Source organism: Brassica napus, chromosome A6 (assembly GCF_020379485.1).
Source record: "Brassica napus cultivar Da-Ae chromosome A6, Da-Ae, whole genome shotgun sequence".
Taxonomy (NCBI): domain Eukaryota; kingdom Viridiplantae; phylum Streptophyta; class Magnoliopsida; order Brassicales; family Brassicaceae; genus Brassica; species Brassica napus.
The window spans coordinates 19609952-19712106 of NC_063439.1; the positions used below are offsets into that span (position 1 = coordinate 19609952).

Genomic DNA, 102155 nt, shown 5'->3' on the forward strand with positions numbered 1-102155 from the left:
CATTCATACTTACGTTTCCTCACTCCTTGCATTGATGCCTTATGTTTCCCATTACTTCTCCACATGGAGGTGATGATAACCCGACGATGAAATGCCATGAGTTGGAGCTGTGAAAAAAGATTCATCCCAAGGATTTGAAAGCTGTTAGTTGTCAACAGCGGCGGCCCCAGTAATCATGTCATGGTGGAAGGCCACCCAGGAGGAAATATCGAACCAAACAATATCCCTGTCTCCTGAAGAGTTTCCAGAGGCCGATGGTGTGCACACTTCGAAGAAACCTCGCAATGGGTAAGCTTCAGATTATTAGAGGCCACTAAATTGTTGCTGACTCTCACAGCTGCTTTGTTATCAATTAATTAGGTAACTAAACCTAAAAATATAGAGCTGTAAAAGCTCAAAACTTTGAATATAAACAGTTGGAGTAATGTTTGGTTACAAACTAACCTGGTGCAGGAGGGAATAGGTGGCATAAGTGTGGCGGTGTTCATCCTCCAAAAAGAAATAGAGAACCCAAGTCTCATTTTACATAAATATTGTTTACTATGAGTGAATGGTTGAGTGGTGGGGATTTATGTTTAGTAGGCTACACATCTCAAATTCAATATTTAGTTTAAACGAAATCAGTTATCGAAGGATGTGGTTTACATTTTTCTGAAAAGTTGGTTTGTTATTGATTTTTTATATAAGGTTTCCCTTTAAATAAAATATCTTATTAAATTAAGAATTTAAGATGAATATAAGTAATACAGTGTTATTTTATTAATCGTTTGTAAAGCTCTTTCAAAGTTATGTAAACATTTGAATCATATATATTAACAATACATTAAATGCTACATAAAGAATCCTTATAGCTAACAATACCTCAAATAGTTGTGGTTTTCTATTATTTTTTTGGTTTAGCCTGAGTTTTGGTGATAAAATAAAAAGAAACAATATGGAATTCATTAATTTTTAAATTTTTGTTGATGAATTTGAAGTAACATAAAAACTACATAAATATTTTTTCCTGAATATGATAATACATAAACATATAATCGAGCATGTTATTTATAAATATTAAGCTGTAACAATTAATATCTATTTATCTTACTTGCTTATTTTTTTCTTAAAAAAGGATAATAAATTGGATTTTTTATTTTAAAATTATAAAAATTCAAAAAGAAATGTATTAAAAATATTTTAAATTCAAGAAAATCAAATAATATGAACAAAGAGAAACACTTATATTTATTAATAAATTGTTTTATCAAGTAATAAATATATAATTTCTAAAAAATGAGAAGAATTAGTAAAATTTGTAGTAAAAACAGTAAAATTTATAATTTAAAATAAACTAAAATTTTATTAAAATTTAAAATATATTCATATTGTTTCGTTCATTTGCATACCCGCCCGTAGGGCGGGTCCGACCCTAGTTAGTTATATTATAAATGTGACGGTGTAGTCTCAAGGCCAATCTCTAAAATATAACAAAGAAAAACAGAAATGACAAAACTAGTTGTATATATAAATTTATTGAAAAATTGTATTTGATGTTGTATAACGAAATATTTTGTTATGAATTTCTCTGTTTATTTTATCAACAAGTTGCTAAATTACGATAATTAGCGTTGTATAATTCTAAAAGCAATTAAAAGAAAGTGATAATTTAAAATGCTAATGTACTTTATAGTTTAAACTTTAAATAGGTTAACAGGTGTATCTACGAAGAACCACTCTCTTGAACGATCAAAAAGCATAATACGATCACCCCATCTCTTTCTCTCAGTCAATTTATTTATACCCCCAAATGTAATTAGCCCTAAGTTTCACGTTTCAAAGTTTCAAGTTTCAAGTAAAGGAAAAAGTGGCTAATAAAAGGTGAATAGTGTCAACTTTTTATTGGCTTTTCTCTCCCACACAACCTTCAATTCCGTTCACACACTCCTCCTTTTGAAGTTTCTTTGCAACCCAAAAAAATTATAATCCTCTCCTTCATTCTGATTCTTCTCTCTCTCTAAACCATCATCTCTCTCTCTCTTCTAAACCATCATCTATTTTCTCTCTCTGTGTCTGCCATGGATTCCGGCAACAGTAGTAGCATGCAATCTTCAAGCGGTGGTGGTGGAGACCAAGAAGAGTACGACTCACGCGCCGATCAATCTCTCTCTGCTTTGTTTAACAACAACGCGGCCACCGGCTCTTCCAACATCGCCGGTCAAACACAGCTTGACTCTCTCATGGCTAACTATTTCAACACCGGGTGGTCAACGGATAATCCTCTCTGGTCAACAACAACTTCAAATCCCACCGACGGCTCTAGACCACAACCACCACCGGTGCCATCAGAACCAGTCTTCTTCACAAACACAGTTCAAGAAAATCTGAGAGTAGTCTCAAACACAAACACAAACACAAACACAGACACAAACACAAGTAGTCCCATTGGTTCTGTCCCTACCGACAAGAAAACAGGTCTGGCGACAACACGGAACCCAAAGAAGAGATCTAGAGTCTCGAGACGAGCACCTACTACTGTTTTGACCACCGACACTTCAAACTTCAGAGCCATGGTTCAAGAATTCACTGGTAATCCTTCTACTCCTTTCACCGGATCATCATCTAGTCCTTTTTCTAGATCAAGATTTGATCTCTTTGGTCCTTCTTCTTCTTCTTCTTCTTCGTTCTCACGACCCTTGAAACCCTTTCCTCACAAACTCATCCCACCATCATCAACCAGTCATCATTACTCAACTCCTCCTACAGATTACCACCAGAGTCTTCTTCGTAGCATGAACATGCAGAACATAGCGAACCCTTTTCTCAACAACCAATCTCCTAACAACGTCCCTTTAATGGAGGATCAATCGTTGAGCTTGAGAACGAGTACTGGTTTTGGATACGTGAGAGCAAACTCTGAGGGGCTTCACAACATTATCGCCTCCTCGTCATCATCCATGACGCAGCCAACCCTAAATATTATTCATGGATCAAACAAGAATTATGAAGCCGATAATAATTTGGTAAGATCCATCAGTGGAGAAGAGCAACCTATGGTACAAAGATCCGATGGCTACGCACCATTGGTTGCTTCTGGAGCCGAGAATAATATAACGGATGTGAGAAATGAAGGTACGGTGGAATTATCATGGATCTCGTCTTCTGATTAGTATCATTCTAACTTTGTTTTATTACATTATGATCGTATCAATTATATTAGCCACATCAAAAAAGGAATAGAACATCCTAGCGAAAAACATCTGATGAACGAACATTAGTTAGTATATGGAATTAAGAGTATGGAATCTTTAATATTCTAAAGCTTCTATGCATGGTCTATAAATGACTTTCTATATATTGGAACACTGTTTTTTGTTCCTTTTAATGTCATATTGGCCTTTACTCCGTTTGGTGGAATGGTATTTGTGTATATGTAGAACTGGACTATATGTAATGTGTGTGATTTTGAAACTTTGCCGGCTCATGGTTGGTGTATTTTTGAATTTTCAATGGCCCCGTGGTATAATTTGAAATTTCAGTTGGTTTAGTGATAGTTACAAAAAAGCGTGTGTTCAAGTTCAAGACGAGCATATAACATGTTAAGAAAATGTTTGCTCTCTTGTTATTTAGGTTGTGCATGAACCCTAAAAAGACTTTCCATTATTAGTTTATTTGCCTAGAAAGAAAATATGTACAGATAGAGTGATTGGTGGCGAGATCGAGGGAAATCGTTAGCCGCCGCTTATTTTAAATTGATCATCGTATTTTATTTGAATCTCACATAAGTTATATACTTCCATCATCATTTTTCTTCTGTTAGTTTTGTATTATTAGTTTTTTAATCAAATTAAAATTTTGTATTAAAAGTTCAATTTCTTAAAAAAGGTATATACATTATTTGTTGTGTCATCATAATTTTCCACAAAAAAAAACATTCGTCATTCTGTACGTCAAAGCCTCGTGTACCGTAATTTCTTTAATAAATAACTAGATTTTGATCCGCGCTTGGAAAGCGCGGATTTTTTGGATTATATTATAATAAAAAGTCTTAGTATATAGAAAAATATAATTTTTAACAGTTATATAATCTAAGAATTAGTTTATTTGAGATTTTATATGTACACTTTTAAGTAAGTTTATTTTAGGCATGAGAATTATATCCGGATCAAAAACCAAACCGAACCGACCCAAAAATATAGGTTTAGATCAGGTCCAGAGAAGATAACCTATTGGATTTTTTTGGACCTGCAGGTCTTTGTTTGAGTCTGGATCCTATCCTAGACCCGATCATAAATATTTTGTGTTTATTAGGTATATTTTGTTATTTCAAATATGTTTCCGGTAATATGTATATTTTTTAAAAAGTTTTTGGTTTACGATTATAGTTTTTGATTTCAGGTAAATTATCAAATTAAAAAGAATTGGATATTTTTCAGTTCATCGTGTCAGATTTTGAATAATATTTTGAATTTTTAGGTATTTAAATTTTTTGGGTATTTGTTTGGAGTTTCGAATATTTTTCAGATTTTTTAGATATTTCGATCTTTTTTAGGATTCTAAATAGCCGAACATATGTGGACTCATTACGTCCATATCAGGTCTTTTGATATTGGTTTTTAACGTTATTGTACAAAAACATGGTTGATGAAATATTTTTTTGAGTAAAAGTATCATAAAGAATAATATTATGATTTGTTAAAAATATTTAAAATATTGTATAGTTAGAACGATTAATGGTATTACCAAAAAAAAAATAGTTATACATGATTCCAACAACTTTTTTATATTAGATTTTTAAGACTATTTCTCTTTTAATTGTATTGATTCGTTTTTAAGTGAAAATTATATAAAAGTATAATATCTAAACCAATAATTTTCAAAATCGTGAATAGTCAGTAATGATATCGTGAAGTCGAGTTAACTTTAACAAAACCAATAAATTTTTACATTTCTGTGAAGGTAACATGAATATCTCATTTTTAAATATGAAAATATCTATCAAACAATAGATGGTTGAAAGTTTAGTATATGATATGAGATTTTAGTCGGAAAATTTATATATGATATGATTACTTTATTATAAAGGAAAGAGGAAGTTTGAATGTACACATATATGTCGTGTAACTTCTCTTGCTTTAAATCATATATTATATGATAAAAATGATAATATAAAACATTAGTTTCAATGCTTTTACGATTAAAAATCAAAATGGTAAATATAGTGATTAGGATCTAGGAGTAAGATTTGAATAAATAAATGAATTGAATAAATTATTGTTAGAAAAATATATAGTAACAAATTATTAATCTAAATTTAAGGTAAGACCAAAAAATAATGAAATAAATAAAAGGGTTCAAACAACTTTTATAGGTATATTTTTTAAGACTCATTCCCTTTTAATAGTATTGATTCAAACCAAATTTTGATGGTTACATCATTCAGGCGATTTCACGTTAGTAAAGTTGCTTCAATCACACGGTAACAACTTATTTTATTATTTTGTTAGCTTTCCTTCCTTTTCTTCCCTCTTAGAGGAAGAAATGGCTAAAGACTTTGTTCATGAAAAATAGTTGCATTGATATAAGATAATTAATCTTGATCATTTAACTTAACAATAATATTCTATCTAGAATTGCTCCATTATATGTGAGATTAATACCTATTTTTCCCGCCAAAAATACATGTCACTTTTTGTCAGCGAAAAGAAGATATGTCAGTTAGATTTTCACTTTCTCCACGTGAAACGATAGCGTTTTAGGGAAATTAGTCAGAACTTTCATTTTTTTTTTTTTTTGGAAACTTAGAACTTTTATTTTTTTCTTACAAGAATCCCTTTGATTGATGGTATAAGATCTTCTATTCTTTTTGTACCTCAATATAAATTTGTTTTGTTGTCCCTTCTTTGATTCAAGATATAACTTGCCTTTTTCTACTTAAATTTTACAAAAATGATTTTCTAAAAAGAATATCTACCTTTTTGATGTATCTATCAGTTTCAAAAAAAATGAATCATCTAGATTTAATGTTTGATAAAAGTATGTTTTTATGAAAATAAACCTTTTCTCTTAATATCTTATTTCGGAGATTGGAAATCCAAATGATTAGGCAAAGGATTTTTAGAAGATTTAGGAGACAAACTATTATATCGCAACAAGAGAAAGAGAGAGAATATAAAAAAACAAAAGCAGTTTTGTTGTTTCGCAATGATGTTTCCATGTTGAATCGTCGATATCTTGATTATCTACAATTATTTATACGTAAGTCGTATGAATAATGAATCTATGTTCAGTCAGTCTGTAGTACTCTCTACCTACGTCATACAAATAAAAACTTAGATTTTATATTATTTGGATATGAAAAAAATCCTAGGTTCGAATTATTTCGTGTCAGCTGAAACGTATACGATCTTTTTTTACAACTATCAGAATATATATACAATCCTAAGATTAAGTAATTCGCCCCTGAAAATGTATTTATTTTGGTATTAAAAAATTCTAGAGTAATAGACTGATAACGATTTCACTCAAAACATCGTTATTCATTAATCATTACAGATAAATTTCACCTAAGTGCAGCTCCGAATTTTGAAAATATGTAAAATTATGGAATTTAGTGTATAACTGATATTCTATATATACAAGATCCACTAGTCCAGAAAAAAGTTGTATAATGCGTTTTTCATAGGCACGACATGACAGGCCTTTTACCTGTAGCTACCCCCCCCCCCCCCCCCCCCCCCCCCCCCCCCCCCCCCCCCACTACTTTTCTCTTTACTGATTTCCTAAATTTGAAAAGGCAAAAACCTTTTTATCCATAACCATCGCTCACACTGTTTTTTTTCTTAATAACTAAAAATCTCCGGTAAACCGAAACTCAACCGATTAGTCCATCTACAATAGATAGATCTTGTTGTTTTTGCTATGAAATTAGATACTTATGTCATTTGACTACACAAGCGGACATAGTAAATTTCAAACTCAAGATATTTAGCACCTTTCGATCCATTATACCACTGGGCCACGATTGTATGGTTCATCGCTCACACTGTTATGATAAACAGTATGATATATCCACTAATAATCGACTTTACGTAAAATGTGGTCCTTAAATTGTAATAACGTTTAAAATAAAAAGATTAGGCTTAATTCGGGAAATTAAGGGGGCCATCATGTTAAAATTGGGCAATCATCGTCGTGTCCATGAAGCAGGGGAAATGTCAACTTCGACGCTATATCAGATTATCAGACAGACAAAATATTTTATAGAAGAGTTACTCAGAATATTGGCCATTGGTTAGAGAAAACATAGTAATAAACTTTTATATTTACGAATAGATCTTGTGATGTTTGACTTATTGTATAGTTTTTTTTTTCTGGACAACACTTCTTGTATAGTCTATAGTAGTTTTGAACTGTATTCACAATTATTAATTAGTCATGCATGCAGCGGGCAATTAAGGGTCTAACTAAGGTAAACACAAAGACTTCTACTATAGAACTGTATTCACAATTATTAGTCATGCATGCAGTGGGCAATTAAGGGTCTAACTAAGGTAAACACAAAGACTGCGGACATGGTTACGGAAATCTGCGAGGTAGTTGGGGTTTTAATTATTATTAAGCGATTTGTACGAATGGTATATCGATTAGAAATTAGTGTGTTTGCGGAATATATATGATTGAGTGATTATCAAATATTACAGCAGTCAAATAATAAATTAACACTATTACCACTTTATATAATTATATTAATATTAAAAATCATATTATTATCAATATATATAAAACTGTATTTATAAACTCATAGTAGTAAACTTTTAAAAATTATTTTGGATTTATATATATGCATATATATATAGCAGATATCTTTTTAAAAAGTTTTATAATATAAATTACCATATAATATATATATATATATTAGTATTTATATTATTTCAAATTTTAAAAATAATTAAATGATTTCATTTTAAATTTATATATTTTTTATTAAAAAAATATTTTTATTTATCGTTCTGCAATGGCTCTGAACCGTAAACGCTATTTGAATCTAACTTTTGATTTTCAAAAGTTTGGAAATGTATAAATCAGTTTACAGTGTTTTATGATTATTGTAAAACATTAAAAACTGATATCATCAGTAAAAACAGCGTTTTCGTGTGGTGGTGGAAAAACTAATTAAACCGTTAGGTTTATTAATTTATTCTGTTACATGAGAACATCAATCTTATAAAACAATCAAATAATATGCATAAACAACGATATATGGATCTACTGTTCTCGAGAGGCATACGATTTCAAATATCTGTATGATATATAGAATAAGGTATACACCAACATTTATAAGTTATTAAAAAAACCCCATTTAAAGTTTCCAAACAACGCAATTCACGAAGATCAGTATCATGATATTGCAGAATCTAGATATATACATATATAGTTATAACTAATACTGCATGTTGTGTTATAACTAGATACTAGGATAAGACCTGCGCCTTGCGCATGGTAAATTTATATGAAAATTATTTAAGAAATATCGTATGGAAAATAAATTTATATTATTGATCGAATTAATATTTGGCCCTTAAACAAGTTTTTAAAACTTTTTTTGTTAACTACATAATTTGTTTACTAATGAACTGGTCTCATTTTTAAAAATATTTTAAGTCAAAAAATTATTTATCACATAAAAACCTCATACCTACTATTTGGTTACAATGAAACTATGCCAACTCCATTTTATATCATGATTTAGCAATTTAAAAGTTAATTATGGTTATGAGACGTTTACGTTCACTTGTCAATACTATATATCTTCAATATTTTTCTCATTTTTGTGTCATTTTAGTTATTTGCATTCAAGTTACGTGACAACTCATCATGACACTTTTTTAATTAGTACAAACTACAAGTTCTAAACTTTTTAAATGTTTCTCTATTAATATATAGGGGATGTTAAACCATTGATCATTAATTTTTAACATAATAATTTTAACAGTTTTAGTAATTTTGTCATTTCTAAAAATTCAAAATATAACATATACGAAAAAATCTATATTTTAATTTTATAGCTAATTTGATTGTTTAATTTATTTTAATAATATAAAATTAAACAAAAACAATGGATGGGATATAAATTGCTATCAAATCTTTATTATTAGAATCATTAATTGTCATATATATATCAGTCATATTTGGTAATTCTGTAGGTTTTATTTAATGAAAGAAAATAAAATAGTAATTGTACACTTTAATTAATTGTATGATTAGTTTAATGAAAAGTATAATGTATACTTAATTGGACCAACATATTTTCTAAGGATTCTGAATTTTATTTTGGTGATGACACGTGGCTACACTTAAATGTTGTAATGTTTGTCAATTAATATATAAGGGATATACATATATAGTTATAACTAATATTACATGTTGTGTTTCGGGCGTTGGGATTAGAGCTTTGGCCCGAACCTCCTGGTAATTCAAAAAAAAAAAAAAATTAATCAAGTTTTTCATTTTATTTTTACCGAATACTAGACAAAAATGTTTGAAAAGTCCAGGTTAACAAAAGGAGTATAACAATGTATTGTCACGTTTTCATTTGTTTAGGTTCTAGTGCTATACTATTATTTAGTCGGTTTGTGGGATCGAAATTGATTTGTCTCCCATAAAACCAAAACTACAGCTGATCCTTATTCAGTGTATGTTCATTGTATTTTGGAAACGCTAAAGATTTTGACATCTCACCATTTTTGACATATACTTTTAGGATACAGAAACGAAGCTATTATCGAACTTTAAAGCTCAAACTATTAAAACACACGGGACTGGTGGATAGTCTCTTCACCTAACTTCGTTGTGTCGATTCAAAATTATTGTTCTTTTTTTCTGTGGGTTGGGGACGACTTTTTTGGTTTGTGGGTATCTGTGTGTGAACTCAGAACTTGTTGGGGATGACTCTTCTTCGGAATTTGATCGAGATGATGATGATAATGAGGCTATGGGGACAAATCCACATGATGCAATAATACTACTATCACATCCACCTTTTATTTTTGTTTGCTTCTAGTATATTATCTTAAGACTATTAAGCATTGGGTACTGAATAAGCCATTTGATCAGATTAAGGCTTAAGTCAAACTCCTAATTAATTGTGATAACCATACATGGGCTTATGGAATCTTAAATCAGCCCTATGTTGGGCTATGAGCCGATTACTATTACTTTCAAATTTACGTGGCTTGTACAATATATAAACATGGTTATGCAACAATTTTTACTTGTTAAATACATTACAACAGTTTCTTTAAAAAAAAAAAACAGTGACTACTACTTCTCAGTCTTTGCTCCCATTTTCATAAAGCTCCTCGTCAGGAGAAAATCTTTAACGAAAACAGGCATATGGTGCATGATCGCCATGACGGTGGACAACCGTCCTGTAGAGAACCAAGCCGGTGGGTTTTTCTTCAGCACCACCGATACCGTCTCTTTCGCAAATGTCTCGGCAGGTGTTGGTTTTATGTTTTGCGACAAAAACGCCCTTTGACGGATAGATTCTTGAAAGGGTTTGTATAGTTTCAGCTCAGGTAAGTTGTTGAAGCTCGTTATGGCCGAGTCGGCTATGTTTGATTGAATACCTCCTGGGACAATGTTGATTACATCAATCCCAAATGGCCTAAGCTCCAATCTTATAACAAGAGACACGCACACAAAAATAAGATACATGACGAGCAAGAATGCTGAAGTATCTTCATAGACAACCTTAATGTATCGGTAAGAGCATGAAGAGCAGCTTTAGATGCAGTATAAACCCCTGACCATGGTCCTGGTGCCATGATGCTGATACTTCCTATGTTCACAATCTTTCCCTTTCTTTTAGACGCATGTGGGGTACAACAGCTTGAGTCATCCTTACTGAACCTGCAAGAAGAGTTTTGCAGAAAATTTTGAGTCAGGAATTTTAACGAACACTTGGTGATCATTCACGAATTTTATTACCGAACACATTGGTGTTGAAGGTGTTTTCCATCGCCTGAATTGGAATCTCTGCAAGTGGTCCGATACATTGAACTCCGGCGTTATTGACAAGAACATCGATCTGACCATACTTGTCGATAACTTCCGACACAGCTTTACTCACGCTCTGTTCCGACTGAACATCGAGCTCTTGTACAAAGAACTTGGGATCTTTCTCCAAATCGGACATCGTGCTCTGCGATTGACTCGTCGCCACCACTCGACAACCATTCGCTGAGAACTCACGAGCCAGCGCGTAGCCGATTCCTCCTTTAGAACATCCCGTGATGAGAACCACTGGCATCTCGTCGCTGCTTCCCATTCTCTCCCTCAAAGGTTTCGGATAATTATGATTTTTATCTTTCCCGGAAAAGTAGTTATTATGTACGAAAGAAACTATATTTGCATATAGATATTTGTGATAGATGAATAACTATATTTTTATTATCAGTAAATAATATATAAAAGAAATGAAATTATCTACTCTATTAAAATAGAGTTCTAGTTTTTATCTACCATACACAAGTCTATGTTAGACCATTCATTAGAAATTTAACTAAACATCCTAAAATTACTCATATATAATATTTTCCTAACAAAAAAATATACATTTAAACAATAACATTTCTAAGAAAAGATAAATAAATTCTCATTAGGTAATTATCATTTGACTGTTTATCATATTTAATATAGATCATATTCTATATATTTCAGTAACTAATTTTAAAATAAAATAGTATAGTCAAATTATTTTTAAATTATCAAATTAAATTTTTATATAAAAAAATAAATAATATTTTATTGGTTGTAAAATTTTATGTTTGATATTTTTAGTAAAAAATAAAAAGATTAAACTGAAATATAATATATTAAATAAACTAATATTTTAAAATAAAAAAAATTAATTTATTCACATAAAAACATTTCGAGAATAGAAATTTCTAAACAAAGAAGTTAATAATTTTTTATTATTTCATATAAAACTAATTTTTAAAATTAAACTATTAATATTGATGTTGCATTTTATATAAATAAACAAAAATACTTCATTAATATATGATTTGTACAATATCATCAAATAAATTTCAACAAATAAAAATTTTCAAAATAAAAATTATATACATAAAATTGATATTAAATATATATCTCTATAACGTATTTTATATTTTAAAAGTTAATTTAAAAATATAAATATATCCGCACAGATGTGCGGGTTAATATCTAGTTTACTTTTAAAACAAACTTGTCTTATGTTGGGGACTCGGTTATAAACATATCATATTCGAAGGAGATATTTTTACAGTTATCAATCTTCTTAACAGTCAAGAAACAAATCTGACATCAAAACAATATCTCATACGATCTCTTTGTGGAATAACTGTTCTGAAGAAATTAAATTTAGGTATAAAAAAGGACTGGAAATGGATGTGTTATCTAAGTCAGCTTTACAAAGTAGTATTCATAGTTCATATATAATTTATGTTCATCCTATTTTTTTGTCCATCCTTTCTTAAACATCTTGAAATAACTGATGCTAATTAATAATAAACTTTTGGATGGCAAAAAAAAATCAAATTTCTCTAATTATCGCTTAAATATTTTATTAATATTGTCTAAGAAGCTTTCAAGTGATATCATAGTTTAATTTTTATTAGTTTTTTTTTTGTTAATTTTTAGATTTTTTTGTTAATTTTTAAGATTTTTTTGTTATATTATATTTATTTGTGTATATAGAATCTATATATAATGCTAGTGTAATAAAGAAAGAACATTATTTTTTGTAACTTCAAAAAGATACATTATTACAATTTGAAATTAATCAAAATTGAATAAAATGTTAATTAAATATTTGTAAATCTAATTGTTTTTTTTAATCTTATTTAGTTGGATTCTCATCAAAAAAAATCGTTAGGTTAAACAAATGTTTCAAAATTTGTTATGTTATTGTTTTGTCTATAAATTATAAAATTTATTGAATTGATATATTTAATTATTGCATCCTTAAATAATATTTTATTAAGACATTAGAGAACTATGTTTTAAGTTGTTTTGTCAAAATTTTACAAAATTCTATGCTTTTTCATATTTGTCACGAAAATTTATATGTTAAACTTACTTTTACAAAATTCTTAACTTTGCCACGAAAACAAAAATCTATGATTTTTCATATTTATCAATGTTTTCACACTTTCAAAGAATATATTAGCTTAGTCACTTAATTATTTTTTTACAAAACAAAGTATCGGAGTCTTGAAAGTTGAATTCATATTATTATAACTGTACATAAGAGTTTGTGATTACATACTTAGTGATTCTTGTATATGTGTCCAAGAAAGTTGCAATGGCCTAGTGGTAACTATCATATATTTATGTCATTCTAACTCGGGTTCGATCCTTTCCTTTGGATTGTTTTTTTTCATTTTTTACGAAAAAATAAATGAGATGACGTGGGAACTTCGGGCTCTCTGATTGGTTAATTTTCATATCCTACGTGGACACCTTCTCCATGGCTTATATTTGCCTTTTAGTATTGTACTAGGTTTTGCCCGCCCTACGGGTGGGTTACTATTCAAAAAAATTACCTAAAAATATCATTAATTTTAATTAATATTTTTAAAATGTTTAGGCTATTTTAATCTAAGAGAAATTATAACAAATAATTATTAAAATTATTTAATTAAATGCCCATTAGCAAGAAAAATTATGATATTCTATATATTTTAGGTATTAATGATCAGATTAGCTCAACCAAACCACAACCTCATATTTTTTTATACATTTTCCAACTTAGAAGTTCTCTTTCTTTTAATCTATTTCAAAGCTTTATAAAATTATTAAATGAGTTTTTTTAATCTCATTTAATTCATATTTTATTTTCTGAACATGATGTCATTTGAATTATTTTTAAAAAATATATATTTCTCAAATAAATATAAGTAACCTTATAAAAACATGTAACAGTGATCATTATGTTGTTTTTATTATATATTTCTTCTTCTTTTTTATAACCAATATTTCTTCGTTTTAATAGAATATATACTCCATGGTAATATATATTGTCATATCATCAGCACATTGCAATCTTCGTGTAGGATACATGCATATCACCATTTTGTCAAAGCCTCCAAATAATTTTTTTGTTTCAGGGAATTGGTTCTACGGTTTGCCTTCCGCAGCAGCAAAGTTTGCACAATTCACTACCCATAGTGACTAATTCGTATAAATGAGGAGGGGAGCACAGGGAGTGAGGCCATTTGTAGAGAACATGTAATCAAGTTATTTAAACGCACAGAGATGAAAAAATTAGATATAGGTAAACTGGTGCATATTTGTCTGTTTAATACAAATTTGAAAGTTAATACAAATCAATTGGCTGATAAGCCGTGGGATGAACAATCTGACGAATGTTTCTCCTGCAGTATTCGTAGTTACTTTGGTGTTTCCAAACTTTTAACGTTATTCTTCGATTTAGATGTGGAACGCCATGCTTACCGTTCTCCCAAAGGATAATTCCTTAATTGTTAATATCTACACATTTAGATGTTCCATCACAAAGAGAGAAAATTCTTTAATTGTTAATATCTACACATTGTCTTGTGAAGATAAATATTCTTTACACGCTAAACAATATTGGTGTTATATGAAATAAAGACTGCTCTGCACAATTAAAGCTACTGACTGAAATATCCTCGTAAGAACAGTCATTTGGTTAATTTTATGTAGGTTCACTTTGGAGAGCATCACTGATGCAAAAAGCCTTTATATATAAGATCATAACCAAAAAGACTTGCAATAATGATGCCCTTATGACTTGGACTTTCTATGTTGTATCACAGGATTCTGGAAATGCTTCTTGCCTACTCAAATAAAAAGTATGTTGGTAGCAAATATGCCAAAATGAGAGATTAAGTTATATTATACATGAGAATAAACATTCTGACAGCATGTTTTCACTGGATTATTTGTATTAGCTCTACTATTTCGAAAATGATATCCTTACTGTATACCTCCATTTAATCTTAGTTAACTAAATAAGATATATGGTTTTCTCGTATTTAATGTATAGTACACCATTCTACTAAACATTCAGGAAGACATACTTGCAATTCTCACAAAAATGCGAGTGGTTTGAGCTACTATTCGCTGCCATAGTTTTAGCTCTCCATAGTAGAAAGAGTCGCTGCATCTCCTATTTGTTCATGTAGTAACTATTGAGTAACTCAGTGTATTAATTAGGGAAAGTGAAATCAAGATGAGTAATTAAGATTTTAAAATTCTTCGGCCTTACCTGGTTGAATATCTCCATGTACACAATATTAGTCTGACGTTATGGTTGCTCCTTGTGAGGTTGCTTAGGCAATGTGGTTAATGGAACCTTGGATGAGTCGTGGACTGTTTGAGAAAGTGAAATCAAGATGAATGTACGGCTGCTGATTTTCAGGTAGTCAAACCAGAAATCAGAGACGGAAGATTTTAACAATGGTTACCATTTCATCTAAGAGCAGCATGTCCACTCCCAAGATCTAAGCCTCCCAAAAGCCAAGAACACGTGCATCAACGATCTTAGCACAACGCTAGATTTAAAGTCGGAGAAGAGGAGGTAGGAGATAACCATTGTTGAGTATGAATTTAACAGCGAGATTAAGGAATGAGATGGAGAGAGGGACGGGTTGCAAGAAGACGACGTTCCTATTTATAGGAGTTGGTTATCAAAATACCCGTGGATAAAGAGGAAGGGGAACTGAAAGAAAATTAGTGGGAAGAATGGTTTAATGATCATTAAGTCGATTAATTGATGCTCCGTTACGAGGCGATTTACAGAGTCCTGGAATTTAGGTTTACAGTTACGCGACGTTGACATATTGTTGGAAGGGGTCGGAGAAAGATAATGGGCCCAATCAGCCCAAGCAATATCGTCGATAGTTTATTAAGATCGGGCCAATAATTTTATGAGCAAACTCGTAGAAGGGAATTTTATAGCGAAGCTGACGTGGCGTGATTTGGTTACTCGGATAATGATCTGGCAGATTGATTGGTGGGGAATATTTCTGCCCATCTGGCACCCCTTAGAAACTCTTAAAATAGTCCATTTTATATAGTAGTGATAGAATTACAAAGTAAATCAAGGCTTATTTAGACAAAATATTGATTCTTTTATTTTATTTTACTACTTTTTTCTTTTTTTAGTAAAAATGTTAAGATATTATTTCCAATTTTCTTGTTTTTGACAGATGTACTATGGAAACGAGAAGCAGAACAAATAAAATAAATCTAAACAGCTACTCGATGAAGCCTAGCAGGGACAAACGAACAAACCGGACTACTAGCGAGAGGAGTCGACCAATCCGCGCTTACCGTTTGCCACAAAAAACTGTACCACAGTTAATCCGAGAGTCAGAACCCGATAAAATTTAGCCTCTCTGATGATCCGTTCTTTATGATTGGTCCAACCAAGAATAGCTCGAAGAAGACTTCCTGAGCATCAGCCATCCCGAAGACAGACAAGCCTGCAGTCTAGCACTCCCACTACAACAACATCGAGCAATATTATTCGAAGATCTATACAAAACAGGCAAAAAAAACAGCAGCAAACTCCACACTCCACACACACACATCGTAACCTCAAACCAAGCCGGAAGAGCCTCAACCACTAGTAGACAGAGTGCGTGCCACTGAATCTAGTGCTGGGAAGTTGAGCTCAAACCAAGTTAACCCGAAGCTCCGCCTGAGCCGCAGACCCCACGGCGAGGAAGAGCCAGCCGGACAAGGACAGTCCCTGAGAACCAGGAAACTGACCGGCTTGCAAACCGGAACAACTAAGACAATTAAAACGCAGCCGGAAGAAGAAAGCATGAGGTAAATTAGGGAGAGCACCGAGGCCAGGACAAGAAGGAAGCACCATGAACACAGGAAGGGCCGAAGCCATAGACAACTCCGACTCAAACCCCAAGCCATGGAAGCACGCGTCTAGCAAGACACAGCCGGAACACCACACGACGAAGCCGACCAAGCCTCAGACACACCAGAGAGGAGGAACCACACTGTACCTACTGCACCTTGAGCTGCGCAAAACCTAACGTCAAGACGCCTCGTGCGCTGGAGAATCATGGACCGCCGTGCCACTTCGCTGGGAAAACAAATGACATGAAAAACACCGGGAAAGAACAGATCCGAGGCGAAGGAACCACCATACGAAGCCACGCGCCGCAATTCCACGGGTTTCGCCGGAGATCTACAAAGCGAGACCGGACGAAAACCCTACCCAGAAACAAACTCCTACCTCCCACCGTCACTACACCCTCCTCGCAAAGTCACCAGAGGGACGAAGCGGCCACCAGATTCGGCCTAGGCTCCTCCGCCGGCGAACGATCTTGCTCTAGGGACGACCACATATCAGAGATGGGTAAGAGAGGAGAGAGCAGCGCAAAGGAAAAGAAAGAGAAAAAGGGATGAGAAGCCCTCCGACGACGAAGAGGAGAGCAGCCGCCGGAAGCAAGATCGGAGAATTTTTTTTTCCTTTTTTTTCTCGAGAGGTTTTAGAGAGAGAGACCCACTTTTTCATCGTCATAGAATTATTGTTGTTTAAAATTATAGAATTACAAAGTAAATCAAGGCTTATTTAGACAAAATATTTGATTCTTTTTTTGTGGAAGCATGTTATGTGCCTATCAGGTCCAAGTCATAGACGGTATAGTAGGATTTGTCAAAATTTAAGTTTCAATATAATATTTGCAATATTAATATATGACAAAAATTATCAATGTCTCTGTATTAGCTATATTAACCAATACTTGTAAATATACGTCAATCTGCCATAAGTATTATCGAACATGGGTTAATTTGAGTCTCAGGTTTCAGCTAAAACACTATGGGTCGAAAACCAGACAGTTGACGGCAATGAAATAAAAGTCACGTGTGTATTATTAACCTCTTTAAGTTTGTGATCAACACTTAAATTTCTTTTAGCCCAATAGCAAAGGTCAGACTAATAATTATCCACACAATCGTGTCCAAATTAATGATATGGGCCTAACTCAATGAACATCATTCATATTATTGACAGACAAAGTAGACCCAACTTTCAGTGTAATTTCATTCTTATTTATCTATATATACGACTTTAAATAGTTACTATTGTGGAAGCACCGTAGCCTATTGGTTAAGGTTTAAAGGCTTTTACACCCAAGTCTGGGGTTCAAATCCCAGACTACGCAAATTTATTGCAGATTACAGGAAATCCAGGTTTCAAGTCCCGGAGAGAGCGGTTTATTAAACAATTATGCAGACTACAGAGGAAAAAGCTTGCAAGGGAATCTTCAACATGGTGCAAGTACATCTGGTCAGGCGTGGATCTTCATAGGACGGCTCAGGTGATGCAGTTAGGCGTAGGTCTTCATAAGACAGGTAGTATTGTCGGTTGTCGAATCGTCTATGTAATATTTCCTATATCATAATTGTAAGATCATAATAAATCAGCGTTAAAAAAAATAGTTACTATTACATTTTACTAGAGTTTTTAACCGCGCTACGCGCGGATAAGATATTATATGTATTTCTCAATTCTAAAAAAATAATGTATAATATTGTATTACATTATTTAAAGAATACTCCCTCTGTTCCTAAAAGATCCATGTTTTAGAATTTTCACACTTTTTAATAAAACATATTAAAATTTAGCTATAAATGCATATTTTTTTGTAATTTTATATTTCCTATGTTTTTAAACCAATAAGATTTTAAGAAATGTAATTAATGTTCTTGAATTTCACAATTTCTCATTATTAATTGAAAAAAATTGCATTGAAAATATAAAATATACATCTTTTTGAAACAAAATTTTTCTCTAGAATATGGATCTTTTAAAAACAGAGGGAGTATAAAATAAGACTACATAACATAAATATTTTTTTAATTTTCTTTGTGAAAATTATTATGTTGTTTGATTGTTGTACTTGATTCGCATATTTGCATAGATATATGTGATAGATGAATAACTATATTTTTATTATCAGTAAATAATATATATTTATTATATAATATAAGAAAAATAAAATTATTTACTTTTTAAACAACCTTGTCTCATGTTGGGGACTCGGTTATAGACATATCATATTCGAAGAAGACATTTTACAGTTATCAATCTTCTTAAAAGTCAAGAAACAAATCCGAATATCAAAACAATATCTCATACGATCTCTTTGTGGAATAACTACTCTAAAGTAATTGAATTTAGGCATCAAAAAGGACTGGAAATAGATGTGCATATGTGTTATCTAAGTCAGCTTTACAAAGTACTATTCATAGTTCATATATCATTTATGTCCATCCTATTTTTTTGTCCATCCTTTCTTAAACATCTTGAAATAATTGATGCTAATTAATAATAAAATTTTGGCTGGCAAAAAAAATCAAATTTGTCTAATTATCGCTAAAATATTTTATTAATATTGTCTAAGAAGCTTTCAAGTGATATCATAGTTTAATTTTTGTTAGTTTTTTTGTCAATTTTTAGAGTTTTTTGTATTTAAGATTTTTTCCATATTAAGTTTCTATTTCTTTCACTGAATTGATATATATGTCATAAAAATTACCATCAAATCATTTTTACTTATTTATTATTTTGTTTTTAATGAAAATACACCTTTAAATAATTTAATTTAAAATAAAATTATATATTAATTTGTTGTATTCTAACAATTTGATTGATTTAATTAATTTGCTTTGGTGGATAACTTAAAAAGTTTTCATATGAATCGGAGAAAGCAATCTTATGTTGTTATATTATATTTATTTGTGTATATAGAATCTATATATAATGCTAGTGTAATAAAGAAAGAACATTATTTTTTGTAACTTCAAAAAGATACATTATTACAATTTGAAATTAATCAAAATTGAATAAAATGTTAATTAAATATTTATAAATCTAATTGTTTTTTTATCTTGTTCAGTTGGATTCTCATGAAAAGAAATCGATAGGTTAAACAAATGTTTCAAAATTTGTTGTGTTATTGTTTTGTCTATAAATTACAAAATTTATTGAATTGATATATTTAATTATTGCACCCTTAAATAATATTTTATTAAGACATTAGAGAACTATGTTTTGAGTTGTTTTATCAAAATTGTACAAAAATCTATGCTTTTTCATATTTGTCACGGAAATTTATATGTTAAACTTAATTTTACAAAATTCTTAACTTTGTCACGAAACAAAAATCTATGCTTTTTCATATTTTTCAATGTTCTCACACTTTCAAAGAATATATTAACTTAGTCACTTACTTATTTTTTTTTACAAAACAAAGTATCGGAGTCTTGAATGTTGAATTCATATTATTGTAATTGTACATAAGAGTTTGTGATTACATACTTAGTGATTCTTGTATATGTGTTCAAGAAAGTTTCAATGGCTTAGTGGTAACTGTCCTATATTAATGTCATAATAACCCGGGTTCGATCCTTTCCTTCGAATTGTTTTTCATTTTTTACGAAAAAATAAATGAAATGACGTGGCAATTTCAGGCTCTCTGATTGGTTGATTTTTTTATCCTACGTGGACACCCTCTCCATGGCTTATATTTGCCTTTTAGTATAGTATAGATACGTCTGCATCGTTCAAATAAACGGTTAATGATCATTCTCTGCAATTTTTCGGGCAACTTCATTCGTGTAATTTTTATACGTCATGTAAGACTATTTTTTTTTACAGAGATTGTAGCTACAATTCAGGATTGTTACATTCTTTTTTTTTTGAACTAAAAGAATTGTTACATTCTTTCGACTAGCTTTCTCTAAGACCATGATTAACTTCAGTCTCTTAACTAAGGTTCTTAGTTTCGGCTAAGAAACGGTTCTTAACTTTTATTAGATTTTAATTAAAGAAGCTAAGAACTGTCTCTTAAATAAGAGATATAAAAATCGTCTAAGACAAAAAGTGTAAAAAGATAAAAAAAACAAAAAACATCAAACCATGAATTAAAAACCCCGACTAAGAAACTATAGTTAATCATGCCCTAATAAATATAGCATAAACAACAATTGTGACGTACACCTGTTAAAATATAAAATAAATCATAATATTTTACAAATTTTAATTAATATTAACTATCATTCAGGTACGGAACGTAGTGCGCGTGAAAAACAAGTATTATAGATTTCCCCATTAATATTGTTACAAACAAAATTAACATGAAATGAAATATAGTATAAATGTAAATCTAAAAGGAAAGCAAACGTAGAAAGCAAACGTAGACCAGAAAACGAAGTAATCTTAAATCTTGATAGTTTCCAATTTTAACTTTTTTCTGTTAAAAAAAAAAAACTTCTTTCTGTTCTTTATCCATTCTCTCCTTTTCAGCCCACCTTTTCTAGTCATTATTCTCCTATTTTCTTGTTTTGTAAATGTCTTTTGAAAAAGAGAAAATGATATTTGTACACCTGGAAGGCCGTACCATAAATTTGTAGTTGTTGTTTAATATTTGCAAATACATTTGAAAAAACGAATTATATAGTTCTGAAAAGTATCCAGATTGCTTAGCGATACCTTCTTGTCAAATGCTTACACGCTTCTTTTGTTGTTGTTGAACAGGCCCAAGGCTTAGACAATTAGGAGTCTTTTTTGGTTTGTCGACTTTTTTTTACATCGTTTGTCGACTATTAGTATTAGCCTATTAGGAGTCTGGATTGGAAAGTATAGTAGCTGATATTATATTACAAAGCGAACATTTATCTAATATATTCACTGTAACACCCAACTTATTAAAGCATGACACCTTTACACCTAAGTGGATAAGTAGGATCGACTTCTACCCTGTGAAGTCTTTTCCGAGCTCCGTAGGGGCATGGATCCCTTCATTTATTTATTAATTTTTTAAAAAATATTTCTAATCTTCTGGGTAATCTTTCTTTTCTTTATCGAGAATCTCTTCTCGAATAATTCTTAAAGCACTCAATTCTTCAACAAAGAATCAGATCTAAAAAAAATGTGTTAACATGATTTGGTATTAGCTTGCCAATACAAGGCTCTGACTATCCCGATATTTATTTTACGTAATAAATTATTAGTGTTTTTGGAAACTGTTCTAGGAATATAAAAGTGCCTAACTAAATTACTTGGTCGTATGACGCAAACAATGACCCAAAACGTCTTCTCAATCAACACTCTTCATATGTGCATCTACATGAGCACATATCCATAACACTATACTATTCTAAGAAAATCCTTTTTAAAAAAGAAAGATGTTATGCTACTATATAATAGGTCAGATATGGTCCGACGATGGGGCCAAAGGTTGCTTTACTTTAAGTTCTATTAACGTCCCTAACAATTATTTAAATAGAAATTCACTTTATAGTTTTTCATTAATTTGTCCCATTAGTAAATTTTGCGTCTCCTTGAGGCTGCTCATGCACGTGCCGCATGAATCCAATTCTATCAACATGTACTCAATAGATCATTAATTTTTATTAAAATTTATAATTTATGAAAGCCGGTAGATTTCAGTTTACGAATCAATGATTCAGTCTTTCATGTTGTTATCAGTAGAAAACTAATACTCCTTCTGTTCTTTAAAGATACACTAGAGCTTGATCCGCGCGGATGCGCGGATATTTATCTTTGGTTTGCAAAAAAAAATATTTATCTTATATAAATGATAATATATATTTCAAAAATTTATATATATATATATATAAAATTATTTAATATATTTCTAAACACAATTATTTTCGAATTTATAATGAATAATTTTATTTTATTGTTTGATCTGTCAACTGTTACAACCCTATTTTTAAAATATAACTCGTGTGTTCGTGCAAATGTATTTTTTATGGATCAAAATTTTAATGTAAAATAAAATGGTTATCTATTTTTATATTTGATTTATACGATTAAATAATTCAATATATTATTTAAAATTTGTGGTTTATATTATGTATTTTTATAACACTTTTATGTTTTTTAGACGTACTTAATATACCAAAATAAAAATAACCACCCCGTAATAATAAAATCTTGTTACATTTTTTGACATTGATTAAGTATAATTTATTGTTTACGCAGATTATAGGAAACATTTTTTAAATAAATAAACATAATTTGTTATACTTTATTTTAGGAAAAATGCATTAATTAAACTATAAAAGATAAGAATACTAAAAGGTAGGTACATTTATTATTTCGGTGGCATTCAAATGTAAATAACTTTGAAAACTAAGGGGTAATTTATATTGGTACTTCTATTTTAATAATAGAGATATTCTAGAAAAAAATTTTGTTTCTAAAAAATTCATTTTTTACATTTTCAATGCATGTTTTATTAACTAATTGCAAATTTTAAAAATCTTAATTGCATTAATTGATTTTTTATTGGCTTAAAATTATGGAAAAAAAATAAACACAAAAAATATGCAAATTTAATGTGTTTTATTAAAATGTGTGAAAAAACTAGAAAATAAATCTTTTAGAAACAGAGGAGGAATGTTTAACCAACCTATTAATGTTGCATTTACATATGGTGATGTGTGTCCCAGCTAATAATGAGCTATGTAAATTAAGGCTGATTTATGAGAGAATGTGTTACAAAAAAAATGTTACAAAAAAAAAGATTTATGGGAGAATTGCTAAAACCAACCCAAATATTCATGTCAAACCTAAAAGTGTATCCCACTTTCATTCAAATGCAAAACCAACAAAAAGAGGTGATAAAAGTACCATATAACCCTTATAACCAAACAAAAAAATAGAAATGTATTTTACAATTTTGTCATTAATAAGTTTACACGTAATCGAAAGAAGTCTACATATATATAGACTTCCTAAGAAGTCTACTGTGTAGACTTATTTTGTAGTCTACATCGTAGTTTGATCTAATAATTTAATTTAAAATATATATAAAAATAATTGTTGTGATATTTTTAATTAATCATCAATATAATGATTAATATGAAGTAAATAAATTAAATTTTTATATAATTGAATAATTTTAAAGAATATACTCTAATTTGGTAACCATGTGTTAAACAATATGGTTTAGAAACAAAAGGTTATAACATGTTATATATTATAGTGGTAGATTTCTTAGGTTAGATTTATATTTTTTTGTTTTGTTTTATCGACTTAAATTTGTATATTAATGTTTAGTAGTTTATATTTTGTATAATTTGATATTTGATACAATAATTAAGACTTTTTATTATAAAGCAAAACATTTAGGGTTTGAGATTGTGGTTTTGGGTTTCGTAGACCAACAATAAAGTCTATTTAGCTGCAGACGGCTTTTTGAGTCTACATTTTTCAATTTTTTTAACACATTATATTTAAACTAAGTTGAGTTCCATAAGATTAAAAAGGTGAAATTATATACTATAATTATTAAAAAATAAAGAAATAAATTTAGTAAATTATATATTAAAATTATTAAAACAACAAAGAATAAAAAACAATAATGAAATTATTATAGCAGACTTCCAAAAAGGTCTACTATGCTACAATAAAATCCACTCCAAATTTTTAATTTTAGTAGACTTCAAAAGAAGTCTACAGCGTTGTAATTTTTTAACCTAGTTACATTTTTGTCTCCCAATATAAATAATTTATACAATCTCTCTCTAAAATGGATGCACAAGTTTTTAAAACTCTCACTTCTCTCTAAAACTCTCTCTCTTCTCTCTAAAATTCTCTCTCTCTTCTCTCTAAAACTCTCTCCTTTCTCTTCTTTCTCTCTAAAATTCTCACAATATTATCTTGTCATTTTAGGTATTATAATTCTTGGTTTTTATCTTCTCCTTTAAAAATATAAGTTTTAGATTTATAAATTTTAAATGTGTATTTTTATGTTATTTTTTTCTCACAATATTATCTTTTTTTGTACGTATTATCACTCATGGATTTCATTTTCTCCTCTAAAAAAATGTAAGTTTTAGATTTAAATGTGTATTATAGATCAAGCTCTGTGCATTTACTTTGCTACTATTTTATCTTATAAATTCAATTTTGTAAAATATTTTCAGATTTAAAATTATTTTACATTTCAAAATGTATAGATTTTTTCTGATATGAAAATTATCAGACAGTGTAGACTTTAAAGAAGTCTATTTATAAACTAAAGCTAGTAAACTTCATATGAAGTTTACTAAACCACAATGTCTAAGCAGAATTCATTGAAAGTCTACAAAAATATGACTTTAATTTTTTTTCTATGGTTTTAAATAATTTTATCTTATTTTGCAGGTATTTTCTTTCATGGTTGTTCTTTTCTACTCCCAAAAATGTAAGGTTTACATCTATAGATTTTAAATATGCGTTCTAGTATTTATATATATAAAAAGTTACATATTCAAATTCTATGTCTTTAATTTATTACTATTTTATCTATTAAATTATATTTTTAAAAGTTTTTTTTTATTTAAACTTATTTCATATTTTCAGTGTATATATTTTTCAGATCTATCTTTTTTTTATATAGTAGACTTCATTTGAAGTTTACTTAAAAGTCATGGCTGGAGTCTATTAGCCTTGACTTTTAAGCATATTTCATTAGAATTTTACTCAAATATGATTTTAATTTTATCTTATTTTTTATAATTTTATTTTATTTTACAGGTATTCTCTTCTAAAATTTTCATATCATCTTCCCAAAAATATAAGTTTTACATATATTCATTATAGTACATTTTTGTGTTTATATTGAACTAAATTTATAGATTCATACTTTATGTTTTTTCTTTGTTACAAGGTTGACAAAAAATAAAACTATTTTGAAATATTTTCCAGAACAAAGTATTTTCAAATTTTTTAAATGTACACTTTTAGATATGAAAATTTTCTGTTAGTGTAGACTTCAACTAAAGCCTACTAAACAATAACTTTACGTAGACTTAATAAAAAGTCTACTAAATATCACTTTATCTTACTTTGCAGGTACTCTTTTCCAAGACTTTATTTGAGACATCAAGATTATGAAAAATTAAGCACACTTGAGAATATTTTATAATATATTGCTTTGTAATAATTTCACATAATAAAATATTAATTTGTAAATAATTGTTTAATGCATAATCTATAAACATTGTATTCATTTTTAGTTGTGTTTCACTTATATGATATTATTAATTTTTTTGTTAGATATCAATTTTTTCACAAGATCTAATCAACTAAACAAGTAAAACCACTATAAGCTAAAACAATAACCAACACACATGTGAAAAGAAGGAAATCTATACAAAATTCCCAAGAAGTTTCAAGAGTAAAACTAATCACAAATTTTTGCAATAAGTTTCAAGTGTATAATTATAACACATTAACTTTTGATATTCATCCAAGACCATTAAAAGTTTACTAACATACAATGTAAAACAATTTAATCGTAAAAAAATATGATGAATAATACACAAATGCACTTTTAATAGAATTTACGACGTAAACTTCGACTTTAGTCTACATTTGTAGATTTACAAAGACGTCTACACTTATTATCTAACACATAGTCAAACCAAATATATCTAGTGTACTTGACGCTGGTTTGATACACAAAGGCGTACAAAGTGTATCTTAGATAACTCAATCAAGTTATGTATTTGTCGATCATTCTTGAGTCTGGTAAGGAATATGTTAGTACCATCTTCTCAATTTTCTTACCCAGATCATAATCTTCTTGTGCCATTTCAAGAAGTTCACCATGTGTACATCCATCATGCACAAGGAGCATTCTTCCTCTTTTCTGATTATTGACCACAAACTCCCACAAAGAATCTTTCACCATTTATTCTCCGTATACAACACGTAACATAGCTATTTCCGGAAAAAATATAGTTTACATAATTAGCGGATAAATATTTCATGTTTAATAAAACAATAAAGGTAGACTTACAAATACATCTACAATTATTAACTAACAACATAGTCAAATCAAAAGTATTATACTTACATAATTATAACAGATTTGTTTTTCAAAATCAGTCAAACTCATTAGGATTAACTAATACACACTATCAAACAAAAAAATCTTGAAAAAACTTAAAGAATAATACACAAATCGACTCTTTGAGTTAGTTTTTGCAATTGAAAAATTTACGAGTTACTTTCTATATTTGAAAAATTGTGATTTTATACATGTAGATTCCATTTCAGTCTACACTTCAAAATTGTCAGTTTTTTCAATTGACCAAAATTCACCCTAGATTTGACTTTGGAAGTAGACTTCATATGCAGTTTACATTTTTGAATTTTTTTTTCAAAGATGTTAATTTTGCAATTGACAAAGTTTGACTTTCTACGAGTAAATGGAAACGAAAGTCTACATATTTTTAGACTTCATTTGACGTCTACTCTCAAATTCGACGGGTTAGTTTTGCATTAGACCAAAATAAAATAGTAGACTTCACATGTAGTCTACCTTTTTTTTCTAAGATAAGAAGACTGCATATGAAATCTACAATTTAATAAATTTTTAATAAATTTTTAAACTTTTTAGTCAATCACAAAAGTAACCTATTCAACGAAGTCTAAGTTTTGGTCAAATGCAAAACTGACCTTAAACTGACATTTTGCAAACATCTCAGGCAATCTACACTTCGTAGACTTCCGTTGAAATCTACAATAAAAAGTCAAAAGTTCGGTCAAATGCAAAACTAACCTCTTTTGAAAAACTCCCAAGATTTATTATTCGGAATTTGAGATCCGCTCCGGATCTCGGATTTAATATCCAAGGTGCATGGATCCGAATAGTAGAAACTCGGATCCGTAAAAACCGGATCCAAATATCTTGACTTTTAAGTCTGGATATCCGGATGTGTATTTTAAAAATATATTAAATTTTAATTTTATTAATAATTTAAACAGATATTAGTTTTATAATAGTTTATTTTAATTTTATATTATATATATATATATATATATATATCTTACAACAATATTTAATTTATATCTTAATTTTAGAATTCTAGTATTAATATTTTTTATTTTTTATTAATTTTACAGATCTGAAACCTAATATGAATACCCGCGGATAGTATAATATTTAGACGGATGTTCAAAATCTGGATATTCAGAAACTACGGATCAAGATCTGGATATTAAGACCAAGATCCAGATATTAAATCCACGGATCCGAATACTCTAAATTTTTCATACCCGGATCCGTCCAACCCTTAATGTAAATAGTAATCCATAAGTGCCTTGTATTTTGGAAATGACTAAGCTATTACGTTAAAGTTATTTATATAATGTTTTGAAAATAAAACTTGATATGAAAGACAGTGACCAGCTTAAATATGTTAACACAGAAAAAATATTTTAGTATTCTTGCATTCTTAACAACTAAACGACTTGTAAATTTATAACTAGATTCTGATCCGCGCCTAAAAGCGCATGAATATTTTTAAGAAAATTTTATCAAAGAAATAAATGTTTTAAAGTTTTATTCTAATATATATATATATATAATTATATATTTGTATTTATATTAATATGAACTTATATAAGATATTACTTAATTTTATTTTCAAACTTTTAAATCTTTTCGTTATGAATTTTTAATTAAATCTGTGAAATTTATTTGTTTAGTTGTGTGCTATATATTTTTGATAAATTTTGAATTTCAATGTCAACTTATTCGATTTTTAACTTACTGACTCTAACATTTCATTTATATATTATATTTAATTCAATATGGAAGCTTATTTAAGTTTAAATGAATGTAATTTCTATTTATGAAAATAAAAATAAAATCTGTTAATTTAACTGTAGTATCTAAACCCAAAAGAAGTTATACTTATTTTTTTATTTTGTATTATGAATTATTTGAGTGTTACTCAATTACTTAATTTATCAAATTTTTAAAACAAAAATTAATAAAAAGTTATTTAAAGGTGAGAGTTAATGTTTTTTAGTGTTTGGATATAAGATAGTAGTGTAATGTTGTTTCCAATAATTAACTTATGTAGATATAATGTTTTAATTAATCATTAATGATATTTTAAGTAATAGGGTAAATTACATATTTACCACTTTCATGGTACCACTTTTCATTTTTACCACCACTAAGGAGACATTTTCAAAAATATCTTCTTCATTAAGTGCCAAAAGACTCTTATGCCCTTGTTATTTATATATATAATAAATCATTATTTAAATTAAAAAAATAAATAAATAAATAAATAAAAAATAAAAATAAAAATAAAAATAAAAATAAAATAAAATAAAATAAAAAGTAATTTTTTTTTTATGTTTTTGAATTATACTTTTTCAAATTCAAACTTTTTTATAAATTTTTTTTTTGAAATTATTTTTTTCGAACTTTTTATTTTTTTTTGCAAATTTCTTTTTGAAAAACGAAAATTATGTTTGAAACTATTTTTAAAATTTTTTTATATATTTTTAAGTATTTATTTATATATTTATTAGAATCCTAAATTTCACATTCCAAAAACTCTACCTCACCCCTCAACTCTAAACCCTAAGTCTAGATTAGTTAACCCTAAGGGTATAATTGTGTTTTACCCTTCATTAAAAGTGGTTAGTGTAAACATGAAAAGTAGTACTATGAATGTGCTATTTGTGGCAATTTCCCTAAGTAATATTAGTATATTACACATGATTAAAGGTTGGGTCCAACACAATGTTCATGTTTTAATAAGATTGATTTACTTATTTCACCCGTAATAGAATATTGTTTCCCACATTCTTAGATATTTTTGTAACGTCCCGACCGTCCACAGCTAATAGCCACTCATGCCCGTTCACTCGGTCAGTGGGCCCCATTCCATCCAACAAACAGTGGGTTAATTTTTTGAAGGCTGGAAAGTCTTGTTTACTGACGCTGCAATAATTAAATGACTTTGCCTCGTGCTTTGGTCTCACTCACACGATATCAGGAATCACTTTTTGATAGAACACCCATCCTTCCACTATTTTAGTTCAAGCACGCTTAACCCTAGAGTTTTAAATGGATGTGTGGCGGAAAAAGTAAGTGCACTTTGGTGACATAGATAACCAAATCAATTCTCTTAAACTATTCCATATACCACAAACTGAGATGTCAAAATTTACATCCTCTCAAAGAACGCAACACCTTTGTTGCTCCCCAAAATTGTTATCCGTATTAGTGTGAGCCCTCACTAATGGTGCATTGACTTTTTGAAGACTTGAAAGTCTTGTTTACTGATCATGCAATAACTACGTTACTTTTTTCGTGTTTTAGCCTCGCTCACACAATAACGTAAATCACTTTCCGATAGGTTACTCATTATTCCACTATTCCATTTCAAGCGCACTTAACCCTAGAGTTCTAAATAGATATGTGACAGAAAAAGTAAATGCATTTTAGCGATATAAATTGTCAAATCAATTTTTTAAGTCTTTCCATATATCATAAATCGAGATGTTACAATTTTGTTTTTAACGTCGTTGCGGCCATTCTTCCAGTATGACTTATGCATGGTAGTTAGAAGTTAGAACCATTACTTTGAAAAAATAAACAAAATCACTTGGAGTTCGTATAAATATTTAGGTTTACAGGAGCGGGGTAAGCCTTGTTTATGCCAAACATATGAATAAAAGAGTGAAATTCCAAACACGAGGTAGCCACTCGTGGTGGCAAACCACTTTATAAGATAGCACTTGAGAATAATTCACAAATAGGCAGAAGCCAAGTGTTTACTAGTGACGTCTCTTTTCAATCTTCTCGTCTTTATATATATAGATATAATATTGTAAATTTATTGATGAGAAACATCCCACATCGGATATATAAGAATTAATCTACTACTATATAAAGGGTTAGGGTCAATCCACTAATTGCCAATTGGTTTTAAGTTGGAAGCCCATAATAAACCCGAATCTAACAAAATTCTCCAATTTGAATAAAATTGCTGTATTTTAATTATATATATGTGGATATAGTGTCAAATGGAATTCACCAATATCTATTAACCTATAATGGATCACACGGCCACCATCATATGAATGTGTAGCTTTACACACAAATCATTTGCACGATCCAAGTTTCAGAAAAAAGGGAATTATTTAAAATGTTATCTACTTATTAAACTTATCTTGCTGTAGTTAGTTTCCTCCTACTAGACAGTCCAATATATTAGATCATGCATCTTTTATTTTTGTGCGACAGATCATGCATCTTTTATAAATGAAGATAAAAACTATATTTCTCGTCTTTATTGTACCTAATTGTGGAACTTATCTTCTCTCGCTCTATACATGCATGCCCGTGAGACTTCTCACGTCATGCATTGATCGTAACCCTTGGTGCTAAATGCGTTGTGTGTGTTTTGTGTCTATATGCATCCTATTAATGAGTTAATGCAAATACAAATATAGAGCCACTCAGGACACAAAATATACTAACAAAAAGTTAATTTCGGGCATGCAGAAATAATTATATAGAACCCAAGTTCAAAAATAAAATTATATTTTTAAGCAAAAAAATAAAAATAATAATTATAGACTTCTGAAGATCTCAGTTAACAGTTCTAACTTCAAGGCTAGATACATTAATTTGTAATGATGGTTTATGGTCTCAAATCTAATTGTGGGAATCAACCAGACATGTACAACTTTTGATTAATTATGTCTATAACGCTACAACCAAACAATAATTTGTTAATCATATTTAAAAGCACAATGCCTCCTATAGAGCTTGAAGAGCCAATCTGTTTTAATACATCTACTCCTACTAATTATCTAGCCTGTTTGGACTCCCAAAGGCTAATAACAAAGTTTTTAAATAAATATACTCGTATACAGTTAGAGGAAGAATATATGGTTCTTGTTCGTGATATAAATTAATATTATCTGGTTTACATTACATGCTAACTATATTTCATTAATTTATACAATTCCGGTTACCTGCGAATGCAAAGAAAAAAAAACGCAAAGAACCAAAATGATTGATGCCTTTTCTACGTTAGATAGACGTTGCTTCTTACGATGACTTGTCGTCTGCTTATTCGCTTAACTAATACTACTATAGTATTATGATTACATGTATAAACAAGTCTGGAAATATTTAATGAGACAGGTGATATTTGGATAAACATCAGTATTTTTGTACGAATTACTTAAATAATTTATTCTAGAAGTAGCCGTTGTTACGTCATTAGAATCGAAGTAGAATCTCATGTTCTATGTACTCTCCACTCATGATGACGCGCTCATTCTCATTCTCTTGAACTGCTAAATCTCTTCACCAGTTTAGCGAGTGGACTGGCGCTTCCAGTTATCGCCGACGCATGCGCGGGTTAGAGAAACTAGAAGACGTGGTTAAGGTAAGAAAATAAAAATTAAACAAAAGCTATAAAAAGAAGAATTCATAAGAGAATAAAAAATGGATCTACCTGGTGCGCACATCAGCGAGAGGTAGTGGAGAGACATGACAACTGAATAAAAAACAAATACCAATTTTATTTTAAAATTTAATTAAATTTTTAATGAATATTAAAGTTCGAACCATATATATTAAATCGCTAATTATCAATAATTTGCTTTCATACCTAAATAAAATTTTGGTACTCCAAATACGGATTCGTCAGCCACTATTTATTATTATTAATAGAAGAATTCGTGGGAAAATAGTATAGAAACAAGTAATAATTAGGTTTGACTCACTGTAGCTGCATTAGAACCCACAAAAAATTGAAACTTGAGAAAAAAACTAAAATATATATTATTAATTCATTTTTTGTGGAAATATATTAAATAACCACGTCAAAGGTCTCATTTAAGTTGTCGTGTTCTCGCATGATACCTCTTCTTCTCCTTCAAGATGGTGAGACCTGAGTTTCTGAGACAGAAGGAAGAGCTTTTAAAATCCCTTCTGTTTACGGTCGGATTCGAACTACGTACTTCCGTGCTTTACGTCCAGTCTTGTCGCTGAAGTCTTCTTTATTTCTTTCATGTTTTATCGCGACATAAGAAACAATCAAAAGGTTTGGCTTGAGATCTCTGTTCTTAGCCTATCTCTTGTGTTTTTGTTTTCTCTGTGTAGTGAAAGCGAGAGAGGAAAAAAAAAGTGAAAAGTCAAGAGATTTCACGGCGTCGTTTATGGCTTTACTCTGCTCCATTATAATCTTGTTATCACTAAAAAGCCTTAAAACCTTTTATTCTTTCTTAATTATTATTTTGACTAATTTTATTTCCCTTTATTTTTCTCTCTTGATTAATTGTATAGACTTCATGAATCACTTCAATATGTCTTTTTTTTTTCTGGTTGCTTGGAATCGAAGCTGGAAATTAGTCGAATATTGCTAAGAACTGTCTTGTATTAGAAAAGTTTCAATCTATCTCCACTTGTAGGTTATGTGTGTTTGACTTATGTTCTCTTTTCTTTTTTTTTCTTTTCTGATCCTATCCGGCTTATGTTTGATTTCACCTTTCTCCTAAAGTTGCGTACAAGAATTGAGTAAACATTGGATTGAAATTTGAAATTCCTCTTGTTTAAAGGTGTCTTTAACTGTTTATCTTTTTGTTAAGTTGGTCCACAATTAGTGATGAAATAAAGTGACATTCTCAATAAGTGGAAACTTGACTTACTGAATCGTTTTTTGCTGCTTAGCACAGTTTCTACGATCTTATCTATTAACAACACCCTCCAAACACTATTGAGGATAAGTTTTTTTTGGCTGTCATTACAACATATGTTTCACTTTCACCTTAAAAAAACACATGTTTCACTTGTGATCTTTGTTAGTGTTCTCCTAGGTCTAAGGGAATTTCCATACCCTCTCAGATTTATTTCCTTTGTATAAAGTCTCTGGAATATAAAGGTGGTTCTGTTAATTGTCCTGTTTTCTTTATAGTAGTAATCTTAATAGAATTGAGTTCCTTTGGAGATTGAAATAGTTTCACAAAGAAACATCACAACTTTTACTATTTCTTTGCGTTTGACTTTGTGTGATATAACTTTTGGTTGAGACCTAATTGCTTATATTAAAGCTTAGTTTATATGCTTTCACATATTGTTTTAAAAAACATTGTAATTTTGGCAGTGAAGGGAAGCATGAATTCAACATCAACACATTTCGTGCCACCGAGTAGAGTTGGTATATACGAGCCTCTCCATCAATTTGGTATGTGGGGAGAACCTTTCAAGAACAATATCGGCAATGGAGGAAGTATGAACACTCCAAGCCACATTATTATACCGAATAATCAAAAGCTAGACAACAACAACTTGGTACCTTTTTTTGCTTCATTCTTGTACCAAATCGCTTGAAAATAACAATTTTTTTATTTTCAGACATGTAAACGCTTTCTTTATTGAACTCATTTTCGTTTCTAGTCAGAGGATACTTCCCATGGAACTCCTCACATGTTTGATCAAGAAGCTTCCACGTCCAGACATCCAGATAAAGTAAATGTCTAATGCTTCCATTAGTTTTTATTTTAATCCTTACGTAATGTACTAAATGTCTAATATTGTTACAGATACAGAGACGGCTTGCACAGAACCGCGAGGCTGCTAGGAAAAGTCGCTTGCGCAAGAAGGTATGACGCTATTTACTCTCTTAGACAATAATGTTATGATCTTTGTTTACTCAATGGGAGATTCTGTCTGCAGGCTTATGTCCAGCAGCTGGAAACAAGCAGGTTGAAGCTAATACAACTAGAGCAAGAACTCGATCGCGCTAGACAACAGGTTATTGAAGCCAAAATCTATATCTTTCCTTTCCAAAACTTACCAGAGATTATTAGCTCAACTAAAAAGGACAATGGGCATTGTGTCAAAGATTTACTGGTTCGAGTAACCATTTGAACGAAACTAATATTAGATGTTGTAGTTTTCGGGTCTGGGGATTACGAGTTCTGGCACCGAACTTCTTGGTATTAAAAAAAAAAAACATACCGCAAATTTTGATAGAAACTTGGATGGTTTCAGGGATTCTACGTTGGCAATGGCATAGATACTAGCTCTCTTGGTTTCTCGGAAACCATGAATCCAGGTTTGTGTCAAGAACTGTTGAGTCTTTCTTTACAAGAAACCAAAACTTGAACGTCAAGATTTAATGGTGTTTTGTCGACAGGGATTGCTGCCTTCGAGATGGAGTATGGACACTGGATTGAAGAACAGAACAGACAGATATGCGAACTTAGAACGGTTTTGCATGGACATGTTACCGATGTGGAGTTACGTTCGCTAGTAGAAAACACCATGAAACATTACTTTGAGCTATTCCGGATGAAATCAGCAGCTGCAAAAGCCGATGTCTTCTTCGTCATGTCAGGGATGTGGAGAACTTCTGCAGAGCGGTTCTTTCTTTGGATTGGAGGGTTTCGACCCTCTGATCTTCTCAAGGTAACAAATCAGAAACATCGAACATAAGTTAAATCGAAAGAAATGTGTTACATAGCCCACTGAAACATAAGGCCTTGGCCTCATAATTTTTGTAGGTTTCTTATAAATATTTTTTAAAAAAAATGTTTATAGCCCCCAAATTCTCATATCCGGCTCTGGTTACATTCTTGATATGTTTTGGCAGGTTCTTTTGCCACATTTTGATGTCATGACGGATCAACAAGTTCTAGATGTATGCAACTTAAGACAATCATGTCAGCAAGCTGAGGACGCGTTATCTCAAGGTATGGAGAAGCTACAACACACACTTGCGGAGTGCGTTGCACGTGGAGGACTGGGTGAAGGAAACTATATTCCTCAGGTGAATTCTGCAATGGAGAGATTAGAAGCTTTGGTCAGTTTTGTTAATCAGGTAAAAGATAAATAGATAATAATAATCCTTTTTTTAACCAATACAATAGTACCAATCAGTTTCTTAATTACTGTTTATTAGGCTGATCACTTGAGACACGAGACATTGCAACAAATGCATAGGATCTTGACCACAAGACAAGCGGCTCGAGGATTATTGGCACTTGGTGAGTATTTTCAAAGGCTTAGAGCCTTGAGCTCGAGCTGGGCAACGAGACATCGTGAACCAACATAGATTTAAGTTTTTGAAAACAACAAGAAGAATCAAGAATGAAGAGGAGTGCATCTTGGAAAAACAGAGGATTACTCATAATAAGTGGGGGGGTTGCTGCTGATGATTATTTTTTATTCTGCGGCGGAATCAGGAAAAATTGAAAAAACATGTATTAAACTTGTAAATATCAGAAAAGATGGAGGCGTTCGTTTTCCGGGGTGCAGCTTATTAAAGAGACAAAGTTTTTCGGATGTTTGTTTGATTATATAGAACTTGGTCCTAAAATTAATAATAATACATAAAATGTGCGTGTTCGAGTTATTATTGTCCATAATCTCTAGTATTTGTAATTTAGAAACTATCGGAAATATTTGTAAATTACTGAAAGCTATCGGAGATTTATCTTAATTAATATAATATATTTTGACTAGTCCTATTTGCAATTTAAAGACTATTGGGTTGATTTCGTGATTAAAGGTAAATAGAGGGGCAAACGGAAAGATATAAGAGAAACCTTATCACCAAACTCCAAGTGCGTTTCTTTCGTTATCCTCAGAACTCGCGAGTGAACTCTTCTTCTTCTTCTTCTATCGCCATAGCCACAATGCTCAGTCTCTCAATTACCTCGCCGGGGACGGCGGTGACTTTCCTCCGAGGAAATGTTTCAGCGAATTCAACCTCTTCTTCGTTCCACGGTGTCAGAATCCAGCACCAGGTCTCTGCTCGCGTGCCGATTTCTTCGTCGTCTCGTAAACCTTTAACGGTGATGATGTCGAAAAGAGAGGCGGAGCTGAAAGAAATCAGAGCGAAGACGACGGAGGAGCTGAACGAGGAGGTGATTGACCTTAAAGGAGAGCTCTTTATGCTCCGTCTCCAGAAATCGGCGAGGAACGAGTTCAAGTCAAGCGAGTTTCGCCGCATGAAGAAACAAGTAAGCTTTACATTGAATCTAGTTTGAAGTTTTAGAAGATGTTAGCAATTAATTACTCTTTGGACAATGTGTGTATAGCTTAGATTCGAGGTTTCATGTCCTTTGGTTAGAGTCTTGCAGTTAAGACATATAAAGTCCTGAGCTTTGTGTCATGTCTTTGTAACTTGATATACACTACACAAAGTTATCGGCTTTTGGTTTTACCTCTCTCTTTTTTTTCAGTTAAGACATAAGTCCTGAGTGTTGTGTCATATCTTGTGTAGACGTAAGTCGCTCTCTCTGTTATATGGGACTAAAAGATGTGTGTTATTTTGGGTGTGTGTTTGATTTTAGGTAGCGAGGATATTGACGGTGAGAAGGGAGAGGGAGATAGAAGAAGGGATAGGGAAGAGGTTGTCGAGGAAGCTTGACAGGCAGTGGAAGAAGAGCATTGTTGTGAGACCACCTCCTTCTCTCAAGAAGCTTCAAGAGGAAGAAGCTGCTGAAGAGGCTGCTGAAGCTGCCAAATCCGCCTGAAAACCCCACCCATTGTATTTTGTTGGTCGCTCTCTTCTTCTTCTTGTTTCCTTGGGATGTTACTCTTTGTTGCTGGTAACCATGCTATTTTGTTGTTGTTCTGTTGGTGTAAAAACTTTGTTCATTAAGCAGTTTACATAAATTTCTATAACTCAACGAAAAAGTAGCTCTGTTCTTGACCATTTTGAGGATTCTAACATACAATATGATCATGCTTCCGAGTGATGTTTCTTATTGGGCTTGAAGCCCATATAAGAACTGCATCTTCTAGTCTTCTTAGTTGATTTTCTGTTTACTGCCTCGCCTTTACTGATTTAGTAGGAAGATGTGGCCATAATCTTCTCACTCAGGAGTCAGGATCATCAGAGGTGGTATTGAAAATCTTCGTACGGAATGATGATTAATTAAAATAATTCAATACTGCTGGTTTTTTTCTAGAAAGTTTGAATATGACTGATGATAAAACATATTTAATAATGCAGTTTTATTATGTTATCTAAACCAAACCCACTTCTTATTGACAATATTCCATTCATATTATTCACATGATTAGACCCGGGAGTACTGATTTGATCCTCATCACTGACATGCTGCTAAGAGTCAATGTTTCATTCACAAACAATGCGAAGTTTGTAGTACATATCAAGGTTTTCGCTGAGTTATTGATCATTGCTAGGTTGTTAAATTAGTTAGACGTCTTTCTTGATATGAGATGCTCATGTTCTACTGATTTTCATCGCTATTCTTTTTTTTTGGAATAACGTCAGAAGTGATGAAATAGCTGTGATCTGGACCACGATAATCTTTACCTAATACCCTTACATACAAGGGTTAAGTCAAAAGATGTTTTGAAAAGATCTATCTGCCCACAATTAATTATTGTGTTACGAAACAATGGTCAAAACTCCACATTTTAATGCATATAGTTTATGTTATGTTTAAGTTTGACAGCTGCATTATGCTGTTCACACCAATCAGTTTACACTTGCAGTTTGTTATCCTGCATTTCACAAACTGACCAAGTCTTTCACGTTCGGCCTAGCTGAATTGTGAGAATTAATATTTTTTTGTGTATCTGAGAAAATATTAATTAATGTCCAAATATCAAAGTTCAGCAAAGATAAGCGATGTTCTTGATATTAAGTACAAGAGGCTTAAGACAAAAAATGCATATCTAAAGAAGATTTATGAGGTTTGCATATGAGAATAGCATTAATATTCTCTGAAGAACTGTCTCACCAACTCCATGTGCTTTAAAAGGTCTACACAGATTTCTATGATGCTTTTACGTATATATTCATGCAAAGATCTTGGTAGTTCTTCTGGATCACAACATGTGACTTGCTTTTCATGCAAAAAAGCTTTCCTAAATTTTTGTCTTTGCTCCAACAACTATCTCATTAATTAAAAGCAACATTAATGTTAATTATCGTCTTCTTCGTGATAGGCCTGTGAAGGAAACAATGAACAAGACCAGCCCTGTTAAATTCTGAGGTCAGTTGATGCTTCTGCCCAATTTTTTTGTTCACCAATGTCAGTACTCATTAAAAGTTTTGATTCAGTTCATGAAGCAAAATGTGATTGCTTCATAAATGGTAATCAGTTTTAACATGATTTCCGTTATTTTTTTTTTGAAAGAAACATGAAGCAAAATGTGATTGCTTCATAAAGAGGGTTTGTTTCGTAAATATCTAGTTTTGATTGGTTTTGAGCAATATATGTTAATTGATGCATCTAAATTAATTCGATGTGGAGCTCTAACTATAATAGCATTATAATGCCATTGTCTCCATCTCCATCTTTCACTGTCTTTAATTAGCTGTAAAACTGATGTCATCAATGAAAGGATCGCAGCCACCTAAAATTTACATGTAGTGGTTGATGCCTAAGAAAGTTACGCTTAAGGCCCACTCATTTTGGTTCATATAATACTTAAGAATGACTTCACGTTTATAATTTAGCATTGCATTTTTTCTTCAAGTTACATATGTCCCATGTTCTTGCAGGTTTCTTTCTTGTGATGTACTTTTTAGCAGATTTACCCTTTGAGGAAAGTGCAATGCTAGATGATTTTGAATAGTGGGTTCTTGTCTGTATTTATTTTTTGGTTTCAATTATTAGGTATTTATTAGTCTTTAGAACAATTGCTAACAAAACCAAATGTTGAAGAAAGAAATTCTTCAACCATTAGTAGATTAATTAGTTGTGTGATCAAAATCACAAAACGAGTCTTCTGACCCCACATCTGGACCTGATTTCTAACAAAGCTGCTCCCATGAGAACAGTAGAAAAAGAAGTTTAACTTGATGTCTGAATATACTCATGACTTCAAAGCTTGTTCTTGAAGTAAGACTATACGCGCGAGTACATTGGTCTCATTTTTTTACTCATTGCATTCTCTTTCAGGACCATGTTAGTTTTCTCATAATTGTGTAAGTACCAGTTTCAAATATCACTGCATATATAAGAATCCACAAAGTTGGATAGTGTCATCCTGGATCTCATGAAATAAAAAATTGGGTACAAATGTGTATATGACTAATATATAGTCTTCAGCTCGATATGCATCCTCTTCAGAGATACAGAAAATAGGGAATAAGTGAACTTTCTTTATATCAAACTTGGCTTTGAAAGTCATAGTTTAGATGTGTTGGTTAGGAACATATGAGAAGAAGCAAATCAGTTTTCATCTGACATTGACAACCATTTTATTTTATATATTTGATGAAAAGAATGGTTTAAAGTGAACCTTAAAATCAATTATTTTAGTATGAACCTATCAGTGCCTTCCTTATTTCTTTAATATTTACTGTACCTGCTTCCTCCAGTGAGATTGTGGTGTGGTCCACTCTATGAGAAACCCTAGACTGACAAGCAACTCAAATGTCTCTCTCTCTAGTCTCTCTAGAAAATATTCAAGGTTTCTCCGCTGCTTAACCATACTTTTTGAACTTGTAGGATTTTTTTTCTTATAATGATGAAATTTACTGGCTTATCACAGGTCTATCTTGCTAGGGTTAGATGGAAATAGAGAATTCTACATTTTAGACACTTCTAGTGCGTGAATTTACACATTATCACCTACATCATGCTGCCTTGCAGTTGCAGAGTTACTGCAGGTTTCGTCCATTATATGATGAAATTAACCTTATGTCTTTTCATACTCCGCATAATGTAAACACATATTTTTTCGCAAATCACTTTATGATATATATCATATGTTATATAGAGGACAACTGAACAGATGATATACACAATGGAAACCTTGACAATTTGATAAACCTATTGGGGAATACATACTTAGTTCGTAGATGCAGTGAAGTTATAACAGACTTGATACCTTAATATTGTGAAAACGTTTCCTTATTCAATATTCATGTATAGATCTTAGAATTTGTTTCTTGAGGACAAGTTAGTTTCTTCTTTCTGGGTCAAAAGAGGACAATTTATCTTTCATTTTGAAAAAATGGGGAAAAACCTATCAACTACTTTATGGAGAAGACACAGAAGAAAAAGACAAGAAATGCCATTTGGTCCAATGCAGAGGCAGTGGGAGAAAAAGTCTTGTAGGTTTCAAAGATGGTGGAGATTTAGATCATTTCTGCACCAACCTCTCCTCTAACAAGCTCCTTCTAATTTTCAACAAAAAATGTGTCAACATCAAGCCTGTCAACATTATCAATCAACAGTAACGTCTCTTCTCACAGATACATAACTTCTCATCGATCATATATACTGATATGATCAATGCTGCTCCAGTTTCCAGTATTTTGAGACTCTTAAGACTTATAGTAAGTTTCTCTGCATCACTTATCTCACTATCAGAGACAAATCTCTCTTTGCTAATGGGTCATGGCTTGATACGAAGAAAATACAACTATATATATAACACCAAATACATAAGTGTCATGAGGAATTAGAAACTTATCTTTGCGTGCCAAAGGAGGTGTCTCTTCAGCCATACTTGAGGTGACATCTGTCGTTAGTGCTGACTTCTTTTTGTAACTTTTATTTGTTTGTCAGGCTATGATTAAATAATGATTTGAATAGTTTATAGCTCCCTTGTTCTACTCCACCTATATACCCAAGCAATGCGACTGCATGCCAATATGCCTCATGTTATTATGTCTGCATGTACTATTCACGATATATATTAATTCGTGAAACACATGACTCTAGACTAAAGATCTCAAGATCTTGAATAGTGTCCCAGAAGAAGATTGCTTGTACTATAAGTTGTTATACGGTACGTATACCGAAAGAATAAAGAAGAGACAATGTAGTGTAAAGGGTGATAGCGACATGGGTTGTTTTTGTATGCGAATAAGAAAGAAGCACGTGGTGAGTGAGAGAGAGGGAAGCTCAGCTATATATAAATAGAAATATAAGAAGCAGTTAGTGGTTGTGAAGAAAGGAGGCAATCGACCAAATCTTTTTGACAGTTAAGAGAGAAGGTAAACAAGAAGAGGAGGAGAGACCGTTGTTAGATACAGATCGTTCATCAAACATGGGAAGATCTCCTCTCTCAGCTGATGAAACCGGTACTCTGAAGAAAGGTCCATGGTTGCCTGAGGAAGATGATAAACTCATCAGTTATATCCACAAACATGGCCATAGAAGCTGGAGTGCTCTTCCCAAACTCGCTGGTAACATCTTCAAAGACTTTGATGGAAACCTAGTTCTTGTCTTGTGACTATATATGTTTTATTATGTTCAGGTCTTAACAGGTGTGGGAAGAGTTGTAGGCTACGATGGACAAACTATTTGAGACCTGACATTAAGCGAGGCAAATTCTCACAAGAGGAAGAAGAGACCATCTTGAACCTTCATGCGGTTCTTGGAAACAAGTAAAGAAAATCTTGTAACTCTTTTTTTTTTTGCTAAAATGTTAATATAAATCTTGTTACTCTTGGTCATGCATGGATTGTTTTTTCCCTCGTTACTCATTGAATAATGTTATTGGTAATGATTGTGTATATAAGGTGGTCAATGATTGCAAGCCACTTACAAGGAAGAACAGATAACGAGATCAAGAATTTCTGGAACACTCATTTGAAGAAGAAGCTGATTCAGATGGGCTTTGATCCCATGACTCATCGTCCAAGAACGGATGATATCTTCTCTAGCTTATCTCAGCTCATGTCTCTCTCCAACCTTAGAGGACTTGTTGATCTCCAGCAACAGGTTCCATTTGAAGATCAACAAGCTTTACTGAATCTCCAAGGTGAGATGGCTAAGCTCCAGTTGCTAAACTACTTACTTCAAGCTCCTCCTCTTGCCATGAGTAGTAGTAACAACATTAACCCTAATGAGTTGAACATTCTCAATCTCCTCACCAAAGAAAACTACAATACCAATAATCTTGACCTCACTTCTTGTCTTCAAGACTTCAACAACAACCTCCCATCTCTCAAAACCCTAGAGGAAAATCATTTCAGTCAAAACAATTCTCCAATATGGTCGCATGAACCACCTAGCTTGAACCAAACTATGTTGCCTTCTCATGATCCTTCCCCTTTGGGTGATGATTTGGTTCTGAACCAGGCTTCCTCAAGCCATGAGCAAGAGGTAGCAGCTACAGGCTCTGTAGATTGGCCTGATCATCTCTTTGATGACTCCATGTTTACTTATCAATCTTGACGTATGTTTGTATATGTTTCAAGAAAACATGATTGTTTAATGTTTATTTGCATGTGGAGGTTCTACATCTGTACGTTACTTCATGATGTGTGCTAATGTCTTAGAATGTACATGTTGTCTTGTTGTATTATATAACTCATACATGTTGTTTATATTCTTCATACGAACATTCTATATGTAAACTTCACTGATGTTTTAAAAAATCAATCTTCATCTACTTTACAGTTTGAATCACAAGAGTGTCACCTTTGAAAATCAAAAGTATATTTCTATCTTCCACCAGATAATTCAATGGCGTCTTGATTGTTTATCGAATCTTCACCCCAATCAAATCTCCTCTGCAGCCTCTGAAACTCTTCTTGTCTTGTCACTTCAAGATTCTGCCATTCTTCCCATCTCTCTGCAAGCCCTTCTCCTTCAAGCATCCTCACAACTTCCGACATAGCTGGTCTTTCTTCCGGTGCTGCTTGTGTGCACAACAAAGCCACTTGTATCATCATCTCTAGTTCTTCCTCTATGTAATCCTCTTCAAGCTTCTTATCTACAATATCTCCAAGTCTCTTTTCTCTTTCCAACTTCTTCACCTGAAAACCAAAAAGATTGTTTATTACTCTCTTGAGAAGAAGCAAAAAAAAAAAAAAAAGAGAAAGTGATCTCAGTTTCAAACATTACTTACATGGTCTAGCAACAAGACATCATCTTCTTCCTCTAACCGCGAGAAATCAATGGCTCTTTGTCCAGTTACAAGCTCAAGAAGCATGATTCCATACCCAAAAACATCGGTTTTCTCTGATGATTTCCCTGTGGATATACATTCAGGTGCAATGTGACCCATTGTTCCACGGACCTGAGTGGTCACATTAGTCCTTCTAACATCTACCAACTTAGCTAAACCAAAATCACCAACCACTGCTTCAAAATCTTCATCTAGTAACACATTAGCAGCCTTCACGTCTCTATGTATGATCTTCGGATTGCAATGTTCATGAAGATACTCAAGTCCTCTTGCTGCACCTAGAGCAATCTGTTTCCTCCTGAACCAATCCAAAACTGGTTCCCCTCGTTTTATCTCTGCATATAATCAATCACAAAAAGTAATGTTCAAGAAATAGCTAGGCATTAATTAGAAAGATTTGTAGAAGACTAGCTAGAATGATTTTTATATATTTTACATTTGTATAGAATTTTTTCATTTTCGGGTTTAATTATAAAATTATTTTGATGAATTATCAAAATTAGATATACAAAACAGAAGAAAATAATTTTTTTGTAGATTTGTGCTAACATTATTACTTAATTAACTGATTTAGACTAATTTAAACCAAGTTAGAATAATTTAAACCAATGTGAATTGTATAAATCGGATATTAAGAAAATTGTTTCGGCTGGTTTGCCGAGATTTTTAGAACCATGACAAAAAGTTCGAACCTCCTAAACCAAAAGAGTAAAGTTTGCTTTCTTGTTACCTCTTAACCGATATGCAACACTTAGATTCTGCATGAAGGGATACACCAAAAGGCGTTCGGTCTGTGTTGTGCAAAAGCCTATAAGGCGAAGCAGGTTCCTATGAACAGCTACACTTATCATTTCAACTTCTCTCTGGAAAGCTTCGTCTCCTCCTGGTCGTTCAAAGTCAGTTAATCTCTTCACTGCGACTTTGGTGCCATCCAAAAGCACTCCTTTGTATACTTTCCCAAAGCCTCCTTGTCCAAGAACGTTGCTTTCACTGAACTCATCTGTCGCCAGTTGAAGCTCTCTCCATGAAAATCTTCTCAACTGTCCAAACGCAATCCTTCTGTCTACTTCACCTGAACTCAAAGTTTCAAGAAAAGGTAAAAAGACAAAATCGGTTCGATTTTTGGTTAGTTCGGTTTCAAATTTTATACCGAAGTTTAGTTTTTGATTAGTTCGGTTAAATTTTCTGTTTAGATTGAATAAAATTCAAAATTTTTTGTTTAGTTTTGGTTAATTCAGTTCAGATTTGGTTAGTTTGGTTTGGAATTTTGGTTAAGATTGGTATTTTTTTAGAAAACCGAACTAACAAATTATCCAACCGAAAACCAACATTTTTTTAGTTGCCAAACTGAACCAAACCTTCTAATGAACTGAACCAAAAACCAAAATTTTTGGTTCGGCAGGTTTGGTTCGGTTAATTAACCGCAGGCCTAGACAAAATGTTTTTAAAGCTCCTAGTAAAGTAAAGATTGTTCACAAACCTGCAACATCTACAAACACTTCACGTCTGTATCCTTTATGTTTATCCTTGCAGAAGAAAAACAAGAAGAATCCAAGGAGAATCACTGTGCTCCCGCTAACAACTCCTGCGATGATTCCGGTTTTTGAATTGCTTGAATCACCTAATCAGAGCAAACACAAACTCTCCTTACTTGGTATCTGTGCAAGTAAAGCATAAGCAGATTATTATAGTTTCACCTGAAGGATTGGACACGGTTACGCAAGGGTGAGGGTAAATGCCACCACAAGTCAAGTTGTTTGCTGTGAAACTATTAAGTGTTTAAAAAACACAAATCAGATTATAGTGGTAAGATAAATGGAAACTGCAAGTGTATCATACGTACTTGTATTTTGGAATGTCGAATAAACTCTGAGGAATCTCACCGCTGAGATTGTTTGAGTCGAGCAAACTGCATAATGTAGTTCAAAAGCAATAGCTTTAAGGAATACTGAAGAAGACAAGACAGAGAACAGAACAGAAGACTCACATATTTATCAGTTTTGAGAGGCCAGTGAGTGAATCAGGGACAGTTCCATTTAGGTTGTTCCTACTCAGGGTCCTGCTTAGTTAAGCCAAACAGAAGAATAAAAGACTGGCCTTTATTATTTGAACACAAAGAGATCTCAGACAGGTTTCAAGACACTTACAGGAACTGGATGTTACTGAGATTACCAAGCGTGGATGGTATGGGACCAGAGAGTTGATTGTCCTCTAAATCCAAGCTTGTCAAGCTAGAAAGATTCCCAATAGATTCTGGTATTTCACCAGTAATTCCATTTCCCTTCAATGTACTATGAGCACAAAAAGAATCCTCATTTAATATAACACATGTAACAGTAGAAATTAACTTCCAACAAGCTCACAGCTCCAACCAAAGCAGGCATATACTTACAGAGTTTTGAGAGTTTTCAAGATTCCTATTCCTGAAGATAAAGTTCCCGAGGAGAAGTTCATGTAAGACAAGGTTCTGCAAAACCATATAGCAAAAAGGTTAATAATCTCTCAAGCCATTATTTAAACAAAGCGTTGAGTAATTGTGGTTAGTGTTATACTGTTATGGAAACATACAGAGAAGTAACATGCTTCTGCTCATCACAAATAACTTGAGACCAAGTACAAGGATCTACTTGGTTCAGGTTCCAGTCGCTTAGCTGTTGAGGAGATGCACGTAACGAGGTCCTCAGAGCAAATAAAGCCTCCCCTAAACACGAAATTGCAAGAGTTAAAACCAACAAATATCATACTATTTACATAATAAGACAGTTTTAGAAGCTGCTAACTAGAAGCGAAATGATATAAATAGAAGAAAAAAAAAAGATTTTAAGTAAAAAGTAATGAAATTTACCTTGATCATCAGGTGACACAGATGACCATAGACAGGCAAGCGCCAAAGCAGTTATCATAAAAGGCAGAGCCATCTTTCTAAGAACTAGCAAATTTCAAGATGTTGGATTCGCCATATACAAGAATCTGAATGAACCTACCACAAAGGATTAGTTACTTTCTAATCCTTTATTTGCTTCGGGTTGTTACAGCTTCTAAAAAACGAACCTTTATAGCTGCCCAGAAGATAAAAGTACCAATTTTGGTCGGAGAAATTACACTTCTTCACGATTAAAACTCCGATTTGTGAAGAGCAAAGAGAAAGAACAACTCAGTTCCAAAGAAGAAACTTGTAGCAGAGAAGATAATCCAAAAAAGGAAAAAAGAACGAAAGATTCCAACTAAGATTTGGAATTTTGGATGATTTCACTTCCACTCTTACTTTGAAGAGAAACTAAAGTAAAACTCTTTTGCGTTACTTCACTTATTTGTTTTGTAGGGAAAAAGTCTTTCTTTTACGCAAATAGCCATTATGACATTCACAATGGCTAGTCAAAGAGAGACCAAGAAGCCCCGACATTGGTTGGTTCAAGAACTGCTTTTCCTGCGTGATTATCTATACTATACTAAAAGAGGGATATAAGCCATGGAGAGGTTGTCCACGTAGGATAGAAAAATCAACCAATCAGAAAGTCCGAAATTGCCATGTCATCTCATTTATTTTTCGCAAAAAATGAAAAAACAATGCAAAAGTGAGGATCGAACCCGGGTTAGTATGATATATATATAGGACAGTTACCACTAAGCCATTGAAACTTTCTTGGACACATATACAAGAACCACTAAATATGTAATCACAAACTCTTATGTACATTTAGAATAATATGAATTCAACTTTCAAGACTCCGATACTTTGTTTTGTAAAAAAAAAATAAGTAAGTGACTAAGCTAATATATTATTTGAAAGTGTGAGAACGTCGACAAATATGAAAAATCATAGATTTTTGTTTTCGTGACAAAGTTAAGAATTTTGTAAAAGTAAGTTTAACATATAAATTTTCGTGACAAATATGAAAAAGCATAAATTTTTGTACAATTTTGACAAAACAACTCAAAACATACTTCTCTAATGTCTTAATAAAATATTATTTAAGGGTGCAATAATTAAATATATTAATTCAATAAATTTTATAATTTATAGACAAAACAATAACACAACAAATTTTGAAACATTTGTTTAACCTATCGATTTTTTTCATGAGAATCCAACTAAACAAGATAAAAAAACAATTAGATTTACAAATATTTAATTACCATTTTATTCAATTTTGATTAATTTCAAATTGTCATAATGTATCTTTTTGAAGTTACAAATATGAAAAAGCATAGATTTTTGTACAATTTTGACAAAACAACTCAAAACATATTTTCCTAATGTCTTAATAAATTATTATTTAAGGATCTAATAATTAAATATATTAATTCAATAAATTTTATAATTTATAGACAAAACAATACCACAACAAATTTTGAAACATTTGTTTAACCAATCGATTTTTTTTCAGGAGAATCCAACTAAACAATTAGATTTACAAATATTTAATTACCATTCTATTCAATTTTGATTCATTTCAAATTGTAATAATGTATCTTTTTGAAGTTACAAAAAAATAATGTTCTTTCTTTATTACACTAGCATTATATATAGATTCTATATACACAAAATAAATATAATATAACAACATAAGCTTGCTTTCCCTGATTCATATGAAAACTTTTTAAGTTATCCACCCAAGCAAATTAATTAAATCAATGAAATTGTTAGAATACAGCAAATTAATTTATAATTTTATTTTAAATTAAATTATTTAAAAAGTGTATTTTCGTTAAAACAAAATAATAAATAAGTAAAACTGATTTGATGGTAATTTTTATGACATATATATATATATATATATATATATATATATATATATCAATTTTGTGAAAGAAATAGAAGCTTAATATGGAAAAAAATCTTAAATACAAAAAACTCTAAAAATTAACAAAAAAAAACTAATAAATTAAACTATGATATCACTTGAAAACTTCTTAGACCATATTAATAAAATATTTAAGCGATAATTAGACAAATTTGATTTTTTTTCCAGCAAAAAGTTTATTATTAATTAGTATTAGTTATTTCAAGATGTTTAAGAAATGATGGACAAAAAAATAGGATGGACATTAATGATATATGAACTATGAATAGTACTTTGTGAAGCTGACTTAGATAACATATCTGCACATCTATTTCCAGTCCTTTTTGATGCCTAAATTCAATTTATTCATAGTAGTTATTCCACATATAGATCGTATGAGATATTGTTTTGATATGTAGATTTGTTTTTTCAATGTTAATAAGATTGATAATTGTTAAAATGTATCTTTCGAATATGATATGTCTATAACCGAGTCCCCAACATGAGACAAGTTTGTTTAAAAAGTAAATAATTTTATTTTTCTTATATTATATAATCAATATATATTATTTACTGATAATAAAAATATAGTTATTCATCTATCACAAATATCTATGCAAATATGTGAATCAAGTACAACAATCAAACAACATAATGATTTCCACAAAGAAAATTTTAAAAATATATTTATGTTATGTAGTCATATTTTATATTCTTTAAATAATGTAATACAATATTCTACATTATTTTTTTAGAATTGAGAAATACATATATCAGTTAGACAAATTAAGCGATAATTAGACAAATTTGATTTTTATTTTGTGAGCCAAAAGTTGTTTATTAATTAGCATTACTTATTTCAAGATGTTTAAGAAATGATGGACAAAAAAATAGGATTGACATAAATGATATATGAACTATAAATAGTTTTTTGTAAAGCTGACTTAGATAACATATATGCACATCCATTTCCAGTCTTTTTTGATGCATAAATTCAATTTTTTCAGAGCAGTTATTCCACAAAGAGATCGTATGAGATATTGTTTAGATATTCAGATTTGTTTCTTGATTGTTAAGAAGATTGATAAGTGTAAAAATGTTTCCTTCGAATATGATATGTCTATAACCGAGTCCCCAACATGAGACAAGTTTGTTAAAAAGTAAATAATTTCATTTTTCTTATATTATATAATAAATATATATTATTTACTGATAATAAAAAATATAGTTATTCATCTATCACAAATATCTATGCAAATATGTGAATCAAATACAACAATCAAACAACATAATGATTTCCACAAAGAAAATATAAAAAAATATATTTATGTTATGTAGTCTTATTTATATTCTTTAAATAATATAATACAATATTATACATTATTTTTTAGAATTGAAAAATACATATAATATCTTATCCGCGGTTAAAAAATCTAGTTATAATAAAAATAAATAATTAGTCATCATGATGCTTTGAATGTTATTAACGAATAGGATTAGATTAAACATGTGGGCGGCTTTGTTTTCGGTTTTACACTTTTACTATAAGCCAATAAAAAAAGCAAAAATAATTGGGGCGAGAGAGGCTCGAACTCTCGACCTCAGGATCACTCAATAGCTATGAGACCTACGCGCTAGCCAACTGCGCCACCGCCCCCTCTGATAGAATCTCTCCATCTTATTTTTTATACCAAATGTTATCCAAGGTTGTTCTCGAACATGTAATTGCACTTGCTGATTGATTACACGAATGGGTCGATAATATCTGAAACCGTTTCAAGTCGACCATCATCAAGAACTCTCTATTACAAGGAAAATTTGAATTCAGAAGCAAGTGGAATACACAAACCCAAAATAATGATGACAATACATCGACGAAACCACAGTGAGTTTATCCATTTTCGGGTGTTCGTTCTCGCTCTCCTGGCTTTCGAGAACAACTTCTCCAGGCAAAAGCCTTACACTGTCATTCGCCAGTTCTTGTGTGTTTGTATTACCTCTGGTTTATTGATAGAGTATCTTTTCGGATGTTGAGGGTTCTTCTGCTGTCTTATCTTTCTCTTCATTAGGCGCTTTCCTGCTACTAGTAGAGCTCTCAAACAGCTTCCCGTTCTTGGCAATTGTAAGGATAAGCTCGAGTTGCTTTCGCTGTTGATCCTATAAAGCAAGCAAACCAGCATTCATAAGCTCAAACGAAACTAGTATGGTCGTCTTCAATTCAAGCCTGGCAGAAACGTAAAAGACAACCTTCTACATTCTGACAATAACAAGCAAAAACAATTAAAACCTGCATAGCGAGCAGAACCTTCTGAATTTCGCCAAGCTCCTTCTCTAGAATCTCTTGTTGCGCAGCTATCACTCTTGTAGCCTCAGAATTCTTTTGAGCCAAAGCTGCAGTCTTTGTACAAAAAAACAGACCAAACACTTTTGAGATACATACAACACGTAAAGAACTAAACTTTATGTAAAACAACAGCTACATTGACCAGTCAGATTATAGCATATGTTCAGGTGAGGAATACTACAAAGAGAGCGTGTGAAGCTACTAAATCCTATCTCCCAAGTATCCGAAATGAAGCTACTAACGCCAAGATCGAAGCTTTACCTCAGAAACGGGTTCCTTGAGAGCTTTCCGGGTGACCCGAAACCGTATCCCCAGTTTCTCCAGATGCCTTGAGAGAACTCTTACAATGTTGGTCGAGGTTTTCAAATCCTCTTCAAGCTTCTCCAACCGTCGAATTAAATTCGTACCCTCGCCTTCTCTGGTTCCTTTGCAAATCCTCATCCATTGCCGTCGTCTAAGCCACGAACCAGACGCGACCGAACACAACAACCCGACAAAACCCAAAGACAGAACCTTCTTCCCAATCTCACCAACCGCCGCGTAATTCACCGCGAGAACCACCGAAATCACGGCGGAAGACAGAATACAAACCGCCTCCGCGAAAGAAACGAAGCTGCTAAAATCGAAACCACCATCGGAGTCAGCGTCTTCTTCGTGTGATCCGAGCGAAGAAGACGCCTGAATTCTATAATCACGCACGATCTCGAAATTCGACCGAGGAGACGTGATGACGTGGCGGAGGAGGGTAGGTTGAGGGAAGAGTTTAGTATTCCGTACAGATGCGACGGAGAAGCAGAGATTGCTGCTGCTCCTACAGATGCGGACAGGAGTGGAGCCGGAGAAGAAAGCGTATCGAGAGGGAAGAGATAAGGACATTATCGTCTTTTTCAGATCTCCAACAACTGACACTCACTCAAATTGGGATCGCTGCAAGAAATGGCGATGACTCTAAGACCATCTTTATCGGGGGATCTTAAATGAGGTTTTAAAGTTAATTGGCTATTTAATTAAATGAAAACTAAATAAAAAGAGTGTTATCGATCCTTAAGAAAGGATTTTGGTGATCGATAACTAAAGGGGTTTTTCCCCCACGTGTCAGCTAACCAAAGCTAAATCATATATTTTCCAATTTTTTTTTCTTCTCTCTTTTTCTTTTCTTTGGTTTCTATCGGCTTCTCCGGCTCTCGTGCTCTCCGCAGGACGACGATGGCTGTCGTTCTCTCCTACGCACCTCCAAGGTTGAAACAAACGTATTGTTTGTTCAATTGGTTTTCTTCGCACCTCCAAGCTCTCCTTAGCACCTCCAAAGTTGAAACAAATGTATTGTTTGATCCAAATCTTATCTCCTTTCTATATAAACTGTGATCATATAGGTTTAACCATCTGTAGTTTTGTTTCATTTGATTGAATAAGCTTCAGTTGTTATATATGGTTTTGATTGTTATTTAGTACTGATGACAACAAAAGGCTCAAGCTTTTTTGAGTTCTTGGCTTATTCCAATTTAACCCACCTGCATAACTTTTCGTAAATTAGGTTGAGAAAGTAATTGAAGTTGAGAAGAAAGCAGCAAGAGAATTAATCCGGGAACATGGAAAGGAGAGGGCTTTCTCGGCTTTGAGGGAAGAAACAGACGCAAGAAGAGTTGTTGAAGCAAGTAGATCAGTGGGTCATCAATGTTGAACAACAAGTAACTCTTCTTTCTCATTTTAAGGCTTTTTAGCTTTGTGTCTCCCTGTTAGTGTCTTGTATCATGGCTTTTGTGGTTTGTCTTGCATCATCGCTTTTGTGGTTTTTCTCAACACATAGATCAAACGTTTCATGTGACTGAGTTGGGAAATATCGAACAATACATAGCTCAAACGTTTCATCTAGCTGATTTAGTCACTTAAATAAGATCGTTCTCTTTAACATAACCTTGTACATATAATCTTCATTCTGCTAATTAATTCTTCTGTATATCTTGATTCTTCTGCAAGTCTTGTCTTCGTGGTTGAGGGTGCTGTGGCACAGGCTAAGACATCAACTTCTTGGAGAAGCAACCACTAACTTAACAACTTCTGAGGTAATTTTGCACAACTTAACTCTTCTTCAAGTCTTGCTTTATTCTTTATTGCTCTTGTCTGGAAAGTAGTTGACAGAGGGTTTAATGCTTGTTAGAGTTAAGTTATGGTTTAGTGTTGCATCTGCATGTGATGAATGCTTGTGACATTGGGTTTAATTCATGTCAACTCATGTTTCTGGTGTGATGTTGTTCTGTAATGGACTTAAGCTGTTATGTTTAAAATGGAATTAAGTGTTTTGTTCCTCGTGCCTTGGCTTCTTGTGTAGTCATTCTTGTTTTAAAGCATTGACTTGGTGGTGTACAGATAAGGCAAAGAGTTAAGCCCAAGCAGAGATCAAAGCATTGAAGTTGCCTGAACGACAGAGAGAGAAGGCTGTCGAAGAGGTTAATCTCTTACTTAAGCTCTATTTTTTTTTAAGAAACCCAAATTAAGAAACTCCCATTGAACTACTTAAAATGAGAGTTTCTTAACAAAAGTTCTTAGAGTTACATTTATTATTAAAATATCATTAAGGATCCCATTAAAGATTTTAGGGATAAAGATGCTCTAAGCTCCTCATTAACAACTTTTACTCGGCGCATGATAGCGAGTTCATAAAATACGCCGTACACAAAGCATCTACCTAATTTCACTAATAGTGGAGTTGACCTTTTTCTATTCGTCAACTGGCTAATACTAAACACAAAAGGCATTATGTAACACATGGCCATAATTTATAATCATATAGATGATTCATATCAAACGATATGAAACTTATAAATACCAGTCAAGATTCCAAATGTTTACGCGCCAAGTTATTAAAAAAAAAAACAGGAGAGAGACCAAGTCACAGAGAAAGCTTAACAAAAGATGGACATTAGCCATATATTACGAATCCGCTCTTTGTTTTAAGCCAATGAAAGCCTTTTTTTTATTGGTATGGCATGTAACGCATTGGCCTTCTGAACCTAGGCGCTTTCCTGCATACACAGATTTAGAAAGGGAAAAACGATTAAGAAAGATGTCAAGAGAAGCTGTAACCACAAGGTGTAAAACGAACATACCCATATCCATATGGAGAATACATATACGGAGACATGAAAGGTCTGCGGAACCGGTAGCCCATGTACGGGTTGAATCGTCTACCACGGTGCTGTTTCAGTCCAGGAACGTTTGTTCTCTTAGGCAGCACCTACAAGAAAAATTTAAGCCAGATAAATGAGTTTTTGGGTCTTTATAGTAGTAGTAGTTAGGAATAAACTTTTGTGTAATGTACCTTTAGTTGACGACCATGTAACTCTGATTCATTCAGCTGCAGAGCCTCTTGTATGGCTTCAACTTCCACAAACTCGACATACGCAAATCCCTTTGGCTGCCCGAACTTGTCCGTCAGAATTGTCACCCGATGGACAGTCCCGCATGATTGGAAATGTTGCTGCACTTCTTCAGGTGTACAAGCGTAATCAACCTGCATAGTGAAAATATGCAGTTATAGTACACAGCAAACAAGCATAACCCATGAGGAACACAAAGATCAATCCATCAGATTAGCAAGTTCAGAGAAACAAGAACAACAAGCAAAGACATTGATTGTTGACCATCCTTCATCAAACACACGCCCTCTACCTTTCATTCTTTTCACATGTGCAAACATGAACAAGAACTTAGTGAACTTGTCACAGTTAATCAACTCCAAATTTTAAAGCCTAAGAAATAAATTTATTTTTTTCCGAGGCAAAGCAGAGTGGAAAATTTAGTATACTTGAGTGGCCATTAAGACGAAAAGATCCCTTACGCTGAGTACCAACCATAAACTTTATGACAATCTTTCATAATTTGTTAGCACCATTCACCAAACAGCAGATTCTCACCAAATAGGAAAGCCTCCAGCATCTCGGTTCAGCTCTTCAAGAGCTGTCTCCTATTCTCCTAGTGGAAGGATTGCAATCTACACCACTCAACTATTTCACTCTCTCCACATTCCCTCTCTTTCTCAAACCCATGACTTTTTTCCTTTTCAATTTTTTTTTGGGGATCTAAAACGTATTTTTTTCTTTTTTTCAGATTTTTTAATCATGTTCGACAAGAGAACAGAGCTGATATTTTTAATACAAAAATAAGATGTAGAGACCCCCCCCTAAAACTATCAGAAAACCCAAAGCTAATAAGAACTTCAGCAATGAGAACAAGCCTGCGACTGCACTGAGAAAAGTCATAAGAAAATCAAACTCAACGAAAAAGAAAACAAAACAACAGACATCCTAAATTTCGAACAGATGGAACAGATGAAAAGGGTGAGGTATGGAACAAATAAATTGAAAGATATCTTATCTTCTACACTCTCATCACTTTACTATTAATAATTTTAGTCTAATCTAGACTGGTCACTAAACAGACATCCAGTGCATGCCCCACACCAAAGATGTTACATTATCAATTCAACCACTAGCTTTGATAGCAAGTCATGTAGAGAGTACAACAGGAAGAAGAGAACATAATCACATTGTAGAACTATAATACTCCTAACATCCAATATTAAAAGCTATTCATCTACGCACAACTCATACTCTAAGTGAATGCACACTAAACCAGTGAGAACTGAAACTATGAAATCAACCAGCAGCGATCAATAGTTCAAAGAAGAACAAAGAGAAAACAGAAATCAATAAGAAGAAACATAAGCATTCTTACATTGCCAACAAAAACCGATCGAGCATCAACCTCCTCCTTGCCTGCTTGATTTGCTGCTAGAGTAGCAGGATCTGCAATTGAAAATTCAAAAAAAAAAAAAAACAATTGAAGTGAAGAAGAAGCCATATCTTAGCTTGCAGTTGTTAAGGAAACGAAATCAAAGAGAGTTAAACCTTGAGCTCCCATCTCCTTCTCAACCTTGGCCTGCATCTCACGTAGAGCAGCAGCTTCATCCTCCATCTCCTTCAATCGTTTTTTCATCTCATCCAGCTCCTAGTGTTCAAATTACCAATCAAACAGACACACACGCGATTACAAATCAATCGATCATCACTTCCCAAAACAGTAAAACAGAGAGAGGGAAGAATAGCAGCAGACCTTAGCAGCATCCTCGTCGGCAGCAGCCATCTCCATATCAGGATTAGGAGCCTCCAGGTCACCATCCATCTCTCCGACGTCGGGAATCTCTCCCCCGTAAACCTCGTGCTCCTCTTCCTCCATCGCTCTCCGTCGCGACGTTTGCTTTGTTCTTCTTTTTTTTTTTGTCTAAAAAGAAACGCTTAGGGCACTTTTAAACCGATTCGGATAGCGACACGTAAGTATCGTATCTGAGCCTATTTATTATATCCTAATTGGGCCTATAGGCCCAATTACAACCTTATCGTTAATTTCGATTCGACCCCTTATATTTATCTACAATTACATTATCGATCACCCAAAACATCACCGCTAAAGATTTTGAACTCGTCAGAATCGCCTTTGATTGATTCGCTTTGATCCCTCCAGGTAAGCTTCGAATCTTTAAGCTTTGATCCCGAATTTTCTTGATTACTGATTATAATTGATTTTAATTTGAATGAAATGAATTGATTGTGGTTTTAGATCAATTTGCTGGAGAGAGAGAGAGATCCAATGGCAGGAGCAGGTGGATTTGTTGAGGCTGATAATGCAGAGGCAATCATCGCTAGGATCGAAACCAAATCTAGCAAGATCGAAAGCTTACTCAAACAGTATTCACCTTTACCTTTTGAGTTTAAAGTTCCCTTTTCTTTTGTCAGATGACCTTTAATAGTTAACTTGGTTTTGTGCAGGTACAAACCCGTTGAAGCTCTAAAAACGGCTCTTGAAGGTTCACCTCCTAAAACTCTCGATGAGCGTTGCAAGGTCTCTGTTTCCTCTGCATCTCTCTCTAATAGTTTGTGTGCTCATTACCAAAGGAATGATGATTATAATAAATGGTTGCTTTCAATTTGCAGTCGGCTAATTGGATAGTTGTGCACAGAGCTTTAATGGCGATAAAGGATATTGAAGGAATGCTGAATGCTCTTGATGTCGAGTATTACGACATTCTCATGAAGTAAATCCCCCCTTGCCTCTTATTTCTTGTCTGAATTTCATTGGAGATAGATAAAGGCTAGAGCAAAAATTTATATAACATGGTTTAGGTTTTGTGTCAATGCAATCTTTGTTTGTATGAAAATAAAGAGTTGGTCGTGTTGTATAATATGGTTAGGTTTTGTTATTGCGATCTCTGTCCATTGAGGGAATGTTACAATTTAGCTTAGCTCTTGAAGAGTAAGTGTTAATCTTTATGTTTGCTTGAATGGTGTGGAACAGGTACTTGTACAGAGGCCTTTCCACTGGGGACCGACCTACATGCGATCAGTGTTTGAAGATTCACGAGAAACTCACTGAGAGAGCTGGTCTCGGTTGCATTCTCCGTTGTCTTACTGATACTATCAATACCGTTTGATCATTGTATTATTACCACCATTGTATTACTTTAAAAAGACATGAGTTTTTGTTTTGATCATACATTCATTGAAGATGCACTTTCGATAACTGAACCAACAGTTTATCTTAAACTAGACCTGACATTGAATTATATCTCATAACCAGGAAACTTAGAATCTACCGGCGACACAAGATCGAACCAGAGGCATGCCGGTCCAGCTAGTCCCCGGAACAGCGAGTAGTCATATTCTGCTTCTCCCATTGTCGCACTCACAAGCTCTCTCGCGTCATGACACAAGTAACTCGCGAACGCTTTTGCTCTCTCTTCGTACACAACATCTCCTGTTAACCTATAAAGCGACAAGAAAGCATAGGCGTTGCCAGCAACTCCATCCGCTAAACCTACCTTCTTCACCAAGCCACTCTTCCACACTACTTCTCCAGCTTCAATTGCTGCTTCACGAAAATCCCTCTCCTTTGGAAACACCTGTGATGCTTTAGCCAGAGTAATGGCCATGCCGGTTGCACCATGAGCCCACTGGACCAGCTTATCTCTCGGATTCCCTTCGCTGCACGGATAGTTTCCGCTGTTTGGAAACCTATTGCTCATCATGTACCTCAACGTCCCTTGCACATCCTTCACATCCTCTTCTGATAATGGGAAGTGTAACAAGACGTGCAAGATTCCAGCTAATCCATTCGCCGCACCCCAAAACCGTGTCCCGTGGAACCTATAAACCACAAACAAACAAAAAGAAGGATAAGTTTATGCTCTTGACATTCTTGAAATAAATGAACTTAAAAGATAGAAATCAGTTGTGCCTGTATAACAAAGGGCAAGCTTGATGATCTGCTGCGCCAACTCGTCCACCAGATAAGATGGCTGCGACAATAGGCGATAAGAGATGATCAGGAACAGTGCCTTCACCGAGGTATCGGTTTAGGAACAAAGCAGCCCAAAGAAAACCCGCTCTTCCATAGAGAAGGTCATATGACATTCCAAATCCTCCTTCCTCTGGTCCTGCTGGTAACTCTCTTTCTTCTGCTAGCTAAACAATTTTATAAAAACATATTGTTTATTGTATCTAGTTATCACGTAAGAGTTTAGATCAATGTCAGTTTATTAAACAGAACAAAACTATCAAGTGTATACCAATGTTAGTCTATAAAACAGAACATTGTTATCACATTATTGTAACATGAGATATGTATACTTAATCTACTTTTGTCTGAATGTGGTGAAACTAAAACCTGAAGTAGTTACAAGTGAAAAGACAGGTACCTCAAGAAAAAGACCGAGAAAGAGGTCAAGCTTTGATTGGTCCCCACTGTAACTGGCTACGATTGCACCAAGCGCATACACTCCTCCTCTTCCACATAAAAACGTCACGTGCCTATTCATGACCATAATCAATCCAAAAATCTATTAGAAAACGACCTATTCATTTGGGTGTGTAGATATTATTCCACAAATTGCAATTTTACATATTATTCATGACTCTGTTATGGTTAATAATTGTCTGAAAAGCGACATTTTTTTTAAATAATACTAATGAAATTTTGTTTTCAGAATATTTTTTTGTGGAATATGATATCTAAGATGTTCTCACCTGGTTGTGGCGCGTGCAACGTCGGCACACGTGTCGATTATATCGGCGCAAGTTAGCAGATCTTGATGGTTCCTCGTGACCTCGTACGACTTCAAGCAAGTGAAAGCTGTGCCGAGTAGTCCTGTGTACACAGTCGGATCTAACACCACACCCGGATCCGGACCGCCTTTCCACGTAGCCTCCACAACCTACACATACATATATACATACATCGACCGGTAAATATATACGAGCCGACGTACGGTCCATAGGAAGGACTCTAGCTAAACCTAGCAGTATGTGGCATCACCTGGTCCTTGAGTAACGTTGCTGCTCTAAGGAAAGTATCCGTAGAGAGAAAACTTGTCGCCGGAACTTTTGGTTCGGAGGATGTTCGTAGAATAAAATGATCAAGATCGCCGTTCTTGTTTGTCTCTCCGCCGTTACCATCTTCGCCGCATCTCGCTTGCTCCGCTGAGAACTCTACCGCCGACGATAACATAGCTCTCTCTCTCTCTCTCTCACTCTTTATCTTGGTATCTTTAGAATGAGAAAGTACGAACGCTACCTTAATATATGTATAATTTTTTTCCCTTCTAGAGTCTTGACAACAGGCACTATTCATACAGTTTATGATCATTCTTTTTTTTTATTGCTAACATTTACTTACCACATAAATAAAACGTGGGTGAGCCCATAGATTAACAACAATTAAAATACTTAAGAAACTTATTAAAAGAACTTAAGAAACCATTATTAGAAGGTAAAGTCATTACTAAACGGGGTAAACTCCCATCCTTAAGTTCCTAACTGCTACTTGTGGTAGTAAAAGTATTTGTTTGATGGGCTTATTTGCCAAATAACCAAAAAAAAATTGAAAATTAGATTTTGGGAGTGAGAGTAGAGAGATAGAAAGAGAAAGTAGGAGAGAGGGAGGAATTTTGGTTAATTAGTATATTTAAGTTTTTTTCATGTATATAGGGTGCAATTTCCCTTGTTTAATTGCTTGTACTGATACATTTATAACTAGGAAGCTTTAACTCATTACGAAATTATAACTAGTTAATACATGCAACTGAAGTCTAAAGAGTGTTGGATCCATTAAAATGAAATCTAACACTGCTAAAAGCACAATATACTCAATGGGAAGGGTGTCCACGTCCTCAAATTAATTCAGGCCAATAAGGAGATGACACCTCAGCTTTAGTTCCACGTATTACACAAACAAATAGACGGAACATTTTTTTTTGACATCTATATGCTTTGACTTCAGCTTCTTCGTTTTAATCGTTACCCTAATTCGTTTCTTCTTCTTAAATCAGTGTTCACCATCAATAAATGTCAAGAAAATCTTTTCATATTCTGAATCTATCCTGTACAAATCTGCCATATCCTCCTCAGTTGCACCGTCATGGATTACCAAAGCAACCAACGGCGTAGCCGTCTGCCACGTACATCCTGACGCTGGCAACGACACCCAACTTCATGTTCGATCTCTGCTCCAATGAAAAAAACTAGAAAACCTTCACCGGAGTTTACCTCTTCCTCCCGCCGGCGTGTTGGCTCAATCAGGTTCTGTACTTATCAGCTGCTCTTCGTCTTTATCCTTGAATAATGGTTCAACTCCAGAGTCCTTGAACGAGAGGTATTATTAATCTTCAGTTGCTAAGCTTAACGTCCACAAAGTTTCATAAAAATGGTCAATGTAGCACTTTTTGGCTATAGGTTTTTTTTTTTGAACACAAGGCTATAGGGTTTAAGATTTGATTAATATATATTGCAAAATCTGAACTTTAATTGGTTGAAGTGAATCTTGAACTGTGGAACTCTGGTTGTGTTTATTAAATTGTGTTGCCATCATTGTAATTTTCAGTGGCCTAAAAGGGGCAGTCATCTTTCCTGGAATGCCTTCCTTCGATGGAGAAGGGTTTTGCTTAAAAGACTTAAAGTCAGTGGAGCAGCTCTTACTGGAGACGAGGAGCATAATATTGATCCAAAGGTTTCATCTTTTTTTTCTGTTCTCTGTTTCCTTCTTCACATGTCTCATCCTGTTTCTCGCTAGGCGATTGCAAGAGAGGTTTCAGCAGTGAATCGGCTTGGCATTGAGGTTATTCTCCGACACATTTTTGATCTTACTGCGATTGGGTAACTCTGTAACCATGGATTCATGAGTTATAAGTAGCTAGGTATTATGCGTTGAGCTCTTTCCTAGACATGTTGATTGAGAAAGTATGATTAGATGGAAATGTTTTGTACACTAAGTACAATAATAACTGTGTAGAAGTTACAAAATGTGTTCTCGATTTATATCTATCGGGTTAGTTCCCTATAATCCTTCCTTCTTAACAACAAAAATGCTCTGACACAGTCTTAACCACACTGATCTTTGATTTTAATCGATTTTGCAATCACCAAAAAAATTAAAAGCTTATTTGCACATCAGTTATAAGCAACCACTGATTGATTCTTTGGTAACGCCAAATTAAAGCTCGCAAGTGTTGTAACATACGTGAAGTAGGATGTTGTGTCTGGGTCATGGGCATTACAAGGTCATGTATGATGTCTTAATCTTCTTATACTTTTACAACAGGTTGCTATTGTTGTTGGAGGAGGAAATATATCTTTAGTGGATCCACCTGGGCTGGGTGCAGTGGCTTTGACCGTTCCTCTACTGATTGTATCGGGTATCAAATCCATTCTTGACTTTTTGGTGCCAGACGAATGTGTTTTTTTCCCGTACAGTTTCATCAGTGGTGATCATAATGAATTTTGAGTTCATCTCTTAGAAATCAGGTTCTCATCTTCTAGATTATACATCATTTATTTCATTCCAAGAGAGAGACATACTCTATATCTTATCGTTGTTTTGTGATTTTAATCATGTAAGTTTTGGTTCAAATTGATGGTTTATACATTCAGCAAGTCTATTTGTTATAGTTTTAATAGTTTTTCTTCAAGTTAGTTGGTGCTTTCAATTGTTGCTTTACAATCTTAGGTCAAGGGTGTGTCTTAACTTTGATATTACTATGCTTTTCACCGCAAAGCTCCTGCAGCGCTTCGACCATCAAGTTATATGTTTTGTATGTTTCAGGTCATGTGTTTACTGCAGGTAGTCGTCTACACAGCAGCATCTTGAATTGAGGTTTTGTCTCCTTCAGTTCTACCTGAGAAATCTGAAAACAAATCGGTTAGTGAAGAAGCTTCAAGTGTAACACGAAAAGATGTTGTATTTAAGATGGTGGATGAAGCCGATGAGCTATCTGTTGCAAGAAGCAAAATTGTGCTGATATGTGTATAACATATTCCTTCAGCTGTCACAGTCCGATCTCTGCAATCTTTTCATTATCCCTGGATATGAAAGGTAAGAGACGCCATCCTCTTTTTTTGTTTATTGCTTTCCTGAGTTTCATCGTTCTTCTCATAGTTATATATGCATGCAATAATATACACAACATAGGTTCTTTCATATCCCTGAATTGCTTATACTCACACATATATTTTAATATCTTCATAGGTTACCGGATAGAATTTCTTTTTCGCAGGAGAGGAACTAAAAAAGCTGGCTGCCGGAGATGTAGCTCATTGGAACTTTCTTGCTAAAGAATTCTCCCGCTTAATAAGTAGGTTGGGTGTCACATATTTCCAGGAGCTGAAAACACTGAGCAATACACAGAAGATGATCCAAAGTTCAGTTTCCATGGCAGGTGCTTAAATTCTCTGTGTTCTATAGGTTCTTAGATCACTAACTTCTGCAATTGATGGTAGCAATATTGGATTCAAAAAGAAAACATAACATGAGGAACACATTATTAGGCAGAGAATAAACATGGTATTGAAGCTCCTTCGGAAAGAAACTAGATCATACTGCAGCTATAATCCACTGTAAACCTCGGTGATCTTGCCATAGGGGTCTCTCCTCCGTCCCCTCTTTTCCCGGGAACTCAGAGCTTTATTATCTCTTATTGAGGCTTTCTTTGTTCTGTCAGAAAATGTAAACTCTGCCAATATTACAGTAGTTTGTTTAATTTCAAACTGGTACTTTTAAGCTTCAAAGATTCATGGTATCGTAACAGATTGAATGCATGACGGTCTGTGTGTACGTTACTAAGATGAGAGATAAACAAATGAGCCATTCATTTATGTGAGTGTCAATCTCTTTTTATGAGATCATCCAACAAATCATGGTACTTAATTTAGTTGCTTCTTACAGACAAATAGAAAGTAAACTATAATAATGAATTTGTTTCAGAAATGACAACTTTGCATTAACTTAATACGGGTTGGAGCCGGATAGAGTTTGGCAGATTAATATTGCTGAAGTTTTTTCCCCACGTTTTAGGAGTTGTTGAATATTTGAACAAACTTAAATGTGACAGTCTTTATGGGATATTAATATTATGTGCATTGCTAGCCAAATAAACTATGTTCTGGTTGCAGAAGTTATTCTTATCAATAGTGTTAAGAGTGTTAGTAAAGTTATGTGGTTAGTTACGACATCAATAATAACTTTCTAAGAAAATATGTAGCAGCGGAAAATACAGAACAAAGCTAAGAGCTTGGCTTTCTGAATGTTTTCATTTATCATCCTCAAGCTAAAATTTTACAGCTGTTTGACTCTGTTCCATAGTAATTTATTTACTCTTTAATCTGGGATAGAACATGCTTACCGGATGTTTGTTTGGTCGTTTTACTGGTCGTTCCACTATAAATTGAGAATAATGAGCCTAAAATAAAATAAGATTTTTTTTGGGTTTGCTAAGGATTATTTTAGATACAAGTTTATGTTGATTCTAAGGTATTTGCTGAATGCATTCAAATCAATAGTTAAATTTTAAAATGCATATTGGTTGACTTTAAGATTAAAGCAAAGTTTGCATTATACAAAAATTAAACCATATTTTCATACAGATTAATTGTATTTTAACTAAGACTTAATTAAAAAATTATTCAACATGCTTACCAGCTTATATGTATTTTCTGATATTGAAAATAAATATAAATTGAATTTTAATTATTTCAAAATTGTAGTCACCAAAACAATAAAAAGTTTACAATTTTTTCTAATAATTTAAAATTTAATTAAAATTTATGGAAAAAATCCGGGCGTAGCCCGGAAAAATCTCTAGTCGAATGTAATAATTCGATTGAATCCAACTTAGTTCAATTGGATATAAAAAAGTTCGAACTTGTAACACATATAAACTTTGAATCCTTTATTCATTTATTCATGAATACTACATTGAGTCGGTTATCTTTCTCTTATTCAGTACGGCTTTAATTCCACGTGGATCAGTTTTGAGCTCACTTATGTCGTCCGTCTTCGTTAATTTGATGCCTTCTGAATTATGGGTCCTACACGAGTCATTAAATATTTTAAATCAGTGACTTAAACCTGTTGGAAAACAAAAAAATTTAGTGCCAGAAACAGAGAAGAAAACAAATAAAAGCAAAGGTGGGCTCGGCGGTATATGATTCTTTCTGGCTGCAGGCATGAGAGGGTTATACACGTGAACCGGTTGGCGAGTGCTCACGTGTCGAGATCTTGTCGGCTCTATCACAAGACCAAAATCTATCGTTGGATCTGGCTAAGGGTAAGGGATATGGATGGACAGGAAGGACGGCCGATGCAATAAATTAAACTTTTAATTGGTAATCTTAGACCATCCAAAGATTAAAAACCCAATCGAATCTATAATATGCTTTAATAAACGGAGTATTATCTAAACTTCTAAGTGGGTATGGAATTCTTGTCAACTACGAATTAGACAATATTTTTTGAAATATGGATGTTGACCTCCCAGAAGAAACTGAATAAATGCAATTTATCGTACATCAATCAGTAGATTAGCTGACCTGGAAACACGTTTGACAAACGTGAATCATGTCAAATACCTTCACGCGTATATTATAGGTAGAAACAAATACAAATTAAATCCATCCTTCGGTTTAATAACATTCTTATTCAGATTAATGGTATTGGGGAATGCAAACCAAGCGATGATAATATGGCGGTAACCTCTTGAGATTCAGTGTAAATTTGCCGATTTTTATTTGAAACTACGTTATTACTAGGTGTTTTGTCCGCACATGCAGGCATAATCATCTTACAAATACTTATTATTTTATATTTTATTAATCCAAAAATCGGCATAAAAAACTCTAATTGGTAAATCCCACAAATTTTCCATGGAAGAATGAATTTATAAGAAAAAAATTTCCTATGCAATTTTGATAAAGAACAAATTGAATAAAAATTCATAATTATTTTTTATTTTTTCAATTCCGCGAACGAAATTTTATTTTTCATTTTTTTTATTTTTTTTCATTCTTCTAGTGGTCACCAACTGAAGTTATAGTGTTTCACGGATTAAACTTAAACTGGTTTAAAGTAAAAGCAAAAAAATTTGTTTTGAACTCAGCCACAAGTTAAGTTATTATTTATGATTTTAAATAATTAAATCAAACATCAAATTATTTATATATGTCAAAAACGTTCATCAAATTATATACTTATTATTGTGTTAAAAGGTTTTTAAACACTCATATATTAGAAATAATTTAGAAAATATCTTTATATAAATATTTTTATTTGACTAATATTTAATTATAAATTATTTTATATCTTAATTTTTTAACTTTATATTAAAAAATATTGTTTTCAGATAGCAACATAATATATATAAGAACTCTATTAATTTTTAAATATATTTTCACAATGTTATTATATTATTTTATAATTAATTATTTAATTATTAAAATAAAATTCGTGTTTTATTATATATAAAATTCATTACGGGTTTTTTGAAAACTAATAAATACTCAGTTAAAAACTAATAATAAATCAATGACCTATATAAAAGCTTAAAACATAATAAAATATGACAAATAAGAAAATAAGAATTTTAATATAACATATATATTTAAATATTATTAAATCAAAATTTGTTTTTAATTATATATAAAATTCATTACAGATTTTTTTTTAAATTAATAAATTAGTGATTTAACTAAAAATTATTAATAAATCAATGACTAAGCTCAAACTTGATAAAAACATGGCAAATAAGCAAAATTGACTAAAATCATGAAAAACATGATAAATAAGCAAAATTGACTAAAATCATGGAAAACATGACAAATAAGCAAAATCAAAATAATTATATATCTGATTACATATTTTATAATTATCTTATTCAAATTAATAAATTATGGACTCAACTAAAAACTATTAATAAATTAGTGACTCAGATTAAACATAATTAAAACATAACAAATAAGCTAAATTATTTTATAAATAATAGTATAGATGGTTCAAATCTGAATAAGATAAAGTGATATACTTTCGAATTAATCCATTCTAAAGCACTAAATGCATTTGGACCGGCGGATAGCCGATAGAGTTTACCAGGGTTAATAAAACCCTTATATTCATATTATCATATAGATTGCATGGTCCATAACGAATTCACAAACAATATTGGGTGTAGGTGTATTAGGCCCAGTTGGCGAGTTACCAATATCTGAGATAATGTTTGCCTAGGTTACCCAGTTCCTTCCTATGGGCCTAACTTTTGTTGAAGTTAATTACCTTCGATTAAATCAATCAAACAGTACAGGGTTTTCTACGAACCGAACTGAACCGAACCGAACCGAACCACTAAAGAAAAGAAAAGTAGAAAACTGAAAACGAAAAAAGGACGAGCTTCTCCTCAACGGCGCGTAACTCTCACGCGTACGTCCACATAAACGAGTCGAGCGATCTCTCGCTGATAATCGATCGTAGACAGAGAGATGTGGGTATTCTACTTGATCTCGTTGCCTCTAACCCTAGGATTAGTTGTATTCACGCTCCGTTACTTCGCCGGACCTGAGATTCCTCGGTACGTTCTAATCACCGTCGGATACACCTGGTTCTGCTCCGTCTCCGTCATCATCCTCGCTCCTGCCGACATATGGACGGTAAACATTTGGTTCCGATTACGATCGAACTGTTAGTTTACGAGCAGAAAGCTTTGCATCTGGATTATATAATGCGAAGAGTCGTGTTGTTTGATGTGGAATTGAAATCGATAAGAGGTTACAATAGGTTTGAGATTTAGCTGAAGAATGTAGGCTTATTTATCTGAAAGACTCGCTCAAGTGAACTATCAGAATAAGGAATCATTTTGTATTTTGCAGACACTGTCTCTGCCACCTAATCATCCTGAGAATGGTGCCATTTCCTTCTTGTGGAGTTGGTCATACTGGAGTACCTTCCTTCTCACCTGGTATGAACTCCTCAACTTCCTTCTGTGCCTTTACTCTTCTTACACTTTGTTCAAATCAGTATAATGTGCCCTCCCTTTGATCAAATCCATCTTTCAGCATGACAGCATGTGTCCCGTTTGTGATCAAACAAGTTTATCTTTACGTGTAAACCAATGGAAGTTTGCCTTTCATATGGTTCTGATGTAGATCTGGCCTTGTTGGTAGTATTTCAAGTGCACCCCTAACAATCCATCGTCATTGTTTTTTTAGCAACTAGGGTATATCTACCTCATATATTAAACTATGCTTTCTCTAAGCAGGGCTGTGGTGCCCCTTATTCAGGGTTTCGAAGATGCTGGGGACTTTACCGTCTCAGAGAGACTGAAGACTAGCCTGCATGTCAACTTAGTTTTCTATCTTGTTCTCGGATTCGTTGGTCTTCTCGGTCTTATCCTTCTCATCATGATGCACAGGAACTGGTAAACTGTTCCTTCATGATCGAATCTGTTTATGTATTGGCTTCCGTATCTCTCCAGACTTTCATCAGCTATTCTCTTAGAAGATGCTTAGTCGCTCATTATTAATTTAGCAGTATATGGCAGTTCATGGAAGTATGTGACGTGGCTTTCTTGTATGTTGACAGGAAAGGGAGCATTCTTGGTTATGCTATGGCATGCTCAAATACCTTTGGGCTGGTCACTGGTGCATTTCTTCTTGGCTTTGGCTTGAGCGAAATCCCTAAGACGCTGTGGAGGAATGCAGACTGGACCACCCGCCAAAAAGTTCTCTCTCACAAGATTGCCAAAATTGCTGTGAAACTTGATAATGCCCATCAAGAACTTTCAAACGCGATTGTAGTAAGTATTATTTGGGCTAAGCAACTTTGTTTTCTCCTTTCTCAGATATTGCCTCTGTGCTTCAGAGTAGATTATGTATGTCACCTAAGATCATGACTCTCATTTTGTATGTCACCTTAGATCTCTTCATGTAGTTAGTACCTTAAGGTTTTAGCAATCCAAATAAGTGTACGCTTTGCCCCCTTAAGAAACCGTGACTGTCTGCGTGTCAGAATTTTAATCACGTCATAACCAATGCCTTGTTAGGTTGCTCAAGCGACTTCTACTCAGATGTCCAAGCGTGATCCTATGAGACCATACATGAATGTGATCGATGCTATGCTGGCTAAGATGGTAACTTCCCCCCAATCCTTATATTATGAACACACAGTGGTGTTTCAATGATGATTCTATATACCAGTTTAGGGAAGACCCATCATTTAAGCCTCAAGGTGGTCAACTGGGTGAAAACGATATGGACTATGATACAGATGAGAAATCAATGGCAACATTAAGGCGGCACCTTCGAAATGCTAAAGAGGAATATTATAGATATAAAAGGTATGGAGAGCTTTCTCATGGCAATATTTAGAAATCTCGTTCAGTTTTATAGACTTTGTAACTGCTGCATTATTTAGAAATTTGTACTTATGTGTCACTATGGTTGTTTGCAGCGAGTATCTGACGTATGTTACAGAGGCCCTTGTTCTTGAAGACACAATGAAGAACTATGAACGGCGTGATTCAACTGGATGGTGGGTGGCGTTTCATCTCTCATACAATATGTAAATCTCTTTGTCGTTTATCTCTACCTTAAACAGCTTTCATGCACCAATTTTCAGGAAATATATTTCGAGCTTCAGAACCAGTCGAAGCGGAAAATGGAGGAATCTTCTTGATACATTGGGTAACCTCCTTTACACATTCTGTACTCATTAAGTCATTTGATCTCTGAACCTGATAAACGCGTTGCTTAAATATGAAAGTTCATAAAGATACCCACTTCGGAAAGAATACAGTATGAAAACATCCTCTAGAGGGGTTGCTAATTGGATTGATTGTTTTTTTTCTAAATTAAGATTTCATTGTTTTGTTTTAAATTGGGATTTGATTGGTTAAAATGCATGACAATACTTTTGCTAATTGTTGCTTTTGCCAGAATTTATATGGAGGTGTCTGCTGAAGAAACATATACAAATGATGTTAGCAATAGTTACGGGGATTATGTCAGCTGCAATTCTTTTAGCTGAGGCAACTCTCCTTCTTAGTAAACTGGACTTATCTCTCTTCTCAATCCTTATTAGGTTTGTCAAATCCGATGAACTGCTAGTGCAGGTACGTTGGTACTCTACATTTTAGGTTAAACCTCTCTTGCTTCTTTGCACTTAAATCCTGATCATTTTGGTTTCAGGCATTTGCTTTTGTACCTTTAGTGTATATGTGTATCTGTACATATTATTCACTCTTCAAAATTGGGATGCTGATGATTTATTCCTTGACCCCTCGACAAACAAGTTCTGTTAATCTACTAATGATTTGCTCGTAAGTGATAACTTTTCTTCTCCTATTTATGAAAGAAAAATAAGGTAGATGCTTATATAAAAATGTTTTGTATGTATCTCTGTAGGATGATTGCTCGATATGCGCCGCCAATATCTTATAATTTCATTAATCTCATTCAACTTCGTTCCGAAACTATATTTGAGAAGGTAATACTTATAAATCTCCCTTTGTGCATTTCCTGGTCTTAGAAGTCTAAAGAAGCCGGCGCTATAATTGCGTTTGGTTTTCATTTGGTTCTGCAGAAAATGGGTAGAATCGATGACGCTGTTCCGGTCTTTGGACAACGGTTCAATGAAATATATCCTCTCATAATGGTTATCTACACACTACTGGTTGCAAGCAATTTCTTTGATCGCGTATTTAATTACTTCGGTAGCTGGAAAAAGTTTAAATTTCAAACAGAGACCGACGATATGGACGGTTTTGATCCTTCGGGATTAATGATTTTGAAGAAAGGTAAAAGAGAAAACCATAGTCATCTGTTTCTATGTTGAGCTTTGATCGATAACTCATACTTTAATATAATTCCTCTTCTTATATATTCGTTAAGAACGAACATGGCTTGAGGAAGGACAAAAGGTTGGCGAGCTTGTTCTTCCATTAGCAAGGAACTTCAACGATGTTGATGACGTTGAACAAGGAAGCAATTTCTCTGTAAGTTTATGTCAACTTCTAACCAATTTTAACCTTGTTCCAAAAGCCTGACTATATTTTGTTATCTTTGGAGCAGGAACATTCTTCAGTTGAAATGAAGATGTCGTCCAGCTATGACACAATGAAAGGAAGTTCATCAAATGATGATATTTCCCGTAGATACGGATCAGCTAGAGAAGCAATCACTAACAAATATGCAGCTATCAGAGAACAACAGAACAGATACTCGCCATCCCCTGTCTCAAAGTCAGAGAACATGGCTTCAGCTAAAGTGTCTTTACTCGAAACAGACAGTTCGGGACGAAGTAATGGCGAAGGTGGAGGAGGATCAGGAGAGTCGTCTTCTCGTTTGGCTTCAACATGGAGAAACATGAAAGTAGGAATCCAGAGTTTTAAAGAGAATGTAGCCACCAAGAAGTTTCTTCCACTAAGGCAAGGTCCAGAATCAACAACAACAGCAACCAGCACAAGAGTGATGAATCCATCAAGGCCGCAGTCATTAGATGATATATTCCAGAGACTGAAAAACCGGTCAGTAGAACACGGGCACTACCTTGATGATGATGATGATGATGATGATGATGAAAGCTGAGTGAGAGAAAGCGAAAAGAGCAAGCATTAGATTTGTTCACTATAGTGTAGGGAAAAGTTACAAGTCACTGATGAAAAGGAAAATGCTAACATGAAATGTTATAAAACTCATAACCGAACATTTGGAGTTGTAGAGTGTCCCATTTTTTGGGTCGTGGGTTTTATATGCTTACAGTTATTAGGAACATGTTATATACTGTTGGACTGTATCTTTATATGCTCAAAAACTTAAGGAATTTAATTGATAAACCACCAACTATGATTTCTTTTAGAAATATGTTACAGGTTATAACTGTTGGATCGTATATTTAAAAAAAACTCATAAATAAGTCTGTTGTAAGTCTTAGAGAAATCAAATTTATGATGTCAATGAAGGAAAAAAAAAAAACAACACGTGAGATGAGCCATGGGTGATCGATCAGGTGGATTGCAAAAATATAAAAATAAATACATTAAGATGATATGAACAAAAATCACGGATTTGTAGGTGAAAATCAAAATCGAAAATCCCATGAAGCTTTACGTTTCTTTAGTCAAAATTGAAATCATAAGAAACCAAACTCTAATTTCATACTATCAGAAAAAAATCACTTGATCATTACTTTCCACCATTAGACCTTTGTTTTTAATCTGTAACTGTACACAATCAAAATAGAAAATATCTGAGTGAAAAAAAAGTCAGTCAGTTAGTTAAAACACGCGTTGCCGTGAAGTAACCAACCCACCAACGTCGGCACCACCGCCTTTCCCTTTCAGATGAAGCAACTTCTTCCAAAAACCAGTCTTCTTCTTCTTCTTCGAATCACTAACGTTATACGAATCCCTCGGAGCATGAGCCATAGATCTGCTTTTCTTCAGCCCTTCCATCAGATTACCACTCAACGCTTCCCTCACAGCGAACGACATCGACATCGAACCAGCTCTCCGGTGGTGATCTTTAACCGCAGTCGGCGGCGACGAGGGAGAAGCCGAAACGGTGGTGGATGAGGAACTCGATCGGTTTGTGATGTAGTACGACGTCGTCGTATGGGGTAAGCGAGAGAGTTTATCTCTTAAACAAGAAGGGCATACTCCTTCGCTGCCTTGGTGCTTGTGTTTTCTGCAGTCCATTTTGTTCTTCTTCGTCTTCGACCTCTCTTGAGAGGGGTCTATCTATATGTATTGTAATTTTATATATGCGCGCACGTGTGTACGTACGTGTGTATTATTGCCACGTTTACATCAACGGCGGTATAACCAAAGAATGTTCAGTAAGGTTTTCCCTTTAATGACCGGGCTTTCGCAGAAGATAACAGCTTTTGACGTTATAAGTAAACGACCACCTCAATTCAATAAAATGACGATTTTATTATTTGCGTCATTAAACTACAATAACCTATGTGGATCTTAATTAGATTTTAATTTGGATGGTAAAAATAATTAATTAGGAAAAATATTTTTTAACACTTGGTTAAATATATTAATTCGATAAATTAGCTTAACCTGTTAAATCTGCATTTTTTCCTGCATGATCTGCTTGATTTACGTTTTGGGTTTGATTTGCGTTATCTTGATCTGCATACCATTCGAAACCATTATCTTAAAATTATTACTATCCTCTAATGATAAAAATCCTTAACCTGAATTTTGAACCGTACCCGAACCGAAAAACTGATTTGTACCAAATCCAAATTGTAAAAAAAAAAGTACCTAAATGGGTTTTGTAGGGTGTTATAAAACATATTTAAACCAAAAGTGTTATTAACCGAACCCAAACGGGTGAAAAATCTAGAAAATATCTGAAAAAACCAAACTGAATGTCCAGATTATTATACAAATTGTTATATAAACAATTATTATTATTATTTTAATTAAAAAGAAACATTTTATAAAAAAATATTTAAAAATATAAAATATGTTCATGTGTTATAATATATATGAAAGAACAATATATATATATATATATATAGATACATAGTACAATATATTTTATTCTATAAAAATATAAAGTATTTTAAAATAACCTTTTGATTTATAAATATATTAAATTAAAATATAAATTGTTAAATAGCTTGCATGAATTCATTAAACTATTAATATAAAATATCATAATATAACAACAACTTTTTTGTAAACAGTATTAGTTATTTTATTAATGTTAATTGTTATCAATAATACAAATAAAATAATTATAGTTATATATTTTAGATGATACAAAAATAATATATATGTAAAACACAAATATTATATATTATTTTTATTAATAATAGTAGGTAAATTATTATATGAAAACAGAAAACTATAATAAAATATAGAAATATATTAGAAGAGAATATGTGATTATTCTTAAATAAAGTAATTTACCTACACATTAATAAGTTAACAATAAAGTAATATAAAACATTAACCGAAAGAGAAAAAAAAAATCTGCATGCATGTGATTGGTCTTCTGCATGGTTTCAGCCTCTATTTTTTTTTCTCTCCATATCAAAAACATTAGCACTAACATTAATCTGCATCCAGATTCCAGATCATCAAATAGTTTATAATTTAATTTTGTTGTGCATTGAAAATATTGAATGAGAAATAAAATGCAGATCAATCTGCATCAAAAATGTACTGCATTTAATCTGCATTTATATTGGCTTCGAATGGAACGCAGATCAAATAAATGCAGATCAAACAAAAAATGCAGATCATGCAGAATAAATGCAGATCATGCAGATCAAGCAGAACAAATGCAGATCAAACTAATTTAATAAATTATCATAATTAAATACATGTTGAATTTTTCAATAAAAGTTAAATATCTCAACAAAGTACAATTTATTATAAATAAGTAATAAGTATAATTTGACATAAATAACAAAAAATATCATCATTCTAATAAATATAGTAAAATTGTAAATTATATGAAAATTTATCACAATTACAAAAATTATAAAGAGTATTCTTGTTTTGCTCTTATTTTTTGTATTTTTATTTAAGTTTTCGGTTCTTTATTACCAGTTGTTTCAACTATAGAATTAATTAAGCATGTGTATAAATACTGAGAACAGAGAACCGAACCAGAACCAAACCGAAATAACAAACCCAAAACTAAAGTTCAAAAATAACCGAATGGTTCCTATATTTTTTAGCCAAAAAAATGAAACCAAACCAAAGTAATTATAATATTTAGTATTAGAAATACCAAATATTCTAAACATATTACTTTACACCGAACTATAGAAAAAAATTCAAAATACTCGAATATTTTTTATAAAGTATTTTAAATTATCTAAAATATCCTAAAGAACCGAATTACTCGAATAGTTTTTATCCAAAATATTAAAATGCAAAATTAATTAAATAAAATATGAAAATACATGCATATGTTATAATATATCTTTAGAGAACAAGTGAACCTTTTACTTAGTATTACCGAATATAGATTTAATTTAATTTAATCAAAATAAATAAATTATTATATCCCTTATAGATAATAGACTAAAAAGGAAGAAAAAAGAAAAGAAAAAAAAATGCTACACAACCGTAGGTCACCTCCCTATCGTCCACTCCCTCTAGCCATAAAATGCATGTATGTGTTATAATATATATTTAGAGAGTAAGTGAATTTTTTAATTTGTTTTAAATCAAAAGAAATAAAATCTTATACTATTTATAGATAATAAGTTTAATAAAGTCGCAAATGCTTGTTTGAATCTTTATAACGTTAACAAAAAAAAGTTGCAAATGCTTTGGACAAAAAAAATCTTAGAAAGCTCTTTTCAAAAAAAAAAAATCTACAAAGCCTATTGGACAACTGCATATCGACAGCCTTCCTCCTCCATGTTTTAGTTGCAGTACAAAAAAGCAACACAATTTTGATCTGGATGCAGTACATTAATTTTTTATTATTTCTTTTTGTTCTGCAATTTTATTTGTGAATGGGTATAAATTGCAGTCCTCTCTGCATTTTTAATTATCTTGCATCTCTCCTGTGTTTCCCCTCCTGTACATTCACAGCCATTGTATTTCATTCAAAGCCAATGATTGTTGTTTCCAGTCAAATTGAAGAAAATGACTGATAAATGTCTAAACATTATGTATCTGAATATGGTAGGAAAGAAAGAAAATATAAACATTGTAGCGCTTTCTTTTTTTATAAGTCTTATTGGCTATCCGGTCGGACCGAAAAGAACGCATTTAATGCTACAGAATGGATTAGCCTGAAAGCGTACCACACTTCCTGATCAAAATTTGGAATACCTTCCGACTAATGTCAGGAGTGGACCGATCATCTGTTACAGTCCACCAAGTAAACCACTCTGATTAAGGTCCAAGCCCAGACTAGTCAAATAATGATAATTTAGTTTCCAGTGTGAATCGAATCCACGACTGATGTAGGTACACACCATAGCTCTTTCATCGAATACTTTAAGTTAAATACTTTCTATGTTTCATTTTAATTGTCAATCTATAATTATGCATACAAAATATTTAATTTTATATATTTACTAAATAAAAACGTCATTACCTATACACCTAACTATATTTCAGCGAATCAAAAAATAATTTGAAATATAAAATCAATAAATTTTGCATTAATACTATAAACGATACTTATTTTGAAACAAAAATTTTACTTTACATCAAAAATTCAACTGAAACAGAGGAAGTAATAATTTCTTAACTTATGAAATCAAAATTAGTTTTTAGCTTACTTGATTGTATGAAATAAAAAATCTAGGTATGGAAAATAGATTAGTACTTTCCAATTGTAGAATTACAAGGTTTTTGTTTGTCATTGATAAAAATATAAAGTACATTTAGTTGATTTTAATTTGATTTTGTAGTTTAAATCTTTTAAATTCACTTCTTATAAAATTATTTTTAACGGAACTTAGCTCATTTCTAACAAGACTCTAAAACACAAAATTTAGAATAATTTCATCTTGAACAAAACATTAAAATTGACATTATCCCATCAAATTTGGTGTAGTGTGAATATTGTTACACCAAATTGGGTGTAACACTATTCATCACACTAAATCTTTAAAATATTTATTTTATTTTGTTTCGTTTAATAATATAGTTTAATTACTATCAAATTTGTAATAAAATATTAATATATTGTATAATTTGTATTTTAAATTTATTTTCACATAATTTAAAAAAGAAATCTTTTTTTTTTCAAAATAAATTATTAAATGACTATTATCATTTATCACTTTAAAATAATAAAAATATAAATAATAATCTAGATGTGATAAATAATTAATAATAAATATTTTAAACTGAAAATATCAAATAATATATAATATTATTTGTGGTGTAAGGTTTGGCCTTATTGTTGGAGATGACAAAATTTGATGTAATTTCAACATCAAATTTAGTGTCATTGTTGGAGATGCTTTTAAAAGCGTTTTAACTTTTAACACTAGATTTTGATCCGCGCAACCGCGCAGGTGTTTGTTTTTACTTTTTTTTTATACATAAATTATTATTTTTAAACATTAGTGATATTTTTTTAACATTAATTATATACTTAAATGTTTATATAACTATTTCAAATATAATAATTTTATAATTTACATGTTATAATTAATCATTTGGTTAAAACCGTATGTATTTTCACTTCTTATTATATATTTATCTTATTATATTTACATTTAGTTATTAAGCAAATTATTATATTCATGAGAAAACATATTTGAAAATTATTTTGTATTTAATTTATGCTAAATTCTGACCCATGTTTCAAAGCTGTATTTCTTTTTACTAATATTTTTTTATACTTATTCATTTTAGATAATATATTATTGTATATACAAAACTCTAAGATATGTTAAATTTTAGATATGTATTATAAGGTTTGTTAATTTTAAGCCGTTCTATCATCATATTATATTTTTAAAATAAATAATTTATATTTATGAAAATAAAATTTATAAATTTATCAATTGAATATAATTTTATCATATTTATTTAAGTATAATAATTGTATTTTAACATGATCATGACTATAAAGTGGGTAAAATAGGATATAATTTATTTATTTTTCATTTTATAAACGATAACTTAAAATATATTAAATTATTGTTAAAATACTTTTACACAGATTTATTAGAATTTTTAAATATAATATATAAATATATATTATATTTAAAATGAAAATATATTATGATTAAAGTAGTTACAAAGATTTTATATTATAAGCTTTAAAGAAATACATGTTAATTTTTATACATGTATTATATATTTTACTTAATCCATCTTACCAACATATTAGATTTTATTTTTGAATATAAATATTTTATACTTATGAAAATAAAATTTATAAAATTTATAATTTTAATACAATTTTATTATACTTAGCTCAATATAATAATTTTCTTTTAATATGATTGATTATGATTATATAATATATAAAATATTACAGAATTTTTTATTTTATAAATGATTACTGAATTTATTAATGTATAATAATATTTCAAACTAATTTCGAAATTAATGAAAAATATTTAAATATAATTTCGAAAATGAAGATCTTGTAAAAATCTTTTAAAACAGATTTGTTAGATTTTTAAAATAAATATATTTATATTTTAAATAAAAAGATATCAAAAGATATTATGATTAAAGTATTTTAAAGATTATATGCATTATTATTTTTAATAAAATACATTTAATAAAATTTCTAAGTGATGGTCCAAATAAAAAAAATCACACATGAAAAAAGTCATGACTTCTTTTTTAATATATAAGATTTATTTTTTTCTTCAAGCAAAATCTCTTGAGATTCATATATCATTAAAAAGGAGTGTCCATAGAGTTTTTAGCGGTCAGTTTTTTTTAACACGTTTAGCGGTTAGTTAAAGAAGATTGTAAAGAGATGGAAGTGTGAAGTCACAGCCTGGTGACATTAATAAACTCAACTTTTCGTTCAAAGATTTCACAAATGTAGACACGAAGAAGAGGGTCAACAAAAGAAACGTAATGAAAGGGTGAAAACGATGGACAGTTGTGATTTAAACAAACACTCAACATGACTTCTAGGACCCACTACTAGTTAGGTATCATATGACGGTGACCGTGGCCCATGTTCTCGGCCTAGGAATCGCTTGTTACGCGTAACCAGAAACCCCACTCGTGCGCATTGGGCTATATATTTTCTCAACGAAGTATCATTGAGTTACGTAACTAATTGTTTCTTGAAGAATGTGCGCCGTAAACTTCAGTGTCTTGCGCACGTGAAATTGTAGTCAAAAAGGTCGACCGGAGGTTCATGGGAAATGAAATATCTAGAAATTCGTACGGTTCATGCTCGTGGGGATGGGTGATGTATTTTTGGACCGGACTACAAAGTAGATCCTCTTATTACTAAAACTAATCCGGAAAACAATATTTATTATTCCATGAACATTTCTTAACCATTATGATAACCTTTTCACTAACTTCTGTACACATGTTCTATATATATATGGACATAGAGGTTTTCGACGAATTAAAAAATATGTCAGTCAAGTACTTTAAAATTTTTGATAAATGGAATCTCGCTTTTCACGTTAACGTTTATTTCCGTATAAATAAATCTTAGGCTTGTATTTTAATGCCGCTTCTTGCTTAAGAATACAACTAAGAGTTCTCATGCAACATATGCAGCTATAAAATATTTAAAAATATTATATATAAATAATTTTTTTTATTTTTATATTTTAATTTTATTAGCATAAAAAATAAAACCATAATGTAATTGTTTTTAGTTTGATTTATTCAAGTTTACTTTGACCTTTTAATTTTGCATTATTTAACTTTTGATAAAAATAATTGAAATTTGTAAAGTTACTTTATTATATTATTTTTTATTTAATTACCATTTTTTAATATTTCTATTTGTAAATAAATGATTTCTAATAATATATAAATTAAATAAAAATAACTTATATACGTTGATAAAATATATTTTAAACTACACTTATATTAATAATAAAAATATGATTCATATATGGATGTAAAATTTTAATATTCGTAATTATTATTTATATATAAAAACATATTATTTTAATAGATATAGAAAAGTTATCATATATTGATGTAAAATTTTAGTATTCGTAATTATTATTTAAATATAAAAACATATTATTTTAATAGATATAGAAAAGTTATTAGGTATCGTAAAATCTTACCAAAATGAATATTTTCTGAGATTAAATATTTTTGATATAAAATTTATTAGTTATTACTATATTATGAAACTTTTCCAAAAATATAAATCCGTATATAAAAAATCATCATCATTATATTTAAGAAATCTTACCAAAAAACATAAATCTAAATATAATAAATTTTACATGTCACAATTATATTTATGCCGTGTCATATTTCTTTTAAGCCATGTCATCATTTTTTTTGTGAAAGTTAATGTAATGATGACACATATACAAATCTCTTCTCAAATATAGTCTAAAAGATTGCATCACGAAAATATAGAATCATTATTCACAGGCAGCCAAATCTATAACTTATTGAATAATCTATACATTATTTATATATACGGAACGCGTATAATGATGTCACGCGTTTTTGTGACAAGAATGGGCATGGCAATTTAGGGGGCGACTGGTTTTCCCGCTACTACCCGCAAACATAGCTTTTGCGGTTGGTAGCGGTTATCGGCGGTTTGCAACAATTACTCAAATCGCTTTAAACCGCTCTGAATCTCATAAATTCAAAAGCTGGCTCCAGCTAACATTTGCGGTTACGGACGGTTGCGGGAGAGTAAAAAAAATTTCTTTTTTCTAAAACAATATATATACAAAAGTAAAAATATTTAATAAAAATTTTAAAATTGAAATTATGAAAATATTAAAATATATCTATTATATTTTAATTAATATTATAAATTTTTATAATAAAAACAATTTCAATAAATTTTCAAAAATTAAAATTAAAACTTTCTAAATATAAATTTTATATTTATTATAATTTTATGATTTTTGATATTTTTATAATCATATTAAATGTAAATATTGTTAATTTATTATTTGACTATTACCGTATTGGTAGTTAACCAGTCATAAGTCACCTGCAAACACACCAATTTTTAACCGCAGTACCAGTCGTACAAATCTCTTAAAATCACTGAAAACCGTAACCGTCCGCATCCACAAACTTCCGTAAGTAACCGCTGCGTTTGAACCAGTCAGGTCTTTAATCAAACACGAGTGGCGGCTCCATGATAAAAAGTGAAAACATGTTTCCGAACTATGTTGGGTTTTAGGTTTTGGGTTTTATAGATAACATGAGGCCCATTAAGCCATAATAAAACATTAAATGAAAAATAATGGGGTGAGAGAGGCTCGAACTCTCGACCTCAGGATCACTAGTAGCTATGAGACCTACGCGCTAGCCAACTGCGCCACCACCCCATGTTGTTAATTTTCAAAGCTAAAGTTATCTATCTAAACAATGTACAAAACAAGAAACATGTACTTATTCTGTTTCATTTTAAGTTGGCGTTTTAGCAATTATTTGTTTCAGTTTAGATGATGTATAGTTTCAATGTAAAAAAGTTGCATTTGATGTTTAAGACCATTTGTATTTTGCAATATAATATTTATTGAATAAATTAGCTAGTTATTATTATTTTTAGACAAACGAAATAGACTACATAAAAATTTGTATTCTTTAATTGTGTGCAAAAACTTTATAATCTAATTATTCTGAAAAAGGGAGTAACAATTATCACAAGTATATCTAGCATTGTTCAGGTGAGGTAGACTAAAATAGCAAACATACTGGTCTGGATGTACTTTATGAATAATTAGATTATAAAGTTTGTGGGTTAAAGAATACAAATTTAATCCGCGCCATGCGACTGTAATACAATCTAATTCGATCATAAAGTTTGGCTGAACTTAATTTCGAAATTTGTGGGTTAGCTATCCAGTTCGTCAAAAATGAGCCAGTTTGTTACATCAAGTTATATTAGCACGAGAGAAAAGAAAAAGTGAGTGACAGCTACGGCCATCCGAAGATTATGTATATAAATTATTTTTATGTATTAAAATTTAATTTGGGTTCATTTACGTATTACGCACGTAGTTAAATTAAAGTAAACAACTAAATCAACATAATACTTCTTGTTTATGACAATATTCTTGATAAGTAAATAAAAAATTATTCTATTTATTTTATATGATATAAAATTAAAATTTAATGATATTAAAATATATATATATATAAAATATATTTTAGTATAAATATTTATTATTGAGACTTCCTACCCATGCGATTCTATTAACATATGTATATTTGTTCTAACAAAAAAATTTAAACTATTAATCATAAAAAAATTTAAACTATTAATCACAAAATTTTCAATGTGAGATTTTTTCAATGCAAATTTCAAAATTAAAATATTAATGTTTCAAAATGTTTTCAATGCAAATTTCGAAATTAATGTATTTGTGTAATTTTATATGGTATATAGTTAATTTAAACGATATAAAAATGAACATATATATATATATAGTTAATATGCATATCTACTAACTGAGACTTTATATTTATACGATTTTATAATCATTGATATCTTGTTATAACAAAAAAAAGTTAAACTATTGATGACAAAATTGTCAATGTGGGACTTTAAACATTTTTACTAATTTATAATCGTTTAAAAAAATCAAAATATAACATATTTATTTTTTATTACATGGTTAGTGTGATTGTTTATTTTTGTAAAATAATATAGAATTAAACAAAAAGAAGAGAGGATACAAAAATTATTATCAAATCTTAATTATTCATAATCATTAATTATCATAAATATGTTAATCATATTAGGTAATTCTGTAGTTTTTATTTAAGGAAATAGTTGATAATATTCTTTTGTACATATCTAATCAATTTGATAGTTAGATTATTAAAATGTACAATATATGTTTAGATAGACCAACTTATTTTTATAAAGATTTTAAAAAACATCATAATGAGGTGTCTACAAAAAGATGTTAATAACGCTTTTCAATTAATATGTAAAGAATATAATTTGTTAGGGGTTGATTTGCAGAGCAAACCAAAGAAAATGATAAATACTATCTGGAGAAGTTAAAAGAGTTTCACCTGATCAGATATTATCTACGTACCACGGATGCAAAATACAAAGATGAATAGTACGAAGCATTCGTTTTTCGTCGTTCACATGAATACATATCACCCAGTTTAGTTTACAGAGTCAGTATGAGTCTGTATAAATCAATGACAAAAAAAAAATATTTGGAGAAATTTAACATCCCATTTTAATTTTGCAAACCATTTAAATTGGTTTGCATTAGTTAGACACAACTAGGACCGCTCATGGATAAAGGTAAATGAAGCATTTTTTTAGACCATTTTCAACAAGACACCAAAATTCTAAATTTGGTGTAATTTCATCTCCAACAAGACATTAAATCTGACAATATTTCACCAAATTTGGTGTAATGTGAATAATGTTTACACCAAATTTGGTGTAACACACTTCATCACACCAAATTTTTAATATGTATATTTTATTATGTTTTTCTTAATAACATAGTTCAATTACTATCCAATTTGTAATTAAACACTAATATATTGTATTATTTGTATTTCAAATTATTTTTACATAATTAAAATACTAATTTTTTTAATTTTTAAAATAAATCACTAAATGACTACTATCATGCATCATTTACAAGTAAGAAATAAATAAATAATAATACAAATGAGATAAAATAATTATTTATCAATTATAAATAATAATAAAAAAACTTAAAACATCAAATAATATATAATATTCTTTTTAATGTAAATTTTGGTGTTATTGTTAGAGATGGCAGTAAAATTATAACACCAAACACCAAATTTAGAGTAATTTTAACACTAAATCTGGTGTCATTGTTGGAAATGTTTTTAAGCTTTTAATTTTTTTTGAAAAAAAAAAATACAGATGTATATCCCTAAATTTGTAAAGAAAAAAATAATTAAAATTTTAACTAAATCACTTAAAATTCTTCCTCTTTTAAAAATCTCAAGGCCTGCTATGGACATAAATATAAATATACATCTAACAGTGATAAAATGTAACATTATTCAATAAATAATCGATAGTTTACAGGATGAATGCAATTCAGCTGAGCGGGAATGAAATGAGCCGAGCCGGTGGATCAAGTCCACAGTCTTTTTAACAATTCCGAGGCATATGGAAAGGGCGAAGAGGTTACTGCTGTGTACGTGACCGCAAGAGTCAAAATTGGCTGACGAGTAAATTGGGGGATCAATGCGGGTCCCGCCTTCTGACATGACAAAAGCCAAGCTTGTTTCTTTGTTGGCCTGGGAGAGTATTTGCTTACACGATTTTTTTTTCTTTTTTTTCATCTTGATTTTATTAAATGGACTGAGTCCAAAGGGCAAAACCCAAATACGATACAAAAGGACATAGAACCCAACACAGAGGGCAAACTTAACTAGCTAAAGTGGGCCACAGCCCAAAACCCCAAACCCATAAACACTATTAACACACCACGCGTGTTTCGTGGTCGGAACACGTGTTAAAATCCTCACCAGCGAGGAACACGTGTCACAAGGCCGCTCCATCTTATCAAAACCTTCACTCGAAGGCACGTGTCGCAAGATCAAATCGCATCCGCTCTTCCCCGACATGCAAGATGCCGACGACATCCTAAACGGCATCCACCGGAAAACACACCGGAAAACAAGATGCCGAGATCGAACATCACGCATCAGATGGTGAAGAAGATCTTCCACCATAGTCGGAAAGAGACGCGACCCAATACCGTCCTCGAACCCGTCAAACCCACCATCGATCCACACTTTGAAGAATCAAATCAATCATCTACGATCGATCCAAGAACAACCGACGTGGAGTCTCAGATCGAGAGTCGATTGAGCGAAGAGAGAGCAAAAGCGAAGATCACAGACCAAGAAGCCGGAGAAAAACAGTGCTTTTAGAGCCACCGATTCCCGGAAGCTGAAGCCGACAAAACCGATGCTGTCGGAGCCACCAGTTCTCGGAAGTTAAGCTGGCGACGTCGGTGTAAAGGAATCACCGCCTCCCTGATTCGAACCTGATAGATTGGAACCATAATCATAAGAAGCTCCGGCCGAGGTTTCATCTCCTCCTTCCTCTGTGTCAGATCGTAGAGAGGGAATAGAGCTTGCTTACACGATTTTATTATTTTGGTCTAAGCTTTACACGATTATTATTAGTAACGACTTATTTTGGGTTCTAAGTTTACCATCCAATAAAATTTTGTTATTTCATGTTCGATGTTTTTTTTTAAAAAAAAATATATATATATATATATATATATATATATATATATATATATATATATATATATATATATATATATATATATATATATATTATCAAGTTATAATATATTTTAAAATAAAAATAAAAATTAAATAAAAATAGTAATAGTTACAAAAATTTTTGTTTAATTTTTTAACGTCAGCAAAACACTAACATTAAATCATAATTTCTAAATCTTTGGATAATCCCTAAACTTTTGGACGAAACCCTAAATATTTGGATAAATCATAAACTCTAAATCAAAAACACTAAACACTCAAACACTCAAGGGTTTAGGATTTAGTGTTTTTGTGTTTTGTGTTTTTGATTTAGAATTTATGATTTATCCAAAGATTTAGGGTTTATAATTTAAGATTTAAGGTTTAGTGCTTTGTTGACGAAGTTAAAATATTTTTTTAAGAAAATTTTATCTTTGTAACTACTATTATTATTATTTTTTTTTATTTAAAAAATATAATATAACTTGACAATATTTTATTTCTTTTTCTAAAAAATATCAAATGTAGAAGTTGAACCGAGAGAGTGGTGAACCCAAGAATAACTCCAAGTAACTTCACAATTAATTTCTTTAACACGACCACTAAAACTACCAAAAATACTAAGCTTTTAACTCTCACATACTATTATTCAACATTTCTTACAGTTGTAATTTGTAAATATCTCGTTTTCTTGATCTTCACTGCATCAAATAGGGCAGCAATACGAAATGTTGTAAAGATGTGGTGTTCAGACAAAAAAACATTGTCATTTATTGTCCGAATTTTTTATTTATCAAATCGTCCGAAGTTATTTTGTTTTTGACAGTTATCAAATCCAAATCAAATACCAATTCAACAAAGTTCCGTTTTCTCTTAGCTATTTCAAAATAAAGATCTGGAAACAGCGTACATCCTGCGGGTGTAAGTGCACATGCACGGTTGGGAACTTGGGCAGCATCAAGTTGGCATTATACAAAATTCTCGACCAAAATTAGAATCTCTCCATCTACCTATTTATTATTTATTTATCTTTTATTAGTTACAGAAATTATGTAACAAAACCATTGAGACTTTGTATTCTTCATTGGATTGGTTAACTTTTATTTCTTAATCAAAAGAAATTAAAAGGCGAGTTATATGCTTCAGCCGTTATTTGTCATTAAGGATCTTAACATTAGTTAATAAGTATCGAATTTCTAGACTACTGTAACCTATAATTCCTGTAAACTAAACAAATACAAGGGAAAAGCTACTTTATGTACATAAAATGAAGTTATTAATAATTTAATTCTACTAAGAAGCATCCCGTTGAGCTAAACAATATTACAGTAAGTGAGAATATAAATAAAATACGCTTATATAAAGATAATGGCGTATCAAAGATTTTGTCATATGCGTCGAGATTAAAGTCAGTAAGTTAATCATATCTTTTGTTAAAAAAATATTAATGGTAACCAATAAGTGGTGGTCTGGTGGGATGTATGGCTGCGTATTATAGCTGGACATGCTGCATGCAATATCCAATAGCAAAAAATAGCATACATAAATACAAATTGTAATAGCATAGTTTTTGTTTGGGGTCAACTTAATAGCATAGTTATGCATGCATGCATTCTAGAAACTTCAATTAGGCGAGATAGATGAATAGACGGGTGTATATTGCGGAACATCAATGATAAGAACAACAAAAGTGGGAGAAAAGGCAAAGATGCCCTAAATACTACAATGCCAGCAACTACAATGCCAGCATTGTTTAGACAAAGTGGAGCATGTCACCCCAAGTATTAGCTAATGATCGATTATTCCATTGCTTCTAATCTAAATTATTAGCTATCAGACAGCCAATTATGGCTACGATTTATCATTACTTCAATTTGTTTTAATCATTGCAGTGCGCATATACTGGGTTAAAAGATGAATGGTGGTTATGAATGGTAGTGGAAGTCTACGTGAACAACTTTATTTCTTTATATTTTTAGGGAATTTTACTCTTTCCTAAAAATATTTAATATGACATGACTACAGTTTTTAATCCCGAAACAAGGGATGATTTGTTGACGTAGGAAAAATGACGACTAAAATTTCAAAAAAAAAGAAAGAGTTAATTTTTTTAATCAAGTTGTTTAATTGAATCGGTCCACTAGCTGGCCATGCAAATCGAATTGCTTACTGAAAACAAAAAGAAAACCAATATAAAATATAGTTAACATAATTAATATAAATAATTATTACGGTAATAACCAATTGGTTACCAATAATACATTTTTTTTACAAAAGATATTCACATTAAGAGGTAACTAAATCTCTACTTAAAGATAACTATATCAAATAACCCAATCTCTATCTCTTACTTATGGATTCATTTTAAGAGATATTTATTTGTTTGTTGAAGAGATTTTGATTAGTCTATAAATTCTAAAAATATATATTTGTTTGTTAAACAGCTCTGATCTACAGTTTTTTTTTATTTTTTTTTATTAATAGATCGTTAACCCTTTATCAATTTTATCTTGCGCTTACCCGAAATTTATTTTTCTTGCTATTGCTCTTGTTGGCCAACATCTTTTCTGAGTTTCTCTAACGAAGTAGCTTCATTACTTTGTATACTGTAGAGTTTTACAAAGTTTATTCAACATAGTGCAAATAAATTCGGTTGGCATAGGTCTTTGTAGGACGGTTTAGGTAATGCAGTTAGGCGTAGATCCTCATAAGGCAGATAGTATTTTCGGTTGTTGAATCGTCTATGTAATCTTTCTCATAATTGTAATATCATAATAAATCAGCACTAAACAAAATTTGTAATAATAACGGTTTTGATTGGTAACATGTGTTGTTGTTGATTTACTTTGAGTTAAAAGTTTAAATAACTGATAACTCAAAAATATTACAAATTCAATTTCTTAAGTTTGATTTAACATGTGTTGTAGTTGAGTTACAATTTTTACTTAGACTCTTTGTAAATTTATTAACTCAAAATTTAAACCAACATCAACCAAAATTCTATGTTTTTGAAATTGAGTTACAAATTTAATTATATTTCTGTCTAAAAATACAAATGAAAATAAGGAGTTTTCAAAATCCCGTGTATCAATTTACGTTTGCAAAAAAAAAATTGTTGCTTTGTAAGATTTTAATATTATTTATGGTTACAATTCCACAATTATAGCAATATCTAAGTTTATTTTTGTTTGAAACTATTTATGAACATTCATAAAAAATGTAACACATGTATTCTTTAAAATAAAATAATAAATAATATTCTTGAAATCTACTTTTATTAGTCCTCATATTTCGTCTCCAAAAACCATAATCCAATAAAAAGATAAATTTTGAAAATATCGATAAAACATAAAAATCACAAGTAAAAAAAAGAAAAAAAAAAGGAAAACGTTTAAAAACACCAATCCGATAGCAAGCACTTATGCTCGTTAATCTCACCTAAAAGAAAAAGAAAAGAGCGATGAATAACATGAGAGTTACCGAGTGAGGTATGAGATGCTAAACACGCAAACCACTGACATGAATAAATAGAACTTCCACTATGGAAATTTAGCTCTAACATGAACAACCAAGATGCCTAAAGCAGCACACATAACATACAATGCGATGATAGTGCATAACTAGATTACACACCCCGCATTCTTCTCATACAGATATATAAATACGCGTCGTCGCTAGTACATTATATCTTTGTACCCCCGCCTAGCCAGTAGCGTCGATGGTACAAACGTCTATGCACCATACACCGATCACAAGTAGCGTCGTTAGCCCATACGTCTATGAGCCCCCGCCCGCACAACACAGTAGCGTCGCTAGCCCAAACATCTCCGAGCCTCTGCCCTTGCACATAGTCCCTACTCATAACTATGTACACATATATATAACGTTACTTAACATCACATAGTCCAATCAACATTTGAATCCTCTAGTCCCCTAGTTCCGGTTTACAATGAATGAATTAACTAACAATCAAGATTCAAACATACTCAATTTAAACAGACGGAACATGATTTGAAATCTAAACTATCATATGGAGAATTCTACACTGGTACGTGATTTACAGAGTAAACCCTCACCTTTGCCATGGGTTCTGAAGAAAACCTGAGAAACCACCGAATTGACCTTGACGGCTCTAACAAAGTAACTCCAGAACTCTTTGAAAAAAGATAAATATGATATTCTGGCAGAACTTAACCATAGAACATACAAACGAATAAGTCAGGAACTGACCCTAAATTTGTTTGCTAGTATTGTTTAAAAAAAAAATTAAAGTTCATCATATATTATTTTTTATTTTATTTTTGTCATCAACTTTATAGACTCATATTAACTATGTGAACCACACCGGTAGATATTGATCCATGTGAACGACGAAATACGTTTGCTTCGTGGTACTGCATGCTAGGCTATCCACCTTTTTATTTTGCGTCTTTGGTACATAGATAATCTATGATCAGAGGAAACTTTCTTTTAGGATCTAAATATCTTTCAAATAACTTGCAAAAGCTGGTCATTCTTCTAGTTTCGAAACCATCTTCACCATTTGAAAACAATCCATTACAAACGTAACCTGAAATTTTCGTAAGTTTCTCATACATTCCATAGCCCATAATAGCGCTTCCATCTCTGCATGAAGATGATAGAGGGTACCTCGAACATTTCTTGCACCCATCAACCCCTCAAATCCTTCTAAAGTACTAAACTAGCCCCGACCGGAGAAAATATCCTCTTATTTCCAGGATCTATCTGTGAAACACCATCTTTCGGGAATTGATGGAAGAATCGTAACCTCTAACTGTGGTACCGTCTTTTGTTCATTTAAAATTTATGTCTCGGTCCAGAGTGTAGTTTATGTTAGTTCGAAACTGTTCTATCTTATTATTTTAATTTATTTTATTACTGATATTATAATAAATAGTATTATTAGTGACTATAATATTTAGAAAATAATATATGTTGAAAATTAATTTTCAAATTATTTATACTTATTTAAAATAATTTTTTTTATTTACTTTTAAAATAGCTTAATGGTTTATTTATTCTTAGAAAATATTTCTCTATTTATGTGTTTTTATATTCAGTTATATTATTGAAGATTTATACTACAACTTATTTATTAAAAAAATTCTCAGTTATAAATTTTAATAAAATGGTAATTCTTAATTTTATGGTAAATTTTACACAGTTTATGCAATATAATTTTTACTGCCAGTTACATCCAATTAGAAAGTAGACTAGAATTTAGCTTTCATATTACTTGTCATTTGTGAGGAACCAAGTTCTTATGTTCAAAGAAACTTCTTTTGTTGACCTGAAAATGACTTTTTGACGGCGGTGAATGATTACATGCAGGATGAAAAGAAATAGCCGGAGAGGACTTTGCGAGATATACGTGTGACATACACGGTGACGCGACGTGTTCGATGTAAACTAGGTCCTACATCACATGCCTCGCCACCCATGTCTTCGTCTGAAAGGGAGAATGCAAAAGTCTCTCGGGGTCCACTGGCTAATAGGCGTGCCCTACCCTAGCTTTTGTTTTTTTGGCTTTCTCTAAAATCCAACATCAAGAATAGGTTCGATAAGAGAAGATCTCCTACAAATCTAACACGTCTACGGCTAAAACGTCTTGAAGTTCGGTGGTTAGGGTACGGATCGCCGCATGGAGATAAAGACCTCAAAAAACAAATATTTTCTGAAACTCGCTGAACAGAATCCCATGTGCATCTCTCCACTTCCTCTATTGTCTGACATTTCAATTTATTTCTTTATTTTGTTAGTTTTTAACAAAATTTTAGTTACTCTTACAAATTCATGTTTAGTATAGACATATTATATGAATTTCAGATGTAGTATAATATATGAATTTTGTCAAAGAAGATCAATAGATAAGTGAAAACATCGCCTAAGAAGATCAATCGAGCTTTGTTACATATCGCATCATTCTAACAAAATTTTCCTTATACTCTTTGTTTCAAAATATATGTAATTTTAGATTAATTGCACAACTATTAAAAACACTGGTTTTTACTTAAAATAAAATGTATATTAAAATATAAATAAAGTGTTTGACTAAATAAAATAAAAATATTCAATCAGTTATAAAATATCATTGGTTACAAATTTTTTGATAAAGTTAAAAGTTACATTGAAATATAAAATATCATTTATTTCGAAATATCAATTTTTTTTAAACATCACATAGTTTGACACGAAATAAGTATTTATTTGACACAAAGTTTTTCTGGAAAAAATCTCCTAAAAAATTAAAATATGTTCTTTGATAAAAAAAGCACATAAGAAAAAAAATGACATGTTCCAAGAAAAAAATGACAAAATTTTTTTTATTAAAGAGATAAAAAAACTATAATTTTTTAAAAAAATCATTAAATATTTTCATTAAATCTCCTAATCTCCTTACTTTATTGATATATAATTAAATATGAATATATATTTAAATTAAAAATATATTTTTCATTTTCAGAAATTATGATTATTATTTAAAATCATTAATTCCATTTTTCAATTCTACTTCTCAAATTTAAACTATAAGTCTAAATTAGTTTACCGTAAAGGTATAAACATCTTTGATCTTTTTTAGTATAATTATTTTGATCTTTGTGCTATATTTTCAATAAAAAGATTTAGGGTATTCTAAGGTGTTTCTTTTCTTTTAAACAAAAGGCAATTGAAATGAAATATTTTAGGTGAAAAGCAACTAACGAAAGAAGAAAAAGGAACGGCTAGAAACAAACACGGATATTTAGGGTGATCCAACTAGGTGGCTCGGCTTTTCATGTGTTATCTCCGTGCCTTCACTCAGAAAATTTCAAAAAGACAATGAAAAGAACAATCGTACATGATCGAACGTTTTTGTTTTCTGTAGGTTTTGAATGTTTGGTGGTTTTGAATGTTGAACCTTTTGATACTAATCCATCTAATAATGATCTTCTACATGCTGCAATTGCTAGTCACTAACGGACGATGAAACAAACAAAAATATAATAGTTGTAACTTCGTGTGTTTCTAAAGCTGTTCTTACAAAAAAAAATTCTGTAAAGAGCAGTTCCATCAATTACATACCATAAGAATTTCTAAGAGAAAAAAATAACAGTATTATATTACAAAATTTTATTTAAACTTTTCTTTATCAGATGATTGACAAGTGTTACTTGAATTTCCTAAGAGTTTTTAAAAGTTTTTCTTTTTGAGCTTTTTCTTTTTTTCTTTCTTGTTTTAATTAATTTTTTTTATTTAATTATAAAAATTTTTCTCTAATAAATTTAAAGATTTTTATTATTGCATTCAAAGGGGGTAAGTAAAATAACCTTCGAGAAAACTGATTTCATCTTCAGGTAATTTGTTTTCTCCAGATTATTTAATTTAAGAACTTTTCATACGCTCTTAAGCCTACTTAACAAAAAAAAAACTTTTCATACTCTCTAAAACCTTGCAAGGATATAGCTGCACTGCACGTGCATGAAACCGCATGCCATCTTTCGTTGTTTTACTTATTTACCCTTTTCAACTAAGCCCCGCCATTTATGGCAATTAATTTTCGCAACCCCATATCCCTTGAGAAATATTTTCATAAGTGCCCTACAATGTTCAAATATTTCACTTTTATCTCCACCATTGTGTGTTTCGTCACAATTTTATCCTCAACAATACCACTGCTCATTATCTGCAAACAACTTGCAAGCTTCCTCTCCACTAAAAAGATCTTCATGCTCTTCCATTTTCACAAATGGGCCAAAACATCCCATCGTCGACATTTCAACTGCCGTAGCCGCGGCCGCTTCAGCCGCCGTGGGACTATACTCCTCGTTCAGAATAGCGCTTGAGTCGCTACTATCAGCAGGATCTTCTCTGAAGATCTCCGCACGTGGGAAAATGCTCAACATCTCGTATTCAAGCTCCAATGCCGGAGCTTCCGTAGCCGTAGGAATATGTGGTGGCGGTGGCAAAGGACGCTGGTTTAGCTCTAAGACTTTGTTACTAGGCATCACCGTTTCATCCGCCTTTACTAAGACGTTTTCTTCCGTCGACGCGTTACTACTGCTTCTGCTGATACCGTCCACGTTAAGTTTTGCTCTCAGCTGTTTAATCTGCGGGAATGTAATATATATAGATATTATAGGTTCTCTAAATTGTTATTAAACAATAATTACATCCAACATTCGATTTTTGGGTACCTAAAATGTTCAAATTATATCAAAAGTGTCAATTGAAAAAACAAAAATTATACCTCTGCATGGAGAGAATCGTTATCACGTTGAAGGGAGTCGCGGCTGCGTTTGAGTGAGTCAAAGTTTGACTTGAGAACACCGTAATCACGCTCTAGCTGCTTTGTCTTCCACCGAGCACGGCGGTTCTGAAACCAGATCGCCACTTGTCGTGGTTGCAGCCCGAGCTCTTGAGCCAGTTTCACTTTCCTCTCAGGCTCTAACTTGTTATCAATCTCGAAATTCTTCTCTAATGCTTTCACTTGTTCTACACGCAATCGCCGCTTTTTCTCCGTTGCCGCCGTAGACGACGCGTGTCCGACGGCGATGTCCTCTAGACTTCCATCTTCTAGACAGTCAAACATCGGGGAGTAGTCCCCGGTACCGGAATAGAGAAAGCCGGTGGCTGTTGGTCTTGGACTTAATTGATTGTCTGATAAAATCAATAATCAGGGTAGTGTATTAAAATACGTAACTAATCTGAACGGATAATTTAAATCGATATGATGTCATGAATGAACTACATTACACTACAAAACCTTGTCAATATAATGTCTCGATAATATGAATTGTCAGAACACACATTTTTACCAGTTTTAGAATATTAAATTAATTGTTGGAAAAAAATCAAATTAATTAAACAGAAAATCTCGACTTGTAGCTAATATACAGAACTGCAATATAAAAAAAAAAATCCTAACCTCATTGAAACAGATACAGAACGACCACTGGATCGGAGAAATCAAAGAAATTGAGTATTTTGTTTTTACCTGTTGCAGAGTGGCAAATTGGTAAGAACCGGGATAAAGAATCGGAGCTCCCACGTGATCTCTTCATCTTGTTTGGCCGGAAAGTATTGAGATCGAGAACGAGTTAATAAGGCGCAGAAAGGGGAAAAATGTTTATATCAAGACTGTGATCGTTTGAGTAGTAACGTTCGATCAGAACCTATCTACAACTAATACGTGTAGTAAGTATAGCTCGAAGATACTATTCTCTCTCTTCTTCTCCAAAGAAGTATCTTATCTCATCTAAGAAAGACTCTACTGGGCTGTCAAGACACCTTTCAAGAAAGAAAAAACTAAACTCAAATCATCGAATTTCTCTATCGGGAAAATATAAGCTGAGTCGTATATATATTTTTGTTTTCCTGAGATTCCTAATTTATAACAGAGAGGAAAAGAGAAGAGAGAGGGAGATGAACTAACAGTCCTTCTCCGGGTTTTAAATAAGACGACAGCTTAACCCTAGGGAAAGTCTTGGATATGGCTTGGGTTATTTCAAAAATTTAACGGGGATTTTTATTAAAAAACAATCAAAATATCTTTACCATTTTACCCAAAAAAAATCAGAATTGTATGAAAGCAATTTACAATGGTTAGTGTGGATATGTCCTGAGTTATTTCAAGAATTTTAGGGGGATTTTATTTAAAATAATCAAAATATTTTAACATTTTACTAAAAAAAATCAGCATTTCATGAAAGCAATTTTCATAGTGTTATACACCGGCTAAAATATGGAGTGGAAAATAAAGTATGAACAAACAATAAAAAATCATTCTATTTATGGAATACTTATTTTTTTGTTTCTTCATTATTCTATTTTCCATTTCATTTTGCAGTAAATTATGGAGTGGAGATGAAGATGGTCTAAGCCGGTTTATTCAAGAGAGTGTGATCAAGGATCTTGATGAGTTAATTTTTTGTGTAGTCAGCTCGACTACTCTGGAGCCGGTATCGTATACTATATATATTAAACCATATAGAAATTTTATATGTGCTCCATAGCTACCGTAAGGATTCAATAGTTAAAGTTGAACCGTGATTATGGACTCAAAATATGTATTAGCTAATTCGTTCTCACTTGTGTTTTTTGTTTCTTCGATTAATTAGTGGTATGGTTAAAATTTAAAATAATGTAAACTATCGATTTTTGGTAAGGTCGAAATGAACTCCCTACAGTAGCGTTGATATTTTCCAATTAAGATGTCATAATCAATCTAGTATTAATACACTGGACCAACCATCCTACTATATAAAAGGAGCTAAATCATTGCTTCCTAAGCCTATCCACATGTGCACAAATATTCAGGACCAACCAATATGCAAAGCCATTACGAAGTGGACTTGCAATTAAAAAAAAAATTCAACAATTCGCAGCCCATTAGACCCATCTCCTAGCCCACTCCCGAGCCACTCTCTCATAAGCATAATCCTGTGTTCTAAACATCCCGTGTTAAATTTCTTAAAACACTCATATCTTAGAAATAGTTTAGAAAATATATTTATATAAATATTTTTTTCTTGAATAATATTTAATTATAATTTTTTGTATCTTTTTAACTTTTATAATAAAAATATTGTTTTCAGATAGCAACAAAATATATATAAGAATTATCTTATTTTTATATTTTTTATACTTTTATTATATTATTTTAGAATCAAATATTTAATATTAATATAACATATAATTTTATATGATTAAAATAATATTCATTTTTAATTATATATAAAATTCATTAAGGGTATTGTTTTAATTAACACATTAGCGAATCAGTTAGAAATTAATAATAAATAAAAAACCTATCTAAAAGTCTAAAACCTAATAAAATATGACAAATAAGAAAAACTAACTAAATTTTAATATAAAATAGAAATTTAATATTATTAAAATAAAATTCATTTTTAATATATATATATAATATTAATTAAGGGTATTTTTTAAATTAATAAATTAGTGACTTAGCTAAAAATAAATAATAAATCAATAATTTAGCTAAAACCTAATAAAAACATGACAAATAAGCAAATTTACTAAAATTATGGATAATATAAAATATGATTGATTCTTTAATACAAAATTAAAATAAGAGTTTTGTTAAATAAAATATAAGTTTGCCGTATCGGTGTTACAAAAAAAACAATCATTAATAGTGTCGTAGGAATTATGTCTTTCCCGTTAGCGAATAAAATTAAAGCAGAGTGTTGGAGGATAGCTCAGCGTATAGACGAGATTATGGAGATTGATATGGGAGTTGAGGTAACGGACACAACTGTTCCTACGTAAAGAAACGCTCCTGCTAGACATCCTGGATAAATGAAAGAGACATATCTGGACTTGGCTTTGTGTTAATGGATGGTGACTTTCCAATGCTGTTTGGAGCAAGGGCCGATATACACGCACCAAATCACCAATGCAAAAGCTGAAGGTTTACTATGGGTAATGCAAGTGATACTGAAGTTTGGACACAGAGAGATGGTCTTTCAATCGACTGTGAACAACTGGTTATACTCATTCAAAAGGAGGAAGATTAGTCTGCGTTGGACTCGGAGCTCGACGAAATACAGGCTGTATCCAACGAATTTTCTGAACTTTCTATTGCCTATATTCCTAGATCTTTAAAATTCCGTACGAATAGCCTAGCAAAAGGTGTCCGATCACGCGCATCTCGATCAGGTTTTGTAAACCCTTTTGCACCAAGTTGGCTAGCCCCACAAGCTAGCATGAGGATGCCAAAAAAGAAAATAAAGTTGAAAGTGAAACTAAATATCCTAATGAACAAATTTATCAGAAGTTCATATTTATGTGGATGTCTATATGGGACAAACAATTTTTTAGACAATTATAGAATATAGTCACGAAAATCAATCCTAAAATATATAATTTAAGAAAACTATTTAAACAAACCATCAAAATTTTCAATATTACACCAAATAAGAATATAAAGACCAACTATATTATCGTCGTGTATAATGTGTTGTGGTAAGATTCAAAAAATTAACTTACTTTACAGTAAGGAAAAATTAGATTTTTAATTCCAAATTTACAGTAAAAACATAACATTTTAGAAAACTAAACAATTGACATAATAGTACAAAATAATGAAAAAAAATCAAAATACTATCCGCGCGTAGCGCGGACAAGGACCTAGTTCATTTTAATACAATATAGACATGGGTCATGGGTGGTGTTATATATACAGCAGATACACGTAAGGAAATACTATATAATAATATAAAAGTTGAAGACGTCGGTCCACTAGTTGGCTATGCAAATTGCTTTGCTTTAACCCACCGGATCTTAAATTAGTATCAATGTGGGTCAGCATTTTTATTATTTTACATCGTGAACAAGAAATACAAGTTATATTTAGTGTTATTAATCTTTATAAAATGACATATTACTGTTGTTAATTAGGTGACTGGTGACGTGTGGAGAGTCGAGTTTAGTCGAGTGTCGGTATTGGAAAACAAGAGGACTCCGGACAATTTAATGAGAGACTTTTCTAAACTTTTAAACAACTTTTTAATACTGTATATTATCTTTTCAGGTTGCTATAATACTTTTTACACTCTATCAAAATTTAACAAAAATAGTATATTCTAAAAGAATAGAGTTTACAACTTATTGGTTTATAACAACATTGTTAGAGCATCTCCAACAATTACATCAAATTTGGTGTTAAAATTACACCAAATTTGGTATTTTGGTGTTGTAAATTTTTTGTCATCTTCAACAATGACACCAAATTTTACACCAATGTTTTCAGTTTTATTTTTTTATTGTATATTATTTTAATTGATAAACAATTATTTTATCACATTTATATTATTATTTATTTTTTTCTTACTTGTAAATGATGAATGATAGTAGTTATTTAGTGATTTATTTTGAAAATAAGAATAAAAAATAAAAATTTAGTATTTTAATTATGTAAAAATAAATTTAAAATAAAAATAAGACAATATATTAATGTTTAATTACAAATTGGATAATAATTGAACTATATTATTAAATGCAACATAATAAAATATACATTTTAAATATTTGGTGTGATGAATTTGGTGTAACATTATTCACATCACACCAAATTTGGTGGGATGGTGTCAAATTTGGTGTCTTGCTGGAAATGAAATCACACCAAATTTGGTGTTTTGGTGTCTTGTTGGAGATGGCCTTAGCGTCTCGCTATACGTTTATTAAGATACAAACTTGATCTCGATCCGTGCAACCGCGCGGTGTTTGTTTTCATTTATTTTTATATAAATATTTTATTTTCAATTCTTAATTGGTATATATTATAATATATACGATATGTCACTTTTTAAAACATAATAATTTTACCATATTTTTTTATTGAATTGGTTGTTTCAAACTTTCACGAGTTATTAAAAAATAAAACTTTTAGCTTCATAGATTTCTATTATCGAGTATATTAAGGTTGTTCAAACATAATAATATAAGAGTATACTTGTTTTCCCTCAAATAGATTGTTTCAAACTTTCACATGTATTTATTTCTTCTTATATTTTTTTTTGTTTGTTGGATTAGTATTTCATTATTGAATAAATAAATAGAAATATAATTTGGAAAATATTAAAATATTATCATCTCCAAAGATAATCAAACATTTCACAAAATAAGAAAGTTAACAAAAACTAAACTTAAAGCTTCGTGTATAAATTTTATAAAGAAATTTAATTTTATAAAGAATTTAATTAAACATTTAATTATATTTTGTAAATGAAATATATATAAAAAACAAATCAATGTGAAATCAATTTAGTTTTAAAAATGTATCTGATTAGGTGTAGAAGTCTCGAGAAATATTTATGCTCTTTATAGTCTCTTTCAAACACGATGGTACATGATATGGAAGTAAAAATTGATAACAGAGTTTCCAAATCACGTTTTTTTTGCTTGGAAAGGATTGATAGTTATTTAGTTCATATTATGTAGCAATATTGTGCTTTAGACATATTATTTAGTTTCTATAATCTAGAAAGTGGGTTATTTAAATCTATAATAATGATAAAATTAGAGATTAAATGTAACATGACTTTCTAGTAATAGGTCTATTTTCTTAAAAGATCACACATCAATCAAAATTGTGATTTCTATTTTAATATATAATACTAAATTTTGATCCGCGCAACTGCGCGGGTGTTTGTTTTCATTTTTCTATATATAAATTATTATTCTAGAACATAAGTGGTATATATTTTTAACGTTAATCATATACTTAAATGTTTATATAACTATTTCAAATACAATAATTTTATAATTTATATGTTATAATTAATCAATTGCTTAAAACCTTATATATTTGGCAGTTCTTATTATATATTTATCCTATTGTATTTGAATTTAGTTATTAAGAAAATTAATATATTCATGAGAAAACATATTTGAAATTTTTTTTGTACTTAATTTATGCTAAATTCTGACTCGTTTTTAAAAGCTGGATTTCTTTTTGTTAATATTTTTAATGCTTATTCATTTTAGATAATATATTATTGTATATACATAAGTCTAACATATGTTAATTTTTATACATGTATTATATAGTTTGATAGTTTTAAGCCGTTCAATCATCATATATTATTTTTAAATTAAATAGTTTATATTTATGAAAATAAAATTTATAATTTTATCAGTTAAATATACTTTTATCATATTAATTTAAGTATCTTATATATTAAAACAGAAGTCACAACTTTGATTCATGTGTGATTTTTTAGAAAATGGACCTAATGGACCTATTCATAGAAATTCATATTACATTTTAGTTTAGACTAATAATAAATATAATTTTTAAAATATTTTAATCATAATATCTTTTGATATCTTTTCATTTTAAATATAAATATATTTATTTTAAAATTCTAACAAATCTGTTTAAAAAGATTTTTACAAGATCTTCATTTTCGAAATTATATTTAAATATTTTTGCTAATTTTGAAATTAGTTTAAAATATTATTATACATTAATATATTCAGTTATATAAAATTAAAAAATAAAAAAAATCTATAATATTTTATTTATTATATAATCATAATCAATCATATTAAAATAAAACTATTATGTATTTCTTTAAAGTTAATAATATAAAATTTTTGTAACTACTTTAATCATAATATATTTTTATTTTAAATATAATATATATTTATATATTATATTTTAAAAATTCTAATAAATCTGTGTAAAAATATTTAAACAATAACTTAATGTATTTTAAGTTATCGTTTAAAAATGAAAATAAATAAATTATATCATATTTTATCTACTTTATAGTCATGATCATGTTAAAATTTAATTATTATACTAAAATAAATATGATAAAATTATATTCAATTGATAAATTTATAAATTTTATTTTCATAAATATAAACTATTTATTTAAAATATAATATGATGATAGAACAGCTTCAAATTAACAAACTATATAATACATGTCTGAAAATTAACATATCTTAGACTTTTATATATACAATAATAAATTATCTAAAATGAATAAGCATAAAAATATTGGTAAAAAAAATTCAGTTTTGAAAGGCGGATCAGAATTTAGCATAAATTAAATACAAAATAATTTTTAAATATATTTTCTCATTAATATATTAATTTGCTTAATAACTAAATGCAAATACAATAAGATAAACATATAATAAGAAGTGGTATACATACGATTTAAACAATTAATTAATTATAACATGTAAATTATAAAATTATTGTATTTGAAATAGTTATATAAATATTTAAGTATATGATTAACATTAAAAATATATACCACTTATGTTCTCAAACAATAATTTATATATAGAAAAGTGAAAACAAACACCCGTGCGGTTGCACGGGTTAAAATCTAGTAATAATTATATTTTAACATGATCATGAGTATAAAGTAGATAAAATAGGATATAATAACAGTTTATGGTTGCAAAAGAAAACCAATTCTTTAGAATTACGTAAGAAATTTATTGTGTATTACCCCCTGTTTGGAAACTCGCTAGGCTGCGGCTGACCCGGGAGTAGCGAGTTGACGGAAAATCGAAAAAAAATTGAAGAGTACGCGGAGATTTTTTATAGGGTTTTTTTTCGTTTATTTGTATATATTATGTTTCGCAAACTAAGATATAGTATCATGATAACGTAGCGGTTTGTTTAACATGGGAAATATACAGCAACCTGTGTTCAATGCTCCAAACATGTAATTTTATGTATTTTTGTGTTTATTTAATGAGGGATAAAAGAGTAATTAACTCTTCATCTTCTTCTTTCAGCTCATTTTGTTTACAAGTCTAGTTGCCACTATTTTTTTACTTAATTTTTTGTTTAATTAGATGATTTGTCTCGTTTTCACTTAGTTTTTATGATATTAGCAACAAAACATGACATATTTAAGATTCAAATATCGATGTTGAAGAAAATTTCACCAAAAAAAATTTCTCTGATTTTATGGTTGAGTAAGGTTAAAACGCCACGGTGCATCACCGTCATTACGGGCGAGTGTCAGAGGACTTTTACCATATACTTATGTTTTAAATTGTTACTGTGTGAAATAATGGTTTTAGCTTGTTAATCACACACACATTTAACTGTCGATATTAGAAAGATATACACGATGATTATTCAGTGCAGATAGTAGCTGATCCTTTTTAGGATTAAAGTCCTACCATATTCAACCTTAGCGCGATATAAAAGTAGTATGTTATGATGAATTTTCTACACACAGATCTATGTATTTTAGTGTTATTTTTTTATTTTTTTAGACGAGAAGAGTGTGTCGTGTACAAAGGATATTCACAAGCTACAGAATATATTAAAAATCGTGTAATGTTAAAGGCGACAGAACTTTGATGAGATAGCTGTCTAGTCTCTGTAGCTATTTTGCCCATTTAGCCCAGCAGTAGTATTTGTTTTTTTTTAACAAACGTCCAGCAAGAGTAATCAACACAATAATAAAACAAAATTTCTGACACATCAGATTTTTAGAAGCCTGTGAAACAATCATGTCAATAAATAAAAAAAATTAATTAAAATATTTCATTTCTACACATCATTTTTAGTAAACTACACATAAGCATACTCATTTGTTTAATAAGCGACTTTACTAATATAAAACTAATCTCGTACACCCATAACTCTATCATACCCAAGTAAACTCTTCCTGCAATATTTTTAGTTTAGCCGTAAATCTTGATTTTTCATCAATATCACACAGACCCGAAAAAAAACAAAATACATGAAATATATATACAATAAAAAGAATTATATTTAGGGTTTATAACTATTACTTGCAGCACAAGTAACTGGATAAAGAGTACTTCACCTCACGGCAAGGCTCACGGTTGATGATGGTGGTTCTGTCGGAAAGAGTGTGGCTGATAACTCCATCATAACCAAGTAAACTCTTCCTGCAATATTTTTAGTTTAGCCGTAGATCTCGATTTCTCATCAATTATCACATAGACCCGAAAGAAAAAAAAAACAAAATACATTAAATATATATACAATAAAGAGGATTATATTTAGGGTTTATAACTATTACTTGCAGCACAAGTAACTAGATAAAGAGCACTTCACCTCACGGCAAGGCTCACGGTTGATGATGGTGGTTCTGTCAGAAAGGGGGTGGCTGATGACATGGCTGTGAGCTTCAGTTGTGCTTAACTCACGGTGGTGAAGAGAAATGACAGATCACATCTCTTTGGACAGCACCTTCCTCTTGGCACACGACTAAACAACACAACGACAAGAGTGGCGATAGAACATGGACTCCGCAGTGACATCACAGCTTTCCGGTGGACTGTGATAACTCCGGCGTCGAGCGATTGTAGTGAGAAGAGGCGGTTGATGATTGAGACAAGAGATGGTGACGATCGCAACACTCCTCTCCATATCGGTACGGTTACAATGTCAAATAAAAAGAAGAACATAGGTAAGTAAAAAGAAGTAGAGAAGAGAAGAAATAAGAGAGAGGTATACAATTGGACAGATAGAAGAAGGAGAGGGGATG

General features: G+C 31.4%; 12 protein-coding genes, 1 long non-coding RNA gene, 2 other non-coding genes and 1 pseudogene across 24 annotated transcripts; 6 read left to right on the forward strand and 10 right to left on the reverse strand.

Moving 5' to 3' along the window:
• The first annotated feature begins 1745 nt into the window (after window positions 1-1745).
• On the forward strand, window positions 1746-3505 carry LOC106351894 (calmodulin-binding protein 25). Its single transcript, XM_013791609.3, has one exon. The coding sequence runs from the start codon at window positions 2058-2060 to the stop codon at window positions 3147-3149; it is 1092 nt and encodes a 363-aa protein (XP_013647063.1). The 5' UTR covers window positions 1746-2057; the 3' UTR covers window positions 3150-3505.
• A 6645-nt stretch (window positions 3506-10150) lies between these two features.
• LOC106351893 lies at window positions 10151-11379 on the reverse strand (annotated as a pseudogene).
• A 1857-nt stretch (window positions 11380-13236) lies between these two features.
• On the reverse strand, window positions 13237-18439 carry LOC111198914. 4 transcript variants are annotated; one of them, XR_007314395.1, is made up of 3 exons: window positions 15278-18439; window positions 15090-15178; window positions 13237-14517 (listed from the first exon to the last, which is right to left on the reverse strand). It is a non-coding gene; the product is annotated as an uncharacterized LOC111198914 (long non-coding RNA). The 4 variants fall into 4 exon arrangements; XR_007314397.1 differs by having other exon boundaries at window positions 15090-15197; XR_007314396.1 differs by lacking the exon at window positions 13237-14517 and having other exon boundaries at window positions 14527-15178; window positions 15278-15381; window positions 15477-18439.
• A 14259-nt stretch (window positions 18440-32698) lies between these two features.
• LOC106347995 (transcription factor TGA1) lies at window positions 32699-36246 on the forward strand. 4 transcript variants are annotated; one of them, XM_013787635.3, is made up of 9 exons: window positions 32699-32934; window positions 33994-34181; window positions 34287-34358; window positions 34433-34492; window positions 34566-34643; window positions 34884-34947; window positions 35029-35300; window positions 35485-35712; window positions 35794-36246. In XM_013787635.3, exons 2-9 carry the CDS (start codon window positions 34005-34007, stop codon window positions 35944-35946), a joined length of 1104 nt encoding a protein of 367 aa, XP_013643089.1. In that variant the 5' UTR covers window positions 32699-32934; window positions 33994-34004; the 3' UTR covers window positions 35947-36246. The 4 variants fall into 4 exon arrangements, with proteins under 4 accessions (XP_013643089.1, XP_013643091.1, XP_013643090.1 ...); XM_013787637.3 differs by lacking the exon at window positions 32699-32934 and adding an exon at window positions 32992-33297; XM_013787636.3 differs by lacking the exon at window positions 32699-32934 and adding an exon at window positions 33366-33771.
• A 125-nt stretch (window positions 36247-36371) lies between these two features.
• LOC106347994 (50S ribosomal protein L29, chloroplastic) lies at window positions 36372-37514 on the forward strand. The gene is made up of 2 exons (XM_013787634.3): window positions 36372-36856; window positions 37190-37514. The coding sequence occupies exons 1-2, from the start codon at window positions 36530-36532 to the stop codon at window positions 37370-37372; spliced, it is 510 nt and encodes a 169-aa protein (XP_013643088.2). The 5' UTR covers window positions 36372-36529; the 3' UTR covers window positions 37373-37514.
• Window positions 37515-40708: 3194 nt separating this feature from the next.
• LOC106350422 (transcription factor MYB53) lies at window positions 40709-43229 on the forward strand. Its single transcript, XM_013790309.3, has 3 exons — window positions 40709-42018; window positions 42090-42219; window positions 42355-43229. Exons 1-3 carry the CDS (start codon window positions 41880-41882, stop codon window positions 43010-43012), a joined length of 927 nt encoding a protein of 308 aa, XP_013645763.2. The 5' UTR covers window positions 40709-41879; the 3' UTR covers window positions 43013-43229.
• On the reverse strand, window positions 43109-47033 carry LOC106347993 (probable LRR receptor-like serine/threonine-protein kinase At5g65240). 2 transcript variants are annotated; one of them, XM_048734902.1, is made up of 12 exons: window positions 46800-47033; window positions 46594-46718; window positions 46317-46449; window positions 46141-46215; window positions 45896-46039; window positions 45736-45807; window positions 45592-45657; window positions 45446-45516; window positions 45229-45369; window positions 44479-44820; window positions 43689-44083; window positions 43109-43596 (listed from the first exon to the last, which is right to left on the reverse strand). In XM_048734902.1, exons 2-12 carry the CDS (start codon window positions 46664-46666, stop codon window positions 43282-43284), a joined length of 1827 nt encoding a protein of 608 aa, XP_048590859.1. In that variant the 5' UTR covers window positions 46667-46718; window positions 46800-47033; the 3' UTR covers window positions 43109-43281. The 2 variants fall into 2 exon arrangements, with proteins under 2 accessions (XP_048590859.1, XP_013643086.2); XM_013787632.3 differs by having other exon boundaries at window positions 46594-47033.
• A 3071-nt stretch (window positions 47034-50104) lies between these two features.
• TRNAM-CAU lies at window positions 50105-50189 on the reverse strand. Its single transcript is given in 2 exon segments — window positions 50105-50140; window positions 50152-50189. It is a non-coding gene; the product is annotated as a tRNA-Met (tRNA).
• A 107-nt stretch (window positions 50190-50296) lies between these two features.
• LOC106347992 lies at window positions 50297-51826 on the reverse strand. Its single transcript, XM_013787631.3, has 3 exons — window positions 51138-51826; window positions 50820-50930; window positions 50297-50689 (listed from the first exon to the last, which is right to left on the reverse strand). The coding sequence occupies exons 1-3, from the start codon at window positions 51750-51752 to the stop codon at window positions 50537-50539; spliced, it is 879 nt and encodes a 292-aa protein (XP_013643085.2). The 5' UTR covers window positions 51753-51826; the 3' UTR covers window positions 50297-50536.
• A 1817-nt stretch (window positions 51827-53643) lies between these two features.
• Window positions 53644-56214, reverse strand: LOC106347990 (polyadenylate-binding protein 2). The gene is made up of 6 exons (XM_013787626.3): window positions 55989-56214; window positions 55784-55883; window positions 55611-55681; window positions 54196-54387; window positions 53984-54111; window positions 53644-53899 (listed from the first exon to the last, which is right to left on the reverse strand). Exons 1-6 carry the CDS (start codon window positions 56109-56111, stop codon window positions 53851-53853), a joined length of 663 nt encoding a protein of 220 aa, XP_013643080.2. The 5' UTR covers window positions 56112-56214; the 3' UTR covers window positions 53644-53850.
• Window positions 56215-56286: 72 nt separating this feature from the next.
• LOC106347991 (actin-related protein 2/3 complex subunit 5A) lies at window positions 56287-57436 on the forward strand. 2 transcript variants are annotated; one of them, XM_013787628.3, is made up of 5 exons: window positions 56287-56396; window positions 56493-56620; window positions 56702-56774; window positions 56867-56967; window positions 57228-57436. In XM_013787628.3, exons 2-5 carry the CDS (start codon window positions 56523-56525, stop codon window positions 57361-57363), a joined length of 408 nt encoding a protein of 135 aa, XP_013643082.1. In that variant the 5' UTR covers window positions 56287-56396; window positions 56493-56522; the 3' UTR covers window positions 57364-57436. The 2 variants fall into 2 exon arrangements, with proteins under 2 accessions (XP_013643082.1, XP_013643083.1); XM_013787629.3 differs by having other exon boundaries at window positions 56309-56396; window positions 56498-56620.
• Window positions 57364-59523, reverse strand: LOC106347989 (lanC-like protein GCL1). The gene is made up of 5 exons (XM_013787624.3): window positions 59244-59523; window positions 58955-59142; window positions 58627-58738; window positions 58167-58393; window positions 57364-58075 (listed from the first exon to the last, which is right to left on the reverse strand). The coding sequence occupies exons 1-5, from the start codon at window positions 59433-59435 to the stop codon at window positions 57493-57495; spliced, it is 1302 nt and encodes a 433-aa protein (XP_013643078.2). The 5' UTR covers window positions 59436-59523; the 3' UTR covers window positions 57364-57492.
• Window positions 59524-66627: 7104 nt separating this feature from the next.
• LOC106347986 (LMBR1 domain-containing protein 2 homolog A-like) lies at window positions 66628-71093 on the forward strand. 2 transcript variants are annotated; one of them, XM_013787621.3, is made up of 14 exons: window positions 66628-66892; window positions 67112-67200; window positions 67501-67659; window positions 67824-68037; window positions 68284-68370; window positions 68438-68577; window positions 68691-68771; window positions 68859-68923; window positions 69176-69351; window positions 69428-69558; window positions 69644-69725; window positions 69822-70035; window positions 70130-70233; window positions 70307-71093. In XM_013787621.3, exons 1-14 carry the CDS (start codon window positions 66725-66727, stop codon window positions 70823-70825), a joined length of 2229 nt encoding a protein of 742 aa, XP_013643075.2. In that variant the 5' UTR covers window positions 66628-66724; the 3' UTR covers window positions 70826-71093. The 2 variants fall into 2 exon arrangements, with proteins under 2 accessions (XP_013643075.2, XP_013643076.2); XM_013787622.3 differs by having other exon boundaries at window positions 70310-71093.
• Window positions 71094-71398: 305 nt separating this feature from the next.
• On the reverse strand, window positions 71399-72011 carry LOC106347987. Its single transcript, XM_013787623.3, has one exon. It carries the CDS (start codon window positions 71932-71934, stop codon window positions 71515-71517), a length of 420 nt encoding a protein of 139 aa, XP_013643077.2. The 5' UTR covers window positions 71935-72011; the 3' UTR covers window positions 71399-71514.
• Window positions 72012-80132: 8121 nt separating this feature from the next.
• On the reverse strand, window positions 80133-80216 carry TRNAM-CAU. Its single transcript is given in 2 exon segments — window positions 80133-80168; window positions 80179-80216. It is a non-coding gene; the product is annotated as a tRNA-Met (tRNA).
• An 11327-nt stretch (window positions 80217-91543) lies between these two features.
• LOC106347985 (homeobox-leucine zipper protein ATHB-5) lies at window positions 91544-93569 on the reverse strand. The gene is made up of 3 exons (XM_013787620.3): window positions 93125-93569; window positions 92378-92787; window positions 91544-92237 (listed from the first exon to the last, which is right to left on the reverse strand). The coding sequence occupies exons 1-3, from the start codon at window positions 93189-93191 to the stop codon at window positions 91791-91793; spliced, it is 924 nt and encodes a 307-aa protein (XP_013643074.2). The 5' UTR covers window positions 93192-93569; the 3' UTR covers window positions 91544-91790.
• Window positions 93570-102155: the final 8586 nt, after the last annotated feature.

What these genes read in the sequence shown, in the direction of transcription:
- LOC106351894 (XM_013791609.3), top strand. Translation starts at nt 2,058, where the DNA reads ATGGATTCCGGCAACAGTAGTAGCATGCAATCTTCAAGCGGTGGTGGT.
- LOC106347995 (XM_048734900.1), top strand. Translation starts at nt 33,951, where the DNA reads ATGCTTTCACATATTGTTTTAAAAAACATTGTAATTTTGGCAGTGAAG. An exon ending in CGTCCAGACATCCAGATAAA is followed by an intron (nt 34,359 to 34,432) that starts GTAAATGTCTAA and finishes ATATTGTTACAG; the next exon opens with ATACAGAGACGGCTTGCACA. An exon ending in GACCCTCTGATCTTCTCAAG is followed by an intron (nt 35,301 to 35,484) that starts GTAACAAATCAG and finishes ATGTTTTGGCAG; the next exon opens with GTTCTTTTGCCACATTTTGA.
- LOC106347994 (XM_013787634.3), top strand. Translation starts at nt 36,530, where the DNA reads ATGCTCAGTCTCTCAATTACCTCGCCGGGGACGGCGGTGACTTTCCTC. An exon ending in TTCGCCGCATGAAGAAACAA is followed by an intron (nt 36,857 to 37,189) that starts GTAAGCTTTACA and finishes GTTTGATTTTAG; the next exon opens with GTAGCGAGGATATTGACGGT.
- LOC106350422 (XM_013790309.3), top strand. Translation starts at nt 41,880, where the DNA reads ATGGGAAGATCTCCTCTCTCAGCTGATGAAACCGGTACTCTGAAGAAA. An exon ending in TGCTCTTCCCAAACTCGCTG is followed by an intron (nt 42,019 to 42,089) that starts GTAACATCTTCA and finishes TATTATGTTCAG; the next exon opens with GTCTTAACAGGTGTGGGAAG. An exon ending in CATGCGGTTCTTGGAAACAA is followed by an intron (nt 42,220 to 42,354) that starts GTAAAGAAAATC and finishes TGTGTATATAAG; the next exon opens with GTGGTCAATGATTGCAAGCC.
- LOC106347993 (XM_048734902.1), bottom strand. Translation starts at nt 46,666, where the DNA reads ATGGCTCTGCCTTTTATGATAACTGCTTTGGCGCTTGCCTGTCTATGG. An exon ending in TGTTGCATATCGGTTAAGAG is followed by an intron (nt 44,084 to 44,478) that starts GTAACAAGAAAG and finishes GATTATATGCAG; the next exon opens with AGATAAAACGAGGGGAACCA. An exon ending in ATGTCTTGTTGCTAGACCAT is followed by an intron (nt 43,597 to 43,688) that starts GTAAGTAATGTT and finishes TTTGGTTTTCAG; the next exon opens with GTGAAGAAGTTGGAAAGAGA.
- LOC106347992 (XM_013787631.3), bottom strand. Translation starts at nt 51,752, where the DNA reads ATGTCCTTATCTCTTCCCTCTCGATACGCTTTCTTCTCCGGCTCCACT. An exon ending in TCAAGGAACCCGTTTCTGAG is followed by an intron (nt 50,931 to 51,137) that starts GTAAAGCTTCGA and finishes TTTTGTACAAAG; the next exon opens with ACTGCAGCTTTGGCTCAAAA. An exon ending in AGGTTCTGCTCGCTATGCAG is followed by an intron (nt 50,690 to 50,819) that starts GTTTTAATTGTT and finishes CTTGCTTTATAG; the next exon opens with GATCAACAGCGAAAGCAACT.
- LOC106347990 (XM_013787626.3), bottom strand. Translation starts at nt 56,111, where the DNA reads ATGGAGGAAGAGGAGCACGAGGTTTACGGGGGAGAGATTCCCGACGTC. An exon ending in GATCGGTTTTTGTTGGCAAT is followed by an intron (nt 54,388 to 55,610) that starts GTAAGAATGCTT and finishes TTCACTATGCAG; the next exon opens with GTTGATTACGCTTGTACACC. An exon ending in TACATGGTCGTCAACTAAAG is followed by an intron (nt 54,112 to 54,195) that starts GTACATTACACA and finishes TTTTTCTTGTAG; the next exon opens with GTGCTGCCTAAGAGAACAAA.
- LOC106347991 (XM_013787628.3), top strand. Translation starts at nt 56,523, where the DNA reads ATGGCAGGAGCAGGTGGATTTGTTGAGGCTGATAATGCAGAGGCAATC. An exon ending in ATCGAAAGCTTACTCAAACA is followed by an intron (nt 56,621 to 56,701) that starts GTATTCACCTTT and finishes GGTTTTGTGCAG; the next exon opens with GTACAAACCCGTTGAAGCTC. An exon ending in CTCTCGATGAGCGTTGCAAG is followed by an intron (nt 56,775 to 56,866) that starts GTCTCTGTTTCC and finishes TTCAATTTGCAG; the next exon opens with TCGGCTAATTGGATAGTTGT.
- LOC106347989 (XM_013787624.3), bottom strand. Translation starts at nt 59,435, where the DNA reads ATGTTATCGTCGGCGGTAGAGTTCTCAGCGGAGCAAGCGAGATGCGGC. An exon ending in CAACGTTACTCAAGGACCAG is followed by an intron (nt 59,143 to 59,243) that starts GTGATGCCACAT and finishes ATGTATGTGTAG; the next exon opens with GTTGTGGAGGCTACGTGGAA. An exon ending in GTTGCACGCGCCACAACCAG is followed by an intron (nt 58,739 to 58,954) that starts GTGAGAACATCT and finishes GGTCATGAATAG; the next exon opens with GCACGTGACGTTTTTATGTG.
- LOC106347986 (XM_013787621.3), top strand. Translation starts at nt 66,725, where the DNA reads ATGTGGGTATTCTACTTGATCTCGTTGCCTCTAACCCTAGGATTAGTT. An exon ending in CTCCTGCCGACATATGGACG is followed by an intron (nt 66,893 to 67,111) that starts GTAAACATTTGG and finishes TGTATTTTGCAG; the next exon opens with ACACTGTCTCTGCCACCTAA. An exon ending in AGTACCTTCCTTCTCACCTG is followed by an intron (nt 67,201 to 67,500) that starts GTATGAACTCCT and finishes TTCTCTAAGCAG; the next exon opens with GGCTGTGGTGCCCCTTATTC.
- LOC106347987 (XM_013787623.3), bottom strand. Translation starts at nt 71,934, where the DNA reads ATGGACTGCAGAAAACACAAGCACCAAGGCAGCGAAGGAGTATGCCCT.
- LOC106347985 (XM_013787620.3), bottom strand. Translation starts at nt 93,191, where the DNA reads ATGAAGAGATCACGTGGGAGCTCCGATTCTTTATCCCGGTTCTTACCA. An exon ending in AATTTGCCACTCTGCAACAG is followed by an intron (nt 92,788 to 93,124) that starts GTAAAAACAAAA and finishes TGATTTTATCAG; the next exon opens with ACAATCAATTAAGTCCAAGA. An exon ending in ACGATTCTCTCCATGCAGAG is followed by an intron (nt 92,238 to 92,377) that starts GTATAATTTTTG and finishes ACATTCCCGCAG; the next exon opens with ATTAAACAGCTGAGAGCAAA.